Below are 143057 nucleotides of genomic sequence, written 5' to 3' on the forward strand. Positions count from 1 at the left end.
GATGATATCATCGCTCAAGCCAGCCTCTCATCTGGTCCAGTGTTCAAAAGACACCCCTTGGTCTCTTGTAAAGAGAAGAGGGAGCAAACATTTGTTAAGCACCTACTATGTATCCATCACTGTGCTGAGCTCTTTATAGATGTTTCATTCTCTGTAAAGAGAGGTGATTCCCATTAGGTCTGAATCAGATGCGCTGAGAAGATCTAATCATGATGCCCAGGAATGTGCCTTTGGGGGTTCACACACTCAAGACACTGAAAAAGTCCATGAAGCATTTAGAACACTGGAAGATGAGATCTTTGAGCAGAAAAATAGCCTCCAAATCTCAGAACTGCAGAATCTCATAACTGGGAGGGATGTCGGAGGTATCTGGTCTAATGAGACCTGAACTAAAAACCCCCTCCTATTGGCAGGTGGTAATCCAGCCTCTTCTTAAGGGCATCTGGGGCAGGAGACTCACTACCTTCCACAAGGGACCAGTCCACACTGGAACAATTTTCCTTATAGCAAGCCTAAGCCTGTGTCTCTGTTACTTTGTTCTGTTGCTTCTGGTTGTGCCCTTGGTTTGAGCAGACCAAGTCTGAGCATTCTGCTGGGCAGCCCCACATCAAAATTACTCCTCTCCTTTTACAATCCCAGTGACTAGGACCACGTAACACAAAACCCAGCTCCTTAGCAATAGACTCCTTAGTCTATTGCGTGGACCCCCACGGGGGGAAGGTGAATCTACAGAAAAGCAGAAACCCCCAGACTCTGAAAGGTTTGCCAAGCAGCCCTTTTAGGCCCCCTAAGAGTGTGGCATGAACTATCAGTTAAATATTGGTGAACTAGGATGCTTTCATCAAAAAATTGGGGTAGGTCTCTTTGACAAGGAAAATGTCCATGTTGTCTTCTGGTTCTGCTTTTTTTTTCACTCATTTACTCTAAGGGATCTCTCCAAGGTTCCTCTCCAAGCTAATTCATTGTCTTTTCCCAATTCCCTAGGCGCCATATTGCTAGAATGTATGCTGTTCAGAGCTTGAAATATTTGGGGATTGATTCTGTGAGTAGGGCAGGGATCTCCTGAGTAATTCATTCTCTCTTCCTGATTAGGAAATCCTTTGTGAAGCATTTGATGTCGATTCTTCTGATGGCTTTCATTTCTCTTTTTAAATCATGACCCTCCAGGTGTTATATGCCTATAGTTCTTCCCTGGGCAGTTCCAGACTTTCAGCTAATCCCTCCACAGAAGTGCTTCCAGGACAGCTGTCCTGCAGGCTCCTCCTCCATCCCCAGCTCCTTGCTGCCCCTGCCCCATTCTTATGGATAAGCTGGAGCCTGAAGCACAGAGCATCTTACTGAAGCCCTGGGTATGCCAGCATTAGGGCCTGATGAAATAGACATGAATGTGGGGCCTTGGACAGCTGTCTCCTGATGTGGTTTAGGAATAATTCAGATCACTGATGGAAAGGTACTTGAGAAGCAGTCATAGGATATAAGCTAGAACTGTAAGGCAGGGTTCAGGCAGCAAGTCACTAGGTCAACCTGCCATGTGGCTGCAAGTGGGCCCATAGTTCTGGAGGGTCCTTTGAATCCTTCAGTGTGGATCAAACTGCCCTGCTCTCCTTTACTCTATGTATCCCCTGACAGCCAGTCTAGTGAGGCATCTCCCTAAACTTGGCCGTACTGGTTCTCAGAGACAGACAGGCAATCCATCACTTGGCCAATATATAATCAATCAGCAGCCATTTATTTTTTACAATAATTAGTTTATTTGCTTTCATTGTTCTATATTCACTCCCATATATCTTAGATTCCCACCCCCCCTCGCCCTCCTTCCCTTCTCTGTCCCTGAGATGGCTTGCAGTCTTACATAGGTTCTACATATACATTCCTATTAAATACAATTTCACCATAGTCATGTTGAATAGAAGAATTCAAATGAATGGGAGAAAGTATAAAACAAAACAAAACAAAACATAGCACAAAAGAAAACAGTCTGCTTCATTCTGCGATCCAATTCCATAGTTCTTTCTCTGAATGTGGAAGGAGTTTTGCCTCAGAAGTCCACTGGGAATTTTTTAGGTGCTTACATTGCTATGAAGGACTAAGTCTACCAGAAAAATTCCTTGCACACTGTGGTTGTTGCTGTGTACAAAGTTCTCCTGGTTCTTCTCCTTTCACTCCACATCAGTTCATATAAGTCTTTTCTCTCTGAAGTCTTCCTGTTCATCATTTCTTATAACACAACAGTATTCCATTACATTCATATACCACAACTTGTTCAGCCATTCCCCATTTGATGGACATCCCCTTGATTTCCAGTTTTTGGCCACCACAAAGAGAGTTGCTATAAATATTTTTGTACATTTTTATGATCTCTTTGGGATACAGTCCTAGAAGTGCTATTGCTGTGTCAAAGAATATGCATATTTTTGTAGTCCTTTGGGCATAGTTCCAAATTGCTCTCCAGAATGGCTGGATCAGCTCACAGACCCACCAATAATGAATTAGTGTTCCAACTCTCCCACATCTTCTCCAACATTTATCATCTTCCTGTTTTGTCATGTTAGTCATTCTGATAGGTGTGATGTGGTACCTCAGAGTTGTTTTGATTTGCATCTCTCTAATCCATAGTGATTTAGAGCATTATTTCATATGACTATAGATATCTTTAATTTCTTCCTCTGAAAACTGCCTGTTCATATCCTTTGATCATTTATCAGTTGGGGAATGACTTATATTCTTGTACATTTGACTCAGTTCTCTATATATTTTAGAAATGAGGCCTTTATCACAGACACTAGTTGTAAAGATTCTTTCTCTGTTTTCTGCTTCCCTCCTAATCTTGGTTTCATTGGCTTTGTTTGTGCAAAAACTTTTCCATTTAATGTAATCAAAGTTATCCATGTTGCACTTCATAATGTTTTCTATCTCTTGTTTAGTCAGAAATTTCTTCATTCTCCATAAATCTGACAAAAATACTATTCCTTGCTCCACTAATTTGTTTATAGTATCAATCTTTATACCTAGATCACGTACCCATTTTGGACTTTATTCTTGTATACAGTGTCAGGCATTGGTCTATACCCAGGTTCCGCCACATTGTTATCTAGTTTTCGCAGCAATTTTTTTGTCAAACAATGAGTTGTTATCCCAGAAGCTGGGGTTCTTGGGTTTGTCGAACAGTAGGCTGCTATATTCATTGTGTCTTGAGTACCTAACCTATTCCACTGGTCTACCCCTCTGTTTCTTAGCCAGTACAAAGTGGTTTTGATAATGGCTACAGCAGCCATTTATTAAGCACCTACTCTGTGTTAGGAATTGTGCTAAACTCTGGGGGTACAAAGAAAGAAAAAGAAAAAGAATCCCTGTCCTCAGGGAACTTGCATTCTAAAGGCAGAGAGATGTACATAAATCTGTAAATAGAAGATGTATAAAGTTGATACAAAGTAACCTCAGATGTGAGGTTGCTAGCAGCTAGAGACACCACCTTATAGAAGATAGCGCTTAAGCTGAGTTCTAAAGAAAATCAAGGATTCTAGAAGAGGGAGGTGAGAAAAGAAGGCATTCCAGGTGTGGGGGAACAGCCAGGACAAAGGCTCAGAGATGGGAGATGGCAATAGTGGGTGTGAGAAATGGCAAATCTGGCTAGAATGCTGCATGTGTGGAAGGGAGTTCTGCTTTCAAGGTGTCCAGTAAAGGAACATGATGAAAGTCAAGAGAGACACAGCATCTGGGGCAGTTAGGTGGTGCAGTGGATAGAGCACCAGCCCTGGAGTCAGGAGGACCTGAGTTCAAATGTGACTTAGACACTTGACACTTATTAGATGTGTGACCCTGGGCAAGTCACTTAACCGCAATTTCCTTGCTGAGAGAGAGGAAGGGGGGGAAGAGAGAGACAGAAACAGAGAGAGAGAGAGAGAGAGACAGAGAGAGAGACAGAAAGGGACAGAGACAGAGAGAGAGATAGAAAGAGAGAGAGACAGAGAGAGACAGAGACAGAGTCAGAGACACACACACACACAGAGAGAGAGAGAGAGAGAGAGAGAGAGAGAGAGAGAGAGAGAGAGAGTGTTTCATAGCAACTGCACAGGAGAGCTACCAAGAAATGTACTTGGTGACAACTCAAGGGCAAGATTGTTATTGATTCCCTGCTCTCCCTCTCACAAAGAAGGCAGCATTCAAAGTGGGGTTGAAAGAAGAAATTCAACGGGTGGTGCTAGAGAGGGAGGTCTTTTAAAGAGCAAAGGCATAGAGGTGGGACAGTACAGAGCATGTTCAGAGGCAGAGTACAGTTGGATAGGAGCATAGAGCCCATGTACATGTAATGAGAGGAAAGGCTCAAAAGAGAAGATGGTGCCCTGCTTTCATAGCTTTTGAATGCCAGGCAGAAGAGTTTGAAGATCACTCATGGGACAATAGTGAGCCACTGAACATCTTGAGGAAAGGAATGACATTAGCTGAGAAATAACAAAATGAGCATTTGGAGTCTCTGAAGTGCTTGCTCTATATGGAACCATTCTTCTGTTGAAGGCAACCTCCTGAGGTAGATTCTCCAGATAGCTTCATTCCCATTGTACAAGGAGACAATTGGCTCAGAGCTGGTCTTTCTCTTGGACAGTCAGAACCCAGACTCCTCCCAGCTCTAAACCCAGTGCCCAGGCAGCGACAGGCAGGATGGGAGTCAGTCAGTCCCCACGCATTTGTCAGTGGTTGTCAGTCATCCTTCCCTGTGGCCTTCTCACCCTGGAGGCCAACAGCCTTCTGTGATTGGTGTGTTCTTGGGGCTCTTGGCTCTGCTTCTAGCTCTCTGGGTTTCCACATCGCCATCTCCCTGAGCCTGAGTTTCAGCTTGCCTTTATTAGAACTAAAGCTCCTCCAGGCAGAACGTGCTTTCCTTTTGCTTGTCTTCATGCCTCTGGTGCATAGCAGGACATCTGGCATACAGTAAGCATTTAATAAATGGGCATCACCTTTGTATTGTCCACTATGTACTAGGCTCTCTGGTGCTGGACATGCTCTCTGCCAGCTCATGGTCTAGAGAAGACAACACATGGTTTCACTTGGGAGGTGGGGGAAGAAGCTACATCACCGAAAAGCAGTGTAGACATGGGGCCATTGGGCATGGGGAACCTCTTCAAGAAGCAGCAACAGGAGAAGACACTGAGGGACAATGGCATAGAATTAAAGGGCAAAGAAAGGCAGAGATGTCATGGGAGGGGAGGGAGTACTGAACCTGCTCTACCCCAAACCTTTGGGAGCCAGCACTCTTGGGAGGCTAGAGGGACTTGAAGCACCTGGAAACAGGACTTTACAAAATTAGGAAGTGTGTGTGGCAGGGGGCGTGGTGTGGGGTGAGAGACAGAGACAGAGAGAATTAAAAACAGAGAGACAGAAACAGACATGGAAACAGAGGAGAGAGAGGGGAAAATAGAGAGATGGGGAGAGAAAATGGAGGAAGAAACACAGAGACAGAGACAAAGAAGTGGAGGAAGAGAAAGACAGTCACATATACAAAGAGGCAAAAGGCAGAGACAGGAGGCGGGGAAGAGAGAGAGAGGGAGAGAGAGAGACAGAGAGAGTCAGAGGGGGGGAGAGAGAGAGAGAAATGGGGAGAGAGAGGATGGAGGAGGGACAGGAGGAGAAGAGAGATTTAATGGAAACCATGAGGCAAATGGACTATAGGGAAATTCCCAGCTCAATGACAACCTCATAAATTTAGTGTAAGTTGAGAGTTATTGAGCCCATGGATTACCAAGGGAAATTTTCAGTTCAATACAAACATGCAAATCTATCAGAATGATTCCTCCATAATGAAAATAGAATTCTTAAAAATAATCTTCCCATGTAAGGCACACAATTACTCCTGAAAGGCAGAAAGCCACCGTCTGCTTCTTTTGGTCTCAGATGGGTTTTCCTGGACATGAGGCAAGCAGATTTCCCAGCTCCTGACAGAAAAGAAAGGTTAGAAAATGACTCCCAGCTGCCCCTTCCACCGGCTGACCCTGGACAGTGCTGCCCTCCCCTGCCAGCTCCTTCTCTATGCAGCTGCTGGACTCCCTATGGCTCCATTCTCCAGAAGAGTCAGGCTGAACAATGCCCAAGGCTTCTGCTCCCCTGCTTAGCCTGAGGAAGAAGGCCATGGTCTACAGAATGAGCCCTGCATGCTGCATCCGGGTTGCTGCCCACCACCACCAGCCCTGCCAGGTCACTGGCTCCTCATCTCACTTAGAGCCTCTTTCTCCCATTACAGATTAAGGTCCTGGAGGGCAGAGATAGTTGTGTTTTTATCTTTGTCTCCCCAGTACCCAGCACAGTGCCTGGCATAAAGCAGGTGCCTAATAAAGGCTCACTGCTGGACTGATGGGTTGATGGGATCCAAGCCTCCTCCTCCTCCTCCAAGGTCAAGCAGTATCTTACAGGATATTGAGAGGGCCATATAGTGAGGGCTAGGATAGGCAGTCCAGCCCAATTGCCTTCTCTTATAGGTGAGGATCCCAAGATCCACGGAGGTGACCACTTGGCCCAGGTCACCCAGTTAGTCTAGCTCCAGAGCTGGACCTGGAGAGCGGTTGTCCTGGTTCCATCTCAGCTCACCCTCTCATGTCATGCTGCCTTATTTTGAATATTCTAAGCCTGGCCTTTTCATGGCTCAGTGAGAGCGTTCAGCTCAAGGCGGTCCTGCCCCAGGAGGAACAGAAAACCACTTCCTCAGTCCAATCTGCTGGACTCATTGGGGATCATGATTTCAAATCAAAGGGGTCCAATGCCATCATGGTAGAAGCCCCTGAAATCCTGGAGCCATTGGGAATCATTCCACTGTCCTCTTTCTAGGGACTCACTGTCCTGCTAAAATGAGGCAAGGCTCAGGAGGCTATTTTTCATCTCTCTCCCACTTCAGACAAGTGAAAGGCATCAGCAGCTAATATCCAAAGTACCAAGGAGGCAGGCTCCTAATAGTTGTGAATGTGTTTGTAGGCAGATTAGATGGGCCCAGGGAAGTGTAATCTTGTAGGAAGTGAACTCCCATGGGAGTCAGGGAGCAGAGAGAGGGATTACCATTAATGAGGACCAGAGACTCATCTTCTGTGACTGGAACAGAGGAGATACTGGGTAATGATGCTGAGGAATGAGAACCAGAGGAGAGCAGCTGAGGGAACTCATGTCAGAATATCTCCAGCTTCTTAATGATGAGAGTTTCCTAGAAAGTACAAGGAAAGTAGTGATATGTTATAGACATATATATATGTATGTATGTATTAATAGGTATATGTGTGTAAACATACAGTATATATAATGAAACGCATAACCTGGCAGTCAGGAGACATGGGTCAACATTCCAGCTTTACCATTACCTTACTGTGAGATCTTGCACAAATTATTTTGCATCTCTGGGCCTCAGTTTCCTCATCTGTAAAACCAGTGGGTTGGACTAGATGGTATCTCCCATCCCTTCCAGACAAGCTTGTGATTCTATGACTCAAGTAAGGGTAATCATTTCAGTTAGCTGGTCAGCCCTCAAGCGTTTACTTCCCTGGCTCCCTTGAAGACTCAGTTCACATCCCACCTTTGGCAGGAGACCTCTCCTGCTCCCTCCAGCTGCTCATGCCTCCCCTTGGAATGACCTTCCTTCTACTCATGCCTAGGTTGTAGGCACCAAGGTATTCCCAGGTCGTCCCATTACACTGGGAGTTCCTTGAAGGCAGAACTGTCTTTTGCCTTTCTCTATTATCCCCAGTGCCTAGCACAGTGCCTAGCAAAAAGCAAGCACTTTATGCATTCTTGTTGATTGAATGTCTGGATTAGGCTCCTACTGTATGTTGGGCACTCTCTGCTCCAGGGTATGAATCTTTCAGGTTCAGCAAATTACAAGCAGGATCTTTTGTGGCACAGAGAGGTCACAATCCTCTTTGGTCAAGGGAGTACTCCACAATGATATCAAAGATCCTTGAAATATTGACTTCAGAGAACTCACCCATTTTCTTTGACCTCTAAAGACTGCACATTCCATCCCTTCACACACCTTCGATCTGGGTGTGCTGGTGTCTTCTTGTTTCTCATACATCCTATTCTGTCTCCCACTGCCATACCTTTGCATAAGCTGTTCACCCTGCCTGAGATGTACTCCCTCAGCCTCACTTCATTGCATATCGTTTCCTTCCAAGTTCAGCTCATGCTATTGAAGTTGCTAGCTCCAACCCTGCCCCCAATTCCTTTGTTTTCTTTTTTTTTTTAATGGGATGCTTCATTCTTGTTTTTGTATTCCTATGGCTTCTCATAATATGGGGTACATAGCAGATATTTAACAAATGCTTTTAAATTGATTAATTTGACAGAGGCCTAGAAAATAAAACACTGACAAAAAAAATCCTTGATTTTGGTGTTGAGGAAATGAATCCACCACCATCAAAAACCAGATGCTAGCTACACTTGGTAACAAGTAACATAAGGACTAAAAATGAGGAAAAGAAACATTCTGCAAACCCAAGAATACTTCCGAGTAATTTCTATGAAAAATCTGAGAACCATAGGAAAGCTGATAATTCTGCCTTAAGAGTTCAGAGGGACTGTCCTTGGAACCGGGAAGAGCTGAGCTCAAACCCTGCTTCAGCTCTTTGCTAGGTCACTATGGCCAAATCATTTCCCCTTTCTGGGTCTCAGTTTCCTCCTCTGTAAAATAGAGACAATAGCGCTAACCTTGCAGGGTTATTGTGAAGATGCTTTTATAAAGTTGCAAAGTGCTTTATAAGTCTGGGATAACAATCGATGATGGTGGTGGTGGAATGGTGGTGAGAATGATGTTTAAATTCCCATTTTACAGATGGGAAAACCAAGGCCCAGGGAAAGGGAAGGGAAGAGACTTGACCAAGGGTACACAGGTAGTAAGAGTAAAGGAGCCTAGAAAAACAGGTCCCCTGCCTCCAAGTACTTGGCTCTTTCCATTAGACTGAGCTCCCTCCACCTTGGTTTAGTGAACATGTGTGTGTAAAGCACTGGTCCACAATTGAGGAAAACCTCGGTCCTAGGTGCGCAGGGTAACAGAGTGAGGAGGACCTTTACATCCCAAACCATCAAGCAGCATTTATTCCACACCTCGTATGTGCCAGGCATTGTGTGAAGCCCTGGGGCTCTGGTGGGCTGATTGAATAATCTCCAAAAGAACTCCCGACACTTTGTATCTGATTTTACTTTCCCAGCCTCAGGTCAGCGCTCTGAAAAACTGCCTGCTCCTCCATTCTGAAGGAAGTCTGAAAACATTAGATGGAGTTGTGAAATCCCCCTGGCTCATTTCCTCTTTTTAAAAGGATTTTCAGTGTTGTCCCCCCAGGGAGGGATTCCAGGCATCGCCTTTGATCAGTGAAAGCAGCACCAGACCCTATGGGTGACAGATAATTAGTGAGAGCTTGAGTGGTTTAAATTCTGGAGTTTCTACATTTCTGCTGAACAAGCCCCAGAAAGATTGATTTATTTACTTCAGGGACATTACTTGGGGTTGGGAAATCATTTTGGAAACATTTACAGATCAGAATGTGAATGCATTTCTTGACAAAATTTATAGAGGTTAAGATAGAGGAAATGGTTTGTTTGTTTGTCTCCTGCTGTATATAACTCCAGGTTCTGTCCCCAGCCCACGTGGTCGATAATGAGAGTTTCCAAGAATGAAGATGAACTTCATCCCCTGATAGACTAGTCAAAAGTTCCCTGCTCACAGGATTGGCTTCATTCCATATTTGGAGTATCCTCACTACCCATACCCATGTCTAGTACATGGCAAGCCCTCAACAAATGTTTGTTGAATGAATCAATGGTTACACATCACTAGGACATGTGACCAGTGATAGAAACTCCCTCTATGTTCTGCTTCCCTCCCCAAAAGGCAGGCAAGCTGCCCACTGGCATGGTGGTGCTCCAGTTTCTGGGTCTCTAGTTTGCATCTCAGAGCCCCTTTTCTTTCCCCCCAGCAGTACTGAGGGTCTGCTCATCAGTGGCACTGTGGAGACCTGACCCTTGTACTTGACGCCAAAAATCAAGAGGCCATTTAGGCATCTGGTCCATGGGCAGTGGAGAACCAGGGGTGTTGAATGGAAAGGCAGAGAGAGATGAGCAGCGCCATGCCTGGCCCAATTGCCCAGGATCAGAGGCCACCTTTATCACATCTCTCCACCCCATCCTCCAGCCCAGTTCTCATCAAAATCAATCTCTTGGCTCTACACCAAGTTCTGACCTCTCTCTGTCACTGCCCTTTGTTCCTTGGAAGCCTCATTAATCAGCTCTTTGTCTTCCAGTCTCTCTGACTTGCATATATCTATATGTGTTACTATTTGTCTCTCCTATTCTAACGTAAGCTCCAGAAGGGCAGGGCCAGCTTTAATTTTGCCTTTGTACTCCCAGCACCTAACTCAAGGCATGGCATACAGTAGGCGCTAAATAAATGTTCACTGATTGATTGAGCTGTTCACCACCCTTCTTCCTATCTTCTTGTGTTCATGGAAATAAGACTTTCTCTGGGAATCACTTCATCTCTGGTCAAAGCCCTCTTGGGTGCACTGCGTGATTGCTCGTCATCATCCCACAATTTAGGCTGGGCCACAAGGAGGCGTTAACTCTGTCCTCGCTCCTCATGGTCTATTCTGGGCTCTCCCTTTGGTTCCGTCACTTCTCAGCCTCTTCTTTAAGGTTCCCTCCATGTATCTATTATCACCTCATCAAGAAGTTTGGTGAGGCCATCTGCCATCCTCTGAATTATGCTCCCTTTTAATTTTTTTTTTATTTAACTTTTAACATTTATTTTCACAAAATTTTGGGTTACAAATTTTCTCCCCTTTTATCCCCTCCCCCCCCAAACCCAAGCATTCTAATTGCCCCTGTGACCAATCTGCTCTCTCTTCTATCCTCCCTCTCTGCCCTTGTCTCTGTCTTCTCTTTTGTCCTGTAGGGCCAGATAGCTTTCTTCACCCCTTAACCTGTATTTCTTATTTCCTAGTGGTAAGAACATTACAGTTGATCCTAACACTTTGAGTTCCAACTTCTTTACCTCCCTCCCTCTCCACCCCTTCCCTTGGGAAGACAAGCAATTCAATATAGCCCAAATCTGTGTAGTTTTGCAAATGATTTCCATACTAGTTGTGTTGTATAGCACTAACTATATTTCCCTCCATCCTATCCTGTCCCCCATTACTTCTATTCTCTTATGATCCTTTCCCTCCCCATGAGTGTCGACCTCGGATTGCATTCTCCTCCCCATGCCCTCCCCTCTATCCTCCCCCCCACCCTGCTTGTGCCCTTGTCCCCCACTCTCCTGTATTGTGAGATAGGTTTTCCTACCAAAATGAGTGTGCGTTTTATTCTTTCCTGTAGTGGAATGTAATGAGAGTAGACCTCATGTTTTTCTCTCACCTCCCCTCTTTATCCCTCCACTAATAAGTCTTTTGCTTGCCTCTTTTATGAGAGATAATTTGCCCCATTCAATTTCTCCCTTTCTCCTCCCAATATTTCTCTCTCACTGCTTGATTTCATTTTTTTTAAGATATGATCCCATCCTCTTCAATTCACTCTGTGCACTCTGTCTCTATGTATGTGTGCGTGTGTGCATGTGTGTGTGTGTACTCCCACCCAGTACCCAGATACTGAAATGTTTCAAGAGTTACGAATATTGTCTTTCCATGTAGGAATGTAAACAGTTCAACTTTAGTAAGTCCCTTATGACTTCTCTTTGCTGTTCACCTTTTCATGCTTCTCTTCATTCTTGTGTTTGAAAGTCAAATTTTCTTTTCAGCTCTGGTCTTTTCGTCAAGAATGCTTGAAAATCCTCTATTTCATTGAAAGACCATTTTTTCTCCTGAAGTATTATACTCAGTTTTGCTGGGTAGGTGATTCTTGGTTTTAGTCCTAGTTCCTTTGACTTCTGGAATATCCTATTCCATTCCCTTCAATCCCTTAATGTAGAGGGTGCTAGATCTTGTGTTATCCTGATTGTATTTCCACAATACTTGAATTGTTTCTTTCTAGCTGCTTGCAATATTTTCTCTTTCACCTGGGAATTCTGGAATTTGGCCATGATGTTCCTAGGAGTTTCTCTTTTTGGATCTCTTTCATGCGGTGTTCTGTGGATTCCTTGAATATTTATTTTGCCCTCTGGTTCTAGAATCTCAGGGCAGTTTTCCTTGATAATTTCATGGAAGATGATGTCTAGGCTCTTCTTTTGATCATGGTTTTCAGGTAGTCCCAGAATTTTTACATTGTCTCTCCTGAATCTATTTTCCAGGTCAGTTGTTTTTCCAATAAGATATTTCACATTATCTTCCATTTTTCCAATCTTCTCGCTATGTTCTGTGATATCTGTCTTTCTCACAAAGTCCTTAGCGTCCATCTGTGCCATTCTAGTTTGGAAAGAACTATTTTCTTCAGTGAGCTTTTGAATCTCCTTTTCCATTTGGCTAATTCTGCTTTTGAAAGCATTCTTCTCCTCATTGGCTTTTTGAATCTCTTTTGCCAGTTGAGTTAGGATAGTTTTCAAGTGTTAATTTCTTCAACATTTTTTTGGGTCTCCTTTAGCAGGGAGCTGATCTGCTGTTCATGCTTCTCTTTCATCCCTCTCATTTCTCTTCCCAGTTTTTCCTCCACCTCTCTAACTTGATTTTCAAAATTCTTTTTGAGCTCTTCCATGCCCTGAGCCCATTGGGTGGGCTGGGACACAGAAGCCTTGATTTCTGTGTCTTTGCCTGATGGTAAGCATTGTTCTTCCTCATCAGAAAGGAAGGGAGGAAATGCCTGTTCACCAAGAAAGTAACCTTCTATAGTCTTATTTCTTTTCCCTTTTCTGGGCATTCTCCCCAGCCAGTGACTTGACCTCTGAATATTCTCCTCACACCCACCTCACCTCCTGATCCTCCCAGCCAGCGTTTGGGGTCTGAGATTCAAATGCTGCTTCCCGCCTTAGGGCTTTTGGTGGAGGCAGGGCTGTTATTCAGTGTGAGAATTAAGTTCAGGTGGTCAGGTCGGGGCAGGGCCGCCTCTCAGGCTCAGTTCCCTCGGGGGGTTTATGTACAGACCTTCCACAATGGATCCAGGCTCCCGCCCGCTTGGGGAGCCCCTGTCTGCAGCCGCCTCTCAGCTTCTATCTCCTGGGGGGGCCGAGCCATGGGAGCACCCCACTCCCCTCTCGACCCGCCAAAGAGACTCTCTCATGGACCCCCGTCACCTGTGGGTGGAGGGACTTGTGCAGCTGCTGGAGATCCCGTCCCTGAAGCCTGCTCAGATCTGTACCTCTCGGAGCTGCGGCCACTGCAGGTCTGGGCTGGGCTCCACGTCTGCAGCGCGACGGACCTTTTGAGAGCGGTTTGCAGGTCCCCTATGCTCCCTTTTTATTAAAAAAAAAAAATTTAATTGACACCTTTTGTTTTTATATCAATTTCCTTCCTATATTTCCCTCCTTCTTCTCCTACCTGGCAAGTCATCCACTCCAACAAAAAAAATTTTTTTTAAAAGAGAGGAAAGAAAGAGAAGTAGTTCAGGAACATGAGTCAACCCATCAGCCAAGCCTAACAATGGATTCTGTATCCATAGAGAAGTCTTCCAAAAGAGCTCATCAAGTGCCTTTTCTCCACTCCAGACATTCTCTCATGAGGACCTCACCAACCATCTCAGTATTCTTTTCAATCCAAAGCCAAACCACTTCTTCATAGATGGGGCCTTCCATAAATGTGCTCCATAGATTTCCCCTCCAACAACCAAGTGCTCCAGTTCATCAACTGCCTCAGTTCCCACAGCCTACGTCTCTGCTCCATGTCAGCCTCTCACAGGTGTGTCCATCTCTTAGGCCTTACCATCTTATGAAACTTAAAGATCATGAATTCTTTGAGCATAATCTCCAATCTTTTCATCTCTGCTTCTCCCTCTCACTTCCTAAGCCCCTTCTTTGCCCTCATTGACATTTCCAGCCCCCACCTCTGTTCTGGCCTCACTTTCACTCATGCCTTGAGTCCATGGCTTACCAGGTCATCTTACTCATGAATCCCTGTCCTCAAATTTTCTTCAAATTCTTGTCTTTTTAATCCTCAACCTTGGGTAGACAATAAGCTCGTGGGCATTAAGCCTCCAAGCAACACTTTGCCTCATTTTGCTGTGCTGCTCTCTTCGTTCTTTTGTAACCTTCTGTTAATAATGGACAAAGAAGGGAGAGAGACTGATAGGGATATGAAGGAGGAAGAAAAATCAAATCAGTAGAAATTGCCTTTCAAAGGTACTGGTATATTTCCAGTGGGCTTGCTGCTGTTTTGCTTTAACTCCTGTGGTCCTGGACAGGTGGTCTCCACAGGAGACCTTGTGACCCCATCCTTGGCTTGCTTATGCCAAGCTTGGCTCAGCTAAAAGCCTCCCACTACTTTTCAGAACAATTAATGCTTAACTCTTAGTAGATCATTAGATATCAGCTCCCAAAACCATAGCCCTGGTGATGTGGGGGAGGGTGGTTAAAAGAGGGTCCTCCTCTTAAGGTGCTAGGACCTAGCTCAGCCAGAATCCCAGTGCTGCTGGGGACTCAGAACCCAGTCTTAACCATCTTGTCCCAGTGATGTCCTGATCCAGAAGGACCCAGATCCTTGGTTAACCCCCTCCCTGGGTGCCCACATGTCCTCAGGGATGTAAGGCCCTCTGTGCTTGCTAACCTGATTGCAAGGGGAAAGGTACGAGCCCTCAGTGCTGGTGGCACCAGTGTGAGCTGATGCCTCTGCCCACTCCTGGCTTACTCAGGGGTCCTGGGAGTTTTCCCAGTGGTGATGCTGGTCTGGGGGATCCTGTAAGAAGAACAACAACCATGGCATACCCAGAATGGGGCTGTCTGCCAGAGCAGGTTAGTAGAACTCTCCTATGTAGCTTTGTGTGGGCATTCACACGTGGGTGGCCGTGGGAGAGTATAGTACATTTGTACAGCTCTTTGACACTCTAAGTGGTCTGTTAAAAAAAAGACTCCATTCCAGCCGTAGACCCATAAATGGAGTCCTTCTAGAGTGGACCCACCTGTGTAGAACATGCATGGAGTGTGTGCCTGTGTTTGTTACAGGGTTAACCCCTCAGATGCAAGGGAGCCCCATCTTCTTATTCTTATTCTTATTCATGTTCAAGAGGCAGGAAGTCCCATTCTGCTGCAGACTTTCCTCTAGGTCTTTAAGCATCTCATGCCCATCAGGACAGCTCTCAGACTATTCACCTTTCTCCAGTCTCATTGAGTAAGTGGTCACCTCTTTGTCCAGTCATACATCTCCTGGTTACCTTTACATGGCTTTTTGCAGCAAGTCATCTGCAGGAACATGAGCAGCATATTTAGATCCATCTTTAATTCAACTCCTTGTGGTTTTGCTCTGACCATGTTGCTTCCCTGAACCTGCTCTCTGTAAGGTTACCAAGAATTTCTTCAAAATTCAATGTTGGGGCCTTTTCTCAGTCCTTGTCCTCCTAGACCTTCCTGCAGTTTTCAGTGCTACTGATTGCTCCTCTTTCCCTCTGGATGCTCTCCTTCTTTGGCTTCCATGATACTATTTTCTCTCAGTTCTTCTACTACCTGACTGCTGTTTCTCCATATCCTTTGTTGGATCACCATTCTTCTTATTCCTCTTTCGTGGGTCTCTTCCCTCTTTACATCTATCTCTGTCCCACCATCATTTCTATCTGCATGATTCTCAAATCCATGTGTCCAGCCCTAGATTCTCTTCTGAGCTCCAGCTGCCTTCTATACATCTCTTGAATGTCCCATAGATATCTCAAACTCAGTATCTCCAAATCAGAAATCATTGCTTTTCCTTGAAATCTGACCCTCCTCCAAACCTATTTCTGTTGAAGGCCCCATCATAAAACCCGCCTTCGTGCATCTGCAGTGAATTCAGCCCCAGTGCCATGGTTTCCTGCAGACCCCATGAATAGGCTGTGCAAGAGATGGGGAGAGGGGTGAGCTCTTAAAATCCTCTTTTCATAGAATCCTTTGTCTGCCAAATGAACTCTCTAAGAGGTGCCCAAATCAAGTGCTTGCTCCCATTTGTTAGTATTGTCCAATCCTGCTCTAGTCCTTATCCCATTATGGAGGATTTCTACCATCTTTCTTTAAGACCTCTAAGAAGCAAACACAAATGGATTAGGGAGTTATCTGCATAAGGTGCCAAGTGACTGTGATCTCTTCAGAAATTCAATTGTTGGTTAAAGAAAGGTTCCCTTTCTTGGAAGTTTCCTAACTTTATGACTTTGGGCAAATACCTTCACCTTCCTAACCCTCAGTTTCCCTATATCAAAATTGGAAGAGATTGGTACTTAACCTCCTCAGCCAGGGGCAGTCACAGAGAACATGCTCTGTAAACTCAAAGGTGCCATCAATGAGTCATTGTCATGACTGTTCATAGCACTCAGTCGCGCCCATGTGATGCTTTAAGCTTTCCCTTCACAGCAGCCCTGTGAGGTAGGGACAAGAAGTATTATTTATACCCATTTTGAAGATGAGAAAACTGAGGGATCATGTAGAGTCACCCAGATAAATCAATGGCAAGGGTGAGATTTGAACCCGAGACTCTTTGGTCTAAGTCTTGTGCTCTATCCTCTATGCCATGCCGCAGCTTTTCCACCTAGACTATTCTGGAACAGTGTTAACATTTGTACAATGAATGCTGGTCCCTGGAAGAAATGTGGAGAGTTAAATGGAAGTGGCCAGGAAGTCTGAGGAATTAGACCTTGTTCCTTTCTGTGCCAAAGCAGAGTCATTCATCTGAGGAAGGGGCCATCTAGCCAGAAGAGAGTTTAAGGACAAAGTACAGCCCTTAGCCAAGTTCTTATCTGGCCATGGACTCTAGCAGTTACAATATAAATGAATCCTTTTTAAATTCCCTGTGTGAGTTAATAGACAATGACAAAGGGCAACCAGGTTCTCTTTCTTGACCCAAGCATGGTGGTGAAAAACTGAACACTCTCTCCTGCTGTACCTACCCCTCACCAGGACCTCTTTAGCCTCAGTTTTCCTTGTTCAGAAATTGGGAGTGATAATATCTGTAGTACTTACCTCATACGGGAGATTGGGGGAGGAGGTGAAAATAGCTGACATTTATATCCATTCTCAAGGAACTTACCTTCTTCTAGGGGGTAGGGAGCAGCTTGCTGTAGGGGAAGTCCTCTGGCTTTGAAGTGAGAGGACCTAAGTCTAAATTCTAGCCCTTTCACTTGCCACTTGTACGACTTAGACTTCTCTAGTTCTCAGTTTCTTCATCTGTATAATGAGGGGATTGGACTCAATGACTTCTAAGGTCCCTTCTAGTTCTAAATCTGTGAAAATATACATATAAATAAATAGAAATATACAAAATATACAGAAGAAAAAGTATCTATGTGAGAATTGTTAGAGGGACAGAAGTGATGAGACTTCACACTTGATTATCCAGAGTTGGAAGGGACTTAAGGTCATTGATGCCACAGTCCCCTCATTTCATAGATGGGAAAACTGAAACCAAGGGAAGGTGAGTGACTTGCTCAAGGTCACATAGGTAATAATTACCAGAAGTGGGATTTGAAACTGGATACTAATGGAAGATGAAAAATGGAGGATTAGTCAAGATGGCAGAGAAAAACCAAGAAGTGACCTGAGCTGTCCCCCGTCTCTCTCAGAAACAACATTAAATCAAGCCTCTAAATGAACTTTAGGGTGACAGAACCTACAAAAAGAGGGAATGAAACCATTTTTCAGCTTCAGATAACTTAGAATAAGTTCAGGAAAGGTCTGTCTCACTTGGATAAAAGGGGAGCATAGCCCAGGGCAGGTGGTGTCTGGGCAGCCACAGCACAGAACAGCAGCTGACACCCCTCAGTCCTGGCTCAGCAGGCTAGTGATACAGGAGGCCAGCTGGGAGGAATCCAACTCCATTGCAGAAGGCAAACTGCCAGCCCCAGCACAACAGGCACAACTAGACCAGGCTACTCCCATATGCAATTGCAATGGGCAAGCCTTCAGCACCTGGGGTCTTGGCCCCCAGCACAAGAAGCTTGGGACAGGGACATCTGTTCCCCAGGAGTAGAGCTGAACTTTAAAAGTCACAAAATAGACTTAAAATGAGCAAAAAAAAAATAGATAAAAGGAAAGAGCCATAGAAAGTTACTATGGAGACAGGGAAGATCAAAACACAAACTCAGAGAACAACAATGTCAAAACGCCTTTTGTGAAATAATAATTTCACAATAAAAGGGAATAAGAATTGGTCTCAAATTGGTCTCAAACCCAAAAAGTCTTCTGGAAGGACCTCAGAAAGAATTTTTAAAATCAGACAGGTAGATGAAAAATTGAGAAAGGAAATGGGGGTTATGCAAGAGAGAGTCAATAGCCTGGAAAGGGAAGGACAAAACTTTACTGAAGAAAACAATTCCTTAAAAAATACAATTAATCAAATTTTTTTAGGGGGAGAATAACTTTCTGAAGAAAATAACTCTTTATAAGCAGAATTGGCCAAATGGAAAGGGTGTACAAAAGTTAATTAAAGAAAATAACTACTTAAAATTAGAATTAGGCAAGTGGAAGCTAATTACTCTATGATAACATCAAGAATCAGTCAAACAAAATGAAAAATGAAAAAAATAGAAAAAACGTAAAATACCTTATTGGAAAAATAACTAATCTGAAAAAATAGGTCTAGGAGAGATAATTTAAGAATTTTGGACTACCAAAAGTCATGATCAAAAAAGAACCTGGACAGCATCTTTCAAGAAATTATCAAGGAAATCTGTCCTGATATCCTAGAACTAGATGGTAAAATAGTAAAACTGTATTGATCATCTCATGAAAGATCCCAAAATGAAAACTGCAGAGAATATTATAGCCAAACTCCAGAATTATCAGGTCAAGGAGAAAATACTACAAACAGCCAGAAAGAAACAACTCGAATATCAAGGAGCCACAATGAAGATTACACAGGACTTGGCAGTTTCCACATTAAAGAATCAGAGGGTTTGGAATATGATATTCTGTAAGGCAGAGAAGCTTAGATTACAATCAAGAATCAACTGCCCAGCAAAATTGTGCATAATCTTTCAGGGGAAAAGATGGACTTTCAGTGAAAGAGGGGACTTTCAAACTTTCCTGATGAAAACACCAGAGCTGAACAGAAATTTTGATTTTCAAATACCAGGCTCAAAAGAAGTATTTTTTTTATAATTAAATTTATTTATTTAACTTTTAACATTCATTTTCACAAAATTTGGGGTTACAAATTTTTCTCCCCTTTTATCCCCTCCCCCCCCCAAACACCAAGCATTCTAATTGCCCCTATGACCAATCTGCTCTCTCTTCTATCATCCCTCTCTGCCCTTGTCTCTGTCTTCTCTTTTGTCCTGTAGGGCCAGATAGCTTTCTATACCCCTTTATCTGTATTTCTTATTTCCTAGTAGCAAGAACATTACAGTTGATCCTAACACTTTGAATTCCAACTTCTTTACCTCCCTCCCTCTCCACCCCTTCCCTTTGGAAGGCAAGCAATTCAATATAGGCCAAATCTGTGTAGTTTTGCAAATGACTTCCATAATAGTTGTGTTGTATAGCACTAACTATATTTCCCTCCATCCTATCCTGTCCCCCATTACTTCTATTCTCTTATGATCCTTTCCCTCCCCATGAGTGTCGACCTCGGATTGCATTCTCCTCCCCATGCCCTCCCCTCTATCCTCCCCCCCACCCTGCTTGTGCCCTTGTCCCCCACTCTCCTGTATTGTGAGATAGGTTTTCCTACCAAAATGAGTGTGCGTTTTATTCTTTCCTGTAGTGGAATGTGATGAGAGTAGACCTCATGTTTTTCTCTCACCTCCCCTCTTTATCCCTCCACTAATGAGTCTTTTGTTTGCCTCTTTTATGAGAGATAATTTGCCCCATTCAATTTCTCCCTTTCTCCTCCCAATATATTTCTCTCTCACTGCTTGATTTCATTTTTTTTAAGATATGATCCCATCCTCTTCAATTCACTCTGTGCACTCTGTCTCTATGTATGTGTGCGTGTGTGCATGTGTGTGTGTGTACTCCCACCCAGTACCCAGATACTGAAATGTTTCAAGAGTTACGAATATTGTCTTTCCATGTAGGAATGTAAACAGTTCAACTTTAGTAAGTCCCTTATGACTTCTCTTTGCTGTTCACCTTTTCATGCTTCTCTTCATTCTTGTGTTTGAAAGCCAAATTTTCTTTTCAGCTCTGGTCTTTTCATCAAGAATGCTTGAAAATCCTCTATTTCAGTGAAAGACCAATTCTTCCCCTGAAGTATTATACTCAGTTTTGCTGGGTAGGTGATTCTTGGTTTTAGTCCTAATTCCTTTGACTTCTGGAATATCCTATTCCATGCCCTTCAATCCCTTAATGTAGAGGGTGCTAGATCTTGTGTTATCCTGATTGTATCTCCACAGTACTTGAATTGTTTCTTTCTAGCTGCTTGCAATATTTTCTCCTTGACCTAGGTGCTCTGGAATTTGGCCACAATGTTCCTAGGAGTTTCTCTTTTTGGATCTCTTTCAGGCGGTGTTCTGTGGATTCCTTGAATATTTATTTTGCCCTCTGGTTCTAGAATCTCAGGGCAGTTTTCCTTGATAATTTCATGAAAGATGATGTCTAGGCTCTTCTTTTGATCATGGCTTTCAGGTAGTCCCAAAATTTTTAAATTGTCTCTCCTGGATCTATTTTCCAGGTCAGTTGTTTTTCCCATGAGATATTTCACATTATCTTCCATTTTTCCATTCTTTTGGTTTTGTATTGTGATATCTGTCTTTCTCACACAGTCTTTAGCGTCCATCTGTGCCATTCTAGTTTTGAAAGAACTGTTTTCTTCAGTGAGCTTTTGAATCTCCTTTTCCATTTGGCTAATTCTGCTTTTGAAAGCATTCTTCTCCTCATTGGCTTTTTGAACCTCTTTTGCCAATTGAGTTAGGCTAGTTTTCAAGGTGTTATTTTCTTCAACATTTTTTTGGGTCTCCTTTAGCAGGGAGCTGATCTGCTGTTCATGCTTTGACTTCATGTCTCTCATTTCTCTTCCCAGCTTTTCCTCTACCTCTCTAACTTGATTTTCAAAATTCTTTTTGAGCTCTTCCATGCCCTGAGCCCATTGGGTGGGCTGGGACACAGAAGCCTTGATTTCTGTGTCTTTGCCTGATGGTAAGCATTGTTCTTCCTCATCAGAAAGGAAGGGAGGAAATGCCTGTTCACCAAGAAAGTAACCTTCTATAGTCTTATTTCTTTTCCCTTTTCTGGGCATTTTCCCAGCCAGCGACTTGACTCTGAATATTCTCCTCACACCCACCTTGCCTCCTGATCCTCCAAGCCAGCGTTTGGGGTCTGAGATTCAAATGCTGCTTCCCGCCTTAGGGCTTTTGGTGGAGGCAGGGCTGTTATTTAGTGTGAGAATTAAGTTCAGGCGGTCAGGTTGGGGCAGGGCCGCCTCTCAGGCTCAGTTCCCTCAGGGGGTTTATGCACAGACCTTCCACAATGGATTCAGGCTCCCGCCCGCTTGGGGAGCCCCTGTCTGCAGCCGCCTCTCAGCTTCTACCTCCCGGGGGGGCCTGAGTTATGGGGGCACCCCACTTCCCTCTCGACCCGCCAAAGAGACTCTCTCATGGACCCCCGTCACCTGTGGGTGGAGGGACTTGTGCGGCCGCTGGAGATCCCGTCCCTGAAGCCTGCTCGGATCTGTTTCTCTCAGTGCCGCGGCCGCAGCAGGTCTGGGCTGGGCTGGGCTCCGCGTCTGCAGTGCGACGGACCTTTTGCGAGAGGTTTGCAGGTCCCTCTGTGGGTGGAGGGACCCACGTGGCTGCTGGAGATCCCATCCCTGAAGCCTGCTCGGATCTTTTCCTCTTGGTGCCATGGCCGTGGCAGGGCTGCACTCAGCTCCCAGTCCCGGCGCCCAGTCCGCAGCGTGAAGGACCTTTTGCAAGAGGTTTGCAGGTCTGTCTCCGCAACAGAAATCTCCCTCGCTCCAATGTCCCATGGCCTCTGGGTGCAGAATTCGCTGTGAGTTACTTCCCTGTAGCCGTTCTATGGGTTGTGGGTTCGGAGCTATGTATATGTGCGTCTTTCTATTCCGCCATCTTGGCTCCACCCCAAAATGAAGTATTTTTTAACTAGGTAAAAAAGATCATCCTCTGCCTCGTTTTTTACCTAGCTGTAATCACTGAATGGGTGTTACTTCAGTCAGACTGAGACCTGTTAAAGACCTTAGATTGAAAAGGTCAAGATCTCCCCCTGAATCCAGGGCCATCTCCAATTGTTCTGATCTGTAGCTTGCCACTGGACCCAGATGGCTCCAGAGGAGAAAATGAGACTGGTGACTTTGCACAGCCCTCCTTCACTTAAATCCAATTTACTTACATGTCATGGTCCTCTTCAAGAACAAAGGATAAAACAATAACAACTTTTGTGCAAAATCCTGAATGAGTCCTGAGTTCAAATCACCCCCAGGATAAAATACAAAATCCTGTTTACATTCAGAGCCCTTCTTACCATGCCCCCTCCTACCTTTCCAGGCTTCGTACACTCCCCAGTACTCTGGTATCCAGTGCCCCTGGCTCCTGGCTGGGCGCTGCCCAAGACCCTCCCCCTCCCAATTTCAGGCATCTTCATTTTCTGGATGGCACTGCCTTCTATCTGTTCCTTGTGAATAGGAACTGGGTTTTGTTTGTTTTGTCTTTCATTGTATTCCCCAGTGATTAACACTATGCCTGGCACATAGTAGGGATGTAATCAATGGTTACTGACTTGACCTGTGCAGAACACAGCCCTCCTTCCCAGGATGGTATCAGAGCATTGCCTGAGGCTCCAGGATCACATAGCTACTCTCAGAGGCAACATTTGAATTCAGTGCTTACTACTTCCCAGTGAAATAATCTGTTGCTGCCTCTGTCCAGTGCTGGAGCTACAGAGACAAACATGAAGATGGGCCCTGTCCCCAAAGAGCCCACATTCAATACGGGGATGCACACAGATGAGTGTGCAAAAGGGTTTCAGGGAGATCTGTGCTCAGGTACAGCTTCTGGGAGAAGATGAGACCTGAGCTCTGAAAAAATACACATACATGTATCAGTGCATGCACATATGCAGATGTAATGTATAGATGTGTGCATAAAGTATAATATGTATCATGTATAATATGCATTGTATAATACAATTGTATATACAATGTTTAATATGTACTTTTACAATTTGTGCTTTTACAAAGCTTTCTTGCTGACTTCTGATTTTACTATCACAGTCACTTCTGTGAAGACCTCCCACCTCTCTCCCATCCTATTTGAATCCTGCCTGGAAAGTGAGAAAGCAGAGCAGTGACCCCTCCCCCAAGAGTGCATGCCACATTCCACCCTTGTAACACCCCACCACCTCTCTGTGGAAGGGAGGGAGGCTCCAGAACCATTGATGTTTGGGGATGGTTTGTTTTAATTCTCAGGGCTGACTTTCTTTTACCCTGATCTTCTCTGTTCTGCCATTTTTAGAAAATCAGATGAAAGGGAATTGTGGGTTAGTCCAATTTTAGCTTGATGTCAGTTAGGTGCAGCCCAATGTGCTTTCCATTGTCTACTTCTCTTGTGAAGTGGCTTCAGTGGGTCCTGGACACCTCCCTCTAGAACCATGAGACAGCCCAGCCCTCAATACCTAGGAGGTGAGCTGACTGCCTTGAAGGCCCCATCACAGGGCTGGAGTCCAATCTCTGTGTCCCTTCCCATTTTACCTTCTAGGCCATGTCACAGCCCCACCTGCTGAAGCCTTCAGCTTTAACTCAAGGCTCTCCAAGCTCCCCTGGGCATCTGCCCCTTCTCCCCTCCCCGGACCCAGGAATGGCCAAGGGGAAGACTCAGAAGGTGAAGGGAGACTGAGGTGGGGCTGGTTTATGTAAGGAGAGAGGGACATCCCAGAGGCCTGGCCTCTCACAATTGCATTCAACCTGCATTTAGTAAGCTGATCATTGTACCCTATCGTATGCTGGATGTTGAGGATTCCTAAATGGAATTGCTGAGGTCCTGGGCCTCCCAGGGCTTACAGTGTAGCTGAAGGAGGACACATGTGCACAGATAAGTATACAAGATTATATTGTGGTGACCATTGTGAGGAATGGAGTCTTGGGGAGAGTTTGAGACAACCCTGCCTGCTGAAATCAGAAACCAGGTATGGTTTCCCTTCCCTCCATCTAGGCCCTGGAATGGGAAGGATATCTCCAGCTCTGTGAAGAGACCCCTCACTAGCTACTGGGCCTCAGTCATCATTCTCCTCACCTGTTCGTCCTCAGGATATCAAATTCCCTCCCCTCCAGCTGCTGCCACAGCTGCCTTCTGAGGGGGGGGGGGGGAGGAGAGAGAGAACTGCTCAACTGGGCTTCCCTCCAAGCACAATCTCATTGCCTCAATTCACCCCAAACATCTAAGAAAGACTGAAGAAACTGAAAGTGAGCAGCTTGGTGGAAACCAAAGCATTTTATGAATAAGAATAAAGCTCCAACGTACATGTGCATGTGCATGTATACAGATGTCTATGTCTATACATAAGCACTTGTGACATCAGCAGGAATTGAGGAAAATCCCTCTTTCCTTTGCAATTTCTGGTCATGAAGATTCACTTAGAGTGACAGGCCTAGAGTTGTACAGGCAGTCGAAGGAAGGTCTTCTTGTTCCAAGGCCAGTTTCCTTATCTACCACACTTCCTCTGAGCATGTGTGTGTGTGCGTGTGTGTGTGTGTTTGTGTATGCATGGGGTGGAGGAGAGGGAGAAAGGGGTGCAGCATAATGATTTGGAGGGACACTTTGTCTCTGTGCAAATGTACACACATATACACATACTCGTGTGTATAATAATTATAGAAGCTGACATTTCCATAATACTTTAAGGTTTTCAAAATGTTTTACACATGTTAATAATGTAGCCAGACCGGTGCTACTCATGTACCATTTTATAAATGAAGAAACTGAGACCAAGGAAATTTAAGTGACTAGCCCAGGGTCAGATAGTTACTTAGTGTCTGAAGTTGGATTCAAACTCAGGCTTTCCTAACTTCAAGTTCAGTTCTCTAAACACTGGACCAATCAACCTCTGAAGATTTCCCTGGGGTAGAGAACTCTTGGTATAAAGATTTCCTCCACTGCTGCATATGCACGCACACACACACACACACACACAGGCACACAACATGTACACACACATCCTTTTATATGTGTATATATGTAGATAGAACAGAACATATACATTACAGATAATTTAGATAGATATTAAGGCTTAGTAGATTCAAGGTGCTAACCTCTACAGATGCTGAACAAAGCAATTAGGATCTTTCGTTGGTCCCCAAATGGAGTTTTAGATAGGGCAGTGCAGCTAGGACTTGGCGTTGCCTTAGAGTACTAATTTTCCTGGGCACTCAATTTAGAGGAGTCCAACAACACTCTTAGCACTTCAGCAGCTGCACAGAAATGACGGGACTTCTTACATACTTAGCAACCACCAACAATCAAACAATGAATACAGTCAAGCTACGAAGCTGCCAGCTGCTTGTGAGAAGTGAGCTCCTGCCCTCCCACTGCCCCACTTAGCAGCAGCCTTCCTGGTACTGCCTTGGGTGGTGTCCTGTGGTCTCACAGTGCTCAGCACCCCTCCCAGGGGACAGCACTGTAGCAAACAGCCTTGGGAGTGGTTCCTCCAGGTCACAGCTCGGGGAGGGGCTGTCAGGACTTGTTCCAGGGCTTGCAGTTCTTCTAACACACAGGCATTGATATAAGATTCCCCAACCCTAGAATAGTGGCCCCAAAGAGAAATTCCATTGTATGGTCTCTGGTAAATCAGCATTCCCAGCGTGCCTGCTTCAGCTGGAACAAACTCATTAAAGGCAGTCAGCGCTGATCTCACCATTCTCCCCATTTCCCTTCTTCCTACAGATTTTTAAAACTATCGCCAACGATGAGGCTGCTCAGGGCCAAGGAAGCCGGAGGCTGATCAGCTTCTCTCTCTCAGGTATGGTGCTGCTGATGTGCGGGCCAGGGTAAGAAAATTCAGCAGCAGCCAAGAGTCCTGTACTTCAGTCCCAGCTGTGGCCTGACTAGCTGTGGGCCTTCAGACAAGTCACTGTCCCATTCTAGGTATCTGATGGATTCTCCTTGGGGAGCAGGGAGTGCCCTCATTCCTCTGACCATCAGAGGGGATAATCTCTGAGAAGGCAGTTTATTTCTAGCAGGAAAGACAGACAACCCTTTACCAGATAGAGATGGAAGGATGGAAATGAGGGCACTTAGTAACATGTGAGATGAGTGAGTGCTCAAGGTTCTAGCTCATTCATCATCAGAAGGGGCAGCACTGGGGACCCCTGCCTCTCTTGGGTGCTTAATAGCACTCGGGGCAAAGATCTGAAGGAGAAGACTGAATACCTTGGGGGTGTCTCAGGCTGCCTCCTCCCCCAGCAGCAAGAAGAATGAACCTTTTTCTTTTTTAAGCAAGAAGGCCCTCAGAAGGATATTTTAAGAACCTCTGTTGAGTCTGCCAGATATTGGCTCCCAACACAGAGTGACAGATAACTTATTGTTTTCATTCAAATTTGAAAGTGCATGGGATGGAGCAGCTCTCCTGGATGGAATGCATTCTTGACTTGGGGGGACATTTTCCCAAAATTACAATAACTGACATTTCAGTAACACAACCATAGTGTTTACAAAGCCTAACCCTATATCTCATTTGACCCAGACAATGATCAGTGGAATAGATAGTATTATCCCCATTTTACAAATGAGGAAACTGAGACTCGAAGAAATTACATGACTGCCTGGTCACATCACAGGGACATATAAGACGCAGACCTTGAACTTATCTTCCTGACTTAATGAGCTTTATATCCATGAAATAAGCCAGCCTTCAAAGTTTTGAAATCCCAGTTGTCATGTTAAATTTGGCATTAATGGTATATTTCTTATTGTGAGAAAGACCCTGGGGTTTCAGCACCTCCTTTATTCGTCAAAGATGAAGGTGGGGGGGACTGACCCCCCCCTTTTTCCCAGTCCCTTAACTTTTTACAGGCAAATGTTGATGACTCAGACCACGTAAACAAAATGAGGAGAAGAAGGAAAAAAGTAGAAAATGATTAAACCAGAGTAGGTCATTAGTTAACCTAAGATCATTGAGACTTGGCTGCAGTGACTTCAAGCATGACCAAGATGTCAGCAGGGACACTTGAAGTACCCTCATGTGTTCTGATGATTTCCTAAGCACCTCCTAAGTATTCTTTGCAGCAGGAGAGGAGAGAAAGAAGGGAGGGGAGGGGAGGGAGAAGAGTGGAGAGGAAAGTATTCATTTATTGCCTGCCTCAGTTCCCTACTGACTGTGGACTCTGGTCCCTTCCTCCTTCTGGAATAGTCTTCTCCTCATTCCCTACCAACCAATCAGCCAGCAGGCTCAGGAAGCCCCTGCTCTGAGCCAGGCCCTGTGCATACAGGTGCTGAGGATCCAAAGACAAAACTGAAGCTGTCTCCTCCCCCACCCTCAGATAATGCTGGATTTGGGTTCGAAATCTGCCTGAGGCATTTGCTAGTGCGACCCTTTCTCTCTCTGGGTCTTGGTTTCCTCATTTATCAAATCAAGGTGTTGACTCCATTGCCTCTAAGGTCCCTTCCATCTCTAAATCTGGAATTTCACTACTTTTCATGGACCAGCTCAGATCCTGCCTCCTCCCAGAAGCCTCATCTGCTTCCATGTGACCTCTCCTTGTTCCGAGTGACTCTTTCCTGGATATTCATGGCCACTAATCCTCACTTGGGGCTCTTCTACGTTGTCATGTTCCCTAGTTGTCTCCATACTTGCATGGTACATTTGAAGGGGAGGGCAGTGTCTTCTAATCACAATGATAATCATAGTATTGCCACAGTTTCCCAGGTCTTTTTATGGATACGAACTCATTTGGGTGTCGCTACCTCATGCGTTAGGTATGGCACATGTTATTATGTTATCCCCATTTTACAGAAGAGGAAATTGAGGCTCAAGTTAAGTGCTTTTTCCCAAAATAATGGGGAAAATCTAGGACCAGCACTCATCTCTAATTCTCATGGCCAGCCCTTTCTGTAGCACCTTGGCTGCATCTGACCTTCTCTCTTCCATGTCAGTGTTGGACCCACAAGGGATGCTTGGGAAGTCTTTGTTGATTTACATAGAGCATGTTGGGAGACAGACTCACTTCTGAGGCCTCAGTCCATTCTCATGCCAGCAAAGTCTGCCCTCCGTGCCCAGGGGCCCACCATAATGAGGATGGAGTGTCCAGACCTCCTTGTCTCTCTTAACTTCTTGGTGCCCTGAGATTGTTCCAGCTACCCAGTCATTGAGGACCCAGGAAAGACCATTTTGGAAACACCATCCCTTGTGGGTCACTTAAAAGTCAACTCTGGAGCAAAGGGATAAACTGGCCATGCATAAAATAGGGACAAGCACATTTCCTCTCCAACATTAATGGTCAGAGGCAAGCCTGACTGCAGATCTGGCTGCTTTTTGTTGTTCGCCCCCTTTGTTCAATGGGATAAGACCTTCTAAAGAAGCCCTGTCTAATTCGAGAAGCAAACAGGCACCAGTCAGATTGACTCCCTGGGAAGCTAAGCCCCCCTCCCCTTTCCTATAGCCAAGGCAACACAAAGCCCCATTTTGTGACTGTCTAATTAACCAGAATGAAATATTATACACAAAACTGGCTCAAGGGATCTTGCTCCAGGGGCAATACAAGCTCTACCAACCTTAGGACTGCCATGGGCACCTTCTGAGCTGGGGGCTTATCTTACGCTGCTGCAATGATTCTGCTTCCCTGCCTCAAAGACTCTGTTTCTGCTCATGACTATATAAGTATGAGGTGTCAGGAACAGGACCTTTCCCTTCCACCCTAGTGCCTCCCAATAGCTGGAAAGTAAGAGGTCTCCTTCAAGTTAGGAAGGGCTCCAGCTCAACTCTCCCTACCTAGCACTTCATCCATCCTAGATGGCTAGCTCATTCCTCTCTTTCTCTCTGTTTTCGGTTATCTCTTTGTCACTGGTTTTGATAAGAGACCTTTGGAGCATTCCTGAGACTGGCATCCCCTTGTCAGTCAAGGATTATGGGATGCTAGTTTGAGAAGGATGGGCCAAGTGGCAGGAGGGGGTGTTACAGGTTGGTTCCAAGGAAGAACTTTAGGAGAAATTCTTAGGTTGTTAAATATTGACAGTGAAGATGAAGGAAGGTCAAGAGGTCCCCTTCCCTGGGGAGTTTTGAGAACTGCAGAACTGGACAAGATTGTTTCACATGGCTCCATCTGAAATGGGGAGGGGCAGATCAGCCCCAAGTACTCACTGGTGCCTTCCAGAGCTCAGAGATTCTGTCTGAAAGGAGAGAAGACAGTCAAGGAAGTCAGTGTTGCTCAGAATATGGACAGTTGGATAGACACTCTGGAACCACAGTAACAATTGTGTCCTCTTCTGGAGAGAGTGGGGTATGACTGGCTCCAGCAGGTGCCATTTCAAGAAGATGTAGTCTAAAGGGCTGAAATGTAAAGGTTTATATTTGGGCTTTAAAAAATTATTTGTCCTTATGAACTAATACAAAATGGTGTAAACAGAGGCAGGGAAACAACCTACTCTGTGACTCTAACAAGAACAGTAACCACAGGAATAATTCTAAACAAGTGCTACGAGGTGATGATGAGGTGACTCCAAAGATGAAGGAAAGCACCTCCCAGCTGGGTCTTTATAGAAGTGGGGGGCCAAGGGCATGGAGCACAGCAGACAACATTAACCTGTTTTGTTCATTCAATATGTGTGTGATTTTTTTTAGTTTATCTGAACTTTGTTTTCCTCCCTTTTTATCCTTGTTATGAGGGATGGTTCTTTGAGCTGAAAAGGGCCTTGGAGGTCATCTGATCCAATCCCTTATTTGACAGATAAGAAAAATGAACTTCTGAGAGGCTGGCTGACTGACTCCATTAATTAAATAGATAATTAATCTCCAGATTGGGATGGGAAAATTGCTGGATGTATTTAGGAAAATCCATATTTGAATCATGATGGAGACCTCCTGGCCTCATGCATATCACATGACATCTCGGGGTCCCAGTTTCCTCATCTCTAAAATTAAGGCCATTGGACAAGATGGCTATGAGGGGGTCTTCCAACTCTCAGTCCTATTATTCCTTTCCTAAAACCCACATCACCTGGAGGACAAACCAGAATGGGGAAAACCACCTATGGGAGAGACAAGAGGTGTGTGTGCCAGGAAATCCTGCATTCTCATTCTGGGTTAGGGCTGCTGACTCATTGCCCACTACTGATAGACTGAGAGGAAACAGAGCTGTGAACTCTAGCCAAAGCATCTGCAGCTGCCTGAACTTGTATAGTTGCCCTGGCCTATAAAGGAGCTGTCCAGATATTCTCTTGGCTCTGGTCATTGACATTAAGAAGTGTGGCTAAGAAACCATCTACCAGATTTGTGGCAACTGTATCAAGATTGATCAGGAGTGGAAAGATCAGTGATTTGTCTATGAGTGGGAAAAAGAAATAGCATCAAAGTCATGAGAGAGGGTGCTCAGACAAGGTGTGATTAGTGAGTGATGTGACTGTGTGGAAACTGAAAAAACATGAATCAGTGTAAGTGGTCGGTGGCATTGTTCAGAGGAAATATTTTTCATGGGTGAGTCTTGGGTCCAATCTCTACAAGGCTGAGTTTGCCCCTTGGGGGAGCATCAGGACTGTGAAGCTCTGTGTCATTCACTGGATGGCACCCTCCAGCTGCAGCATCTAGCCAGTAAGTCTACATGTGAGGAGCATACGAGTGACAGCCTGCAACTTGATTCTAGTATTGTAGGGGCAGTGGTGAAAGAGCCCTGGCAGAAATGGTACATCTTGATGGCATACAGTAGAGTTTCCACGTGGGGGAAGAAGGAATGCTGGACAAAGAAGAGTGAGAAAAGAAAGGAGGGAGAATAACCCAAGCAGACCCAGAGACAGAGCCAAATCAGGAAGTGAGTGGGTCTGTAATGACCATCCTATGAAAATGTTGGGAATGTTTTTTTTTCCTCTAACACTTTGTCTCACACTTCCCCACAGTGAAATTCATCGTCCCACTCAAACAGCCTTGAAAATGTATTCAGACAGCCTTCGCATCACATTACCCAGAAAATGCATATTATCTGAAAACGCTAAGATTTCACCATGGACTTCTTCCTTCAAATAATTTATTAAAGTGCTAAGTAAAACCAGTCCCAGCACCATTTCCTTACTCTTTGAATTGTGTACATGGAAACTTTTCCATTTCCTCCTAACCGTAGTTTGCAGTTTCTAAGGTGATCACTATCTATATCGCTCTGAATACATGGTTATCCAATTTTCAAAATAGTCTTTCCTCGGCAATCATTTTCAGAATCTTCTAAAAGCCTAGAGTACTTCCATACATAAATTCTTTTTTACTGCCATCATATCTATTTCAAAGTCACCAAGCCAGTGGGAAAACCCTTGGGCTTTTGGACAAGTAGCCTGGGTGGTGAACAGGGCATCAGAAACGGTGGGTAGGAGGCTCCCTTCTGATGCTCACTAGTGTGAGGTCAATTACTAATTTCTCCAAGCCTCCGTAAGAACTCTGATCATTTAGTTGTACCCATTATGGAAACCATATTCTTTCCCTTGATAAATTGTGTTTGCTTAAGTGTTTAGAAATGCTTCCCTTTATTCGAGATTGCCTCTATTTTTTCAGTGAGATTGACCAGTTCAGAGGCATGGACAGTCTGTTGAAGGCACTGACTGGTCCAAGGAACTCGTGGTGACAGGTGACACAGAATCTTCTCACAGGACCTGCACCTTTTGCTGACAACATGACCGGTCACAGACTCTTCCGTCTCTAAGATAAAGGGAAAGGGAAGGATAAGGGCAATTATACACTTCATGCTGCCCTAAGTACTGCAAAATGCTTTGTGTAAATTACCTTATTTATCCCCAAGAGCCTGGCTAGATATCTTGTAAAATTCACTTCCATTTTACCCAGTAAGGAATCAGTTGGCCAATTTATTGGTTGCTTATCCCATACCTGCTATATACAAGGAGATGTAATAGAGGATTGTTGTTAAGGTAAGAGTAGAAATAGGTTACGACTGGGATAGAGAAGAGTGACTTAGTCTCAGCTCCAGCTTCACCAGATAAGTGAGGAAGGAGGTCAGAGGCTATGACTGCAAAGGCTAAAATTTGAATTCTAGCTCATCCTATGGGTAGGGATTACCGTCCAGTTCCTGCCATTTCTAGTTAATTCCCCTAGTGTCAACAGTCCCTGTATTTCCTTGTGTTTCTACTTTCTACAGGAAAAACATTCTCAGCTTATCCATCATGCTCTCTTGACTGGCTCTCCTCTCTTTGGCCTCACTGTGTCCCCCCACAATCATTGCCATCTCTACACTTGTTAGTGAAGATGGAGGATATAACCCTCCTTTCACCCCACTGATGACTACAATATCTACCAATGGTTTATCTAAAATCTGTACCTTTCCACAAAGATTTCATAAGATCTCTGATCTACTCAATGTGGACATTCCCTCCAGTGATGCCAATTGCAATCCATTCATGTCTGCCCTTCCTATGTGACTCTTGTTCTTACTCTCCCATAAATTATCACAGAATGTCCACCCAATGTGCAATCAGCCTTCCTTCCTCATTGTCCTTTGACATGAAGAGGATACCCTAGACCTCTGGATATCTATTAGTCATTTTTCACTCTTGCCAGAGGCTGAGACCATCTTTTTTCTCATGCATATGTTTCTTTAATGATCTCCCTTCCTCTGCTGCTTCTGCCATGTTTCCTCCTCCTCTCAGCCATTACCATGGGCCTATCCATTGCCCTTGGGCAGTCTTCACTTTCACTTAAAGTCTTACAACAAGACTCTTGTACAAGAACTCAAACAACATTATCAGTTCTAAAAGCTTTCTTAAACTATGATCTGACAATTTTCCTCAAGGTTGCTAGGAGGTATGTGGTGAAATTAATTATCACAAGGATTTCTGACTGGTGGACAATAATGTGCCAGAACCCTCTGTCATCTCCCTAGCCCCAAAAAAGTAATTTGATTGAATCCAAAGAACTTTTATTAAACCCATACTGCAGGCACTATGCCAGATGCTAGGGCTACTGAAACATAAAAATAAGAATGAAGGGCAGAGATGCTGGCTCACAGAAGGAAATCCAAAGCAGATTGAAGAGAGGGCTAACTAGGGAGATCAAGTTGGACTTCTTGTAGGAGGTGAAGGAGTTTTCAAAGGAAGCCAGAATCCTCAGAGTAGAGATGAGGAAGGAGAATATTTCCAGTGTGGAAAAGCTATGAAAGAGCTGATGGAAGAAGGTGGGCATGGGAGTAGACAGTTGGCAGACTAAAATATTTCCCAGATTTCATCCTTATTTTTCCTCTTGGACAAGGACCAATCTGAGCATGGATTCTCCAAAAATCAATTTCACCCTTTGAATTCCCTTCCTTTAATAGATTTCCAGGCCATGGGACTGAAGAAAGGGATGTTCTTTAACCCGGATCCTTATCTGAAGATTTCCATCCAACCTGGGAAGCACAGCATCTTTCCAGCTCTTCCTCACCATGGCCAGGAGAAGAGGTCCAAGATCATATGTAACACTGTGAACCCCATATGGCAAGCTGAGGTATTCACAGGGAGGAGGGAGGGCAGAGGATGGGAGAAGGGGAGGACAGATTCTAGGACAGCATTAGACAAGTTAAAGGCAGCACATGCTGATGGCCGCTACCTGCCTGGTCAGCTCTTGTCTTCCATTCAGTTCAGATGAAAAATGAATGCCATAGGGCATAGCCTGATTATTTCATATGACCTGCTAAGCAAATATGCATATTCAGAGATTATGTCTTGCTCCAAAGCTCCCTGGGGAGTCCAAGAATGAAATGCATGCTCTTCATTTGCATCTGACTTCTCTCCATGGTTTTATATTATTATTGAGCTAGCTACAAATGGGCCCAGAAAACCAGACTGGAAATAGGCATCCTCAATTCTTGCCTAATTGATGGGGAGTCGAGCATAGGGTGCCAGGGAAAATCCGACCTGATGCTTATATGGTGCTTTAAGGTTTGGAAAGCGATGTATAGACATAGCATTTGAGATTCACAACAGCCTTGGGAGACAGGCACTATAGGTGTGAATATTTCCTTCACACATACAAGAAAAACAAGGCTCATAAAGGTGAAGTATTCTGCCCATGACCTTATAGCTGATAAATGCAGAGATAAGATGGGATGTGAGGATGGCAACCTACTTATAACTTAGCAGAAAAGAACTAGACTAGAGAATTGTCTAAGGCTCAGGACCACACCGCCAGGAAGTGTTTGGGATTTCTTGATGCCAAAGCCAGCATACTCTCTACTACAGTTATGTTAACCTTTGCTTCCTCACTCATACTCTACTAGAAGTATCTCCTGGGCCCCAGATGTGGAGAAGAGTTTAGAATTCTTCTGATTTCTGAGAGCAAATTGTGGGCATTTTTGGTGCTGGTTGGGGCATCTCAGCCAGTTGTCTCTCCCATTCCTGAATTAAAGAACAAAAGCCCTTCACTACAGCAGCATTCTTTCTCACTCTTGTTCTCTATCCGGCCTCCTTTTCCCAGACAATCTCATAGATGAAGTTCTCTCAGGTCATTGCCTCTATTTCTCACCTCTCTCTCATCTCTCAGCTCCCTGCCAGCTGGCTTCTGACTTCATCAGTCAAATGAAAGTTGACTCACCAAGGTTCTAATGATTCCTGATGACAATATCTGGTGATTTTTTTCTAAATCTTCATCCTATTTGAGCTTTCTGAAGCACTTGGCACTGTTGACCACCTTGTCTTCCTGCAGCTCTCTCTCTCTCTGTTTCTCTGTCCCCCTGGTTCCCTTCTCCCTCCCTTCCCATTCCCCTTGGTGGCCTCATCAACTCTCATCATTCAAGTGTTGACTCTATGCAGATGATTCCCACATCTAGATATCCGGACCTGGTCTCTCTCCTAAAATCCAGTTCCCCATCAACAACCACCAATTAGACATTTCAAACTGGATCTTCCAGAGACATCTCAAATACAACATGTCCAAAACAGAACTCATCCCCTTTGCCCCAAACCTGCCCCTCTCTAGAACTCCTCTCTCTCTATCCTGTTGAAGGAGCTACCATACTTCCAGTCACGTACATCTGCCGGCCCAGAGCTGGCAGCTCTATTCCCCACTCTCCTTCACCCCCAATCCTAACAACCGCCCAATATTGTCATTTGCACCTCCGCATTATCTCCCCCCATTTTACTCTTTCCACTCTCACAGATCACACTTTAGTTAGGGACTTCATTGCCTCTCTCTGGACTGTGGCATCAGCCCCCCACCTTGTTGACCTCTGTCTCAGAGGTACTCCCAGTCTGCCATCCATCCTCCCCACAGCTGCCTAAGCACAAAAGTCTGACCACGTCAGTCCCTCCCTCAGTAAACTTCAATGCCCTCTTAGTACCTCTAGGAGCAAAATGCCTCTGTGATTAGAAGTCCTTCACATCTTGTCCCCAACCTGACTGGAGATCCTTATGACACATGACTCCCTTCCGTGTACTCTAGGGCCTTCCTACTGTTCCCCATCCACAGCATGCTGAGCATTTGCCCTGACCACCCCCAAAGCCCGAATGCACTCTTCCTAACCTCTGCCTCCGTGTAGTTCCCTTCAAGTACCACCTTCTACAAGAAATCCTTCCTGATTATCCCCACTCCAGATGAGAGCACCCTCCAGCCACCACCACCCCCTCATCATCCAGGTCTATTTGGGAGCTTCCCGTTTCTGTACCCTGTCTGTCCTGATAGCACATGAATTCCTTGAAGACATTAGACAATAGACACTCATGAAACCCCTCGTATGTGCCAGATACTGTACGAAACAAAGGAAAAAAGTCAGGAAGTTCCCAATTGATGGGGCAGGATTTGAATCTTTGTCTTGGTGTCCCCAGGATCTGGCAAATATCAGGTGTTTCTTGTCTATTGATAGCTTCATTGATCACGTAGGCTACCTCCCAAATAGCGACAATTGCAGGCTCCAACCTGAAAGAATTAGCTTTAGACTTTGTTTTGTAAACATGTAAGTCACTGAAGGACCTGGAAATGTTTAACCTGGGGAGGTGAGAAAGTGTGTTCCAGTGGTGAAAGGGCCAACCAATGGAAGAAAGGAAAGGAGGAGGAGAGGAGGGGTGGGGTAGGGTGGGGCTCCATGTCAGGAAAACTTCTCAACTATGAGAGCCAAATGGGACCACAGTGGGCTTCCCTAAGAGGAGATGGCCACATGGGGGTGACCAGCCTGGCTGCCATTTTGGAGATTTCTGTAGACTCTTTCTGAGGTCTCTCCCAGCTCTCCAGTTCTGTGATTCTGGTCATCCAAACAAAACACCTCTTCCTGCTGGCTTCCTTCAAATCTCATTTAAAATCTCACCTTCAGAAAGCCTTCCCCAATGGGCCTGCCCTAACTCTAAGGCTTTCCTTTGTCGGTTTTGTTTATGTTGCTGTTCAATCATTTCAATCCTGTTGACTCTCCATGACTCCATTTGGAGTTTTCTCGGTGAAGACACTGGAGGGTTTGCCATTTCCTTCTGCAGCTCATTTTACAGATGAGGAAACTGAGGCAAATAGGGTGAAGTGACTTGCCCAGGGGCACACAGTTAACAAGTGTCTGAGGCCAGATGTGAACTGAGAGAGATGAATCTTCCAGATTCCAAGCCCCTCGCTCTGTGCACTATGGCCAGCTAGCCCATAATCCTTTCTGCCCAAGAGGGGCATGGGAAGTGGGGAGAGAGGTCCTGGCTTCCCCAGGCTTGGCCAGTCTGTCGGGGGGGGGGGGGGTAGGTATGAGCTTTTCTTTTGCTCACCCCCCCCCCCCCAGAAAAGAATGGAGACTGCTGGAAAGACACAAGGATAAGATACTGGAAGTTGGAGTGGGGTAGGTTGGGGGTATGTCCCCAAGAGAAAGGATTTCAGGAAAGTTCAGGTGACAGAAGTCAGAGCAGGGGAGGTGGAAAGGAGAGTGCCCAGCAAGCCAGAGAATCTCAGTGGGAAGATGACTGTCCAGCATCCCCCAGCCCAGCCAGCAATCCTCCTGCCTTGGCTGGAGGTTTTCCAATAAGTGGGAAGCTCCCAGTTTCCCTCCCTCCTCCTTTTCTCTTTCCCTCTTTCTTCCTTCACCTTCCCTCCCTTCCTCCCCTTCTGTCTTCCTCTCCCTCCTTCCCTTGCTCATCCTCTTTCTCTCCCTCTTTCTCCACTTCCTCTTCTCTCTCCTTCCCTCCCTCCTTTGTTCCCTTCATCCTTTCCTTCCTCCCTCTTTCTCTCCCTCTCTCTTCAGGTAGCCTACACCACTTTTCTAAAGCTTTAATTTTTCAGGATAGGGACCATACCTATATTTTCAGTGCTCTAGAGAACTCCCAATGAGGAAACTCCCCTCCCCCAATGCAGGTCAGCACCTTCTGGCCAAATTAAAATCCTAGAGAGCTTCCTGAAGGGAGGAAAGTCCCCTTATCTTGTCAAAGCAAGTGACATTCTTAGGGAGTAACTTGCATGTATGAGTCAAGACTTGAACCCACATCTTGCCAGGTCCCAGCCCAGCTCTCCCCTGCTGCTTCTCTAATCATTGAGAAAATTGGTCTTGACATCAATCCTTCATCTTGTCACTTCCTCCCACTATGGCACTCAGCCTTGTCCTGCCTCCTCTGGCCAAGCAGAGACAGGCTGAGCCCTCTTTTACACACATGTGAGGATGTCTCCTTTGTCCTCTTCTCCAAGCTGTGTCTTCGATTCCTTTATCCACTCCTTCTGTAGTGGGACCTGGCTGGCCTTAGCCAGGCGGGCCTGAGGCCCAGCCCCAGAAGGATCTTGCTACTCTGGGGACCAAGAGGACTGAGAGAAACAGCTCTGACTGAGGCCAGGAATGCAAAGGAGGGAACTAAGAGGAAGGACTGGGACCCCAAGGCTCTGATGACCTGGAGGAGCTTGAAGCTAAGGCCACAGTCTGAGGAATGAGGGCCCTTGGTCTTCCCAGGATACATTCTGTAAGGAGTGAAAGGGGAAACTGGGTCACTGGTGAAGGACCAAGGCAAGGCCAACAGGGACCTGCTCAGCTTGACCAGAGACAGGAGACAGCCTGTCCTTACACCACTCCTGCTCTGGCTGAGCTCCTGGTCTGCCCACCAGGTGTGCTGGCCAGGGGTGTGGATGCCAGCAGAGAAGCCTGAGCAGGACCCAGATGCTGGACAGCTCTCAGGGAGGTGGCCAATGGCTAGCTGCATGGTCCACACCTGTAACAGGCAGCCTAGGAGGACTTTTCCTTGGGTTGGCTCTCAGGCTCATAGACTGAGAAATGGAAAGGACCTTAGAGGTCATGAAATTCAACCCTGACACTTTACAAATGAAGAAACTGCAGCCCAGGGAAGGCGAGGAATGGACCCCAGTTCAAACTGCAGGGACTTGATTTGAACTTGGCTGTCATGTCTGCACATACAATACTCATTTGACTAAAACCCACTGTGGTCACTCCTGGCCTTTCCTCCTTCTCCACGACTTTTGCCCCAGGAAGGGCTGGCCATCAGGGACCCCACGGAGGTCAGAGGGGAGCTCTGGCCAGCAGCTCTGCCCCTCAGTTCACTCATGTGGCCTCTTCTCTTTCAGCATTTCAGCTTCGTTTCCCTTCCCACGGATGTGCTAGAGATTGAGGTAAAGGACAAGTTTGCCAAGAGTCGCCCCATTATCAAACGCTTCCTGGGGAAGCTGTCTATGCCGGTGCAAAGGCTCCTGGAGAGACACGCCATCGGGTAAATATGCTTCGTCTCCTTTAATTGTGCTGAGCCAAGCTGAGGAGACCCTGCTCTGAGAATGAGCCAGGGGCTGAACCTTCCCCTCCCTCTTCCTCTCCCCCTCCCCTATTAATTCTTTGACTGGAGCTTCAGAGCAAACCATTCTCACTCTTCCTATTTTGAATAATCTGCTGCATTTTGTGAGAGTCAGTAGCCCCAAGTCACAGGGAAAGGCCCCAGCTCCAGGGGCTGTTTGTGTATGAATTCAGAAAATTCTCTTTCAAGCCTCTTCCATGCATGTGGGAAGCTGTCCTAAGGAAATTTCTTGGAACACCAGGATCTTAGCAAAAGCTGTGGATGATGATATTTCCCACCACCAAACCAGTGCCCAGTTGGGGGTGGGAGGCGCCAGGTGCTCAGTTCATTCTGCTCTACCTTAGACCACAGAACTAATGTCTGTCTGTGTGTACACATGTGCCTTGTGTACTTAAGTCTTGGTATTTCCTCTGGTCACTGGGTTTTCCTATCTTGGAAGAGCTCTGGGATCCACTTCCTTCTCTCCAGCCCACCTTTTTTCCCCAAATGGGTTCTAAGGGACTTCAGGGAAGGAACCATTTCTTAGGCTGCTTTGTATCTCTCAAGGGGGTCCTAGCACATGCAGGGCAATGCAGAGAGAGGCAGACCCTGGAATCAGAAAAGAACTGGGTTCTAATCCCACCTAGGATGCTTAAGAGTTGTTCAGTTTAGAAACAATTCCACTTATAAAGCAAATAAAACAACAACAAAGTCAACATCGCAACAGCTTCTAGATATCTTCATGGACCGTAAAATTCCTTCTGATTTCTAAGAAAAAAATGCAAATGTTGTAGCCTTGTAGGGCATGTCCCCAATTCAACACTCACAGATTAGGGCAGCGGTAAGGGAAGCTGGGGTGAGAGTGGTTATTATCAGGTAGTCTGTGAGTCTGTGAGACCCCACCAGTGAGTTACATTTAACTGTCAGTCGTAAGACACAATTAGCTCAAAGCAAAGGCATTCACTGATGACATAGCTAAAAATGTCTACCAAACATTCCCATCACGAGCCAAGAGTACACTCTCCCACAGAAGCAATCCCCAAAGGAAGAATGGACAGAAACATAGAGATCATTGGTAGTAAGACACATTTGAGGAAGATATATGGCCAATGTGATCATGTAATTCATGCCTCAGACACTCCTGGCACCGAGGTCTCTCCCAAGGTCTTCTCTCATTTTTCTCCTTTGGGGATATGGTCTCCTCTTGGTGAGCCACTCAGATGGGTTCCATGGGTCTTCTCCCCTTTGCAGTTTGAATATCCGATTCTCATCTATGATAAACTACCTAGTTTAATTGTTTAATCCTTGGGGGTCTTGGCATCCTCATCTATAAAATAAGCAGGTTCAACTAGACATCCCCTGGGATCCCTCCCAGCTCCCAATTTATGAGCCTATAAGTTTTCCAAAGTCTTACAGCTGAAAGCTGAACTTAGATCCCCAGAGTCTCCAACAGTCTATTCAGCATTCCACATGGCCTCTCTACTTGAAATTCATTAAGGCTACGGACACATGGGGCTAGTTCTTGTGTTCCTGGATGATATAAATCATAACCTTAGGATCACAGGATTTTAGAAGTGCTCTTAGAAGTCACCTAGTCCAAACTCCTCTTATAGATGAGGAAACTGAGACACAGACAAAGGAAGGGAATTCCTCAAATCTCTACAGACAGTAAGTGGCAAAGTCAGGATTTTTACCCAGGCCCTCTAGATGTAAATCCTATATGCTTTCCACTGCACTGGCCTTGGATTAACAGGGCAAACTCTAAAGAAACTCCAGAAGGAAAATGGGGACCCAGAGGCTCAAGCAGGAATGGGTTGGAACTTGGGTCACAATGAGAGATGCTAACTCTCTGAGTGATTCAACCTGAGGTCCTTCTACTGCTCTGCCTCTCTGGTGGCCTTCTCAAAGCCATCCCAGTGATTCAGTGATAATCATCATGACCAATAGTTCTGCATCCTTTTAAGGTTTGTAGAGCACTTAAATATCTCATCTGATCCTCATAAAGTCTTGGGAGGCAGATGCTGTTATTACTCCCATTTTACAGATAAGGAAACAGAATCACACACTAGAAAGTGTCTAAGGTAGAATTCTAATGCATCTTCCTGAATCCATGACTAACATTCTGCCCACTTTGACATCCCTTAGCTGCCAGAAGTCTCTATTTGACCTGCATGTTTCTCTGCTTAATCTGCCTCTGAGGAATTTGAAGTCTGGAAATAAAAAATAATGTTCCTGCAATATTCTTGTGACAAACTGTGGGACAATGTTTCTCCTAATCATGGATGTTTCTAGAAAGTAGCATTTGTTATTTGACCAGCTACTCCCAGCAGGACCCCTTAAGCAGGGACTGTCTTAGATGCTGGCCTTTGAAACTGGGACACAGCTGGGATCCCTTGAATGATTCCAGGTCCCAGGGAATGTCCTTTCTTGTCGACCGGCAGATTCTCAGTCCCTTTGTCAGCGCTGGCAGAACCCAACCTTTCTTGATCCTGGGGAGCGTGATGCTGCTCACCTGGGATTTGGCATCACTTCTGCCATTTCTGAGTGATTGGAAGCATTGGCTCCTGGGAGCGCTTCCTCTGGAGACAGACTTGGTAACTAAAGCGCTGGAAGATTCTCCTGGAAAATCTTTTTCTTTAAAAAGTGATCTTAGCTCTTTTGTTGAAAACTAAGCATATAGTCAAGTTGAAATTTGGAGATTTTTGTAAGCAGGAGACAACACAGGCACCAAAGAAGAGGCTGAGTGGGGAAAGCAGGCCTTCCCAGCCCACCTGGGCTTTCTTTGTTTCCTTCCTGCTGCCACTATCATTACCGTCTGAACTGATGAATCAGACCACTAGTCTGAGTATGCTGCCTCAAGCCCTCTTCCGCCTTCTGGGGAGCTCCTGGCAAAGATCTCAGGTTCCCCTCAGACCCAGGAGGTGAAGATGCTTGTCAGTCAATCAGTCAATAGGCATTGACTGACGGCTGAATATGGGACCACTGGGTCAAGGCAGTCCCTGCCCTCGGGGCACTTACGAGTACATTGGAGGGATGGCATGAAATTAACATGGCCTATACTTGTGTTTCCCCCCCAGGGACAGGGTGGTCAGTTACACCCTGGGCCGCAGGCTCCCGACCGATCATGTCAGTGGACAGCTGCAGTTCCGATTTGAGATCACCTCCTCTATGCACCCAGGTATTTCCAGCATCAGCATCTCCCATTGAACAAATGGCATCCATTGTCACTTCCTTCCCAGGTCTGCCTGGAGCTGGCTGAAGTGGCAGGGGAGTCAACTTTCTTTTGCCGAACTCCTGAAGCACATAATGCCACTGACAGCCCATCCGAAGGACCTTGTGTCCCTGCGTGTTGCTAAGTCTTGTCTCCATTCCCAAACCCCACCTAAGGTGAAGAGCAAAGGCATTGGGCCCAGAGGGTCATAGCTCTTGAGCTAACAGGGAATGTAGAGGCCAGCAAGTCCAACCCTTCATGTTACAGGTGTGGAAACTGAGGCCTAGAGATGTTCAGTATGCAAAGCTACCTTTTGAGTCAAGATTTAATTCCAAGTCTCCCCAACCCATTAGGGAGAGTTTCTCTCTGGAGAGTGAATTGTGCTAGTAAATCATGAAGACAGTCAGGGTTCAGGGAGAACTAACACCTTGGGGAGAGCCACACTGGCACCTTGCACAGAGAAAAATGGAAGAAGCTATGGGACTTGGGCTTCTCACCAGGAGCCAGGCAACACTTGGGCTTCTGGCAGCTTGCAGAGAACCTGGCAAGACCAGAAAAGCAATATGGCATATGGATGAGTATTGAACTGAAAGTCAGGAATTAGGAGAGGACAGGAGAGGACCTAGGATTTCATCAATATAGGGAACTTCCAGGTGAAGAAAATCTCTAAACCAGCCAAGGTCAACATCTTCTCTGCAACCTACATTCTCAGGAAGTTGTCTAGAGATGAAATGTCACATTTCCCAAAGTCATACAACCACTACAGATCCAGGGCAGAACCTGAACCCAGGTTTTCCTGGCTTCAAGGCCAGCTCTTTGTCTACTGTGCCATCCTGGGAATACATGGCTTAAATCCCACCTCAGATCTAATTATCTGTGCAGCTGACCTCTCTGAGGGAGTCAGTCAATAAGCATGTATTAAGTACCTACTATGTGCCAGGCACTGGCACATAGAAAGACACCATTCCCCACTCTGACTCTCAAGGGACTCCCATTCCAAGGAGACACAGTTTCCACATCTGCAGGTGAAGGGGTTGGACCAGATGCCCTGCAAGGTCTCCTCCAGCTTGGGACCCTCTGGCCACTCACATCCTGCAGAGATTCAGAGACCTCATTCAGGGTCTACGGTCTGCAGACTGGCCCTTGGCAAGGACTAGATTGCAGGGATGGCTTTGTTTTCTCATTTCCACAGGCTTGGAAGTCAGGCAGCTCTTCAGGGTTCTCTCTGCCCACACCCCACCTGCTCTTTACTTTCCTTTTCAGGTACAGGTAGGACGATTTACACTGAGAGTAAAGGGATGAGGGTGGGGCTGGCAGGTAGCCCTCGGGCCTTGCTGGGGACTTCAGTTATTCCCAGAGCCTCTCCCATCTGAGGCAGATGGTCTTGGCTATGCAAAAGCTTCGAGAATCAAATATGCAAGTCATTTCTTAGCTTCAGGACCCTGAGTATGCCTCTATTTCTGAGCTTTCTCTCCACTGTGATTAACGGGACCTGGGGTTCCCCACAGAACCTGAGGCAGTGGTAAATTCGTCAGTACAATCCATTAAATACTCCAAAGGGGAAAGCCCCTGGTTCTGGCCTGGGGGGCTCAAGCAAACCTCCTTCCTCACCCCTGGCATCCTCAGTCCCCACCGTCCTAGGCACAGTGTTCCTTGGAAAGGTTTGGAGTATGAAATAGCTCCAGTTTGTGTGTGTGCGGGCACGCGCACTCATGCCCTCACACAGACACACACACACATACAGACACACACACACAGACACACACAGACACACACACACAGACACCTCTGACTCTCCACCAACAACAACCCTTAGCTAATCCTTTAACACAAAGACCTATGAACAAGTGAAAACACTGTTTCTTTTCTTTTAGCAGATGAGGAGGAGATCTCCATGAACACTGACCCTGAGCCAGCTGAACTTCAGGAGAATACCCTGAACAATCTGATGGAGGTCAGCCTCCTGGAGGAGGCCACATGTATGCAGCTGGAGGGGGAAGAGAGCAGGGACCTGGATCAGCCAGACGGGGGTGGAGAGGTGAATGGTTTTGGGGGCGATAGCCTGGAAGCCCCCAGGCCACCCGCGGAGTCCAGCAAAGAGGCGGGAGAGGATGGTGAGGCTCGTGGTGAGGTGGTTGAGTTTTCTGAGCCTGTACCAGCTGAAGAGCTGCTCTCATTCGGTGCCGAGGACCTCGATGCGTGCCCGGACACGCCTCCTCCTCCTCCTCCTCCCTCTCCTCCCCCACCCCTAGAAACCAGCGATGGCCTCTCAGCCCCACAAGACGATGGGGAAGCTCCCACCAGAGCAGATGACCCGGGGGCTGAGGAGGCCGGGCCAGAGCCCGGGACTGATGAGGGCCAGGAGAAGGAGGAGGAGCAGGGGGAGCCCGGAGAGGAGGGAGAGGAGGCCGAGGGAGAGGAAGGCCTGCCTGACTTGCAGCCGGAAAAGGACGGCCTGCGCTTGCGGCCCTCGATGAAAAGGAAAAGCAGGCCATGCTCTCTGCCGGTGTCCGAGCTGGAGACGGTCATTGCGTCGGCCTGTGGCGAGCCCGAGACCCCGCGCACGCACTACATTCGCATCCATAACCTGCTGCACAGTATGCCCTCTGCTCAGGGGGGCCGCGGGGCAGAGCAGGAGGAAGAGGTCGCAGAGGAGGAGTCCACGGTGAAGGACGTTTCGGAGAAGGACGTGGTCAGTGAGGCCGAGACGGTGGCCCTCGACCCGCTGCACCTTGAAGACGGGCCGGAGGCAGGGGATGGCAGTGCCAGCCTGGTGCCCCACAGTCCTTCCGTCCAGCGTCTCTTGGATCTGAACAGCGACTCCTTCACAGACAGCGAGCCCCGTCCCAGCACCGGCAGCGAGAGTGACTCCAGTCCCCGGCAGGGCCGCGACAATGACTTTGAGGGCTGTGACACGTCCTGCTACAGCACCTCCTGCTACAGCACGTCCTGCTACAGCACGTCCTGCTACAGCACGTCCTGCTACAGCCCCTCCTGCTACGAAGGCAACAATCGCTTCTCCAGTCACACTCGCTTCTCCTCAGTGGACAGCGCCAAGATCTCCGAGAGCACCGTCTTCTCCTCGCAAGACGACGACGAGGAGGAGAACAGTGCGTTTGAGTCGGTCCCAGGCTCGGTGCCCAGCCCAGAGCTGGACCGGGAGGCCGGCGATGGCACCGCTGCCTGGCCAGACGAGTTGCCTGCTTCCCACGGGAATGCCACAAGAACAACAGATGGGCTGGAGTCCCCAAGCGCGGGACCAAGCAGCCGGAGAGAAGGTTAGACCTCAAGCTTTCTCAGGCATCAGAATAGAATGAGCAGCTGGGGAAAGAATCCGAGGGCTTTCCAAAGTAGCAAATGATCAATTCTAGTGGCCAGTCCTCAATCAGAGTGCTCTCTTTGTATCGTTCCTACCCAGCTCTGAGCCCACCGTTCTCCGAGGGGAATTAACACTTGCAAGTAGTTGGATGTGGTCAGGTACCTGTGAATGATAGAGCTGAGAGATGCTACGTCGGGTAGCTAATCTTGACGTTGGCCAAAATGTGACCAAATTGTTTTAAACAAAATGGTCCTGGAGGAGAAAAAGATGTCTCCAGTATTATTTGGGCCATGTTGACATTACATGGAAAGCAGGGTACTCCTTCACAAAGCACATGTCCTGTATTATTAGCCAATGAGTGTTAATCCTACTGTGATATAGACTTTAGGCATACCTATCTATACACCTATTACCTGGTATTGGATTATAACTCTTCCATGACTCCTACTTAGGTTTCTGTAAGGAACTTTCACATAAGCAGCTCACAATTTTCTGAGCTAATGGAGCAAGCAGTGATGTGGATTGTATAAACCCTCATAATGAGAGAAACCACATCCTTTGGTTATCTTGTATTTTTTTTATAAATTTCCTTAAACAGAACATTAATCTTTCAAAATATGTTGCACAGAAAGTTATTTTAAAGTTAATTTGCATTCCCTAACCAGAGATTTAAAAAAAACAAAAACAAAAACCTTTGTGCTAATAAAGGTCAGTAGCCCACAGAGGGGAAAAAAATTGACCTGGGAACCATGTAATTAAGAACAATAATTAAATTGCTTCAGTGACTCAATTTAGTGCAAATTTAAAAAGAAAAGCCAAAAAACCTATTCATAGGCCAAGGAAGTGAAGAGGATGAATCTGAAAACTATGCAATAAATACATCAAGTTGTTTTGCATCTAAAATTTTCCATCATGGCCAATTAAAGGAGAGAGGCAAAAGAAGCATGGAGAGAGATGATGGACAGTGATAGAAATGATAAAATGAAGACAGAAAAGGAGGGAGCAGGAAATAGCATACCTACAGAAAAAAAGGAAGGGAAATTCCCCCCCCCCCCCAGACACACACACACACACACACACACACACACACACACACACACACACACTCTTCAGCAATGTCTCCATTACCGAACCCTTTTAAAGTAATGTCATACAAGAGCATTAAGCTGCATTGTGTTTTCTTAAAGTGGGCATAAATTGGGACTTTCCATTTCTGGATTTTGTAGGTGGGTTGAATGAGATCAAATCAAGAATTGGGTCTGGCCTGTGAGTGGAAGGTTTCTCATCTCTAGTCTGGACAATGTTTAGCAACTAACTGTTTATTTTACATTTTTCTCGGTCTTGGTAAAAAATAATGAACATAATCTGTGCTGGGCTGTTGATACTCACACCCCTTCCCCTGCCCTCCCCTCAGGTAGAAATCTACAGTGAAATTAAAACAAGAGCTGGATTCATTCCTGCTCTAAGACACCACCAAATGACAGGTGGGGGAAGCTAAAATCTTGCCTCGGTTCACCCACCCAACCACAAATATGGAATTGAGCTCTTGGTCTACATGTGTAGATGGGTGTTTTTGATAAAGAGATTCGCTGTTGATTTGTCTCTGCTGTATTTCTATGCATACATGCCTTGTCTGTCCTGGTTTCTTTTCTTCACGTTCAACCTAGAGGTAAGGAAGGGGAAGTAAGTCCTTGAAAACCCCCGTCAATGGAGACAAAGCAAGTCCAAAGGACAGTGGCTAAAACCCTTGGATACCAAAGTCCCTGACCACTCACCAAAGAGAGTCCGCAGTCAGACATTCCAATGGCCAGTCATATCAGGGGACTTCCTCTGGTTCTCTGACTTATAAAATTGGGATGGAAGCATATGGAGAGGGAGGGAGCTATCACAAGACTTCTTAAGACACTGAGGATTTGGAGGAAGTTTTCCAGTGTCCTGGAAAGATTTCTCAGCAACTCTGAGAAAGTCAGGTCAGTCCATAAGCACTTATTAAGTGCCTATTATATACCAAACATTGTGCCTAGAGCTGAGATTACAGCCCCGGCTCTTCATGACCTCTGCAAACAAAGCTATACAGACAACGTGCACAGAGTAGATGGGAGGCCATCTTCTCCAGAGGCTGACATGGTTCACTTTCAGCAGAGGACACCACTCTTCTGAGTTGTAAAATGCCCCTTCCCAGAACCCCTAGCCCAGTCCCCTGGCATGATCTAACTGTGCAGAACTGTGGCTTCCCCCAAGAGCTTCCCTTTCCTCAGCCCTGGGTCTCTGTGATTGTTTTACTTTTCTTAGTTTACAAAAGGACAAGGGATGGAACCTCATAGTTATGCAATCTGACCCCCCTGGTTCCCAAATATGCTTCCATCTGAGTGAGGTAGACTTCCCCAGAAGGACCCGATAGGACAGTTTTGTGTCTGAGGACAGGGGAATCCATGGGTTTCCCTTTCTGTGTGCCAGGGCCCCATCTTTTCCATCCTCCATCCTGCTCCCATTCTATTGGCTGAGATGTCTGTCATATCATTCCATTGGCTAGAATCCCCAAAGCAATTAAAATCCATTCCATTCCTCACCACCCCCAGGCAACCAATACCATTGTTTCAACTGGTTAGTTATCTGTCTTTGGCTTTCTTGTAGAAGAAATTAGGAGGGAAGATTTAAAATAAACCATAACAAAACAAAGCACAACCCACCTAAACCTGCTGCTGGACGCAGGAGAGTTGTCCCTGTGCTTTTGTGATATTCTACAATGAAAACATTAACAGACACCAAGAAGCTTTACTCCAGAGGTAGAGGTCAGCCCATACAGGGGGCTCAGCCCAGAGCCTTGGTAAAGCTTTTAGGCCCTGGTAAGAACAGACACCCAAAGTAGGGAAGAGAGGCACGTGAGAAACTTCCCAAGGACACAACGTTATTCCATTAACACCTAGTAGGTCACCCCTGTTCCTAACAAGAGATGTACATCAGTCTACCTTGTACTGTTGGCATGTGAATCAGTAGAGTGAAACAGGCATCACTTTACCTGTTGTCCTGCTCTCTCCATTTTGTACCTGACCAATGGAGCAGAGAGAGTGGTTAGGACACACAAATAATCAGCTCTTCCTAGGGACAGCCTGGGAACTCACACAGATCTCCAACTCCTTTTTTCACAAAACTCAGCTGCTCTCATTTTGAAGAGAGGAGATAATAGAATTCACTCTCCCCCCTCCCCACTTCTTCCTCCACCCTTATTTACAAAGCCAGGCCCCTTAAGGGGGAGGGGAAGAAGAAACCCACCCACCTGGTTCTGTATTGCTTTACTTAACAGAGGACAATCTGTAGCAAGACAGGGCAGTGAGTGGACTGCACAGACCTCAGTCAGGAAGGACCAAGTTGGGTTAGATCAATACAGTAACAGTCTAAGATGTCAACTCCCAGTGTGTGCCACAGCCCGTGTGCCTGGCTGATCCCTTCTAGAAATTCCTCAGCCAGCATTATGAAGTGTGATGATGTCTCCCCCAGAGTTTGTTCAGGCTTTTCTGAGGTGGAGCCTGACAGAGCAATGGGCCCAAACTCTTCCCTTGGGGAATGCATTGGACAACCCCTCTAAAGGTGCTTAAGCTCTCCCTGGGGTCTCTGTCTTTTTTACTCCTCATTCAACACCTTCTGTGGTTTCCAGTCCCTTCCTGTTGTGTCTTTCTAACTTGTCTCTCTTTGTCTCTTGCCCTCCTCACCCTCCCTGTGCCAAAGCAGCTTTGTTTGCCTGTTTCCATCCTAAGAACAGTCCAGACTCCTGTTCCTGTCTCATACAGTGCCCTGGGCTTCTGTCTCTAGTCTTTGGCCCTTGAACCTCAGGTTCTTGGTATACCAGCCCACTGGCTCCATCTCGGATTGATTTCCTCTGAGAATTTCATAATGAAAAACCAAATCCCATGTAACAGCCACAGGGCATCTCTCTCATTTTGTGCCCACACAAAACTGGAGTTGTGGCTGTGTAGAGACCAAACAGGGTCTCAAAACTTACCTTGCTTGACCCCAGTAGGACAGTTGGGTCATCAGCAGGTTCTTCTAAGATTCTCTTACCTCCTTTTCCTGTATCTTTTTCCTATTAAGAGAAATCACCCCATTAAAAGCCCCAAAGGGTGCCAGTTGGATCCTTTGTTTTGATCTGAATGGTTGGTTACAGGCTTTTGGGTTCATTCTTTTCCTTGTTCTCTGCCACATGAACGTGGGTTATTGTAGCAAAGCACCACGGGCATAGGACCCCCAGCCTCATCACAGTGGTTTGCCTGACAGAGGTGCTTTTGAATGACTTTGCCACAGCAATGCATGAATCTGAATATCTTGACTGTCTCATCCATAGGTGATTGCCCTTTACTCCAAAACTCTCAGCCAGTTGGCCTGCTTCCCTCCCTGAGGCCTGACCACCATCACTATCCTACTATCGATGAACCTCTTCCACCAAGTAAGCCTTAGTTTTTAACTTTGATTTCTGAACCCTTCCTGTCGAGTCAAAACAGGTTAGTGTGTCATTTCTGAACCAACCCTGCTTTAGTCCCAACTTTCAAAGAATAAGGTTTTCATTATGTGATCATAGAAGATTAACTGGTAACTTCTGGTCCTTGCTACCCCTGAAGATTGGGATACAGCATTGCCAGGAATCTCAGAGGCCTGGTAAAACTGTAGGAAGTCCTCTGGAAATCCTTCTGGGGTTCCTCAAACCTAAGGCACCACTACTTTGGAGGGAAAAGTGGAGATTGCCTTTTGCCATCCAGTGGAGAGATGGTGTCCTTGGCACCCTTGTATTAGGATACCTTCTGCTACTATTCTCCTGCAGGCATTGGCACTGGCTATACCAAGCATGGGTGTAGATATTCCTAGATGAGATTAATTAGCCAGCCAGGAGAGCAATTTGTCCTGAGCTACGTAGACCATGGAGCAGATGACAACCACACCTTTGCTGGCAAATCTCCAGGGGCCAATTCTGGGTCCAGGTTCCTTTTCCAGTCACTACCCACTTCCATATTTAGTATCTGATTTTTTAAAAACAAGTACTCTAAGATGCAAAGAATGGACTTATCCATTTCTCAATGTAGTGGAGCCCAACACAGCAAACCTTGCTCAAATGGCCCACAATGGTGGGCCTTCTCAGGATATGGTTTATCAGTTTAAAAAAAAAACAAAAACCTGTGTATCTTATAGAGCTGGCTAGCCTTAAACAAACTCAGTGTATTTTCTTTTTAGCCAAGAATCATGACCTTCAACCAATGGTGCCTGATTCAGCATTTGTCACTTTATCATTGGTTTGGCAATATGCCCCAAGTAGAAATAACACAAGTGAATTATAATCCCCTAAGAGAATCAAAAGAAATTCTCTGCATTTCTCACTATCTGTAAGAAGGAAATATTCCTTTAAACTCTACTCCCTCCTGTTTCCTTCCTGCCCTCCTCTCCTCTTCTTTCCCCTTCCCTTCTATTCCTGCCTCTCCCCTCTCCTATTCCTTCTCCCCTCCCCTTCTCTTCCTGCTTCTCTCCTCTCCTTTCCCTCCTCCTCTCCTTTTCTTTCCCCTCTCCTTCTGTGCCTTCCTCTCCTTTTCTTCCTATTCTCCTAGTCTTTCCCATTCCTTTCTCTTCTCTCCACAACCCTCCCATTTCCCTTCTTCCCTCTTCTTCCCTTGAGTCACACACTGACAACAGTACTCACACATCCAAATATCAGTCACACATAGTGGAATATCATTTTCTATAAACATTTGAGGAACGGGCATTTTTTAAATTGTTTCCTCAAAGCCTTTCTCATTGTTGAAAATGATCATTCCCAAATACATATTTAGTGTTTCCATTTTCTGCCTGAGAGACACTAAAGAACAGGAATTGAAGTTATAATGGACTACCCTCCCAAGATCTCTTAGAAATCTCAAATAATAAAATGGCCACTTCATCCTTGCCATTGTATTTACTTAAACTGAAGAGTCTTCAGCATCCTTCCTGTCCCAACTCAGATGCTATACCTCATATAGGTATATATGAGACAACACAGGGATGTGGCTCTAGAGATGGAGGGTCTTTCAGTTACTGCTGAGCTGCAGTGCACTGAATCCAGAGACTCCATGCAAACACATAGTGACCAGCCCCTCATACCCAAAGCCAGGGGACTCACCACCCTGCAGACAAAACAGATACTTCTAGTTCTGTTTCTTAGCTCCGTTTTAGCCCCCACAGTCTTACACTTGCTTCACTTCATCATGACACAGGAAGATGGTATTGGCCTGACATAGTCTTAGACCATTTTATTAAGTATCCAACCATATCTGATTTCCTATGGGCACATTAAAAGAAGTGATTGCCAAGTGATCTCCCACATCTCTCTAAAAATTTATCATTAATAAAAGGTATTACATAGGAAAAAATGATGTGGAGTTAATGGTGATGATATTAAACCTGGGTCCTTTGGCTTGAAAGTACAATTCACTTTCTACCAAACCACACTGTCCCTTCTCTGAGACCTCAAAATTCAGTATTAGTATAACATGATCAACACACTTGCAAATGTAATTATATCTGTTATGGTTAATGTTCAATAATGAGCTATTGTAGACATTAACCAAGTGATGTTTGACATTATCCAGATGGACTATCCAATGTTCCATTTAAACTAAAATACCAAAAAAATTAAATAAAAAAACAACCCTCTTATTTTGAACCCATCTTGACTGAATTTCTCTTGTTGAATGTTTAAATTTGATGTGTTATTTGTTGGTATTTAAGTTTCCATGGAATGTGAAGGACTTCATCAGTATTGGGTCAACCCATTACTGGACCACATCCCCACAGATGTATCCCTTCTGACACCAGGCCATGAACTTGTGTCAAGTCTGAAGTTAAATTTTATATGCAAGTAATAGTGCCATTCTGCTGGCCCTCTGGAATGTCCCCACACAATGCCCTGTGCCTGCCCTCCCTCCCAGCACCATCGCTCTTTGCTTCTCTGCTCTCTTCGTCACCTTTTGCTTCATCCATCCTTGAACCCAATACATTTCTAACAGAAATGTTCTTCCAGTTCCCTTGACTTCCACCATATTTATAGCCCTGGCATCTGGCTGTGTAGGCATTGGGAATACTTAGCTCCTTAAGAGACTCTTAGCAACATGAATCTCTGGGGTCAGAAAGTCTCCACATCATGTTACTATGACCTGCAGTCAACTTGTGAAACAACGTTTCCACCTATTTTAATTTGGGGTTAAAGACCTGATCTTTTGACCTGGCTTCTCTCTAATGGCTGGGATGGGCACTTCATCCCCTGAGTGGTGTCAACAACAAACCAATGGATATGTGTATGTCTATACTTGCCAGGCGAGTGGGTGGGTTTTTTTCCACAACGTCCATCAGGAGCTGCCTTCCCAGTCTTTTTATACTGGGGATACAGAGCTCCTAGCAGGAAGTAGTTGGAAACCCATTCATCCTTCCCTCCACTCAGAGATGGGGTCTGACTAACATTGTTAGATGGTCTTTTGGTCTCTCAATATCAGAGATTTTTCAATCAAAACATCCTGATTGATTGTCATCATGAGAACATCAAGCTTTCACTCCTCTAGACAGCCAAAGACCATCTAGCTGATTTACCAAAGAAGGTCCCTTCCAGCCTTCCTGGTCCCAGCTCTACCACAAAAGGTTTAGGCAGTCCTTTGTTAGAAAATGAATGACAACCCAATCCTTTCCAATCAAGACTTACATTTGTAACCCAAGTATTCAGCACATTGAGTTTTACCAAAAGAGTCAAGTAATTGTTGAAGTTGGATCAAATCTGGAGGCCAGAAACCATCCTCCATATAACCCACTCCTCACTAGGTAATTAGTATTTCATATCCTATGCATAATTGTCCCCTTTCCCCTTATTCTCACCAGTTCGTCACCTTTTTTATTCATGGACCCCTTGGAAAGTTAGTTTGGTGACTGTGGACCCCTCCCTTCTCAAATTCATGTTGTTAAAATGCACAAAATAAAATATTTAGAATTGCAAAGGAAATTTTAAGGACGTAGTCATTATTTTTTTAAATAAAACAAATTCCCAGACCCTAGATTCAGAAGCTCTGTCCTGGAAACTCATCTGAATTTAGACTAGGAGACCCAGACTGGTAGCAAGGTTGGCTAGGTCATTGCTGTGTGACTGTACTGTTTAAACAAACTCTACAAGTCTGACCTCCCTTTTAAAACCAGGCACATCAGTCTAAATTATTGATGCCTTGGACGCTGAATTGAGCCCGAAGTCCCTAGAAGCCATCTCTGAGGGCTTGGGGCAAAGGCTGAAGGCACTCAAACCTCACATACTATGTCCATATCCATTCCAGATATCTAGCTGGTCAGGCAGCCAGGGTGACTGCTAGCTCTGTGTTATGACAGTGCAAACATGTGAACAGGCATATTTAGATAGTTCAGCACAAAACCCATAGGTTGGTGAGAAGTCCCTGGGAATCCTTATTTATTTCCTTTATTTTTGTTTTCCTTAAACACTAGACTGGGAAGCTCGTATTGACAGCCATGGAAGGGTATTTTATGTGGATCACGTCAACCGAACAACCACGTGGCAACGTCCAACAACAGCAGCCACTCCTGATGGGATACGGCGTTCAGGGTCTATTCAGCAGATGGAGCAGCTCAACAGAAGGTCAGTGCCAGAAGAATCTGGAGGCCAGATTCTTCAAATCAAATCTGGAGGCCAGAAACCATCCTCCATATAACCCACTCCTCACTAGGTAATTAGCGTTTCATATCCTATGCATAATTGTCCCCTTTCCCCTTATTCTCATCTCTCCCCCTTCAAATTTCAGCTCCTAGGACAAGAGTTCATCACCTTTTTAATTTGTCCCCCACCCCTCTCTTTGCTGTCTTCTTTAGAGTTCTCACAAAATACTGAGAGCAGCATGGCCAACCTTTCATTGATGTTCCCACCCAGGAGGTGATAGCTTTGAAAGTGTAGGAGGGAGGATGCAAAATTAAGATTTTGACTTTTCTTCAAGAAATCTGTTCCCAACTCCTCCTGGAATCACTTGCCCAAGTCTAGGCTGTGTACATGACTTTCTAAATATTTTCTAAGAGTTATTCTGGCCCCCCAAATCATCCCTCTGCTGGTCACCTGGTAAGGAGCCTCTCCAGACTTGCCTTGACTGACCCTGGACAGCAGTCCTGTGGTCCCTCCTCAGAACTCTTTGTGAAGTGTCTCTAAGTGACTAGGATCTGCCAGTACTAATGCTCAGAGGCTAGCCCAGCTTTGGAGAGCCTGGTCACCTCCAAGCTCCAATGAGGCATTAGATGAAATGCCTTTCCAATGTCCTCTTTATTCCCATGGCCTAGAAGATAATGTTATCCCTCATTTCCTCTGTCCTAGGCTAATGCCAAAGCTTCCTAACATAACTTATCACCTCCACTCAATCACATCCCTCCTCTGCTCAAAGATCTACCCTAGCTCCCTAGCATATACCAAGGAAAGCTTAACCTCTTTGCTAACATTCCAGACCTTCCATAACCTAGCACCTCTTCCAGCCTTATCTTAGACTCTGTGTTACAGTTCAACTGGATTATTCTCTGTGTCTCTCCCTAATTTGCAATGAACATTCTCACCTCCATTCCTTTGCTCATGCCATTGCCTATGCCTAGTGGGCCCTTTCTCATTCCCTCACCTTGCTTCTTGAATTGTTACCAATCCTTTAAAGCCAACTCAAAGATGTCTTCCTCCAGGATGCTTCCCTGACCACCACCACCCACCACCCAAGTCATTGGTTAGGTTTTCCCATTTAGACCTTACAAAGCAGCGTGGCAGTTCAGCAGGGTAGAGGGCATGGTAGAACTGAGACATGAGCATTAGTGAGTGACATTCTCTAGTTCTGGACCCTTGGAAGCCCCATGTGCTTAGAGCAGCTCAAAGAGGAAAGGGAAACAAACCTCCCTTGGGGGGGAAGATGAATAAGAACTTCCCATTGTGCAGACTGACTTCCTAGGACAGTGCCTCCTCCATCCCTCCCTTATCTCCCCAGCACCCACAGGCATGACACTCTGTCTCTGGACTGGATAGGCATGACTTGGAGCCCACAGCTGATCTAGAATCAGATTGTTTCCAAAGGTTGAATAGATTTGTAGTTAGATTGGGCTTATGACAGGGAGAGTCACCAGAGGGTGATTGGAATACTGCAGGAGAAACTGTGGAAGTGGAGAGAGGGAAATATCAATCGACCAGCCATCAAAGATTTATTACAATCTTACCATGTGCCAGGCACAGTTGTAGGCATTGGGGCAGAAATACAAAACATGCAACAGAGAGGCATGCGATTGAGAGGCCTGTACAAGTGATGTGATAGGGGTACCTGCTGTAGTGTGGGAGTGGGAGAGAAGGAGAAGGAAGACTGAGTTTGGAAGCTGGCCAGTCTCACTCTATCTTATAATCAGTCAAAAGGATCAGCCAACCTTCCGATAAATCCCAAGGCTTTCCTGACCTTATCTCCAGCTCAGCTGAAAGCCCTGAGAGGTGTTTAGTGTTCAGGGGTGATGATCACAGCAGCCCCTGAACCTCCTCAAGGGAGCTTTCCAACTCAAGGGGACTTTCACACTGTGATACGCAGGACACTGGTTGAAAGCCTCCTAGTATGCAGAATTAGCTCCATCCCCCTAAGAACTAAGGAGTGTCCTGAGTCCTGCCAGCCCAGAATAACTGCTTTTGTTCCATGCACACACTGGTGTTTGGGCTCATGAACAAGTTAAACCAAGGTGGATAGCTCCAGGTCGAAAAGGGCCAGCTACTTTGGTCACCAGCTGAAAGATATTGATCAAGGAGTCTAAACATCTGGCTTCCAGTCCCAGCGCTGTCTCTGCTTAGCTAGGTGATGTTAGGCAATGGATCGATCAGCTGATCAATCAGCAAGTTTTATCGAGTCCAACTTCTTACCAAGTGTCAGGTTCTATGCCAAGTGCTGGGGCCCGAGACAGAAGGGAGGCTGCCTCCATCTGCTCAGACTCACTTGGCATCAAGCGCTATGGGAGGCTTGCCGGGTCCTCCCCCTCGGGGGTTTGGCTATTTTTCATTCAGCTATGTAATAATAACTAACAGTAACAACACCGTTGCACTTTGACGTTTCATGAAGCACTTTCCAGGGGCTTTACATTGAAGGCTCATTAGGACCCTATAAGGAAGAGTACTTTCTCATTTGTTTTACAGATAAAGCAGCTGAGGCACAGAACCATGGAGTGGTCTGCCCCTGGTGGCACAAGTACCCAGAGTGGGATGGATTGGGGGGGACCCCAGATCCAGGTGTTCATTCACACCACAGCTTTCTATGGGGTGCTGAGGGAGGCGTCCCTGACAGGTCTGCCAGGCTGAGCTGACGAAGGCCTAGAACAGGGTTCTGAGCAGCCAAAAGCTGATTGGCTCTCAGTTCACTTCTCTTTTTGTAGCAAGAGGATGTTGTCGCAGGGGAGCCCTGGACCTGTACAGATTAACATCTGAGCTCAGAAATACATGAAATACCTCATCAGGACCCCAAGGGGAGAACCCTCCAGGGGGTAGGAATTCTGGGGGATGGGAAAGGGGCAACTTCACTATCAATTATGTTTTCTTTTCAAAGTTGCTGAGAAAACATTACTCACACACACACCTACTCCATACACACACATTTACACAGACACATACATACCCTGTATGTATGTATATATACACACACACATACATATCCCACATGCATATATGTATATATCCCACGGTGACACACACATAACTCACAATGCATACATCCTCACACATACATACTGCACACACATACACACTGCACACACATACACACACACATACACACACACACACACACACATATCCTTAGGACTAGCTACAATGCTGCCTTCACCATAAGTCTCCTAACATGGCAGAGAGTTTATTTAGATTTCTTCTTTTTGGTCACATTAGAGAGAACATAAAGCTCTGAGTTCATCCCTCAGAAGAATCCACTGAGTTGTGGATTCTGAGTTAGGAGAAAGGAAGGCTGAGGTGGCCACCCCCAAACCCCAAGGATGGGAAGGATGAGCCTTGGCCTGCTTGGCTCCAGAGGGTAGAGGCTCCAGGGCCTGGAGGGTGAAGTGGGGAGTTAGAGAAAGGCCTCTTTCAGCTTTGATGTCAGGGAACACTTCTGAATGATAGAATTGGAGCCTGCCCTGTCTACTCTAGGCAGGATGTGAGAGGAAGCAAGGCCCTAAAATGAGGTAAGGTCCCTCTTGGCAGAGGCTGCACAGTGACTTGTGGGTGCTTTACACAGGGGATTCTTGTTTGGGAAAAGCTGGTGCCCCTCTGAGAGCACCCCTCACTCTGAAATTTGGGGTTTCTGTGACTCCACCCACCTCATCCCCCAGCTGACACCATACTATTGCTCCCCTTTGCCCCCTACAGGCTGTGCCCAGCATGTGTGCCTAAGATCTGGGTCCCTCCAGAGTAGGACATCAGCTACAAAGGGTGGACTCTGGGCTGTGTTCTCTTGAGGATCCTTTTGGTATCCCAGAGCACCCAGTAGGAGCTTAATAAACGCTCATTGCGGTGTTGAATTTAATCTCTCATTGTGTTAACAAGAATGACTCCTGGAATCACTGGGAAATTCTTTCTTGTTCACAGACAGAGTCAAATAGTCCCCAAATTCTTGTTTTGCTGCTTGCCTTAGAAATTTCTTTTTTTTTTCTTATTTTTTTTATTTTAGTGGTATTTTATTTTCCCCCAATTCCATATGAAGAAATACTTTTAGCATTTATTTATTTTTTTATTAACATTCATTTTCACAAAATTTTGGGTTACAAATTTTCTCTCCTTTTATCCCCTCTCCCCCCAAACACCAAGCATTCTAATTGCCCCTATGACCAATCTGCTCTCTCTTCTATCATCCCTCTCTGCCCTTGTCTCCATCTTCTCTTTTGTCCTGTAGGGCCAGATAGCTTTCTATACCCCTTTACCTGTATTTCTTGTTTCCTAGTGGCAAGAACATTACTCGACAGTTGATCCTAACACTTTGAGTTCCAACTTCTTTACCTCCCTCCCTCTCCACCCCTTCCCTTTGGAAGGCAAGCAATTCAATATAGGCCAAATCTGTGTAGTTTTGCAAATGACTTCCATAATAGTTGTATTGTATAGGACTAACTATATTTCCCTCCATCCTATCCTGTTCCCCATTACTTCTATTCTCTTTTGATCCTATCCCTCCCCATGAGTGTCAACCTCGAATTGCACTCTCCTCCCCTTGCCCTGCCTTCTATCATCCCCCCCCCACCCTGCTTATCCCCTTATCCCCCATTTTCCTGTATTGTAAAACAGGTTTTCCTACCAAAATGAGTGTGCATTTTATTCTTTCCTTTAGTGGAATGTGATGAGAGTAGACTTCCTGGTTTTCTCTCACCTCCCCTCTTTATCCCTCCACTAATGAGTCTTTTGCTTGCCTCTTTTATGAGAGATAATTCGCCCCATTCAATTTCTCCCTTTCTCCTCCCAATATATTTCTCTCTCACTGCTTGATTTCATTTTTTTTAAGATATGATCCCATCCTCTTCAATTCACTCTGTGCACTCTGTCTCTATGTGTGTGTGCGTGTGCATGTGTGTGTGTGTACTCCCACCCAGTACCCAGATACTGAAAAGTTTCAAGAGTTACAAATATTTTCTTTCCATGTAGGAATGTAAACAGTTCAACTTTAGTAAGTCCCTTATGACTTCTCTTTGCTGTTCACCTTTTCATGCTTCTCTTCATTCTTGTGTTTGAAAGTCAAATTTTCTTTTCAGCTCTGGTCTTTTCATCAAGAATGCTTGAAAACCCTCTATTTCATTGAAAGACCATTTTTTCCCCTGAAGTATTATACTCAGTTTTGCTGGGTAGGTGATTCTTGGTTTTAGTCCTAGTTCCTTTGACTTCTGGAATATCCTATTCCATTCCCTTCGATCCCTTAATGTAAAGAGTGCTAGATCTTGTGTTATCCTGATTGTATCTCCACAATACTTGAATTGTTTCTTTCTAGCTGCTTGCAATATTTTCTCCTTGACCTAGGTGCTCTGGAATTTGGCCACAATGTTCCTAGGAGTTTCTCTTTTTGGATCTCTTTCAGGCGGTGTTCTGTGGATTCCTTGAATATTTATTTTGCCCTCTGGTTCTAGAATCTCAGGGCAGTTTTCCTTGATAATTTCATGAAAGATGATGTCTAGGCTCTTCTTTTGATCATGGCTTTCAGGTAGTCCCCAAATTTTTAAATTGTCTCTCCTGGATCTATTTTCCAGGTCAGTTGTTTTTCCAATGAGATATTTCACATTATCTTCCATTTTTCCATTCTTTTGGTTTTGTATTGTGATATCTTGCTTTCTCATAAAGTCCTTAGCCTCCATCTGTACCATTTTAATTTTGAAAGAACTATTTTCTTCAGTGAGCTTTTCAATCTCCTTTTCCATTTGGCTAATTCTGCTTTTGAAAGCATTCTTCTCCTCATTGGCTTTTTGAACCTCTTTTGCCAATTGAGTTAGGCTAGTTTTCAAGGTGTTATTTTCTTCAACATTTTTTTGGGTCTCCTTTAGCAGGGAGCTGACCTGCTGTTCATTCTTTGACTTCATGTCTCTCATTTCTCTTCCCAGCTTTTCCTCCACCTCTCTAACTTGATTTTCAAAATTCTTTTTGAGCTCTTCCATGGCCTGAGCCCATTGGGTGGGCTGGGACACAGAAGCCTTGATTTCTGTGTCTTTGCCTGATGGTAAGCATTGTTCTTCCTCATCAGAAAGGCAGGGAGGAGATGCCTGTTCACCTAGAAAGTAACCTTCTATAGTCTTATTTCTTTTCCCTTTTCTGGGCATTTTCCCAGCCAGTGACTTGACCTCTGAATATTCTCCTCACACCCACCTTGCCTCCTGATCCTCCCAGCCAGCGTTTGGGGACTGAGATTCAAATGCTGCTTCCAGCCTCAGGGCTTTTGGCGGGGGCAGGGCTGCTATTCAGTGTGAGATTAAGTTCAGGTGCTGAGGTGGGGGCAGGGCCACCTCTCAGGCTCAGTTCCCTGAGGGGGTTTATGCACAGACCTTCAACAATGGATCCAGGCTCCTTTCCGCCTGGGGAGCCCTGGTCTGCAGCCGCCCCTCAGCTTCTGCCTCCCGAGGGGGCCCGAGCCATGGGGGCACCCCACTCCCCTCTCAACCCGCCAAAGAGACTCTCTCACTGACGCCTGTCACCTGTGGGTGGAGGGACTTGTGCGTCCGCTGGAGATCCCGTTCCTGAAGTCTGCTCGGGTCTGTTCCTCTTGGTGCCGTGGCCGCAGCAGGTCTGGGCTGGGGTGGGCTCCGCGTCTGCAGCACGACGGACCTTTTGCGAGAGGTTTGCAGGTCCCTCTGGAACAGAAATCTCCTTCGCTCCACTGTTCTGTGGCCTCACTGCTGCAGAATTCGCCGTGAGTTACTTTATACCAATGTTGTATGGGTTGTGGGTTCGGAGCTATGTGTATTTGCGTCTTTCTACTCCGCCATCTTGGCTCCACCCCCGCCTTAGAAATTTCTAAGATTCCTGTTAGGTCATCAACAAGCCCTGATGAAGCAGCTACTATGTGCCAGGCACTGGGGACACCAAAGCAGAAGAAAAGTGCTCTCTGTCCTGAGGAGCTCGGGTGCTAACATTGGGGCTCAACCTGACTTCATTTAGGTGTATACAGAACAGATACAAGAGAAGAGTGTCTCTGCCCACTCTACTTCAGGACAAACAAGCGATGCCTCCACATCTGACCTAGCCTTTCCTTTTCTTACCACAAAGGTACCAGAACATCCAGCGCACCATGGCCACAGAACGCTCCGAAGAGGACTCTGGCAGCCTAGCAGGCCCTGAGCAGGTTCTCGCTGGAGGAGGCGATGGAGGTGGTGGCAGTGGAGGTGGAGGTGGCAGTGACTCTGAGGCAGATTCTTCTCAGCCGAACTTAGGTGACCAAAGACCCTGAAGTGATCTCTGTGGCTGCGGGCTGAGGGCCATGGGATGGTAGCTCTCAGATGGGAGGCCCTGGCAGCAACTCTGTTTGGGGGGAGAGGCAGGGCTGGCAGGAGGAGGATGGAGTAGCCTCGGGCTGTCTTTGCCCAGTGGCTATGCCCAGGGTAAGCACCTCCCAGTATGTGGCAGGTCCTCCGAGGCCCTGGAGAAGCTGCTGCTTGCTCCTGTCCTGATGGTAGGGACCCCAGGACTCAGTTGTGTTTATGGGAACGTTGGCCTTGTCCACATCCAGCTGCCGATGCCTTGAGCATCCTTTGTTAATTGTACTGGGGACATCTGTCAGTTCGTCCAAATAATAAATTCATGGTGAAAACATCTTAGGTCTTGAAATGGGAAGTGTCTGGTTCAGTCCTCCCATTTCACAAATGAGGCACAGGAAGGATAAGTTTCTCTGCCAATGATACCTAAAAAGTAGGAAATGGCGGGACTGGGATTTGAACCCAGGATCTTCAACTGCTAAGTGAGTGCTCTTTAGACTTTATCCCACTGCCTCTCTTAGGAAGAGGTAGACAATCATCGTGGGTGGCCTCAGAGTTAGGAAGACTCAATCTCAAGTGTCTTTCTGCGTGACACTGAGCAAGGCAAATAGGCAGTAGTCTAATGGAGGGGAGAGGGAAAGGTGGAGAGAGAGGGAAGGAAGAAGGGAAAGAGAGAAGAGAAAGGAGAATGGAGAAAAGAAAGAAGATAAGAAGGAGTGAAAGAAAGGAAAAGGAGGAAGGAAGAGAGGAAGGAAGGAAGGATATATTTTGACCCTCACTTTTGGATGCCTGCCCCAAGCAGGCATCTCTCAGACCTCACCGCAAGCCCCAAGTGTCCCTTGCCTCTGCCACCTCCTGGATAAAAGTCAGGCAGCTCTGAGTCAGAGAAAAGCAAGGATCCTATAAACCACTGTGATGAAAGCAGGAGGAAGCCAGGTTCGTGGAAGGATGTGGGGAAGCAGGGACCCTCAGACATCCAGATGCCCCTTAGCTGGGAGCCACGAGGTCACAGAGCTAGGAAATACAGACTTAGCTAAAAGGGCAAAGTTGGAGACCTGCTCCATCCAGAGTACATACATTAATTGACATGGCTGAATAGACTCTGCTTGTGTAGCTTGTTCTGTACTCACTGGGGAGGCAGAGTGTGGTGGGACAAGTCTGCTTTTCAAACGGCTTCACTTTCTTTTTTCTCCTTTTTCCAGAACTGGGGAGAGAAGGGTCACTTTCCCCTGGGAACTCGCAGAAAATCACGTTGTTGCTTCAGTCTCCAGCTGTCAAATTCCTCACCAACCCTGAGTTCTTCACTGTACTGCATGCCAACTATGTGAGTCCACTGAGTGCCCATGGGGGTAAGCCTGGCAGGAGGCACAGGCCTGGGAGGGGTGAGGAGCCCTCACTTGCTCATAGATGGTTCCTCTTCATCTTGGGCAAGTGGAAAGGACTGCCCATTGCCTCCACCTTTCTCTCTGTCTACTTCCTGGGATGGAGAGAGGGTGGGACAGTCTTTGTAATAATTCATAAACTTCTATACAAAACCATGGAGATCACTTGGAAAGAATGCCAAATCCTCATACAGACACCTCATGTCAAAATTTGCTCCTAGCTACAAATATGACTGTTTGGACATGTTAAAGGCACAATTGAGAGGTTACCCATCTAATTAAGCAAACAAGCGGCCTCTAACGGCTGGGATTCCCCCTCCCTCAGGCAAAGGAGGAGGAGCACATGGTGACCATAGTGGGGAGCAGAAGCCTGCTCAGGAAAAGGCCCCACTATCTGGCCCCTGAGGGCCCTGTGTGTTCCTCAGGAGACACAGACACATAGGGAGGTATTGATAACCATGGCCATTAACAAACGTGAGTTATCTCTCATTTTCAAAGATGCTGAAACCCTTGGCAGTGATGGTGGCTTTTATTATCCTATCTCCAGAATGTAGTACAGGGCTTTCCATACAGTAGGTGTTAAATGGTTGTTTAATGACCTAAAACACCTTGGCTAGCTACTAGTCACCCAAAGGAGCACAGAACTGCAGAGTTTACTGATTAATGGTGGCATGACCAGGGAGATCCCCCAGGTTCGCTCTCCTGCACACAGTAGGCACTCAGTAATGTTTATCCAATTAAGTTGGATCGCATAATCCTGTGTGGGAACACATTCTCCAAACTCTAAAGCACCAGGAATATCCATGAAGAAATTCCTGCTGTGACCCACCAGGATATTGTCTTCCCTGGATTTGACCGAATGGGTCCTGAATTACCAGGCAGGACCCTGAATGTCACTGAGCCAGTACTCAGACCCACTCCAGTCCAGAAGGAGCAGCCATGGTCTGGGTTATTCTGGTCAAGCCTTGGAGAGTGGAGAGGCTCCAGGCTTTAGGAGGCCCCTGAGGAAGGCAGAATTCCCTTTCCTCTAGAGTTGCTGCTCCAATAATATCTAAGGATAACTTATGTTCATTCAAATAACCAAAGGCTATGCTCAGGATGTCAGGAGAATCAGAGGGGGGCCACCAGTATGTTGGGTAGACTCCCTGGGAGGAGCTCTTGGAAGGACATGGACCAGCCTCCCCAGGATGGTCAGGCAAAGATGGGCTGCAATAGGTGTCTTTGGAGGGGCTACTTCCCATGAGGAACCCACAGACCCAGTGGAGTATTGGAGTGCACTAGGATTATTTGTGTATTGATTTCCTGAATTTTCTTTGGAGAAATCTAAAGTGCTTTAGGAATAAATCTTCCCTTTTGTATAAACCTGGCCCCTAGGCTCTGTCTCCTTGCTTCATGATCTCCTCTTACAGAGAAAGCAAGGTCCTAATCCAGATGTGGTCAGACATGTCATTGTGCCTCTGCCCCATATCCCCTTACTGACGTTATACAAGGGCCTCAGTTTCCTCCTCCATAAAATGGGGAGAAGGAGTGTTCTCCCTGACCTCACAGCTTCCTTCCAGCTCCAAATCTAGGTCCTCACTTCCAGGACTAGCTCTCTATCCCTACCCATCAGCCCCATGTTCAGGGATGTGCGTCAGGGTGCTGAGAGGGCCTCTCCTTTTTTGACACCCCCAGAGTGCCTACCGAGCCTTCACCAACAGCACCTGCTTGAAGCACATGATCTTGAAGGTCCGTCGGGATGCTCGGAACTTTGAGCGATACCAGCATAACCGAGACCTGGTGAACTTCATCAACATGTTTGCAGACACCCGCCTGGAGTTACCCCGTGGCTGGGAAATCAAAACCGACCAGCAGGGCAAGGTGAGTGGGAGAGTGCCCGGGGCATGGTGGCAGTACAGGCTGTCAGCATGTGATGGTAGGAGGAAAAGGTGGTGAAAAGACCAGACTGGGAGTCTTCAAAAAATGCACCCTTGGAAGGGTGCAGGGCCGAAGGACTCAGGGTCTGCTGCCCTTCCCTCTGTTCTTGAGGGCCCAGCCAGGGTCAATGCAGCAGATTTCCCAGTGAATGCCCAAGGGGCCTTCTGGCCATGGGGAGCCACATCACAGACAGTCTCTATTCCTTTAATTATCTGAGCAGGGATTCGGTTCTCCTCATAGATGTCCTCAGGAGACAGTGTCTATAGCCCCAGGGTAAAAATGAAGTCAGTGAAGTAAGAGTGGGCATCCAAAGTACCTCCTTTCTCTAAAGTTCTGTGTCCCAGCTGCTGTGGAGACTCAGCTGATTTTCTCAGAGGACACTCAGACTCTGGGGACCAGGGGCCTGAGAGATGCCAGGCGTCTGGGAGGAAAGTAGCCTGGCATCATTACTCTGTCAGGCATGATCCCCTCCAAGGGGCTGCTCTAAAGAGAAGGGCTCGGGATGCCTATTGTAAACTTCTTTTAGCCCCTGTAACAAGTCATTCCCAGTTGAAATACTTTTCCTCTGAAGGAGGTACCCAATAAAATGAAAGGGTTTCTTCCCTGCTCCCAACTGGGGCAGATTCATGAAAGTTAGAGACTAGGATGGGAAGAGACCTGGGTTCCCTACCTGGCACATCCCTCTCTGCTCTTGTGGCTACCCTCCTACCAAATATAGGTTGTCTTTGTTCTTTCCTCTGGCAGTCTTTTTTTGTGGACCACAACAGCCGAGCAACTACTTTTATTGACCCCCGCATCCCTCTTCAGAATGGACGCCTACCCAACCACCTGACCCACAGACAGCACCTCCAACGGCTGCGCAGCTACAGTGCTGGGGAGGTAAGTCCACTCATCCCTAGGAAATGCAATCTCGGGGCTCCCTAGGTAGACACCAGGGCTGGGCTGGGTGGTGATGTGGCTGTCCTCTGTCTACACAAGTCACCAGCCTGGGAGCCTGGCAGATGTCAGCCTGACCATTTACCACTTATCAATATCTAATCCAATTAGACTTACTCCGTGCCAGGCACTGACCTGGGCACAAAGACACATGAAGCAATCTCTGCCTTTGAGGAGTTTACATCTAATGCAGGAGGCAAAATGCAGATAGAGTAGTGAACAGAAAATGGATAAAAAGTGACCAGGCCAGAGCAGGCCCTAGGGGACCAGGAGTGGTCCCGTAGATCAGAGAGCTTCCACTGAGGCTCATAAGAATTGGAGATGAGAGAGGTGCGCATCCCTGGAGGGGGCTGGCCAATGAAAGGTGTGTTCCCCTTATTCCCCCCCATTTCTTTCTAGTACTCCTCAAAGGACTAGCTTCCTCCTGGGCCCACACTTTCTTCTGGCACAAAGAAGGGGCCTCATGGCATTCCTAGATTCCCCTGAGAGCTACGGAGCAAAGAAAGATAAGGGAAGAGAACATCTTGAAACAAGAGGTACACAAACTTGCCAAAAGAAAAAACAACTCCCTCACCATTATAACTGGCCAAATAGAAGTTAATAACTCCATAGAACATCAAGAAATAAAGTCAAATAAAACAAGACAAGAAAGTCAAAGGTCTGAAAAAAATTTAAGGATCTCCTACCAAAAAATAACTGACCTGGAAAAGCAATCAAGGAGAGAAAATTTAAGAATTATTGGACTACCTGAAAGCCATGGCCAAAAAAAAAGAGCCTAATTATCATATTTCAAGAAATCTTTTTTTAATTGCCCTGATATCATAGAACCAGAGGGCAAAGGAGAAATCAAAAGAACGGACTACTTCCCTCCCCTCCCCTAGAAGAAATCCCCGGTGAAAACTCTCAGGAACATTATAGCCAAAACTCGAAGTACCCAGATCAAAGAAAAATGCCAGAAAGAAAGAACTCAAGTAGCAAGGAACACAGTCAGAATCAAGATCTGATAAGGGGAGGGCTACCTGGAGCCCCTCAGAGCTCTATCCCCAGGGGTCACAGAGGGACTTTAATTAGACCAAGAACCTGGGAGGGCTGCTTGTGGTGGTGGTGGCTGATCCGTTGTACTCAGAGAGTGCCAATGCCATCATGATATAGGGTCAACGTCCAGTGTGTTTGACTGTGCATGGTCAGAACAATATGACCTCTGACGGTTCTACCACAGGTTGGGTGTAATGGGTCCATTTGAATATTTGGGAGGGAGATGTCTGGATTTTCACATTTCCTTTGTGATTCGATCCTGCTTTGCTCATAGAGAACATGTGGGTGGTCCTGCGACAGCATCTCCCATGTCTCACAGTCAATACTAAGGCTCTTCAGGGAGACCTTAAGAGTGTCTTTGCACCATTTCTTCTGACTTTGTCTAGCATTTGCCTCATATTAATTCTCTTTAAAATAGTATGTTAGGCAAATGTACATTTGGAGTTCAATCAATAGGACCAGCCGCACTCTGCAGTGGAGTCTGAATGCCTGGCAGTTCAGCACCTTTTCCTGCCAATGATCTGTAGAATCTTCCTAAAGCAATGCAGATGGAAGCCATTTAGTTTGCTGTCCTGGCACTGGGAGACCAGGCATTTAGCAGCGAGGTCAGCACAACGGCTCTGTAGATCTTCAGTTTGGTAGCATCCCAGTTCCCTCCTCTGCTCTTTTTCTCTATTGATGAGAATATTTAGAGACAGACATTTTCCCCTAAGTGCTGCTTTGGCTGCACCCCCAAAATGTAGGCATGGTATCTCATCCCTACTGGTCCAGTCATTCTGAAGAGCCATTCGGAACTGTATACAAGAAGTTCATCATTGTACATGCACTGACTCAGTGATACCACTACTAGGTCCATATGATAAAGATCTCAGAGAAAGAGGGAAGGGACCTATATATCCAAAATGTTTTAGCATCTCCTTTCACGGTGGCAAACACCCATCAATTGAGGAACAGCTCAAGAAATTATGGTATACAATGGAATACTATTGTGTTATATGAAATGATGCAGGGAAAGCCTCAAAGAAATCTGGCAAGCTGTATGAACAGTTGCAAGTGAAGTTCATACCATACCAACAATATATTAATAACAAATAATTTTGAAAGACTTAGGAAGTCTGATCAACACAGTGATCAACCAGAATTCCAAAGGACTCCTGATGGAACATGCTGTCTGCATCTAGGTAGAGCGCCTGATGTACATAGAATGCAAATCCAAGAACTAAATTTTGTGGATAATTTTGTTCCTGCTTTCTCAATGCATGGGGAGGAGGGAGGGAGAGAGAGAGAGAGAGAGAGAGAGAGAGAGAGAGAGAGAGAGAGAGAGAGAGAGAGAGAGAGAGAGAGAACTCAGAATTGAAAGCTAAAATTGCATTTATTTTCAACGAAGAAAGACTGGGAAAAGAAGTGGTCCTGTTCCTTCTATGGTACAAATATGGCCTTGATATTTAAACCAGGAAGAGTCAAAACAAACAGAGAAAGAAAACCACAGACCAAAATCCCTAGTGAACACTGACACAAAGATTAAATCAAAATTAGCCGGGAGGCTACAGCAAAGTTCCACAAAGATTGTATACCAGGACTGCACTGTATTTCTACCAGGAATATAGGTCTACTTCAATATTAGGAAAATGATGACCATAATCGACCATGTTAATAACAAAAATTGTGATTATAAGAATGCTTCCATATTTTCAGCATTCAATTTGTCTGTTAATTAAGAACTTGTTGAAAAGTTAACCAATACATCTGACTTTCCTCATACGACTCCTTTTTCCAAAATTATCTGAGTTTTCCACAGTTTTTTTTTTTAGCACTAATGTGAAGAGATCAGAAAGGCATACTAGACGGAGACCTGACCTTGGAGGCAGGAAGACCTGAATTCAAGTCCTGTCTGTGATCTAAATTTTACTGGGTTATCCTGGGCAAGTTAACATCTCAGAGCCCTGAGCTGTTCTCTAAGCCTACATGTGGTAGGTCTAGTGCCCACCTGCAAAAGTGAAAGGGGACAGGGCCCATGGCTTTCTGAGGGTCTCTGTTGGAAAGCCAGGTCCTGACTCCTTTTATTGAATCTGAGTGACTTCAGCCAGTTTTTTTTTTTCATCTTGAAGGAGACGATCAAAGAGTCTTCTAGTTGGGAGTCCCAACAGTGATAGTGGTCAGTGTCATGCTCTCTTTTTCATTTTTTTTTTTTTAACTAGGCATCGGAAGTCTCTCGGAATCGAGGCGCTTCCCTCCTGGCCAGGCCTGGGCACAGCCTTGTAGCCGCCATCCGGAGCCAACATCAACATGAGTCATTACCTCTAGGTAAGCCACGCTCCCCTTTGTTGTTCTGGGCCCTCTGAGCACTGCCCTGCCCCCCTCTCTGGGGAGGGGGGTGACTCTACTACATCATAGGACTCTATCCCTGTGTGGGCAGGCCTGCCCTACAAGCTGCATGTCAGAGGGGGAGTCTGCGGTCCAGGGGCAGGTGACCCAGAAAAGCAGCTAGGGGCTCTCTGTAGGGCCATCCCTTCAGGTGCACACTAAAGGTCCGATGTTCCTGCCCTGCTTTCCTGCAATTTCAAAAGCAAACAATTGTCTCTGTAATCTTTAAAGATTGGAGAATCATACATCTAGACCTGAAGGAAACTTAGAGGTCCTCCTGTGCAACCTCTCCTTTTAAATGAGGAAACTGACTCTCAAATTGGTTCAGAATCTTAGCCACCACCATTCAGGTGAAAAGAGACAGAGCAGAATTTGAACCCAGAAGCCCAAACTAGCTCACCACCATGCCTCCCACCCAATTAGGGCCATGGGAAGCCAAAGACCTAGCATGTAAACATAAGAGGACATGGATCCCCCCTCTCCACTAAACAGTCTGCTCTCGCTCCTGGCCCTGGAGTAGTTTAGGTTTAGGCCCCAGGTTTAGGGCCCCAGAATCCATGCTAATTTAATTCAAGGTCAGATGGAGCAACGTTTCCCAGTTAACAATAGGATTCTGGCCAGAGCAGATGAAGAGCCCGACATGGTGCACTCAAGGCAGTTTGCCCTCAAAGCTCCTCCATAAATCCCAGTCTCATGTCAAGTAGCAATTTTCCCACCCTCTGAAAATCTATCTCTGGGCGACAGAGTGAAGTGAGTGAGCCTTCTGTGCTGTCTCTTGCAGCGTATAATGACAAGATTGTCGCGTTCCTCCGCCAGCCAAACATTTTTGAAATGCTGCAGGAGCGTCAGCCCAGCCTGGCCAGGAACCACACACTCAGGTACAGACCTGTTTGTTTATCACTGTAGCTCACGGTTTGTCCAGCTATTAACCCTCGGGGCCAATTCCAGTGTCGGGAGAACAGCACTGGCTGGGCCCAGTTACTGAGGCTGAGGTCGGCAGGATTCTCAATTAGTCCCTGAATACAAGTACAATGACCCCATAGACTGAGCGCTGCTGGAATCCGAGTGGGAAGGGATCTTAGAGAGCAATTAGTCCAACCCCTCATTGCACACAGACTAGACCCAGAGAGAAGTGACTTGTGTAAGGTCATATGTAAGATCATGTAGGTAATAGAAATTCAAATCTTCTGACCCCGAAATCACTGCTGTGTGTGAGTGTGAGTGTGTGTGTGTGAGAGAGAGAGAGTGTGGATGTGTGAGTGTGTGTATGGGGGGTGAGTGAGTGTATGATCAAGACCATTAGAAGCAGAGGAAACTTTGGAGAAGTACTATCCATCCTCTCTGCCCCCCTTACCAGGCCTGTCCATACCCCAAACCCACCGGGGACCAGGACTGTCTTCATATTGAAACCTGAATCTCATTTTTAAAGAAAAAAGCTATGAATTGGACTTGGGAATATTTAATGGAGTCTGTGGATTGTAAGGCTGTGGTAAGGATTGTTAACTGTTGGCTAAATTGTGACCCCAGGAACTCAGTATTAGTGGAGATTTGTTAAACACATAGAGTATTAGAGTAAATTCCTAATTTAGAACAAACTTATATGTCTCTTTAAAATGTGATTTTCCTGAAGTGAAGATCTGACTTTGTGACCCCCCCCAGTCCATTCAATAAACTCCCATGGCTCCCTGTGACTTCCAGGGTCAAATGCAAAATGCCCAGCCCCCTCCTCCGTTTCTGGAATGTACTCTTTGTTCCAGTGACCCCAGACTCCTGGCTGTTCCACAAGCAAGACCCTCCATCACTGGGCTCTGGGCGTGTTCTCCAACTGTCTTCCAGGCCTGGAACAACACTCTGCCTCCTCTGCTCTGACCTCTGATCTCCCTGGCATCTTTAAGCCTTCCCCAGCCCTGGGAATTTCAGGGTCTTCCCTCTGTTCATTATTTCCAATTTATCTTGTAAATTGTTTGTTTGTGCACATTTGTCTGCACATTGTCTATCCAATTAGATGGTAAAGCTTCTTGGGCCCAGAGGCTTTTTTTTGTATCCCTGGCACTTATAGCCGGACCTGGCCTATGGTAAATGCTTAGTAAATGTTCATTGATTGAGGGACGAAAAACGGCTTTTATAGATCATGTAGAAATAGAATCTCCCCAATAACCATTCCTGGACAAAGGATGGCAAGGGAATGTCAGTTGCTCCCTATCACAATTCCAGGAAGGCCAGCCTAGGTCACCTGGTCACCTAATGGTCACATGGACTTTCCAACTCCCAGCAGAAGGAGATGAAAAGAGAGAAAAAGAAACAAGCATGGCACATGCCCAAGCATCCCCTTCACCAGGCACCCAACGGTGGTCATGCAACCTTGGCATGAAATCACCCAGTGAGTCAGAGCTCACAAACACTCAAAACAACCTATTCATCTTAGGGGCAGCAGTGAATATCGAGAAGGGTTGTTTTCTTCTTAAATGGAATCCTTGTGGGAAGATCATGGCAAATTGGGTGCCCGGAGAAGTTCATCAGGATTGGACACCAGTCTCACAGGGGCACACTTTCCCTGGGCTCTGGGTCATGCAAGATGCTCCCACCTTTTCCCAGTCACCGATGGAGTGAAGCAAGGCTGTGTGCTCACTCCCAGGCTTTTTAACAGAACATTTTCTGTCATGCTGTCAGATGCCTTCAGCAAGGACTAGAAGGGTAGGAAGGTCAGCTACTGAACTGACCACAAATTATGTTACTTAAAAAGGCTACAAGGCAAGACTAAAGTGGAGGGAGAGTTGGTGCCTCTGGGGCCAAGATGCAGCAGAGTATTGATCCATTATCTGCAGCTTGTGCTAATTTTGGCCTGACAATTAACCACAAGAAAACAGGTTCTACGTCAGCCAGCAGCGCACCATTCATACACAGAACTGTCCGTTAAAGCCAATGGAAGCATTTTGAATGTTCTGGAGAAGTTCAGCTACCTTGATGGTATGATTTCCAAGAATAGACACATAGATAATCAGGCTGTCGAACGCATCACCAGAGCTAGCTCAGTGTTTGGAAGGCTCCAGAGGAAAGTGTCAGAGAAAAGAGGTGCTGACTTCCAAACTGAAGATCTACAGAGTTGTGGTGCTGACACACAACCTGGACAGTCTACCAGTGCCATGCCAAGAAACAGAAACACTTCCATTTTAATTGTCTTAGGAAGATGGCATGATAGTGTACTGGAAACTGAAGTCCTTTCTGGAACTAAACTGCCAAACATTCAAACTACCACAGAGAGCACAGCTCTAGTGGGCTGGCCATATTATTCACATGTCAGTTGTACGTTGGGCCTGAAAGACTATTATATGGAGAACTCACCTAAGACAAGCACACATACGGAGGCCAAAAAAAGTGATAGAAGGACGTTCTGAACATCTGTCTGAAGAACTTTGGGGCTGATTGTGAGACATGGTAGACACTGGCACAGGACCAACCAGCACAGCGTGCTCTCATCAGAGAAGGTGTGGTGCTCTAGGAGTGAAGCAGATTTGCAGTTGTTCAAAAGAAACATGAGATGCACCAATTTAGAGACATCTCCTCCCCAAAGGTTCATATGAACTATTTGTGCCTGACCCGTGGTAGAGCCTTCTAAGCTTGCATTGGTCTGATCGGCCACAGTCGGACACAGTCGGACACAGTCGGACACAGTCGGACACATCGTACCTTGACTGTGATTTAGGGATGTCAATTTTGGTCCTCTTTGAGCAACAATCAGCCCTGGAACCTTTGTCTGACTGCCAGACCCTCTGGTGTTATCTTCCATAGAGTCTCTGCCTCACATCACGGTGCTTCTAGATACAAGGAACCACTTCCTATCAAGGAGATCTGCCCCAAAGTGGGATGGGCAGCCTCTGGCAGCAGTTGGTTTCCCCATCCCTGAGGGTCTTCAAGAGGATGCTGAGGGACAAAAAGAGATCACTAATCTGTGTTCTTTAAGAAGGATGGACACCCACTTGTCAGGGATTTCATAGAGGGGAGTTTTGTCCCAGTATGGACCACACTGTATGCCTCTGAGGTACCTCATAGCTCAAAGATTCTGGAACCCTCTATGGCCCTCAGTTTTATCCTCTAAATAAGAGGGCTGGAGCAGCAGAGCACCCAGCTCTATGATTTTATGATGTTCTTTCATAGATTGAAGCCTGATGACGTTAAACATGGGCCTGATCAAGGAGGAACCTCATCAAATCTGATTATGCACCATGCCCCTAGGACAAGCGCAGGGAGTGGCTGGGGAGGGCAGATATCTTAGAATCATCCTCAGAGAAAGAATGAAACATCAATGAAATGTTACTCATGCTTCGAACCAGAAGGAATCAGGGGTAGGGAAAACTTCCTCTGTCCCAGAGGCAGCACAAAAGGCACCTATGCCTTGGCTCAGAGGCCTAGTGTGCCACGAGAGAAGTTTCATGGAAAGGCTCAGCCAACACCATTGAAAAGGGTGTGGAGCTCTCTAGTGCCCTCCCCCTGTCCCCTGCACCAGAGGCATGTGCACTCTCTGCTTCTTCCAACACTTTCTCTGGTTATGGCTCCAGCAAGGGCTTGTCACTTCGTTTCAAGGCTACCTTCCTTCCCCAGTCCCTCTGGCCACTGGTCTGTGTAGCACTGCCCAGCTCATGACAGTGGCTCCAGAGTAGATATTCGTTCTCCCTGCTCCTTATCATGGTTAACACCCCCACTTTTCTCTTCTTCCCTCCCCATTTCCCATAGGGCTCAGTAGCTACCACACTTGTTCTCTGTCTGGGGTCTTGCACAGTCTGTCTTCCCACCTGTAGTACTTGGAAACTGCCAGCAGGTGGGAGCAGTTCTCCTTCCCAGGACATCAGTTCACTCCTGGCTCCAAGATTAGGGGGTCCAGCATCCCTCTCTTGGCCAAATGTGTTGACTGCTCAGACTATACCTTCAGACCTTCCAGGAGCTCTCCAGAATAAAGCAAAAAAAAAAACCTTAGAGTTGGAAGGAACCTTAGAGAGAACAGTGAAAGAAAAGTGAAAATTTTAATGATAAACTTGGGGTTATCAGATCTGAAATAAACCCTGACTCTTCCATGTGCTACCCATGTGACCTGGAGTAAATCACTATCCCCCTTTGGACCCCGGGCTCTTTATCTGTAGAGTGAAGGTCTCGGAAGTCCCTCCAGCTCTCAGGTCAAGATTCTATGATCCCAAATCTCATCTCACATGTCTGCCTTTCAGAGGAAAAAGAAAGTGCTTTGAGAGGCTTCAGGGAAAAGTGCTATGCAGTATTCTAGTTAGAAGACACCTCAGAGGCAAACAATGGATGGCTTCTTACTCAAAAATCAATGTTTTCTGCACCTCCTTCCCCCATTTGCAAGTGAAGGGGGTGTCCTATGACCTTGGAACCCCAAATATGATTTCAGACTCTTTGGTTCACTTACTTTTTCTGAACTATATTTTCTGCTCTTTTTGTTATCATGTATTTTGTTATCATGTAACAAGTATTTCTTTTGTATTTGCATATATAAGTAGGTGTTATTTCTCCTAATAGTTTGCCAGTCAATGAGCATTTTTAATAACTTTTCATATACCAGACATTGCCTTGAAGGAGCTTACGTTCTAATGGAATTATTTATAAGGGAGACAGACAGACAGATAGATACACGGATAGATGGATGGGTGGATGGGTGGATGGGTGGATGGATGGATAGATGTAGATACACACATGCACACATATTTATATAAAAATGTAGATGGTATAAAAATAGGACATCAATGAAAATACATTTTTAAAATAAACATATCTTATGATGGGGAGACTAGAAGGCCCCTAAGCCCTGGTAGGTTGTTTGACCCAGAATTGTTTTCACTAACTAGAAAACAAATTGGATGTGAGACTGTGAGTTGTTCAGCTGCACTGAGAAGAAGGAGCAGTTGGAGGGTCACCAAAGTGGGGATTCCATTACTTGGGTTCTGAAATAGAACAGTTTCTTCCCATATCTGATGCTGCAGGGAGAAGATCCATTATATCCGCACAGAGGGCACCCATGGGCTTGAAAAGCTGTCCTGTGATGCGGATTTAGTCATCCTGCTAAGGTAAGGGTCTGTGGATCACAGACCAGAGCTGACGGATCCTCCAGACAGTCCCCCATCCATCAAGCCAGATGCCTGGGAGGGGACTGGATATTGAAGTCCAGCCCAAGCCCTTCCCTTTTCCTCTTCTGAGCTTTCTCCAAAACCTAAGTTTAGAAATGACTAAACAACTACATCTGGTGGGAATTTTGTGGGAGTTTTAATTAGAGCATAGTGTTCCTCAGGCTCTGAGATCCCGGCAGGGAAGATTTGGAAATACCTGTGTGTATTATACCCTGCCTGGATCAGATGGTGCTGATTAGGGTTCTTGCCTCATCATCCCCGTCAGTGCCGAGTGGCCCAGGACAGAGAGAGTTCTGACTTCTCCTTGCTTTGCAGCCTCTTTGAAGAGGAGATCATGTCCTACGTCCCCCTGCAGGCTGCCTTCCACCCCGGCTACAGCTTTTCCCCCCGGTGTTCCCCCTGCTCATCACCCCAGAACTCTCCAGGTGAGCTTGGGAGCATCACCCCACCTGGGACACTCTGTGCCCGTCCAGAAGTTTGACAAAGTTGGGAAATGCACTAATGAATATCAGGAAATGGGTTTGTTGGTCGTTCTCTCTTGGTCCAAAGGCATGTCCTAGAGTGATCCATGCCTGGAGGAGTGATATCCTTCAAAGAAGAATTCCAAGCATTGTAACTGACAAAGATTTTGTTAATCACCCAAAAAGTTCCATGAGTAGAGTCCAAAGTGAGCAGGATGACAGTTCCCTGTCCTCTGCCCTGGTCAGACCCTGTCTGGAGTTCAGCTCTGGACTCCCCTTTGCGGGGAGAACATTGTGAAGTAGACCCTAAAGGAAGGCAACCAGGTATGGTGAGGGGCCCCCTAACCCTGCCCCCAATACAAAGATTCAGTGAGGAAAGATTAGCAAATGATGGGTGTCCCCAAGCGTTTAATGAGCTGTCATAAAGAAAAGGGATCAGGTACATCTGACTTGGCCCCAGAGAGCTGAACAAGGAGCACAGGAGCAGGGTTCAATGATAGACATCCCTCTGGATGATGCTTCTGGACATCATTGGTTTCCCATCACTTTAGTTCAACCAATTAATAAAACAACCCACAAGTAAATATTCATTAAGCAGGCACTAGGAGTCACAAGATCATATAGGAAGCCTCTGTTCATAAGGAGTCTACATTCTAATGGGGACATATGTAAGTACGTACAGAATAAACACAATGTGTTTTAGAGGGGGTTCATGAGCAGTTGAGGGGATCAGGAAAGGCCTCAGGCAGAACATGATGAGATCTCATGGGACCTTCACAACCTATAAGACAGGGCTACAGGCATTTTTCCCATTTACACATGAAGATGTTGAGGCACAGAGAATGTGAGTGTTTTGTCTCTGGTGTCACAGTTGGTGCCAGGGGCAGAATTGATTCTCTGGGCAGGGACCCTATATACTGACTTAGAATGCAGCTTTCAATGAGGGTGTTTGCTGAGGGGAGAGTGGCTGGGAAAGTGGGTGCCTTCAGTGGGTCTGCTGAGTCAATTTGCTAATGCCATGGAATGTATTTATAAACCAGTCATTCCTTTGGGTTCCGATTCTGTAGTACAAGGGTGCTGTCCAATGCTCAGCTCCATTCACACACAAAGTTTGGAATCTGTTCTCTGAGGCCAATTTTTGACATGTCAAATCCAAAATGATGCTGGGACATTTGGTTTGAAATGTCCAATAGGCAATTAGTGATGGGGGACTGAAGCTCGGGAAATGTAGGTATATGTGGATATGTGGATCTTGTAGATCTTGAAGTCATCTATGTAGAGATGGTAATTATGCCCATCAGAGATGATCAGGTTGCCATAATAGTGTGTGGAGAGAGGATTAGGGGCCAAGGACAGAGTCTTGGGTAACACCTGTAATTAAGAGATGTTATATAGATGATAAATCAGCAAAGGAGACTGAGAAGGAGCAGTCAGATATAGGAGGCAAACTAGGAGAAAGGTGTGTTACGAAAACTCCAAAAGGAGAGGTGGCCAGAGGCATCCGGTGCAGCAGGGAAGGATGCTTCTTAACTTGTTTTCTTTGTGGAACTTGCTAGAACTGGCACTATTTATACTGCAACCATTTTCCTTTTTCCATGGAATTTCTAAAGAAAAGGTGTGTTTGTATCACTTGTTTTTCACATCACTTTCTTTTTTTTAAACATTTTTTAAAGATTTAGTATCAGTTATTTTTAAAGCTTTGAGTTCCCAATTCTATCTCTTCCTCCAGCTCCTGCTGCACCCATTGAAAAAGCAAGCAATGTGTTATCAATTATGCATGGGAAAATATGCAAAATGTTTCCTTGTTAGCTATGTTGCAAAAAAAAAAAAGCAAGGAAAATTTTAAAAACAATTAATGTGCTTCAAGTTGCACTCAGAGTTCATCAGTTCCTTCTCTGAAAGTGGATAGCATTTTCATAATGAGTCCTTCAGAATTGTCTTGGATTGTTGTATTAATCAGAGTAGCAAAGTCATTCACAATGGATTGTCGTTACAATGTTGCTGTATCCAGGTTCTGCTCCCTTTACTTTGTATCAGTTCATACAAGTCTTCCTAGGTCTTTCTGAGAGCATCCTGCTCGTCATTTCTTAATTACCTTCACTTCTAAAATACTCCTTCCCCTCTCCCCCTGCCCAGGTATGCAGTGTTCCACCCCCATCATCCACCACCTCCGCAGAGAAGGGAGAGTGATGCATTTTCATACCTTTTCCTTAGGGCCAAGCTCAGTCACTCTAATTGCATGCCATTCAGCTTCAGGGTTTTGTTATTGTGGTTAGAATACTGGAATCACTGTATACATTGTTTTCCTAGTTCTGTGTATTTTACTCCATAACCATTCATAGAAGTCTTCTCAGCTGGTGGCAGTGTACAGAGAGGCAGGGTCAGGAAACTTTGGGTGCAAACACTTACCAGCTATATGATCCTGGCTTCTTATGAAAATAAAATGAGATAATATTTGTAAAAAAGATACAAAAGTGGAGGTGCCGTATAATTACTTATTAGTAGCATTATTCTCACACATCTCTGAATCTTTGTATTTGTCATTTCCTACTTTCCCTTGATTTTGGAGGCGGACATTGTAATTATAAAGGATTCTAATGACTTTAGAAGACATTTTCCTGGATGTTTTTTCCCCTATAATAATTCATTTGTCCATTTTAGTAAAGTGACCTGACTGTTCTTCTAGGAGTCAGTGGGTGGTTCATGTTGGTCTATCAGCCTGCACTTAATATGTATAATGAAGACAGGCACAAAGTCACAGAATTACAGCGATGGAAGGAATCATGAGGCCTCTAGTCCAATGCACACTTCAAAGAAAGCCCCGCTCCCACATATCCAATCCATGGTCATCCAGCCTCTATACAAAGACTTCCCAGCAGGGGAAACCTATTACCTCCCAAGGCAGCCTGCTCTAATACTGGATAATTCTAATGGTTGGGGAGTTTTCTCACTATCAAGTCTAAATGTGCTTTTTTGTGACATGTTTCTTCTGAATCTGGACCCTCTGGGGTCCAACAAGACAAATGTCTCTACGATAAGGCAAGCCTTCAAATATTTTAAAACAACTTTCATGTTCCAACTGGAATACATACTTCTTTCCAGTCCCCCTCTGCCTATGACAGAACTTCCCTCCTCTCTGCAGGGAGGTGGGGAGACTGAGTGTGGAATGGTGTCCACACTGGCAAATGGAGTCCCTGTTTTATTTGGTTTGGGCTTAACTGGTTTTCTTTGTTAGACAGAAGGGTTCTGCAGGCAATGACTAGGGTCCAAAAAATGCTGAAATAAAATTTTGAACACTTTTTCCCTCAAAAATATATTCTAAAGGCCCTCTGTTTTTCTCCCTTAGGCTTGCAGAGAGCCAGCGCGAGAGCTCCCTCACCATATAGGAGAGACTTTGAAGCCAAGCTCAGAAACTTCTACAGAAAACTTGAAGCCAAAGGATTTGGGCAGGGTCCAGGGAAAATAAAGTGAGTGTCCAAGTGCCTGCCATCTTCATCCAATGGCAGACACTGCAGACCTCCCAAAGAATTTCATACTGTGTGCCAAACACTGTCTTAAGTGCTCAGGATAAAAGTAAGAAAAAGACAGTCTCTGTTCTCAAGGAGCTCACAAGATACTGGGGGGAGACAACACACAAGAAAGAGACTGGAATGGGAGAGAGGGTACATAGTAGGTATTTAATCAATGCTTACTGACTTGCTTTAAGGGTAAGGGAGGGAACATAGTGAACATGTGAGCCTGGATGTTCTCTGAGTGATATCCCATCCTCCAGAGGCTCCTCTACCATCTGTTTCTGTCTTTCCCAGACTCATTATACGACGGGACCACTTGCTGGAAGGAACCTTCAACCAAGTGATGGCCTACTCCCGTAAAGAACTCCAGCGGAACAAGCTCTACATCACATTTGTAGGAGAGGAGGGGTATGGTACCAGTCACTTTGTCTTGAAACCCAGCAGGGGGCATGGAATAGGGCCTGGGGACTCAGAGGAAAACAGGCCGTTGACGTGGGACCTGGGCTCTGAGGCTCTGCCCCAGGGCAGGGCAGAGGATTCTGAGGGTTTGTCTAGTTATTCTACCTGTATTTGGGGTTCTTAGGGCTGAAACTAAGCTTGGGCACTCAAGCTACCAAACCTGAAAGGCGTCTTGTGTCTATTGGTCAAGGATCAGCCATGCTCAGTTCAGAAGGCTCACCACAAAGAGGTTGGCCATTGGGTGCTAAGATGACACTGCCATCTCCATCAGGGGAGTGAGTGCCCACTTTGAGGAAACCATGGAGGTTTTGGAGGATGTGGTCTTTCAAATACCCAGGTTCCCCTTTGACAGGTTCAGGCTCAGAAGAGTGAATGTCAAGGTTGAGGAGCCCCCTTTTCCTCTCCCCACTCAATGTAGGTGAATCTCCCCACTGTTGGAGCCCTCCATGGGATGCTGAGAGTAAATCACCCCCCCTCCAGACTCAGAGGCCAATGCTACGGTCACCATGTTTTCTGCCCTCAGAAATCAGGAAAAGCAAAAGTGATAGGGCAGACTAGATTTTAGGAAGCATGGCTTCCAGGGTGAACCATGGGAATGAGCCTCCCTCTGCTTCTGTTCCAGCCTGGATTACAGTGGACCCTCGAGAGAATTCTTCTTCCTTCTGTCCCAGGAGCTTTTCAACCCATATTATGGCCTCTTCGAGTATTCCGCCAATGACACATACACAGTCCAGATCAGCCCCATGTCTGCCTTTGTGGAAAATCATCTTGAATGGTACAGTCTCCCTCTGGCTGCCCCTTTTGTGTTTCCATGTCCTTTGGGTGGGGACAGGGGGAGGAAGACCCCTGTGGGATAGTTGGGAGGGGACTGTTGGGAGGGTGGGGCTCTCTGCCAATATCATGGAGGGTGCAGGAGCCAGCTGCCAACGTCTATGACATGAGCAGGTTTCCTGGAGGCTCGTAAGAAGAGCCAAGTCAGCAGGGCAGGTGAGCTGTGTCTGGGCATGGGAATGGCTGCTGTGTGAAGGGAGATCCCACCTGCTTGGCTCGGCCCCAAGACAGAGCGAGAAGGGGGAGATGGGGCCTTCTGGGTCTGGATGTCATGAAGTCATGAGTTGTGTCTCTCTCATGTCTGCTCTATAGCTGTCTCAGGGTAGCGTTGGCTGCCTCTGAAGGGTCACCTGAATGTACACAGACCGTGGTGAACCTTTCAGAGCTTCAGTTTCCCCATTTGTAAAATGGGAAGAACGCTCATAATTCTCCTAGAAGCTCACTTCTATGTAGTGCATTAGGTTAGGGGAAGCCTATATATACATGTATACATACTCACATGTGTGTATGCTGATATGGTGCAGCTTTCTCATTTGTGCCTCACCACAACATGAGAGAGCTGTTGTTATCATCCCCATTTTATAGGTGAGGAAACTAAGACGCAGAATTAAGTGACATTCCCTGGGGTCATATGGCTAGTGAACGTCTAAGGATAGACTGAATCCAGACCCTACCTGGGATCTGGGCTGGGTCAGGGATTCCCCTCATGGTGGCCATAGCCCATGGTTGCTGGGAGAGAGGTCTTGTGCTATAGGAGGGGCAAGAATTCAGGACTTGGAGTCTGTGGCCCTGGATTTGCAGGCTTGCTCAGCCCCTAACTCCCTGTTGAGGGTCCTCTGTTTCCTCATGAGTTTGGGGATTGGCCGAGATCATGGCTGAGGTCTGGTCCAGCCTTGTGCCAAGAGGGTTACAGAAATGAAGGTGAATGCATGAACCCTCCCTCTTGTGAAGTAGGTGACGGACACCTGCAGTGTTCCACTGAGGAGGGGGAGAAGCAGCCACAAGGACAGGGAACAGGTGATAACGGAAGGGAGTTATCCTGCTGGGGAGGGACAAGCCCAGACAACTCCAGGAGGCTTATCCCATGGGGTGCCCTGGGAGAGGGGAGGGAGGGGTGAGACCTAGGAGGGGCCCTGGCTGCTATTAGAAGGAGACACACCTAACCACCTTGGTCACTTTTCCTAGACAGTGGCTGGGGTGGAGGTGAGCAAGGTCCTTCAGGCAGTGGGTGGGGAGGCCCCAGAGAATTTCGTCTGAGGGAAAATACCAAGAATGTAGTAAGTCAAGCACGGCTGGAATGTAAGCTTGTCCAAGCATCCTCAGAGAGAGCCTGTTTGCTGAAGGGTGGCACTGGGGGTGGCAAAACACAGGTGGGGGGAGAGTTATCTTGTGGTCCATTGGAGGAAACTCCATCACTGAACAGCAGGAGGTGTAAGAGTGTCTAGGACCACAGACGGGGAGCTGGACGGGACCTGAAAAGCCTTAGAGTTCTGTTTCCTCATTTTACAAATAATGGAGGCTCAGAGAATTTCTGCCAGACAGTTAGCTAGCAAGTGTCTGAGGTGGGATTGGAACTCATCTCATCCTGACTCCAAGCCCTGTGTTCTGTTCTCCATGGGCTACATTTGAGCCACGGTAATCCGAGGGTGGCATAGCCAGATTACAATGTAACTGGGAAATATTTAACAAAAGTAAGCACAACTACAATAAAACGCAGCATGACCCTTTCGTACTAAGTCAGTAGGCACCCTGAGGGGCCCTTCTGCACCGATCAGGGGCCCTTGAGCTCGACACTTTTGAACTCCACCAGGTTAACTCCCACAGTTATCCAAGGCTCATGATTCATCCCTAAATTGGGAGCTTATCCATTACTAAAACACTGTCATCATTAACCCATGAGACTCTGAGACTTTTAAACTTCAATCTAATGGGAGATCATCCAGAGCTGGAGACCCTAGGGATAGGGCTTGGTCTGAGGAAAAAGACTTTCCCAAGACCTGGTGGTGGCCTTGGGGTATTTGAAGAGTGACCACATGAAAGAGGAATGAGCATGTTCTGCTTGCCTCAGGAGGGTAGAATCAGGAGTGATTAGTGGAACTTTCAAAGAAGGAGATTTGGGGATTGGATATTAGGAAAAGCTTCCTAATCTAATCGTTAGAGCTGCCCCGGAGCTGGTGGGCTCCTCCTCTTCCTGAAGGCTGGCTTAGTCTGGGATGAGGCCGAGAGGAACCTGCTTGGGATTTGGGTTGGAACTGAGGGCCAATGGGATTCCCTCCCATTCTGAGATTCTGTGGCTCAGTGACTACAGTAGGAGACTATTGAAACCTCAGTTTCCTCATCTGATAGACTGAGACAGCACCACCTGCTGCTTTCCTCTTTAAAGACGGGTGAGAAAGGGGGATTAATTCATGACATCAACAGCAGTGAAGATGTTCTCATGACTTGCCAAGGGGGCCATGACGTTCCACTAGGAATGGACCATTGGGTTCTATGGACAGGACATTTCATTGTTTGACTGTAGGTCTTCCTAAAATGAAAATGGTCTTTTCCCAGTGGAACATCATGGCCCCCTCAGCCAGAGGGATTTCTCCTAGAATATCATAATACCCACAAAAAGACCTGAGCCAATGGCTCCCAGTCCCCATAGCCTATGTTAGCCTGTTCTACTGGTGATGGCACCAAACCTTGGAAAGACTCGTCAGGAATCAGACATTCCCATTTCCTCTTCAAGCCCTGGCCTTCCCCCACTTCCTTGAGAATTGCTGCTTCAAGGCTCTTTGTACAGAGGGCTTTCCCCATCCTGCTGAACATACCAAAGCAATTAGCAGCCACACAGACCAAGGGAGACAGAATGATTGCAAAATGCTTGACATTAGGAGGTTCCTTAGAATCTCCCAGTGGGCGCCATGTTTGATTTTTACTTACTAGCGTCTGGGTGCATGTGTGTGTGTGTATAAGTGTGTGTATATGAGTGTGCGTGTGTGTGCATAAACGAGTGTGTGCTTCAACCTCAGTGGGTCCATGATCTCATCAATACGAACAGTTCCCCCACTGGCCCCAATTGTAGGATCATAGAGTAGAGGTGGATGGGAACTATGAGGTCATTGAGTGAAACTCCTTACTTTTACAGATGGGAAAACCAAGACCCAGAGAGGTGAGCATCTTGCCCACGGTCACACAGCTAGCAAGTGCCTAGAATAGGATGTGAACCCAGGTCTTTCTGATTCTATGTCCAGTGTTCTATTGTCTAATCCTCACTGGCTGCAAGCCTCTTGTCCCTGTATTTCCTCAGATCCCTCCCGGAGGAGCCATTTGATATCAGACTCCCTTGCATTCTTGTAAGTCTTTGAGGCACCTGTAGGGCAATTTGGCTGCCCTTCTGTCCCAGCTTCCTCTGTACCACCATCTTACCCTCTTTTCTGGTCACACTTCTCTGGTTTTCTTCTTTCTAACATGCCTTGAATCCAGATCATAATTAGGAAAAGGCTGTGCTGTGTTTGGACCTGCCACGATGTCCCCTTAGCCTTCTGAGGTACTCACCCTTGGAGTCCAGGAAGCCCAAGGGGTTCCAAGACCCACACTCCCCAGTGATATCAGCAGAACAAATGTTATGGCTTGTAGTCTTGGTTGCAGGCCTGGTTGTAATGTCCACATTTTCTCCGTGTATAGAGGCTTGGAACACTCTAGATGTCCCATGTGGTTCTGGGGTCAGCTGAATCGGCTCAATTGACTTTCTTTGTCATGGGGAGGGTGAAGGAGCATGGAAGCAATGCGGTGCAATGAGCAGATCACCAACAGAGTGGGATGAAGAGCTGGCTTCCCCTGACCCAAGAAGGAGACTTTACTCATGGAAAGCCTCACCTTGGGAGAATGAAAGAGAGTGCCATGGCCGGGAGGGCAGGAGGCCTCCAGCAGCCTCAGTCATGCCAGCCATGGCTGCTGTTTTTAAACCCTGGACTCCCTTCATTTCCAGGTCACAAAACGACAGGATTTTTCTTCAGATGTAGAACCTCAGACTAGGTTGTGGTTGTCATGAAACTTGTGGTATAAAAAGATAAATTTGGAAGCAGGAAGGCCCAGGTTCAAATCTTGCCTCAGCTACTTAGTAACTGTGGGAGTTTAAGGCAAGTCTCTAATCACTCTGGGCCTCTATTTCCTCATCTGTAAAATGAGGAGGTCAGCCCTGGGGGGCCCCTTTGGGCTCTAAGTCTATGGTTCTCTAGTGATGCTCGCTAAAGATATTTTTATATTGTGTTAATCCAAGTACAACACAAGGACCATCCATCAGTCCACTCACAACTCCATGACTGACCCATCTTTAGGTGGGGAGTGGGAACCTCAGGGAATAGTCCATTCACTACAGTAGATAGCAACTGGTCCCCTGCCCTGGCCTAGTGTCTGCTTTGCGAGAATAGCCTGGGGGCTGGGTGAAGGAGATGCTGCTTCTGTTTCCTGCCAGCAGGATGCTCATACAGTCAGGTGAGAGGGTCTCTAGGTGGTGAGCATGCAGCCACTGGTCTTCAGTAATTTCAGAAGGACCAGATCCCTCCTTGTCCTCCCTTTGCCTTCTCTCCAACCCTTCGTATGAAGGGGCACACAAGGGCTCCCCAGCCCTGGCAGACAAGGGCACCCCAGCCCAAGTAGTCACTCAATTCCCTGTCCCTCAGAAAACTAGATCTGAGGAAGGTCCAGCTGGCTACTACCAGGACAAAGGAAGTGGGGGGGGGGGGGGCTGAATGGCTCCCACCAGGAACAGGGACATGTTTGTTTCAGATCCTCTTAACAGACTTTTCCCTGCTTGGGAATACAAAAAAGACCCAAGGAGAAGCCAAAAGCATAGCCAGGAACAATGCGGGTATGTGACAAGGAGGCAGACTTGGGTCTGAGGTCAGGACAGGGTTCCCCATCCCAGCAGGTCTTCAGGCAGCGAAGCTGGGGGTCCCAGTGTGGGGCTCCCTTTCTACTCAGAGATTCAGCAGCAGCAGCAGCAGCAGCAGCGATCTGCATTCCAAACTGCTCTAGTATCTCTGCCAAGAAAACTCCAAATGGGGTCAGGAAGAATCCATAGTTGGACCTGCCCCCTTTAGGGAAAACACTGGTGGCTGAATGAAGGATGGGTTGAATTTCGGAGAGACTTAAGGCAAGTAGACCTACCAGCAAGTCCTTAGTCTCCCAAGTCTCCCACTAGAGTTGACTGAGTAGGGAGTAACATGTTCGGACTTGAACCTTCTAGCCTAGTGTGCGGTGTCTTTTCAAGATAAGCCAGTCTGCAGATAGGCTGGGTTGAGTAGGTCACCCAGTGGCTCTTCTGGCTCAACACCATGATCTACTGCCCAGATCAGGCAGGCACCTTGACCACTGGACTTTGCAGGATGGCATCCCTGCTGGATGGGTCTGGACTCACTCTTCAATGGGCAGCTACCTCCAGCCTCAGGCTAGGTCAGGGTCTCCTGGGTTCTTTCCAGAGAGGTCAGCAGGCCCTTCGGCTTTTTGGCAAGCTCCCTAACACTCAGTGGTCCTTGGCTGCTGGTTCGGTTCAGTCCTCTTCACCACCCATGAACAAGTGTGAGTGAAGTCTGTCTCCTGGATACTTAGTCACTGCCTTGTTGGACTCTTCACTGCAACTGAAGTTTTCCAGCTGCCTCCCCTTTCTCCATCTCCCCCTTTCACCATCTCATCTTATGGCCTCTCCAAGAACTTCAGCTTTTGCTGAAATCTCATTAGGGTTCCCCTCTCAGATTCAGCAATGGGGAGACCCAGCACCCTTGGAACCAGTAGGGAAGGAACTAGTTGATAGGGAGAGGTTATAGATTTGAAAATGAGGAGAGGAGGAGGGCAGTAGAGTAGGGAATGGGATAAAGGGCTCATAGAGGCACTGACTTTGACAAGAAGAAGGACCTTCTTTGGCAGAGGCTGGAGGAAAGGGAGAGAGTGACTGATGATGTCAAGAGGTGGATGAGGAAGAAGTTGCCTTTTTTTTCTAGTAAAGTAAAAGGCAAGATGGAGGATGCATTTCAGGAAGGAAGAGAATGTTTGGAATAGCTTTTGTGAGGAGTGAGATGGAGAATCAGTGAGGGGAGATGAAAAGGACTGCCATGCCCAGTGGGGGCCATTTCTACTTGGGTACCATGGATTTGTAACATACCCAGTCAACATGAACTCCTCCAGCCTCATCCAGCAGCTCACGAGTAGGAGTGGAGGAGGGGAATGGATAGAGTAACCCAGGGCAGAGATTTTATCTACAGAAGATCAGAGACAGGACCATTATAGAGTTCAAATGGCTAACTAGTGGGTTAAGGCTGGAGGCAAGGAGCGGGAAGTCAGGGCAGAGGTAATGGCCTAAAAGGGCATTGATAGGCAACAGACATGCAAGCATTAATGAGGGTAAAGAACAGGTGAAGGAGTGGGGAGAAATGGAGAAGGGGGAGAGGCATGGCCAGAGAGGAATAAGAAGGGTTATGGTCAGAGAAGGGGATATCCTAGTGTCTGATGGGGAAGTGGAACTCTTGTGGGTGATAGCAAGATTGGCCTTCGACCAGCCCTGTGGATGGCTCAGGTGGAATGAAGTCCAGCCAACAGGTGGACTCTGGACTCTACAGTCAACATAGCAGATGAACCCATGGGTCAGAAAGAGGTGCTTCAGATGCTTACCATCTGTGTGATAGGGAGCATAAGATTTAACCTCTTTTGTGCTAGTTTCCTAATCTGTGAAATGAGAAGGCAGATCACAATTGGCTCTGAGTCCCGCCTGCTCCAGGTTTTAGATGCTGTGAGGGTGTGGTCCGTAAGGCACTTCTCCAGGCAACAGGGCTACAAAGACATCAAAAGAGACTGTGCTCTGGATGAGGTTATGGTCACATGGCAGAGATGTGAAGAAGTTAAGGATGACATGGGCGCTATAATAAAGCCTGCCGCACATAATAGGTGTTTATCGGTGGTAGTGAGAAGCTGGCTGAGCTTCTGCCCAAACCAACAAACCCAGAACATGGCAGCTGAGAGAGAAGGAAAGGGGAATCACAGGGTAGATAGAGCCGCCATCCACAGCAACCATCCGTGGCTGCTCACATTCTATGTGTTCTGTGCTCCCAGGTTTCGCTTCAGTGGCCGCATCCTGGGCCTCGCCCTCATCCATCAGTACCTTCTTGACGCCTTCTTCACAAGGCCCTTCTACAAGGCTCTGCTCCGACTGTGAGTGTGAGACCCTGTGCTCTTCCCCTTGCACGGGCACTTTTAAGTTTGCTCATCTGCCCCTCCCATCCCCTGAAGGAGACAGACAGTTGGGCCCTTGCTTTCAGAAGTCTGGGTGGGTCTGGGACCCTCCCACCCACCCCCCTTTTGCCACCCTGGTCCATAGGCCAGTTACTGTAATCAGTGTTTGGGGGCTCTCAGCCAGAAAGGATGAGATGCCACCAACAGAGACTTGAGGGCTGAGTGTCAGTGGCTGGGCATGGTGTGCTTCCCCTCCACTGGCGGGTGGCAATGTGCTTCTCTCCTCCATTCACCACGTTCATGTTTTCTGAGCTAAACTTCTCCTGTTGGTTATTATAGTTGTTTAGCACAGACCAGAGAATTTGGAGTCAGAGTGGAGCCAAGTCAAGCCAACAAGCAATTATGAGTGCCTACTATGTGCCAGGCACCGTGCCAAACACCAGGGATACAAAGAAAGGCAAAAATGACCCCTGCTCTTGAGGGCATCCAGGCTAATCCCAGAGCTGCCTCTCACTCCCTGAATCACATTGGGCAGGTCACTTAAACATTCTGGGCCTCAGTTCTTTCATCTCAAAAGTGATGATAAATATTATTCTATTACAAAGGGCCTCTATATACGTTGCAGAGAAGGTGCCAACCTGTATGGATAGAGGGACTTTCCTCCCTTGGGAGTTCCCTGCACCACAGAAATGTTAGGGCCAGTCCCTGTCCATGTCCTATGCCCCAAGAATCTAGGGTACTGGAGGTTTAGAGGGAACCAAAAGCAGGTAGTGCCAGCCAAGGATTTGAGGATAGGCCCCGGCACCATAGCCCTGCCTGTGGCTGCAGCTGGTGCTCCCAGTCTCTCTCCTTCTGGCCCCTCCCTGCAGGCCCTGTGACCTGAGTGACCTAGAGTACCTGGATGAGGAGTTCCACCAAAGTTTGCAGTGGATGAAGGAGAACAATATCACGGACATCTTGGACCTCACCTTCACAGTGAACGAAGAGGTGTTTGGGCAGGTGAGCGTCTCGGCCAGAGAGCCAGGGGCAGGGTGGGCAGTGCCCATGGACTGTCCTGCTGTTCCAGCAGAGGTGAGCAAAGGCCACTCTTCCTGAGCGAGGCTCTGCCCTTGGATGCTAGTGCAACGGCCATTACAATGATGTTCATCATCTTTCCTAGGCTCTTCTCGTATAGGATGGACCCGCTCCTCTTCCCTGGCCTCTGTAGCTCATGCAGCCTAGACTACTGGGCAGCAGCCCACACTAAGCCCCCTCCAGGAGGCTTTCTCTCCATCCTCTGAGAAGCTAGAGCTGCCCACTGCTCTCCTGACCGGAGTCACCTCCAGTTCTGTTCCATCCCATGAACTGAGGTTTGGTCCAACAAGGCTTGCCTTCCACTCCAGCATCTCCATGTGCTTCACCTTTGCCTTTCCTGGTTAACAAGTAGCACGCTTTCTTAAAAAATGAGAGCACAAACTGACAACTCTCCTGAGCTGGCAGGCCACACGCCCAATGAAAAGGCAGAAATGATTCCACTGGCATTGTTGCTACCAACCCTGCCCATCTATAGAGTGGGCGCTTTTAAGTTTGCTCACCTGCCTCTCCCTAGCGTACAGAGGCCATGTTAACCCTGCTGCATGGCTTCAGGTTAGCTCCTGTTTGTGGCTGGTTGTTAACCATAATTAGAAGTATGCATTTCACAACCATCCAGCTAGAAGTTTGGAGTGACCATCCAGCAGCTGAGGGGGAGGGGAGGTAGGAGACAGGTCACTAGCCACAGAAAATATTTAAAATCAGGAGCCCCTGAAACTGAACCCAGCACTCAAATGGCAGTAGGAAAAGGTCCTGGTTTCCACAGCAGCTTGGAAAGGTTCTGACCTGAACATGCTCACTTTCCTCCCCATGGCCTCACTAACAGCTCCCTTCACCCTTATCGACCCTGGGGTGCATCCCCATGGAACACTCAAGGGCTTTGTAGTCGGAGGCCTTAGGTGTTCAAAGCCCACCTTGGACACTTTTTTCTTACCTGAGTGACCTCAGACAATAAACTCTGTGCATCACTTTCCTCATCTGTTAAATGCAGAGGTCAGAGTTAGTGGCTCCTAAGGTCCTAATTTTTTAGCTCCAGATCTATGATCTCAGGATTTTATATTGCTTTCCAGTGACCAGGTGCTCCCTCCCTTCAGGAGGGAAAAGGAAGATGCTCGAAACAGTCCTGCGGCAGAACCTAAGGCCATTTTGCTCTCTTTACCTTTTTCTGTTTCTTTTCTGGGGGAAAAAAGCAAACTTTTCAAACCCATGTGCATCTGGTCAATGAGCAGGAAGAAGAACCTTAACCTTCTTCTATTTTTCCCTGGAAGGTGACTGAAAGAGAGTTGAAATCTGGGGGTGCAAATACCCAGGTGACGGAAAAGAACAAGAAGGAATACATCGAGAGGATGGTGAAGTGGCGGGTGGAGCGAGGTGTCGTCCAACAGACAGAGGCCCTCGTCCGTGGCTTCTATGAAGTAAGTGCTTGATTTCTCCTTTTACTCCTCCTCTCCTCCTTCTCCTTCTCCTCTTCATCCTCCTCCTCCTTTCTCCTCTTTCTCTTCCTCTTCCTCCTTCGGTCTGAAGGAGCAGCCATGGGAACCTTACTCCTCAGCCTGGCCATGTCCTTCTCTGAGGTCCTTGGTTGGGGGGAGGGCCCTGTGGAGTCATGAAGGATGAGAATTCAGCTCCCAGGGATGAAGCAGAGAAAAACAAAGCAGACAGCAGCACATGCTGAAAGAATTGGGAATGCTTGCTGCCTTTCTGCTGACAAGAAGACAGAATGTCTGGCTTGGAGGGCCAGATGCTTTATGACCACCAATCATCATCCCCTGCTCCTCAAGGCCAGTGAAGGAGAGGCCTGTTCCTCAATAAGGGAATCTTCTTATGCAAGTGACATTGGCAAAGGCATCTGTCTACTTGGAAAGACCTGTCCAGGTGGAATTCCTCTGAATTCAGACCGTGGAAATGAATGATGTATAAGGTGGAGAAAGCTCTCACAGGCCAGTTTGGTTTCTTTGTAGATTTGCTCTGTGGCAGGCAGAGGTGTAGAATTGGCTCATACTGGATCTTGGTTGCCCTCCCCTTGTAGAATCTGACTCTTTATAAAAAAAATAATGAATGTTGTTTATACAGGTCAGGCTGCCTGGAAATCCTCTTCTGAATATTTGGGTTTTGCCTTTTGGGATTTCATCCTGAGTGGGGACTGAAAGCCAGTATTGCACAGAGGCCTGGGTACCGTTGGCATCTGCCTTCTGGTGGGACAGTGGTGATCCTGAGTCCCAGAGGGCTAATACCCAAAACTGATCCCTGAAGGATGATCTTGGGGCTGGATGGAACCTGATGGAAGATTCCAATGAATAGGGACAAGTAACAAAAAACCAAGTTTTTGGTGAGAGACAACACACCCCAAGTGAGAAGGTGACTCTTCATGTTTTGATAAAAAACGCCAGTGGATTCCCACAATGGGGTTTGAAGACCTTTGACCATCTGAACCTTCATCCAGGTGGTTTTACTTGGACTTTTTCAAAACCAAAATTTGGCTTGGGCCCAGCACTACTCAGAGACTGGGTCAGTGTGTGTATTCATCCTTCATTGCTAAAGAAGGCCATGCCATTAGAGAAATAATGACATGACTTGCACTTGACTTTGAGGGAGGGAGGGCTGTGCAGGTCACTAGCCTCACTTCTCCTCCAGAGCCATCTGAATTCCTGTGACCAGATATTTATCAGGATGACTGGAGACGACCCAGGATGAGGCAATTGGGGTTAAGTGACTTGCCCAAGGTCACACAGCTAGTAAGTGTCAAGTGTCTGAGGTGAAATTTGAATTCAGGTCCTCCTGACGCCTGCACTGGTGCTCTATCCACTGCACCACCTAGCTGCCCTACTCAGAGATTAAGCATGAGGTGGGAGAAGCAGGAAACGGAATGTTGCCTTCAGCGTTACAGAGAGATGGGTAGCCCCAAAACTAGCATAAAAGTACCTTCAAATCAACGTGATTCCTGATGAGAAAATAATATTGGAGATAACTTTCAAATTTCACTTGACCAGAGGGATTAGCCAGTGTGGTTGCTCTCCCTCTAAGCCCCCATCCCCCTTCCCTAGGTGCAGCTCTGCATGCAGCCCCCGGCCCAGGAATGGCTCCTTCCTGAGCTTTGTTTGTAACACACAGATGTTTGGAGTCCTGAGACCATTTTCTCAGAGAAGCTTTGGAGGTTCCCAAGCCAGGCTCCCGTGGTTTGGTCCACTCATGCTGTAGCTGGTGGGAACTGCTCCTGGAGCTGCATAAGCTAACAAACCTCTAAGGTATAACCTCGTTTCAAACTGTCCACCTGGGTCTCCGAGAGCACATCTGCCTGGCACGGGGCCTGAAGATCCATGAAACAACTCGAGGTTACCTCGTAGGGGGAAGGCTACAGCTCTGGCAGCTCCCACCCACACAACCCCAGCCCTTCGAACCCTCGGGGCCGGGATGCCTGACGCCTTCAGAAGGTGGAGCATAGCTCTGAGGCATGGCCTGAGCGTCGGGCAGCCTCCACTGGCCAGGCGGGCAAGGCGCTGTCGCAGCAGGGTGGGTCAGCGTGAAAGGTCTGTTCCAGGCCAGTCTGCGGTTTGCTCAAGATTGAGTCTCCCGGGCCATCAAGGCTAAATTTGATTGTATGGTTCATAAGCCGCTCGCTCCAAAGCCGAATAGACACAGTATACCCACAGTGACGAAAAGGCAAAGGGCACCGCGCTTGGCCCCCTGCTTCTAGGAGGCTTGCTCGAGGGCAGAGCTCACTTTCTGAGCTTAAGAACGGCGGCTTTCAGCCAGGGACTGGAGACTAAGTTTGCCCAAGGCACGTGCTCCAGGGCCTGGGCTCCTTTTTCAAAAGGCTGCTGCCCCCAGGAAGGCAGGCAGTCAGCCAGTGTTTATTAAATGTGTGCCAGATGCTTAAGCTAAGCACAGGGGATACCAGGGAGAGCAGAAACAGGGCCCTGCCTTCAAGGGGTTTCCATTCTCCCACAGGCAAACAGCCAGGTAATACGCGTGTACAATGGAAGGCACGGATCGGGGCAGCGGCAGAAGGCAGGATTCCCGCAGGCTCGCAGCTTTGGACAACGTGGACTCTTTGTGTTTCAGGTTGTGGACTCGAGGCTTGTCTCCGTCTTTGATGCCAGGGAGCTGGAGCTGGTCATCGCTGGCACTGCGGAGATCGACCTGAATGACTGGCGCAACAACACAGAGTACCGAGGGGGTAGGTGGCCGGGCTGCAGGGGGTCGGGCAGCCGGGTGACCGTGCGGGCAGCCGGGGCTGGAGCCAATCGTTAATGTGGCACCGGTAGGCATCACCGGGACGTGATTTATCGTTTTGTTGATTGTCCAGACTCAAGAAAAGTGATGGAGGGAACGTTAATAAAGGGGAGTGATCTGAAGGGCACATCGTGAATGGTTTTTTTTCTTTTTTGTTAAACATCCACCAGCACATCCCTGACTGGTCCCCACGGTGAACTCTACATTTAGCACTTTGGAGTCCTAGCTCTCCAGGGGAAGGAGTTAAGTAATTATGACGTAAGGAGGCTGCACGGGGTCATAGAATTTGGTAGTCAGGGACCTGTGTTCCAATCCTGAGTCTGCTAGTTACTGCTTTGTGTGATCTTGGACAAGTCCTTAACTTTCCGGGTCTGGACTGGTTTCCTCATCTGTAAAAGGAGTTTGGAGTGAATAGTTAGCTAGGCGGACATTAGAGTCAGGAAGTCCTGAGTTCAAATCCAGCTTCAAAAAGTTACTTGCTATGTGACCCTGTACAAGTCACTTACACTCTGTCTTCCTCAGTTTCCTCAGTTGTAAAATGGGAATAATAATACTAGTACCCACTTCCCAGGATGATTATGAGGATCGAATGAGATGATACCTGTAAAGCCCTCGGAAAGCCTTACAGCCCCGTGTAAATGCCAGTGATGCTCATGTTGATGATAACTTTGTACACTCTTCCCAGCTCTACAGAGGTGATCCTAATTACATGGGATTCCATGTTTGAACTTTCCCTCCTGGTTTTCTAGCTAGAATGTGCCACTGAGAGGTTGCCCCTTCCCAAAGGGATCCACCCATACATACACACGCATTCTTGCATTGGGGAAGGAAAGTGTCCTTTATTTTTTTCTGTTGAAAACTTTTATAGCTTCTCTGAAACCTCTATTGAGGCCACCAGTGTTCACTGTGTACACTGGATAACTGGACAAAACCCACGGGCAGTGGACCTTAAACTAGACAGATAGAGGTGTTCATGGTCCTTGAAGTGTGGCTAACTCAGTACAACCTACCTGTCTGTGTTCCAGTGACGAGCCTCAGGGATTTTTGTTTTTGGAGGAAAAAAAATAAAAGGACAGTGCTATGAGACTTTATTTGTCTGTACTCTGTGTCAAACACAGAAATTCTCATTCTCTTTCTTCTCTCTGTCTTTCTTCCTCTCTCTCCCTCTATGTTGCTTTTCACCTCTCTGTCTCTCTCACTCTCTGTCTGTCTTCACCTCCCCTCCCAACTTTAGGTTACCATGATGGGCATATTGTAATCCGGTGGTTCTGGGCAGCAGTGGAGAGGTTCAACAATGAACAAAGACTAAGATTACTTCAGTTTGTTACTGGAACCTCAAGTGTGCCCTACGAGGGCTTTGCCGCTCTCCGTGGGAGCAACGGGCTCCGCCGCTTCTGTATAGAGAAATGGGGGAAAATAACCTCCCTCCCTAGGTAAGAAGGCACTCTGAAAGTGGTGAGCAAGCCAATAGTGGAAGGAAGGAAGGAGGGAGGAAGGGAGGGTGAGATGGAAGGAGGAAGGGAGGGAGGAAAGAAGGGAGGGTGGAAGAAAGGAAGGAAGGAAAGTACAAAGGGAGGGAGGAAGGAAGGAGGGAAGGAAAGAAGAGAGGGAGGAGGGCTACTGAATACTAGAATCCAAGGTTATTTATTATTTCCTTGAAGACCTATTGACACTTGTGTGTCAATGAATTTGGTCTCTCTGGTCTGGTTTGGAGGGTGGGGCCGCTGGGACAGGGCAGATGCCTCCCCTCCTCTACAAAGGCTGAGGGAAGAATATGGAGTCTCCAAGCCCCCAACAATGTCCACTAAGGACTGCCTAAGCTGAGGAAGCTTAGGCACTGAGAAGTAATTGGACCTTGTAGCTAAGGGCCTTTCTCTGGATTGAGATGTTTTAGCATAATGGGAAGCTGTGCAGACCAAAGGGAATTTATTTAAAGACATAAGAATGTCAGGTTGGTGAGGATAAAGTCATTCACTGCCTTCCACAGTCAAATGGAAATTGTTTATAGGATAGACTCTTGGGAACTCCCCACATTCCTAGGGCTACTTTAGTGCAGATAACCAAGGGCTGACAATTCTGGCTTAATTTGGTCTAGACCTGGAGCTTCTGTTGTTGAGAACCTATGTGGAGAAAGTTCCTTCCACTTAGGCCGACTAGAAAGTATTCTGAAATCCATTGTCTTAAAGAGTTGTCTGGATCCAGAGGTCCTGGACTTGTCCAGGGTCACACAGCCATTTCTAATTGGAATAACTATTAACAAAATCCATAGGGAATTAAAAATCAAAGAAACAGTTTTTCAGTCATTTTTCAGTCATATCCAACTCTTCGAGACCCCTTTTGGGGTGTTCTTGGCAAAGATACTGGAGTGATTTGCCATTTTTTTCTCTAGCTCATTTACAGGTGAGGAAAGTGAGGCAAACAGGGTTAAATGACTTGCCCACGGTCACATAGACAGTGTCTGAGATCAGATTTGAACTCAGGTCTTCCTGACTCCATATCCAGCATTCTATCTACTATACCAGGTCTTCCTGACTCCATATCCAGCATTCTATCTACTATACCAGGTCTTCCTGACTCCATATCTAGCATTCTATCTACTACACCACCTTGATGCCTGAAAGAATCAGCAGATATTGTAAAATTTTTAAAAGCTTAATTTTAAAAAATTTAAAAAGCAACTGTGGCCGGAGCCATCAGGACAGTGCTGAGCTTGTCAAGAAGCCTGGGAGAGTCTTCCCTGAAAATGCCAGGTCTGCCTCAGCCGAGGTTTTTCTTCACTTGTCTATATCTGTGATTGCCTATGGGGTGCACCCCAGGTAGGGAAGGCGAACAGAAGCTATTTAAAATCCACAGAGTAAGGGCACTGTGCAACTTAATTCCAGGCTTAAAGTTTCTCTGCTTAAACATTCATAATCCTTTGATGCTTCCTCTGATGGAATGGCTTGGATCCTCTGTGTCATGTGGCTGCAGGGGCTTATATCTGTTTTTTTTTTTTAATTTAACATTTTATTTACCCCCATTTACATGTGAAAATAATTTTAACATGCTTTTTTTTTTCAAATTTTGAGCTCCAAATTCTCTCATTCCCTCCCTTCTCTCCCCCTGCAGCAGGAAGGCAAGCAATTTAACATAGGTTATATGTGTGCAGTCATGCAAAACATAATTCCCTATAAATGAGGTTGTGAAAGAAAACACAGACCAAAAAACCAAAAAAAACAAAGAAAGTAGAGAAAAAGTCTGCTTCCATCTGCATTCAGACTCCATCAGTTCTTTCTCTGGAGATGGATAACATTTTTCATCATAAGTCCTTCAGAAATGTCTTGGGTCATTTTATTGCTGAGAAGAACTGTTATTCACAGTTGATCATAATACAATGTTGCTGTTACTGTGTACAATGTTTTGCTGGTTCTACTCACTTCACTTTGCATCAGTTCATATAAGTCTTTCCAGGTTTTTTCTGAAGTCATCTTGCTTATCATTTCTTATAGCACAATAGTATTCCATTACATTCATACACCACAACTTGTTCAGTCATTCCCCAATAGATGGGCAACCCCTCACTTTCCAATTTTTTGCCACCATAAAAAGAGCTGCTAGAAATATTCTTGTACACATAGGTCCTTTTTTTAAAAAAAAAAAAAAAAAGAATCTCTTTGGGATAAAGACCCAGTGGTGGTATTGCTTAGTCAAAGGGTATGCATGGTTTTATGTCCAGGAGCTTATACCTAAGGAGGTATTTGGGAAGATGGAAGCAGAGGATTGTAGAGTGTAAGGTTCAACCTGATGTCACTAGGGACAGCTCAGGAGTGTACAGAGTGTACAGAGGGCTCAGCCTGGAGCCAGGAAGACCCAAGTTCAAATCCAACTCCAGACAATTACTGACTGTGTGACCTTGAAAAAGTCCCTTACTTCTGTCTGCCTCCATTTCCTCAGTTGTAAAATGGGGATAATAAGATTGCAGACCTCCAGGGTTGTTGTGAGGATCAAATGAGATGATATTTGTCAAAGTGCTTATCATGCTACCTGACACATAGTAGGCACTTAATGAACATATGTTCCCTCCCCTTTATCTTCTTTCCTGAATTCCTTATTATGGGGAAACTCCTTCAAGAGTTCACAGTGGCGATGACGCTCCCATCCTACTCCCCAGGGGCCCCCAAAGCCAAAGCTGTTGGTGAAGGGTTAGATCACCAACCCTGTAGGAGACTTCTGATCACTTCACATCACTGCGGGCCTCCCCTGCCCCCCCACACACACACACACTGGGCATTTCTGCAGCTTAGTGAAGCTCTAGGCTCATGCCTGCCTTGGTCCTTGCACTGATAACCTCCAGACTCAGCCACTGCCCCCAACATGCAATCTGTGGCCCATCACTCCAGCTCCCAACTTAGACAAACTGGGTCAGGTCTCAAAGACCTCAGTGATAGCCCCTTTGGCTCTCACCCATTTGGTTGTTTTACCAGTTTGGTTCCTGTATAAAAAGTCCCTTGGATCTCCTGCAAGCACTGGAGTTAACAAAATACAGATAAAACAGGCTTTATTCGAGGATATTCAATGCAAAACATCCATCCCTGAGTCTATGATCATTTAAAGTAATTCTTTCTCCTCCTATGTGGTTCCACCCACTTCTTCCCCCACCACACACGCGCACACACACACACACACACACACACACACACACACCATGACTCAGTGCCAGTGAAGGGGCTGGACCATGTTTTTCTTGCACATTATGACTCCTTACTAGACAAATCTTTTTTTCCCCTTTTGTATCTCTTTCTCTGCACAGTCAAGGGGATGTACTGCCCTCTTTCTAGTGTGTTTTTATCCAGCTCCCCTTTGGAATGTCTTCACCTGCTGCTAGCTCCTTCCTCCAGACACATAATTCCCTGAAGGACTGCATGGTGAAGAGGTCCCTCTCCTGGGAATTAAGTCTGGCCCCTCTGTCTGACCTCACTTTTAAAGGTCAAGGGCAGAGTACAGGTTTGTGAGACTCTAAACCAAGACCTAGTCAGTGGGACAAAGCCAACCAAAGGCAAAGAGAATTTATCCTTTTTCTGGAGAACTCCACCTTACCAAGGACAATGGGGCATGCCTGAGCACACTCATTACAAAGTGGTTTTATGTTCCCTGGTAATCTCTGTAATCATGGCAAGATCTCCACCTCCTTCAAAGAGGAGCATGAAGTCTGCAAGTAAACAGGAGCAATGAACAGACCCCCCCCTAAGATCCCGGTCTCTATTATATTCAGAGCAAGTAAACAGAATGCTAGACTGGGTCAAGTCAGGCTTAATGGGATGAGCAAATGTAAGGCTTTAGCAGAGGGAGTAAGGACATTATGGAATGGTGGTGAGGATTCCAAGGCAAGGAAACACCCTGGCCAGTCCCTCTGCGAATAGCCCTGAACGCATGGGGTTTTCGTGTATCCTTGTTCCCATAGACAGCGTTGTTTGGGGTGGAGTGGGGTGGTGATCTCCTCTATGAGCCTGTGAAATCCTGGAGGGGAGAGAGATAGAGTCAGAGACAGACAGAGACAGAGAAGAAGGGATCTCTATATTTTTTGCTTTGTGTCCCTAGCACTTAGCACAGAGCAGGGTACACAGAAGATGTTTAATACATGCTTGCTGATTGACAGTACTCCAGAATGGGTGGTTTGGGGTCAGAGAAGAGGGAATGATGTGCTGTGACACATTCCGAAGGTCTTTGAGGGTTGGGTTTTTTAAATTTCTTTTGAGGATTCCACGTAGCTTTGCTTCTTCTTGTATTTCTGTTGTTTCTTTGGGAATTCCAGAGGCACCCATCCTTATATCCCAGGAGTCCCACATCAAAAAAGATAGTTTTGGAAGGCACTAACGTGGAAGCTGGAACTGAGTAGGTGCTTAATGAATGCTGGTTCCCTCCCTCTGCCATGTCATGTTACAGATGCCCATGGAGGCTGTGTTCTACTAAGACTCCCAGACTCCTTTCATATAAATTGTGTCTAGTGAGAGAGATTCTGTTCCATAGCTGTGCACAGTTGATTTTTAAAACCTTAATTGTAGGAGATGCTTCTGGGAAGATGGCAAAGTAGGTCAAAAAATTCCAAGTTCTCAAGATTTTCCTCCACAAAAGAGATAAAATAGCACCTCAGAGTGAACACAGAGTGGTGAAAATCAGTAAGAGAAGGGGCAGAACAAGGGTCCTCCTGGGACAATTGGAAAAGATCTGAAGAAAAATCCCAGGGCAAGATTTCCTTCCTGTAAAGAGTAAACAAGTCCAGGCTAGGGACCACTTACACAACAAGCGGCAAGCCCTGGGGTTACCTGAGTTTGGAGCTTGCCGCTTTCCCAGTCATAGGAATTTTTATCTCTGGGATAGTGAGAGGAAATGGGCATCTGAGCTGGGAAAGATCTAGGGAACCTCTGCTGACAAGGAATGCCAGACACAGCTGTGCTGCTGAGAGTGATGGAGGCGAGAAGGAGCCAGTACACACCAAGTGAGTGCAGAAGCAGTGGGGTGAGACTCTGCCATTGGCCGTGGACATTTACAGGAGGCTGGAGATATTGGTTTGAGTTCAAGGTCAGAGGGGAGAACTGAAGAGGATCTGAGGCCAGAAGCACCATCATCCATAACCCAAGACTAGAGGTGATTATAAAAACTAAACTTTTAGGGAAAAAAATACACAGGCAAAGGAGAAAGAATCCAACCATAGACAGCTATTATTGGAAGAGAGAAGACCAGGATTCATCTTCAGAGGGGGATAATGAACCAAAGAAACCCTTTTTATCCCAAAGAGTAATGTCAAAATGGTCACCTTCTCAAAAAGAATTCATTGAAGAATTTAAAAAAGATTTGAAAATCAAGTAAAAGAGATTGAGGAAAAGCTAAAAAGAAAAATAAGAATAATCCAAGAAAAACAAGAAGATTGTGAAAAGCAGTCAACTAATTAGAAAAGGAGATCCAGAATCTTAAGGAAGAAAATGACTCCTTGAAAATCAGAATTTGGCAAGGGAAAGCCAGCAAAGTTATTAGAGATCAAGAAATATATATGATGAAAAAATAGAAGAGAATGTAAAACATCTCATAAGAAAAGAACTGATCTGGAGAACAGATCAAGAAGAGAAAACATAAGAATAATCAGACTACCCGAAAGCTATGATCAAAAAAAAGAATCTTGATACAATAACCTAATACAAGAAATAATTAAGGAAAATTGTCCTGAAGCATTAGAACAAGAGGGGAAAATAGAAATAGAAAAAATCCACCAATCACCATCTGAAAGAGATCCTACAAGGAAAACTCACAAGAATATTATAGTCAAATTCCAAAATGCCCAGCTCAAGGACAAAATATTGAGCAATAGGGGGAAAATAACAATATATGTATGGTGGTACCACAATTAGAATCACAATTAGAATCAGTGGTGACACTAAAAGATCACATTTCTTATATCGAAGAACAAAAGAACTGGGTTTCCAGTTGAAAATATCATACCCATCAAAGCATAATTCTAAATGAAAAAAATGGACATTTAATGAATTGTCAGACTTTCAGGACTTTGTTTTTAAAAAAACTGAACTTAATAGAAGAGTTGACATACAAGAGCCAAGAGAAATATAAAGTACATGCCAGTAAAGAAGTATAAGGGATTGTTTACCTTTTGTGTATGAAAAATGTAAAACCTATATGTAAGATTGCTATTAGTAATTAAGTGGCTTATAAGAAAGATTGGGGTGGACTTGAGTATGATGTGACTTCAAAAAGTAAAACTGTTCAAGAATAGCTAAAAAAATAATTGTCTTATACAAATGAGGTATGAAAGGAAGAACCAATACAGACAAATTAGATGGGGGAAGGGAGCTTTCATTTTGGAAATCTACTCTCATCGGGATTGGGTTCAAAGGGGAAAATACATAAACAATTAGAACAATATAAAAGTCTTCTAAATTTAGAAAGAAATAAAATTCTAATCGAATAGGGAGGGGGAGAGGATAAAGGAGGGATCTTTAGAGGGGAGGGTGAGGGAATAGGTTAAAAGGATATAGAAGGATGTTTAGCTCAGTGCGAATGGGAAGATAAGGGAAGGGCTCTTGAGGACAAGGGAGGGATCTTTAGGGGGAGGGAGAGAGAACAGGTCAAAAGAGTGTTTAATTTATGCAAAGGGAAGGATAAGGGAGGGACTGTTGTCCCTGGCAGGGTAAGTTAAATAATAAGAGGGCAAGATAGCAGGTTCGGGTAGAGGAGTTAGGAGAGAAAAAAAAACCTTAAAGGTAGCACTTTCCATTTATCACCACTACAGGGAGAGTAGGTACATCCATGAGGCTGCCAGTGGCTAGATGTGGAATTTAAAACCACAAGACCTGAGTTTGAATCCTGCCTCCAACATTTACAAGCTGTAGGACATTGGGAGAGGCAGAGGTTCCTCTTTATGACTCAGTTTTCTCATATAAAAAAATAGGGGAAGGTGGTAAGATTTAGTGGTCTCTAAGGTCATCTAGCTCTAACTCTGTGATCCTATAACCCACTGAGATCCTTGAGGATTCCATTTCTGGCCCTTGTTTTTGTTTCTTTGTTTTCTTTTGTGGGTTTTTTTTTTGTTAGTTTTTGGTTTTTTAGGAACAATAGTATAATTCTAGTGTGAATCCCTCTGCTTTCCTTCTTAAGACTTCTTCTCTGGGCTTCAAGTCCTCACCCAATAAAAGCATAAGAAGTTTTTGTATTTGCAGAATATTTCAGGGATCTGGGATAGAGGATTAAAATCTGTGAGTCCTTTTCTTGTTCTGGATTTCTGTCAGAATAAATCATGTAAAGGAATAGATCATCTATTTCCTGTTCACTCTGCTTACTTCTGCATTCTTCTGTGGAGAAGACTGGGTGGCTGGGTCTGCAAGAGCCTGGCCCTAAGGGACTTGTCTTTTCAGTCTTAATTTTAGTGATCCCCAAACTGGTTTGTCTCTGAAAACAAATCTCTCATTGATTCTTTTTTCCTTGCTTTCCTCCATTCAGGGCACACACATGTTTCAACCGCTTGGATCTTCCACCATACCCCTCCTACTCCATGTTGTACGAGAAACTGCTGACCGCTGTTGAAGAGACTAGCACTTTTGGTCTGGAGTGAGGAGAGGGGAATGCACCTGGGGCTGCCCTGCTGTGCCCTCTCAAATTACCCTCTCTAACCCCTTCCCATCATTTGGGCATCTCATGATTACGTTTTCAAACCAAATCAGGATTGACAAAAGCTGTGCATGAAGAACTAACTGCCTTCTTCTCCAATGTCACCTCCAGGCTTCCATTCTCTCCAGGTTCTCAATGGACTGCTAGCTAGTATGCAATACTTACAAACAACCCTATCAAGGTCTGTGTGTATCTCTCTGCATACTTCCATTACTTATGATGAAATGTGAATGCAAGTTATGCTACACTCGACCAAATGTTAATCAATGTTTACTTTCCTCCAGACTGATTAGAGACAAAATGCACCTCGAGCATTCCAAGCTTTCCTGTGCCCATCCCTTCTGACAGAGCCACCATTCATCTGTCCTTCTCCGTCCTATCCAGCTCTGCATACGGGAGCTGGCCAGCAGGTTCTTTTTCCCATTCTTACTTCCCTTGTGCATACCCCATCCATCCAAGAGACAACTCTTGGCAAAACTGACATTTTTATACATTGAACTCATGACCCACATGTGTGGCATTCATCCCCTTCACTGGAACTGACCCAAACACATGGTGCAAATAAGACATTTTCAAACCAACAACAAATGTTGTGTGATGCAATGCAAAGCATCCCCGTGGTGGTGATGCCGGTGGTTTGCTGGTGACCAACAGAACTTGTGCTTCCCAGCAGGTTATCGGGAAGGGATCTGGAGAAGGAGTGCTGCTGGGATGCTGACAACATGAAAAGCACAAGTGTGCGTGTGCCCAAGAGGGAGATTCTCCTAGGCAGTGTAAAGGATCAGGCTCTGCCCCCATCCCAAAGTTGGAGAGAATGCGATGGGGGGAATGGGAACATGAACATTCCACTCTTCTTTTTATGCCTTCGGGTCTGTCCACTGGTTTCTTGGTTATCCAGGTAGTGCTTCCTCCAAACTGAAGTGTCTCGACAATCCCATCGTTTTCCCAACACCATGGATTACTTCTCTAACAGGGCTAACTTTTCTATGTTGTTTTGTTTGTTTGTTTGTTTGGGGAGGAGGTGTCTTTTCTTGTCAAGTGCAAATCTCTAGCCCCTCAGAGTTGGATCTCCTGAGAAGCAGAACCCAGGGAGGCTAATCTATGGAGAATGGTGCTGCCACCTAGGGACTGAAGGTAGCATGGCCTCTCTTCTGAGTCAATCGTTATGTTGTGATGCCCCTGGAGTGAAATTCAACCCTCTTGGTGGCATCTAAGTTCTCCCAAAACGAAGAGCCAGTTCCTTTCAACATTTCATCAACAGAGGTCAGGAAAGTCCATGTCCAGAAAATCATTGGTAAGGTCCAAAGTGAGATGAGTTTCTCAGTGACAGGGTCTTCTGTGTAGTGGTTGGTTCGGAAACTTTTCGAACAAATCCAACTAGAGTGGTTGTTTACGAATCTTCTTGTCCCCTTTACTCCACAGCTCCTGAAATGTGTCATAAATGAAAGTGTTTCCCTTCACTGGAAAGAGGTGCAAATGGCCACCCCACCAGCCTGTTGAAACGCCAAGTTGTTGTTTTCCCACCTTAACTCTAACTCCCCCCATTTTCTCAGTCTAACTCTAACCCAACGAAACAAATAGGAGACTAAATCACTTGTGTTCCAGCAAGGGCTTATATCAAAAAAATGAACCTGGCCGTCACTAAATGCATCCATCCTGTGTCTAAGTACCAAGTCCTTTGGGGCTTCTTCCCAAGCTCTAGAGGAGCTTTGAGCATGACCGTTTTATGGGGTTACTCAACAATTTCCAGCACACTTTATTGCCCTATCGACAATTTTCAATCAGAATGTACACATAGAAAATTTTTCTTTATTTGTCTAAATTCAGTGTATTTAAAGAAGAAAAAAGGTTAAACTGTGAGGGCAGAGAGAATATTTCAGGTAGTCTGAAACTTCAGATACCATGTATTTCAGCATCTGAACAGAAACAAACAAGCCCTGAAGGGTTTCTGAACGCATAGTTTCGCTTTGATTAAATCAGAACGGAGGTCACCAAGCCATTGTATGAGTGTTCTGGAGTTCAAGCTGTCTCAGTGTAGGAGGCCACTTAGGCCTGGGGAAATACCACAGTGGATATCTATGAACCTTGGCAAGAATCAGAACTTATTCATCCACAAATCCATTCATTAATCATGTAATTTGTGCTAGGCACTGAGAGGGGTATACATTTGTACAAGACTCTCTATACCCTCCAGAGCTGTACACTGTAGTTGGCAAGACAAGGTATCAAAATGGATTCATCATGAATCTTGACCTTCTTATGGAGAGAAGGAGTGAGGTGTGTGCTGAGGAGACCTGGAGCATCCATATGCTCCCACCCTTAGATCTTTCCTTTTATCTGGATGTGAACCGTTGTGTGGCATCCCAAATCCACCCAGACCACATGATAGCGAAAGCAAGCATGGCTTTCACTAATTATTCTGACTGGCAGCTTCTCCAAGGAAAGACTTTCCTTCCATCTAGGATCATAGATTCACAGGAAGGGACCTTAAGGGACACTTAGTGCTATGTTTGCATTTTACAGGTAACAAAACTGAAGCCCAGAGAGTTTGTGACTTGGGATGTGGCAGGCATGGGATTTGAACCCAAGGCCTGCTCCCATCTAAGTGACTCAGGGAATGCCCCTCTCATCCTCCCCTCTGATGTAAAAAGGATGCTCTCAAGAAAGTACTTTGGAGAGAGGAAGAGGACATTTGTCTAGCCCACAACACAATCATGTAGCCAGAAGGAGGGACAGCCAAGGCCAGAGAGAGGATACCCCCTGACCTGAATTGTCCGCCATTCTTCATTTTGTTCATTCAGTCATCCATAAGATTAGGTGTCTTCTAATCAAAATGAAGAGACCAATGGCCAGTACGTTGGCCTTAATTTGGCCAAAGACTCTAAGCTCCTAGGTTTAAAGCTAGGAAGGACCTTAGAGATCATCTTGTCCAGTCCCCTCACTTTACAGATGAGGAAACCAAGGTCCAGAGCAGGAGCAAGCCTTGCCCAGGCCACCCAGGGAGAGCCAGGACTAAGGACCAAGGTCCGGGGCCCCTCCCTCCAAAGCCAACATCCTCTCCACTAGCAGACTACCTCCCCCATCAGCAAAAGATTTCTCCTTAGTAAAGAGAAGTGGGAAAGAATGTGAAGAAAAGACAAAACCAAACACTCTCCCATCTTGAGGATCCTGGGGATTTATTTAAATTTATATTTTATCATTTATTTAAAATAACTATATGTAACTGAAGGAAACCTGGGTTTTTGTGTTGTTTCACTTCTCCTTCTAGCTGGGGTTGCTGGACTGGCCAAACACCATCTGAATCCCAAATGGAAGCAAAGGGACCTAGGAATTCTGGGTGTCCCACAAGGCCACCTTTCCTCTTTTCTCAGTCTCAGGGATGACATGCAAACCCAGCCAGCTACTGAAGGCCCCTCCTGGCCCTGGGCAGCCTCAGCTAAGGCACCCTGCCCAAAACGTTCCCTCCTTCATCTGAGTTATCAAGCCCAAATCCACTGTGTCCATTTCTTTCTCTGCACTCTGGCTGTCCTGAAGTAAACTGTCCTAGAACCGAAACCAGACCAAGGAAAAAGAGTCTTTTCTTTTCCTGATTTTCTTTCTTCAGTGTTTATTTAACCATCTTCTCTTGTCTAAAACCAAGCCCTAAATTAAATTCTTTTGCAGTATTAATATGTAGGATTCAATGTCACACTCAGGAAGTCTCTATTCAAAGAATCCTCCTCCCCCCCTTCCCAGTGCTTGTTTTAGAAGTCACTTTTCCCTGAAATATGAGGAGCTCTCACCTGGCCTGGCCACATGTGTCCTATGAAACAGGCTTTGAGTTCCTGGTCTTTCTAACTCCAAGGTCAGTCCTCTCCCTACTAACACCACATCGGTACTAATATGGTCAAATGGACATCATGGAAAGGTGGTTTTGGCATACAGAAGAGTTGCTCATACCAAACTGGAGAATGATTTCTGAAAGACCAAGAAAAATCAATCTGAACTCATACAGTGTATCTTTAGCAAAAAACAGTGTGGGACGGTGGCAAGGATATGACTCTGGAGTCTAAAGACCTGAGTTCAAATCCCAGCCTTGTTATTTAAGATTTCTTTAACCTTGGGCGAGTCAATCACTCTCTCTAGGCCTCAGTTTCCTCATCTCTAAAACTCTTAAGACACTGAACAAAATCATTTCACAGATCCTTTCCATCCTAAATCAATGAGTTTGAAAAGTCATCCTTCATCCTGAGTTCATGGGGGATAGAGTGGAGATTGATGGAGATGCAGAACTGAATTATATTTTTGCAGATTCAAAATCGCTAAAATAAAGAAGTCTTGGTCATTTTTTCCAGTGTGAACCTTCACTCTCTCCCTACAACACATTAATGACCAGTCCCCATTTTCAGGCAAGATAAACCACTTTCAGAGGAAAACAAATAGATCTTTCTATAACAAGTATGCTCCTTGATTTAGATAATTTCTGACCTTGGAGCTTTTGAGATTAATTGCAATACTGTATCAGAAAAAACTGAGACCGATTTTCCTGGCGTTGTAAGGTCCTAAAGAGAAACTGTTATTTTCTTGTTAGTGAGTTCCGTAGTCCCTTTGTTTCCATAGAAAAATAGGCGCGTGTAGATAGTGTATAGGTAGACTAGCTAGTGTGCTGTTAGCCTAATTCCCTGCCGCTTCCAATTTACCTAAAAGAAATGTCGATTCTGGTTTTATTTTAAAAAAAAGAAAGAAAAGAAAAGAAAAAAAAGACTTCCTACTAGTCATGGCAGGAAAGGTCCTCGTTCTGGGGCTGACTTTGCTGGTACTCAGGCTTTGCCTTCTATTCACTCATATCACCGTAAAGGAATGTCAATAAAACCTCTTTGTTATGGCACCTGGTGTAGAGTCCTGATTGTGAACAGAAAGGTCTCCAACATGGCGGCCTTTGGGTAACTTGGATGAATGCACAGAGGGGCTGGTGGGTTGATAGAGACTGTTTTGAGGTCGTTAACCATTCCCAGAACTGGTCCATGGGTCCGCTGCTTCAGCTACTCACCCCTCTTACCACTCAGAAAGAGATGTAACCAACCCACCTGCAGATAGGGTTCTTTCCTCACTTGTCCTTTCATAGCTAAATTAGGGCAAGAACCCACCTTGCCTCCCCACTCACCCACCCACCGTGGTGTTCATGCCCATCTGTGCTGACTGAATTACCCTCCTACCCTTCAGATCAGTAGCTGGCAAGAAATCGGTGCTAGAGCTCACATGTGTGAGCCCACACACATCCCACTACCTTGAGCCACGAGCAGAAATCAATCAAACAAGCAATTAGTTAAATGCATGTTACGCTTGTTCTAGGTGAGAGGATATAAAGTCAAAATGAAATAAGGAGCTTACCTTGAGGCAATGAACTTTCCACCTCCCCTTTTATCCCCAGAATTGAACCAGTGCCTGGGCACATAGGAAGTGCTTGTTGACTGACTAACAGACTTCTACTAGCATATTTATAAAAGCACACAAGCATACACAATAAATACAGGCTCATTTTGAGCAGAAAAGGTATGATACATAAGCTGCCTTGGCAAAAAAACAAGAGAGTCTAAAACACACTGAGGTGGGGGTGGAAGGGCATTCCAGACATGAGGGGCAGCCAGTACAAAAGACCGGAGAAAGGAGATTGAATCCTGAGCCAGAGGTCCAGCTGAACCACAGAATTCAGGAAGAGGACTTGGGTGTCTGTCATGGGGCCAGACAAGTGGAAGGGCATTCCAGACATGAGGGGCAGCCAGTACAAAAGACCGGAGAAAGGAGATTGAATCCTGAGCCAGAGGTCCAGCTGAACCACAGAATTCAGGAAGAGGACTTGGGTGTCTGTCATGGGGCCAGACAAGTGGACAGTGTGGATTTCTTTAATGGTAAATGGAGAACAAAAGGATCTTTACCCTAACACCATGTTTACAAGGCTGCCAATGACTAACTACCCATTCTCCAGATGATCTGGGGTTCTTTGTCAAGTGGGCAATGAAACATCCAGGAAAAGCTCCCACTGTGAACATGTGAAGATGTGCCCTTCTGTGTAATGCTTTAAAAAACAGATCTATAGGTTGCAGAGAAGCTGAGAAAGGCCTGAGACCTTTAGCAACCAAGTGTAGGAGGAGTAACAGGGAAGGCCAGAGGCCAGACAAGGCTTAGAAACTGAGGGCCAGCCTCTAGAATGATGGCTGTCATGGAATTTGGGAAGATTTAGTCCCACTTCTTACACAAATACATGAGTGACCTCTCCCTGGCTCTGAGCATCCGTGCCCTCACGTGTAAAATAAGGATTTGGAGTCAATTATGTGTAAGGACCTTCCAGAGTTGCCCTTCCTTCCCACCGTGAGGCCTGCCCTGTGGATGGGAGCTCTCCTCTGAAGAGTCCCACTCTCTTTCACTGAGTGGGGCCTTGGTCAGAGCTAGGGCTGCATTTTTGATTTCTTCTTTGCCAGGTCAATGTAGACCTACGCTGACTTAAGGAATCTAGTCTATGACTGTCCCTTCTTATCCCAAAGGCACGGGGACTGATGATGACATTACAGGTCCATGGATGGAGGACCAGCTAAAGGAAAACTGGAAGTTGATTTGGGGCTTAGGATATTTCCCACCCCCTACCTCCCCAAAATAAAGAAGTAGTGGAAAGTGTGTTTGCAGCTAGATGGCATAAAGAGGGAAGTGCTAACCATGGAGAATTACAGAACTTCAAGAAAGGAGGGGAATGAGGCAGCATGCTAGTTCGAATGAAGGTGCCATCAGCAGCTGTGCACCCTCTGCTTAGAGATCTCCAGGGCAACAGAATCCATCCACTCCTTCAGAGACAACACATCCCACTTTGGTGCAGCCCCAATCCTAAGAAGCTTGTCCTGACCTAAAGCTTGAATTTGCCTCTTCCCAACATTCACCTATTTGTCCCAGGTCTCTTCTCCAGAGCAGAGAAGAACAAATCTAATAATCCCTGTTTTGTGGCAGCCCTTCAAAGACTTGGACCCTTCTCTTATGTCTAATCCCTCCACCCCACAAGCAGGCCCTCTTCTCTTCAGCAGGTCAATCACCCAAAGCTCCTTCACCTGTTGCTCACAGAGCCTACAATCGAGGACTTTCTGAAAGACCATTGAACTACAGAGGCTTTGCAGTGTGTTTGAGCTTGTTCCTATAAAGCAGGGATCTTCAACCTGAAATCCACAAATGTGTTTGTTTCAAACATTTTGATAACCATATTTTAACGTAATTGATTTCTTTTGGAATTCTCTGTATTTCATTTTATATATTGAAAAACCTGATTCTGAGAAGGGGTCCACAGATGTCACTAAATGGTCAAAGTGGTCCAAGAAAATAAAAAGATGAGGAATCCTCAGCTAGACTCTACAGAGAAAAAGCAGATTGCTACACTCCATGAAAGGATGCTGAAAATCCAAAGGTACCATCAAAAAATACATCACTAAAGATTGGTCAGAAGAAGAGAAAACCAGTTATATTGGTGGCAGCCATTTGGCAGGGGATACCAGAAACAGAGGGCCCTTCCCCCTACCCCATATGATAATCAGTTTGGTGAACTGAGAAGGCTAGCTTCCAACCTCGTAGAATTAAAAGCTACTGGACCCAGAAAAGCTGATGGTGTGGGGTATCACACCTGGGAGAAGAAGAAGCTTCCAACTGGTGGTCAGTCTTGGATATAGTCTACCCAGCCACAAGATGTGATCTCAACAAAGGATGGAGAAGAATGGTTTTTCTTGACCCCTGGCATAATGGTGGTAAGGACTACCACTTGCTATGTAGAGAAGGGACTCAGCTTGTACAAGGGCCCCTGGCTGCTTTGTACTTTAGCATAATACTTTATGCATGTGAAAGACATAAAGGAATTGCCATGTTGATATCTCCCACCAGCAAGATAACCATCATGGAGTCCTCCAGAGTGGGAGAGGCTGATGTCAGGGAAGACTATGGAGGCCTCATTCTGTTCAAACACTCCCAGGACAGAGACAACTGGAAAGATGATCCAGTCTGGCTGCCTGTACGATAAGCCAGTGTTGACTGAGGAGGTGAAATGTGGAATGGCTAGCCCAGTAGCAGTATTATGAAACTGTGCTAAGCCTTAATGAGGCCTATCTCATATCCTTCCAGTAACAGTGGCTAGAAGTCAGCTACTAAATTCTATCTGAGTCATTCTGTAATGCATTCTATGATCCTCTTATGCATACCATTCCCTTTTTTGTGGGGGGATTAAGCTCATTCCATTCATGATACAAGTTCATATTTGGGGTACTTTTCATTTACCCACTTTCTAAGAAACCTATTGGACTTCCAACACCTCGAGTATGTCTATAATTAGCAACTTTCCCCAGGATACAGAGCCATTTGAAAATTGTGTGCTTACTCTCCCTATTATAAAAATCAGATTTTTCTAGAGCAATGAACCATGTCAGCTGGGTAAGGGCCAAGGACTATTGCAAGTCCCTAACCCTAGGGCCTTAGAAGTTGTTTCTAACCAACCTCTAAGACACTGCTCCCTTCCCAGGTATGTGCTCAGGACAAACTCCTGAGAATTGTCAAATCTGAAGATTTGGGATCATTTTGGTGATTCCTCCAGAGACAAGTGATGCAGCAACCAAAAGGAATCTAGAAACCATTTCTAAGAATACGAAGTCCTGAGCCAGGAACTAAAGAGCCTGGAGGCATCGACATCTAAGATTAGGGATGCCAGCCATGGAAAGTAGTCGTTTAAGAAGAGAAACTTGAATATAGGAAGTTGCGAAATGGGGAAAGAATGGTGTTTGTTCTGCCGGACACATGACATGCTTTTTCTTTTCTTATTTTGTATGTAAGTTTTAATATTTAAGTTTATAATATTTCTCTTTCTTTTCTTATTGTATATTTAAGTTTCAGTAATTAAAAAAACAAAAAAAAAAAGCTTAGTCCTTGGAGAGCATCTAGGGAAGGTTAGGAAAATCATATTGAAGACTTGTGGATCTTAGGCAGCTTTAAATTAAAAATGAACAGGGGGAGAGAAAACCATTCACATACACCCATCAAGCCAGAGAGAGAAGGCTGGGTATGATTCAGGAAGCATATCGGTGAGAAGCCTATTAATTTACTGGAGATAATGTTTAAGGCAGGAGACAGTAATAATGCTTACAGCCTCAGATGTCTTTGTGCCATGAATGCCTAAAGCATGAATGAAATATCTGAAGGAACTAGTGATGCCAGTAGAAGAAAATAAATGCAACTTGAAAGATATTGTGGAAATTTGGTGGAATATGACTCATGGCTGGGATATGACAATGGAAGGAAACACTTGATTCAAAAGAAATAATTAGAGATCAAAAGGCACATCGAGAAAATACGTTCCCATGAGGAACTCCAGAAACCAGAGTAGGGGTGGCAGAGAAAGTGGGGACTAAGGAAGGAAGAAGACACTGCATTGTGTGGTAAGTGCTTACAACCTACTGCTCCAGAGATGAAAGAAATTATGCTGAAAGTAGCTGACATACGACCTTAAAGTTTGCAAAGCACTCATGTATGCTAGCTCATTGGAGCCCCAAGCCCCTGTGAGGCAGGTACCCAGGTGTTCCCCAGGTCCTCTTGACTCAAGGTCAGTGAAGGGCTGGAGCAGAGCTGAGAGGGCTCAGATTTCACTTCTGACACTCTCCAAACCTCAACTTCTTCATCCATGAAATGGGAAGAATCAGAGCCTCTGTCTCACTGGGGTTTTTGCAAGGATCAGAGCATTCTGCAACTACCATTATTACTGGTGTCCGTTATCACTCTCACTGTCCCCTCCATCAGGCTCTCTGCCCCAGACCTCTCCTTTGAACACTAGAGAAAAGGGAGCTTTTGTCATTACTTTGCCCTTCTGCTCTGGTGCCACTGAGAGGAAGGTCAATACAACTTGTGCGTTAAGATCCACTGGACCAGTCTTTCTAACTCCTGAGGTCTGCTGGGAAGGGCAGCTGTGGATGTAGGGACGCCTTCTTCATTCTGTGGCCTGTATCCGTGAGTGAATGAGTGAGTGGCATCCATTAAGTGCCTACTATGTGCCAAGAACTGGAGATACAAAGAGAGGAGCAAGTCAGTCCCTGTCCTCACACCGCTCAAATTCTAATGGAGGAGACAATGCATATGGGAGAGCATAGCTACAAGTCAGATGGAAAAGTCCCATGGTTGCCATGGGGCAACAGAAAAGTTTGCATCTTTCCAGGTCTCTCAAGCTCCTGGGTTCATTAGTAGCAGGTGGGGCCAGTTTGACAGTGTTGGTGCCAGAGATGATGGGCCTCTCCACCAGGACGGTATTGTACAGCCTTGCAACGGCTTGAAACACCACACTTCTACTATGTGTTATCACAGGGCCACCAAATCAATATTCCCATAGCACCGCTGACTATGTCAGTGCCTTGTTCAAGAAGTCAGAACTGTCTCCACTGACATTCAGGATGTGACACAAATATCTCTACAGTTAGCCTGGAGTTTTTAGGTTAAAGTAGGAAGTGGGGTTCACTGCCAGAAAAGAGGAGAGGAAGGTGACAGAGATACCTCAGGAGAGATGCATCCTAAAGCCTCCATCAAAGAAGAACAGGAAGATTATGGAGCAGCAGGGAGTGTCCAGCTGAGCCTGGATAGTATCAGTGTGTGGCAGACTCAATCTGCATGGTTGGAGGCCTTTGTCCAGCGGCCTTCAGCATCTTGTTTAGCAAGGCATGAGCAGTTATGTGGGTTGGGCATCTGAGCTAGAAGACAGTGTGTGAGGTCAAGGCAAGCAGTGGAGGAAGGCAAGGCCAGAGCAGGGGAGATGTGCTGGCAAAGTGGGCAAGTGCCACATGTATGGCTTCAGAGGCAAAGCAGAGGGAGAGATGGACAGACAGGTGAGGGTGGGGGTGACCTGAGAGGGTTGTCAGAGTCCTGAACACGGAAGTCAAACAGGACTATTGCAGGAGAGCCATGGGGTGATTATTCCTGTGGGTGTGGTCAATGTGGAGTCAGAGGGACTGTTTCACTGTATACACTGTCTTTGTGTCCTCAGTGTCTAGAACACTTCCTGGCACATAGTAGGGCTTAATGGATGGATTGGAGGCCAAGGTATCTAACAGGAAATCCTGTACAGGTGAAGATTGAAATCCTCAATGATAAGGGCAGGAGTTGGGATGAAGAGGAAGACCATGGGATCAAGAGCTGAATTACTTATAAAAGGAAGGATGATGTTCTGGGGCCAGCACATGACACTGACATCAAGGCGGGTCAGTGTAAATGGATACAATGAGCCTCCAAAGAGGAGGAGGGGCTTCCAGGTGAGGCTGGGATAGGGTGGGCTCAAGGTGGCTGCAGGCGCTTCTCACATTGACTCTGCAGCCTAACCAGTTAGTTCAGTGATTTATTGAACAACCTTAAGCAATGACTCAGATTCTCAGAGCAGAAGAATAACTCCTAGACCCACCATTTCTCTGACCTGAAAATCTCAGCTCCTTGAAGCTGAACCAAGCTTCGCAAGCCAAACCTTAGGAAAATTCAGTGTTCACTTTCTTTTTGAGGGGTGAGTGGGTTGGTGGGTGCTACGTCTTTTCACAATGGTTGACTCCTAAAATCCAACTTCTTGGAGTGGAGAAGCATGCGTGTGTGTGTGTGTGTGTGTGTGTGTGTGTGTGTGTGTGTGTGAGAAAGCCTAGTTGAGACATGTTCAGCCTTGGTTCCCCAATTTGGGCTCCCAACGTGGCATCCTCAGAGCTCCGCAGGGGAACAGAAAGCTCTTGCCAGAGGTTGATTGGTTAATTATCCTCTAGCCATCTAAATGGTAAATGGGGGAGTCAGACATTATGAAGTAATGACATGTCTAGTTCTGGCACTACACAGATAAAAACTAGGCTGTCTTTCTAAATTGTTGGCGAGCTACAAAGTGGAAGTGAAGATGAAAGCATCAGTTGCCCTGAGAAATGGCAGCTTTGCCTCCCGCCTGCCAGGGGTAGACAGTGGGGGAGAGGACCACACCCCAGTCAGCTGAGATAGGCTGGAATAGCTCTATCCAGCTGTCCCACGGCTGCTCCATCAGTGACCTGAATGTTTCTAAACTACCTTTGGTCCTTCTCAGTCCCAGCAGAGGTCTATGATGGGATAATGGATGGAGAGCTGGAAGGAGCTAGAGTTTTGTCAGATGAAGAGGGTTCAGTGACTCGCCCAAGGTCACACAGGAGGGGGACTGCCAGAGCTAGGGCTCGACTTTTACTTGGACATTATATGACTGTTGCAAGTTTGCTCCTCGGCTCTCTCCCTATATTCTTGCTCCAGGGCAAGAGACATACTCTCTGGACCTCTGTCTCCTCATCTGTAAAAGGAGGGGATGGAATTAGTGGACCTCTGTGATTCCTTCCAGCCTAGATTTAGGATTCCAGAATCCTTTGGGGCAGGAATTGCAAGTGTGTAGAATCTTGTTTGAGACTAATAAAGCAGCACTCAGCAAACTTCACAAAATGATCATACCTTTTGACCCTACCTTCTTCTATTTGAAATATACATATACAGGGTATATACATACACTCTGAAAGTACTACCAGAAATTTTAAAAAAAATTTAAAAAGCAGACTAAACCTAATGGAGTCGACACCCACTATGGTAAAAGATAATGAAAACAAATGAGGCTCTGGTTTCCTGAGGAGGCTTGGAGCAATTGAGGAGCTGCTTGTCACGAAGCTGAATGTGCTGGAATTCAGGGAATCCATGCATTTACTAAACAAGGGGAGCAGTTTGTATCCAGTGTCAAGGTGAAGATTTGTTTAACTCCCCACTGACCAGGGAGGATCGGGAAGCTCAGGATAGAAAGTCAGAATTGCCATGGATGGGCAGAGCCAATCATTCTCAGGAGAAGAGCCTCCACAGAAAAAGAGACAGAATCCATCCTTGTGGCCCCAGACCTTGGAGAGTGCCCAGAAGTGGGTTCACAAACAGAGAGAGCTCCAGGCTGCACACAAAAGCGAGATTATGACTTCACAGACAATCCTAAAACAGGAGGGGTTGTGACTCATGCTTGGCATGGGGAAATGGCAAGGCAGACTGCCCTGTGCCAAAGGGGAAAAGACAAGGGAAAAGAGTCAGAATTTGGGCAGCTTTGGGGAAAAGCATGCGATTCCTCTTCTATGCCCCTCTCCACTTTGTCCAGGCACTCAGAGGGGTCTACCCCACAACCGCACCATGTTCTCTGTCACAGGCCCAGTGCCCAGATCTCCCTATTACCGCCAAGTCAACAGGTACTTATTAAGGACCTGGGAACTGGGCTAAGTCAAACACACTCAGTTGCTGTCATCAAAGGAGCGCGTGGACACTCAGGATGGCTGCCCCCAAAGGCAGCTGCCTGCCCCCACCACTCTCCACCACGGTCCACCTGGAGTCTCCCAGGACCCTCCATTTTGCTCCCTTTCTTCCTGGGGGTGAGGGGTGATGGCAACAAGGGCGACCCCACCACAGGGCACTCAGAGAGGGAGCTGGCCAGGCAGGACTTGTTTGGGGCAATTTTCATTCCATTCAAACAAACATCCTAATAGAATATTCTGACATATTCTGGCTTATAGTTTCCACTCCAGAACGCTTTCCTTCCCAGAAGCCTTATTTCTCGCCTCCTCCTGGGTTGGCCTCTGCTACTTTCATCTCCTTGGCCGTTTCCCTCATGAGAATGGCTCCCCTTTCCATCTCTTCCCCGACCCCATCTGCACTCACTGTGATATTTCTCCCCACAGCCCCTTGGGGGCTTCTTCTGTAAGGGGGTGGGAACTGTTGGCTGGTGAGCACAGCTAGACTTTCTTGAAGAATCTCTGCCAGGCTGAGTCTCCGCCGGCTTGTCTCCTGCTCCAGACCCAGTCTCCTGGATCCCCCAGCCTCATTTGGGGCATTGATAGTCTCTCCTCTGAACCAGGGCTTTTAGGGCACAGGGAGGGAAGCATCTCGCCAAGCCTCCTGACTCTTGTCTAGAGGAGAAGCGTTACCCAGATCATCCTTGGACACAGGGAGACGAGTTACATAAGTGCTGAGGACCCACCTTCCTCTCTCCATCATGGCAGGGGTCTGACTGTTTGGCTGCAGCCTGGGCAGAGGAATCCTCATCAGCCTGAGCCCTTCACCACCCACAGACTAGCCCCCACAGCCCTATTGTCCATTCCCTCCAGCACCTGACTGGCCAAGCACCGGAAGGCCTGTCCTTCCCAAGGGCTGGTGCCCTGTCCTGGGACGTCCAGTTGGCTCACCCTGTCCTGTGATGTCAGAGTCCATCGTGCAGCTGGGTAAGAATACCCATCACACCTGTCCTATTGCCAGGGGCAGGGCTCCTGTTTCAGTCAGAACTTCCTCCTTCCTTCTCAGTTAGCCTTGCCCAGCATGAGGCAGCGGAGGGGTTTCCTGAGTTCTCCTTGACCCTACTGCCCTGCACCCATTCTCCCCAATGACCCGGCCAGACTGGTTGGCATGCCATCTGCAAACCCATGCCTTTGCAGGGAAGTCACGGGGCCTTGCTGCAGGCCCGCGCATTGTGCCCGCGAGGACCTGGAGTCACTGGTGTGGGCAGATGCGGGTCGCGTGTGGGCCAGGTGTGTGCTCTGAGGGGAGGCCCTTCCCAGGTGCGGGCCAGGTGCGTGCTCTGTTGGGGGGGGGGGGGGGGGGCGCGGCCCTTCCCAGGTGAGCGGCCAGGTGCGGACCAGGTGCGTGGCCAGGCGCACAGGCAGGTGCGGGTCAGGTGCGTGCTCTGTTGGGGGGGGGCGGCCCTTCCCTGGTACATGGCTAGGTGCGTGGCCAGGTGCGGGCCAGGTGCGCCCTCCGTCCTCGTGCTGACCAGCCCCCCCATCCCCACCCTGCGCTCGGGCTCCAACCCTCGGGGCAGCCAAGAGGCGGATGCCCCCTCGATGTCCGAGCCTCAGTTTCCCCGTCCGTCAAACACGCGGGGGAGCGGAGGGCGGGGGTCTTTGGCCACGAGCGGTCGAAGGCCCCAGGCCCGCACCTGCAGTCCTCCCGGCCCGCTCAGGTTCCGGCTTCGCGCGGCCCTGGATAAGCTCGGGGCGCCCAGCTCAGTCCCCTGCGGCTCCGCCCGTCACCAGAAGGTGGCGCCGCCGCTCGCCCCCGGCAGGCCTTAACCCTCGGAGGCGCGCGCCCCTCTCCTCCTCCCCTCCCCTCCCCTCTCTTCCTCGGGAGGGGCGGGCCCAGGGGGCGGGCCCAGAAGGACGGGGGCGGGGCCTGCGGGTGCGCAGGCGCAGAGGCCCTCGGCCGGAGGCAGAGGCGGCGCGCGGACCGCCTGGGCTCAGTGCGGTCTCGGAGCGGCGGTTGACGGGAGTGCCCGAGAGCCGGAGCCGGAGCGGGGGGCGTGCGGGGCGGCGGCGGGAGCCGGGCCGGGCGGGGCCATGATCCCCCCGGAGGAGGCGGCGGCCGGAGCGGCTGGGACCCCCCCGGAGCGGGCGCGGGGCCGGACGCGGGGCCTGCTGCGGGACATCCGCACCCCGGTGCGCCGGGAGCCCTTCCAGGAGCGCTACGGCCTGAGCCCGGGCCGCGAGCTGGGCCGGTGAGCGGGGAAACTGAGGCACGGGGGGCGGGGAGAGGCCCCGGACCCGGCAGGGCGGACGGACCACCGAGAGCCCCTCCCCCCGGGCCGGACACGGGAGGCGCGGGGCACGGGAGGAGCCGGGCATGGACGAGCCGGGCATGGGAGGAGCCGGGCACGGGAGGCGCCGGGCACAGGGGGCACGGGAGGAGCCGCGCCGGTACCAGGCACGGGAGGGGCCGGGCACGGGACGGGACGGGCCGGGCGCGGGGCACGGGAGGAGCCGGGCACGGGAGGAGCCGGGCACAGGAGGCATCGGGCACAGGAGGTATGGGGCACAGGAGGCATCGGGCACAGGAACCGGGCACGGGAGGCGCCGGGCACGGGAGGCATCGGGCACGGGAGGTATGGGGCACGGGAGGTATGGGGCACGGGAGGCGCCGGGCATGGACGAGCCGGGCACGGGAGGAGCCGGGCACGGGCCGGGCCGGGCACGGGAGGCACTGGGCACGGGAGGCGCCGGGCACAGGAGGCATCGGGCACGGGAGGCGCCGGGCACAGGGGGCACGGGAGGAGCCGGGCATGGACGAGCCGGGCACGGGAAGAGCCGGGCACGGGAGGCACAGGGCACGGGAGGTATGGGGCACAGGAGGCATCGGGCACAGGAACCGGGCACGGGAGGCGCCGGGCACAGGGGGCACGGGAGGAGCCGGGCATGGACGAGCCGGGCACGGGAAGAGCCGGGCACGGGAGGCACAGGGCACGGGAGGCGCCGGGCACGGACGGGCCCCGCTGCCGCCCCTCGTGTGGCCGAGACCCGCGTGACCCCTCACTGCTGGCCCAGCCGGTCTGAGAGCACGGCGCCTTGTCCGCAGCGCTGTGTCCGGCGGCTGGCCGGGCTCCAGCCCAGACCTCCCCGGACGAGCTTCCGTCTGTGATTCCAGGGGCAAGTTCGCCGTGGTGAGGAAGTGCGTGAGGAAGGACTCGGGGAAGGAGTTCGCGGCCAAGTTCGTGCGGAAGCGGAGGAAGGGGCAGGAGTGCCGGCCCGAGATCGTGCACGAGATCGCCGTCCTGGAGCTGGCCCGGGACAGCCAGAGGGTCATCGACCTGCACGAGGTCTACGAGACGGCGTCCGAGATGATCCTGGTGCTGGAGTAGTAAGTGCCGCCCGTGCGTGCGGGGAGCGAGCGCGGTGCGCAGCCGTGCGGGGCACGGGATGGCCGGGAGGTGCCCTGGCGCGGCCGGCCCTGCCCTGGCGTGGCCGGCCCTGCCCTGGTCAGCCTTCCCGTGGCCGGCCCTGGCCTGGCCAGCCATCCCCTGCGCAGCCCCAGCCTGCCCCGTCCTCTGCACGTCCCGCTTCATGGGGCATGTCTGGCTCTTTCCCTTAAGTAGTGTCAGACATTCTTCACAAGCTGAGCGGTGGGCAGCCCACGTGAGAAACATAATCCTGTAGTCCGGTGCCTTTTGTCCAGCATCTCCTTTCAGGAAAAATAGCATGTCCGAGCCTTTTTCCATTCTGGAGAACAAGGATGAGCAGGACTGCCATGGGGTGGCCCCTTCCTCCCGAAAGTTCTGTGCTGACTGTGGGCAGTCTTCCTCTGGTCCCATCACTGAAGGAGATGGTGTGAGAGAGGACAGTCTGGTAGCAGCCCAGACAAGGAGAGGCCTGCTAGGCCAGCCGGTCCACCCCAGCCTTATCTGCAGACTCCAGGAAGGGGCAGTCACCTCCTCTAGAGGACAGGCTCTTACTGTTAGAAAGTTTTACCTCAAGTCCGACTCTCCCTCTGCTGCTTTGGCTCTTTAGTCCTTCTGTCCTGAGGCCCAGCAGAACTAGCCTGTACCTCCCTTGTGTATCTGAAAAGGGGCCATCTTGGTCCCACGGAGCCTTCTTTAACTTCCTTCCCTGGTCCTCATTTGACATGGAATCCAGGCCCTTTTCAGTGGAGGTGCCCAGAGCTGACCACTGGGCTCAGCTGAAGGCAGCTGGGAGCTGTATGGTGGCCATGGCCCTCCCATGCATGGCCCTCCCATGCAGCCCCAGAGGGCATTAGATCCAACTGCAGAGAGCTTGCAGGCCAGTCCAAGCCTCTTCTTTGAGCTTTTGCAGGTTTTTGTACCCAAATGTAAGACGTTACATTTATCCCTATTGAAGTTCTCGTTAGCTCTAAAAGCCTGACAGGATCCTTTTGGATCCTGCCTCTGTGCCCACAATATGGTCCTAATGTCAGCTGGGCATTGGGTGAGCAAACCACCTCTGGCTCGATGCCAGTCACAAACAAAAATGTTCAACAGCTGGGGCCGGGGCAGACCAGACAAGTCCTGGGACTGAGTGAATGTGCCCAGAGTTCAGACAATTGCAGGGAGTCCCTGTTCAACCAGAGGAGACTTGATTGGGGATTTATGGAAGCCTGTTTTCCTGCTGGTTGGATGGCTTTTCAGAATAAGAATGTTGAGTGATAAATGCCTCCGTATGGAAAGTGTGTTCCAGAGATAACCCAGATAACCCAGGACTACGGGAGTGGTCAGTCTGGAACCCAGGGATTTTCTGAAATGAGTCCTTAACAGGGATGAGCTCCCAACAAGAACTCTAGTGCCAAGTAACATTGCAATCAATTGTAATGAAAAAATAGAAATTGTCCTAAGGTTTTCTACCCAGTCATCTTCCTCCTTCCTTTGATGCTGTCCCCAAGGTCTATTAAAATCAAGCATTTTCATTTTAAGGCAGGAATTTATAGAATTTCTGAACTTTGAGTCTTCAGATGCTTAAGGAGGCCATGGATAGATTAAGGAGTCCTACATCCATAAACTTGTATTGAGAGGAAAATTACATCTTGTTCTTAAGCTCCTGACTGAAATTTCTTCAAAGATCATTTAAATTCCATTAACCTCTAACTGCAATTGATTTCTATTTTTGAGTTATTCAGTTTTACCAGAGTGCCCAAGAGGTCCATCTTACACATGCATGCACATACATAAAAATGGTGGGAACCTGTGTTGTAGTTGTTGAACACTGGGAGGAAGAAGATATTCGTGCAGAGGCTACTAACCTAAGGGCTTTGCTTAGATGAGATAGCAGCACTGCTTTCCCCTGTATTTTAAAATCAGGCTTGGATTTCTGTGTTTGTGGCATTAGCTTAGTTTAGCTTCAGTGATCTCCTAGTGACCCAGGCCCAGCTTTGGCCGCAGACTCAGCACCGCTCCCTCCCTTTGCTTTTGTCCTCCTGACCTCTTTCTCTGGGAAGGTTAAACTCCCACTTTTTACCTCTCTCTGATTCCATGGATTTATTTTAACAGAACTTCCAGTAAATGAGATCAGCTGTCAGAACCCAGCCCCTTCCTCTGAGACCTCATGCCCTCTGCACACTCCACAGTCTGGTTTTTTCTCTCACCCCACTCTCCATCTCCTGATGACCGCCGAATCTTCTGGGACTGTTCCCCATGCCCAGAATGATCTGTCCCCTCTCCTCAGCCCCAGCTGACATCCTGCCTTCTGCCAGAATCCTCTTCTAGGCCAGCACCCCAACCCCCCAATCCTCCCTGTAGCTTGTGTGCTTGCCCTCCCCAACCCCATTAGAATTGGAGCTCCTTGAAGACAGGACTGGTTTTCTGCCATTCTTTGTGTCCCCAGCACTTGGCTGGGTGCCTGGCACATAGTAGACTTCTTGACATGGTTTGCTAAGCTTTGAACATAAATTTGGAGTAGCACTACAAGGTATAAAAGCTACTAGTGCCCAGGAACCATATTACTCTAGAAGAAAATTGGATCCCAAAGGCAGGATTTTTCAAGGTCTTTGACAAAGCAGCATTTTCAAATGTCTTTTCTAAATGATTCCTTCATACTCCCATTATTACTCCTTCAAGGGATATCTCTTTTCCCTTGTGTGCTGCTCTACTTACCTCAAATTTTTCAAGAAGCAGCAGATCTTCCTTTCTGGTGCTGGCTTGTTAGCTGACCTGAGGAAGGCAGTAGGAGTTGGAGGCAGCAGTGGTGCCATGTGAGGGGTCGCTCAGGCAGCTGAAGAGAGTTGTGGGGAATTCTCCACTTAGTATCACCACTTAGTCAAAAGGCGAGCCTTCACAAAAGTGAAGATTCCAGCCATTGTATTTTAGGAAATTGTTCAATAAAATTTCTCAGAAAAAGGGACAGAGGAGATGAGTGGCTAAGCTTCAGGATGGAGGTTGGAGTCAGCAGAGATGGTTCATCCGCCTGCTTGCTGGACCTTGACCCTGTCATCTCCCCTCTTTGAGAAGGTCTTTGACATTTATCTGTAAAATGGGATGATCTTTGAGGTCCTTCGCTTATAGCTTCCTGAGACTGTGTAAGAGAACACCACCTTAAGCATAGGAAAAACCTTTGTTTATGAATTTCTATCATTTCTGGATTTCCTTTAACTTGCTATGGTGCCTTAAATTTTTATATAAAACCTTTTTTGTAGAAAAATATCCAATTTCTTCCAAAGAGTTATCTTAGTAGTTTGTACAGTTGCTTTTCAGTGCATGACATTTGTGTATAACTTATTTTTATTCCAAATAAATCTGAATTTAAGAGGACAACCTCTTTCTAGACCAATATGGTAATGTTGCTGCCCTTTTCCACTTACTCGGCGCTTGATGGTTACCAGGTCCTTCGGAAGCCTGGCCGCCCATTCAAGCTTCCCAGATGGGGCTCTGACAACAGCACCAGCACTTTTATTTGATCATGAAAAAGAACGTGATTCTGGTTGTGCTTGAAATTATCTTGGCCTCTCCTATGTGAGTTGCCTTCAGATGTAAAGTGTGACCACCCGGATGAGGGTTTGGATGAAACATGTTATTTTTGCTTGAGGGTGTAGCTTGCTAGTGACTGTCATTTTGAATTGGACTGACCACCAGATACTCAGAATATCAAGTGTTTCTTTATTAAAATTACCTTTTTTAATCGCACAGAAATCTAAACAAATAAATCATACTTTGCACTTTAAAATCTCTTCAGAATGCTAATCTGCTATGTCAGAATATTTGTGTCACACTCTCTGACTGCTGCTTTTCCCTAGCGCTGCTGGAGGTGAGATCTTTGACCAGTGTGTGGCTGAGAGGGAAGAAGCCTTTAAAGAGGAAGATGTTCAGAGACTCATGAGGCAGATTTTAGAAGGCGTCTCCTTGTTACACGCCCGCAACGTCGTTCATCTTGATCTGAAGGTGAGACTTCATTTTCTTATGAACTTCGTTGTGGGAAGTGCCTGTGCCCTTGTGGGATGCCCTGGGCAAGGCCCAGGGGGCCGGTGGGGTCTGAGCCTCCTTAGGGACCAGGTTCTAAGGAGGGACACTTACAGATCCCAGCTCAACAAACCCCTGCTCTTCACTTGGGGCCCCACCTTCTCTCAACCCTTCTGTCTGGCTCTGACCTCTCATTCCTCCAACACTGCTCTCCCAAAGTTACTAATGATCCAGCCACCAGATCCCATGACCTCTTCTCAGTCCTTCAAGGCCTCTCTGCAGCCTTGACCACTGCTGGTCACTCTTCTCCAGACTAGGTTTTTAGTTCAGCCCTGCCCCCTCTCCTTTCCTGGATCCTCCTCCAGATCATGCCCTTTCACCTTGGGTTCCCTTCTCCTTCTTCCTGCTTCACTGGGTGATCTTATCAGCTCTTTGATTTTAATGACCATGCTTATCCTAGGGATTCTCAGATCTCCCTTTCCTGCCCCAGTTTCTCTGCTGACCTCCAGTCTCATATCTCCAACTGCCTTTTAGGCATTTTGAACCAGATGTCCAGGAATTCACACAGGGCAGGGTTGGGGTCAGATCTGTATTGGAGGGAGAGGCTAAAGAGGAAACTCTGGGAGTGACAGGGGCAGGAGGTGAGGAGGGTGTGGACCAGGGCAGGGGGCAGAGGGAAAGCCTTGGGTGGGAGGAGAGGAAGGAAACTCTTGGACAGGGACCACCCAGGAGGGGCGGGGGAAGGAGGATGAAGGAGCCAGCCTTGGATGGAATGGAAATGCCTGGGAGTGGGAGAAGGGCCGTGAGGCCTTCCTCTGTCCTGTTAGCCTGTGGTTTGGTTGATGAGAAAGGAGCTGACTTGTGGTTTACCAAGAGTCTTTACCTGCTCAGAGCCTTGACGTCATCAGACCAAGGTCCCTGGGCCTCCCCAACCGCAGGCCCTGCTGTCCAGAGCAGCCAAGTCATTTCTGCAGAAGCGTCAGCAGACTCAGGCTGGGAGAATAAAGGGGGTTTCCTGAGCCCGCGTGTTGGGCCTTGGCATTGTAACGGGCTAGCTTGAGGACTCATCCAGTCAGTTAGTCAGTAAGCATTTAGTAAGCACCTACTGGGTGCCAGGCCCTGGGCTAAGGTCTGAGCATGTAAAGCACAGTCAAACATTCCCTGCCCTCAGCAGGTGACACAGGGATGGCAGTGACCCCAGAGGGCCCATCCAGCCTTGGACATTTCCCAGCCGTGTGACCCTGAGCAAGTCACTTTACCTCTGTGCTTCAGGTTCCCCAGCTGTGCACTAGGGATCCTCATAGCACCCTCCTCCCAGGTTAGTTGTGAGGATCCAGGGAGATAATAGTAAAGGGCCTGGCCCAGCGTCAGGTGCAGAGGGGGAGCCATCGAAATGCCATCTGTTACTACATTCGTTTTCCTGCAGAAAGGACAACATTTTCACTTAACAGCCTTGCAAAGGCCAGAGCCCAGAGGGCTCCTGGCAGTGCTTGTGTGAGCAGTGTTAGAAGTGAGGGACTGAAGCTTTTGGGGTAAAGAGGTTCCCCTTTTCTAGAGGGTTTTAAAAACATTTAATCACAAGTCCTATGAAGGAGGACCCAGAGTCAAAAAGAAAGGACTTGCCCAAGGTCACTGAGCTGGTCAGGGTCCGAGTCAGGACTTGATCCCAAGGCTGCATCTTCCTCAGTGGCCTCCTCCTTGGCTCAGGCCAGCCAGCGTAGACCCTCTAACAGCAGGGCTGAATGCACCAAGATCCAGGCAAGGAAGGGAGTGAAAGGGAAATGCTGAAAGCTCTATGTGTTTACCCTCCCCTGGCCTTCGGTTCTGAGGTGGGGGACCATGGGTATGGAGCAGGGCATGTCACAGAAGATTTGCAATATGTTGAGCTCTCTGAACTGTTTGTCCTCTTTCCTTTTTTGTTGTAAGAGTGCTAGTCCAAGTAGGGGGAGCCTTTAAGTGGGTTAAATGATTCATTAATCTTGTCATCTCTTTACCATTGCCAAAAAAAATCCAGGGCAAATGCCATTTAATTTATTCCTTTTCTTTTAAGAGACTGATTGCCCACCCTTTTGGGCAGTGATTTTATGAGGAGCTGGTGGAGGCCATGGCCAGGAAGAGAGGCCCCTTGCCCCAGTCACTGTTCAGCCTCCAATACCTTCCTTCAAGCTCTGCTCCTTCCCCATCTCCTTGGAAGAGGCGACTTTTCCTGTCCTGCACTTTGCCCCCTCGTCATGCCCACCTTCTCACTAATCTTGGCTCTCTCCCAGAATTCTGGCTGCTTCTCTGCTGCTTATAAACACACCTCATCCTTTCCCAACCAGCAGCCCTCTCCCTTGGCCATCCCTGAAGTTAGGCCCTGTCTCCAGCCCCATTGGGGCTAAAGTCCTTCTTCTGATGGCCTCCTTAGGGTCTTCTGCCTAGCCCCAGACTCTTTCTCACTGCATGGAATCCATCCCTGAAAGATATTTCAGCTGCCTGATGAAAAGGCCTTTTCTTGGTCCTCTGACTGGAACCACAGCCCCTGAAGGCAGCCCTGATCAGCAGAGTTCCAGTCCCTCTTCCATGGCTCCACATCAGGCCCTGTTGTGACTCTCTCAGTGGGGAATGACCCACTGCTCTGCTGCTGCCCCTCAGGACCCTGGGACCTGCCCTGTTAGATGGGGAGCCCCTCAAGAGCTGGGCCTGGCTCACTAATATGTATGCTCCTCGTACATGGTCAGTGCTTCATTCATTTATGTATCAGGCACACTTAGTGCTAAGTGCTGGGTTCCCTCTTCTTGCTGATGGGACACCATAATGCACAGCCCATATTGACATTCTCAAAGGGAGGATGGTGGAGTGGCTAGTGCTGGCCTTGGGCTTTGGATGTGGGCATGTGGATACTGCTGTGCCTGCAGACTCCTCCCGGAGCCTCAATTTCTTTGTCTGTAAAGTGGAGCCAATAGCAGCAGCTCCTTCTGAGCGTTGCCTCACTGTGTCTCATAAATTATAAGTCGTGAAAAAAATCACTTCCCAGCAAGCCTAGCAAGCTGGTTGTTGCTTTTCAGATTGGCTTGTAATTTTTATGATGTATTTGGGAATGTTTTTTGTTCGTTTTAGCCCCAGAATATCCTCTTGACAAGTGAATGTCCACTGGGTGATATCAAGATCGTTGATTTTGGCCTCTCAAGAATGGTGGAGAGCAATGAGGAGCTCAGAGAAATTATGGGAACACCAGAATATGTGGGTGAGTATCAGTGGGGAGGAGTGTTCTGAGGAAGCCTCCACTTCGAAGGTAGAAAACTGAGGCCTAGGGAGGTAATGACCTGCCCCAGTCAGCAATCATTTAAGTGCCTTCAATGTGCTGGGGATACTCAGAAAGGCAGGAGACAGTCCCTGCTCTTGACATGCTTCCAGTCTGATGGGGTCACAGCAAGTGTGGGCAGACAAGCCTCAGACAGAATAAAGGGTCAATATGGAGCAGAGAGAAGGCCCTGGAATTCAGAGGGAGGCGGGTACCAGAGAGGATGCCCAGGGCCGAGACATGGAGGGTCTTGTTCTCAGAACAGCCAGCCAGACCCCAGGGTCACTGAGTAGAGGACACGTCCAGGAGAGTCAGAGTGGTGGGTGGAGTGAGGCCAGAAACACTTCCTTTGTTCTTGGATGGGATTCCTGAATGGGGGGGAGGGGGTGTGTGGCAGTTTTTGGGGTCACACAGCTCATATGGCCAGATTTGAACTTGGGGTCCTCCTGACTCCAGGGCCAGGGATTTCCCTATCCACTGTGCCATCCAGCAGCCCTGATTCTTGAAATCTTACTTATTTTTACCTGAAAGAGGAGTGTGGGGGTTAGGGTCCTAGCATTGGAAGAATGTGAAGTGATGGTGATGATTGTCTGTGTTCTGTATGTGCCTAGGCCAGGAGCAGTGGAGGAGGGCCTTTGGGTGGGGTATCTCCTGAACAAATGAGGACCATCTCAACTTGCATCATAGTTCATGAAATCATTCTAAGCATTCTTTTGGAATGATGCTGTACCCCCTGAGACCCAGATTCAGTGCTGTGCACTGTTAATGGTCCCATTGCCTTCCTTCTGCTAAAGAAAAGGAAGCTCTTCCACAATGTCCACTGAATTCCACAGATATCGGGCTTCTCCAGGCTCCCTGGGAGGCCTGGGTGAGGTGTGGACATCTCAGTCATTTAGCCAGAACATTCCCCCAGCCAGGCCCAGCTTTTCTGTTATCTTCGCTGCTGATTTTTATCCTGACTTGGGAGGGGGAGGGATTTCAAGGATGGAAAGAATTTCAGAAATATTTTCTGGGGATTCAAGTAGCTCCTTGAATCAGGTACTAACACAGCAGAGCCTTAACCCAGGCAGAGGGCTGGGGCATGAGCAGAATCTTCATTATCTCTCAGTGCCTCACCTGGGGACCATTTTTTTTTATTGAATTGTTTGTTTTCAGTGTTTGACAATCACTTCCATATATCTTAGATTTTTTTCCACTCCTCCTTCCCTCCCCCCTCCCTCCCTGAGATGGCATACAATCTTATATAGATTCTACACATATATTCCTATTAAATGCATGTTGCATAGAAGAATTAAAATGAATGGGAGAAACCATAAAACAAAACATAATACAGAAGAAAATGGTCTGTTTCTATCTGTGATCCAATTCTATAGTTCTTTCTCTGGATATGGAAGGCATTTTGCCTCAAGACTCCACTGGAAATTTTTAAGTCCATGCATTTCAATGAAGTACGAAATCTACCAGAAAAATTCCTCGCACGCTGTGGTTGTTGCTATGTATAAAGTTCTCCCAGTTCTGCTCCTTTCGCTCAGCATCAGATCATATAAGTCTTTCCAGGCTTCTCTGAAGTCTTCCTGTTCATCATTTCTCATAGTATTCCATTACATTCGTATACCACAACTTGTTCAGCCATTCCCCAATTGATGGGCATCCCCTTCATTTCCAGTTTTTGGACACCACAAAGAGAGCTGCTATAAATATTTTTGTACATGTGAAACCCTTTCCCATTTCTATGATCTCTTTGGGATAGAGTCCTGGGGACCATTTTTAAGGTCTTAGTGGAGCAGGGAGGTGTGGCCTTTAACCTGGAGCAAGCTCACAATGAAGTCTGCTTTTCCCCTGGGCAGTGTAGGGGTATGAACCTAGGGGTTTTGGTTCTGCCTATCAAACAGCACATGGTGAATCTTACTGGCATCTTAGTGGGGCCTCAGCCCCTGATGGAGCCCAGGAAACAGACTCAAATGCAGAGATCCCCTGAGATGAAAATAGAGAATGATGAACAGCTGTCCACTGAAAAACAGTAGGCACCTCTTTGTGGTCAGGGTGGCAGATGCCCTTGGATGGCTCCCAGACAAAGCTCATGGGGAAAAAGACACTTCTGACAGTATTTGTGGAGACGTCCCCCACCTGGGTTTGAGTTTGGGCTAATTGGAAGATAGGTGTTAGCAACAGCTTGTCAGGTCTTGGGGTGAGAGGCACAGAGAGAGAGAGAGAGAGTACCTCTTGGAATCATCTGTTTCCTGGAATTTTCAAGAAAACAGACAGTTTCTTGTGGCTGCTGAACCTTGACGGTGGGAGTGCTGGTTTTCTCATGACATCTTTTTCTGCTTTTTCCCCCAGCGCCAGAAATCCTGAGCTACGATCCTATCAGCACGGCGACGGACATGTGGTGAGCTTGCTGGGGGCCCGCTGAGTTGTTTTCCTTTCGTGCAGTCGCCACAGTTCTGACGGCGCCCTTCCTTTGTGTTTTATATCAGGAGCATCGGGGTCTTGGCGTATGTCATGCTTACGGGAATATCTCCCTTCCTAGGAGATGATAAACAAGAAACATTCTTGAATATCTCCCAGATGAATATCAGTTACTGCGAGGAGGAGTTTGATGCCGTGTCTGCTTCGGCCATTGACTTCATCAGAGCGCTTTTGGTTAAGAAACCCGAGTGAGTACATCTCGTTGGGGTGAAGGCCACTGGGCAGTGGGCCATTTTCCAGTAGCTCATGGCATGGGGCTCTCACCTTCATGAGAGCTGGGATTTCACTCTGAATAGTCCAGAAGGAGATTTTGAGCAGTATTCTAAGTGCTCCAAATTTGAAAGGTGGTCAGCCTGGTCAGTCCATACATGCCTGTCCTTCATAAGAACTTCTCTGAGATAACTGATCAGGAGTTTGCTGGTAGTTGGGAGGTGTCCAGTACACACACCCATGTCACTCCAGCCTCTTTGTGCAGAGGGAGGTTTCTCCTGGATATGAAAGGTCTTAGTGTATACAAACGTACAACGTCATTTTAATGATTCAAGTACAGGCATAGTCTTGTATATTTGAGGATTAGGGCACTTGGCTGCCCTAGGCCCTTCTGGATACCAGATAGAGTGTGTGATGCTTTCTCGTTGGTTTGATGCAGGGAGCGGGCCACAGCTGAGGAATGTCTGAGACATCCCTGGTTAGCCCAAGGCAGCAGCCCAGAGCCTCCTTTGTGGGTGAAGAATTTAATGGAAGAGCCCACTGACCCCCAGAAAGAGGAAACTTCTGTGCCTGAACCCCCTGAATCGCTGGCTGAGGCAGAGAAGCCAGAAACAGAGGAGCTGATTGTGGTGGCTTCCTATACGCTGGGGCCGTGCCGCCAGTCTGAGAAAGAGCAGAGGGAGCCCAAGGCCATCTCCAAGCGGTTCAAATTCGAGGAGCCAATGCTGCTTCAGGAAATGCCTGGAGAGTTCATCTTCTGAGCAGGGTCTGAGCCTTCGGGCTTGGCCTTGCTGAGGCTTCTTTCAAAAACACCTGTGTTACTTAGACCTGGGCCCAGGTGTCTGGTGTCCCGAGGAGGGGTCTCCTTGGCCCAGAGGGCAGTTGAGTGAAGACTGGGCTGGCGACTGGATCGAGCTTAGCAAGCAGAGGTCACTAACTAACCTTATACAGAGAGGGCTGGTGTCTGCACTTTTGTTTTAATACACTTGGTCCTGCTCTCTTTCTCACAAAGACTCTTTATATGAAACTGTTTTCTAGGGAAACGTCAAGTGCCAATTACCCCTCGAGAGACATGTGTGCACATGAGGCTTTGCCTTAGGCTTGAGGGAGTCCATTTCAGTTTAGACTTTTTTAGGATCTTAATTTAAAGGCATAAGGTCTTACATTGAAGAGTTAGGGAGGCAGCTAGTCTGGTCCAACAGCTTGGGGTTTTTCTTGGGGGGTTGGGGTTTCTCCTCGTTTGTTTTCTTCCAGTCAAACTCTTTCCTGGGATCGTTCTCATTATGGATCATCAATAAGAAACCTGCTTAGGTCTTTTCCCCTCGACGCCCGCGGGGTTGAGTGCTGGTTCCACTTTGTGGGTTTAGAGACAGGACTGATGCTGTCATCCCATGAGGCGAATCTGATTCTGCCAGCCTGGTGCATCATGTTGCTCTCCTTGCTTCCCCTTACCCTGGACAAACCAAACCAAATCCTTTTCCCAAAGCTGTCAGTAGTGGTTTAGGAGATGTCCCTTGGCACAGGGCTCAGTGTGATCTGATCAGTATGGGGTGGTGGTCAGTGAGAAGACCCTTCTGTTTTCTGAGAAAGGGCAAAAAGGGAAGCTGTGGCTGCCCCTGGCAGCTCAGACCCTGCCATTTCTGGCCAGAAGCTAAGAACATCCCAGTGATTCTGGAGCCTGATTTGCTTTGCCTCTAAAGCCTTTCCCACTGCGTGTGGTGGTGTTGGGAGGTGGCTTGCTCTGTAAGGACTTTGTGTTTTTCAGATGTTCCCAATTATTTTAATTGATTACAGTTGAATGTATATTTGTTAAGATCTGACTGTCAGTTCCCAGCGTGCATTAGAAATGCTGAAGAAAAGAAGGCCCTTCTGGCAGAATCTCCTGCTTTCCTGTTCTTGGAGCCTCCAGAGACTCTGGGACCTTGAAAGTTAGGACCATTCTCACTGTGTGCAACCTCAGTATTATGGAGTCTTCCCAGTGTTTTCTTTCCTGTTTAATTTATTTTTTAAATCTGTTCATTTGTCAGTGAGGCTTCTTAGAATTTGTTTCCGGTGTAATTTGACTGAATTGACCAGTGTCAATGGCTGGTTTGACTGGTTCTCTCACCGTTGACCGAGTTGGTTGTCTTGGGTTCCACTGACATGCAACCTCCTTGATTGGAGCCTGTGACCCAGTAAATCCCCTAGAAGGAGAAAAGTGGGAGCTGGGGACGCCGCAAGTAGGAAAGGCCCCCGGTGAGAGAGCCAGATGTTTGTTAGCAACAAGCTTCTCACCAGCAGAGGTACCAGTTGAGTCCAGGTCTTTAAAATGTCTCCATTACAAACTCTTTAATAACGTTTCTATGCAAATCATGAATTTCTCAGATGTTTGAGGTGACTGTACCTCAGTAATATCGGATACACAGCAGGCCATCAGATCTCCCATGTGTGTTTCTGTTGTTAAATACACATTGAATTGCATTTAGTGAATTTACTACAAGACCAACTTCCTTTTAAATTGGCTACGAAATGACTGCTTGACAATTTGAAATGTTTTCTATCTTGTTACTATTTTGTGCCTTAAAGTTTGGGTTTTTATGAGTATTTCTGAGTCATTCATAATTTGTATAAAGTTATTAAAGTTTATTGGTTTGTAAGTTATAAACAGCAGGAAAAGTCTTTGTATCACAGACCAATTAAAGTAAGTATTCCTGTCACTGCTTTATGGGAATGTCACTAAGCAGTTTGCTAACATGCGCATCTCAAGTCACTTGTCATGGTTAACTGGAACCCTGCCATCTTGCGTTACTCAGGGCTTGGTCCAGAACTGAAGTTCCTTTTCTCACTCAAACCTCAGTCATCATGCAAGGTTGGTCTCATTTTACAGGTGTAAGGGCTGAGACCCAGAGGGAGTGTGACAGCTCTTGTGGTTGGTCTCTGACATTTCCCTGCAGCATTTGAATTGTAACTGTACATCCTTATTAAAAACAGGATCAATCCTGCCCGCAGGGAGCTGCCCTCCTCCTGGACATTGCTGCAGCTGGTTTCGGGGCCACTGGCCCCTTTCATACCCTCTGCGGGATTGCTTCTTCTAGGGCCCTCTTTTTCTCAGAGGACTCTCCGTGCAGGTAACTCTCGGACCTGTGACTCCTGCCCTGAGCTCCAGGCCCTTTAAACTCACCCATGGCTCCCCATCCCACCTCTCCTGAGGTCCCTGTGCCTGTCAGTGACTTCATGTGGGCCCTTCCCTCTCCCACACTGTCAGGCCCAGAGTGATCCCATCTCTGAGAAGGAAGTATTTCTTGAGCCAGCCCTTCCTGTGCTAAGGCTGCAGAGACTGCCCTGAGGCTGCTCCTCTTGCAGGATGGAAGTCGCAATGGCAAGACCCCAGACCAAGGGTGGGGACCTGCAGCCCCGAGACCCTTGTGGCCCTCTAGGACCTTGGGTGCAGCCTTTTGGCTGAGTCCAAGTTTTACAGAATGAATCCTATTAAGGTGATTTATTCGGTGAAGTTTGGATTCAGTTAAAGGGCCAGACTTGAGGACCCAGAAGGCCACATGGGGCCTCCAGGCAGCAGGTTCCCTACCTGTCACCCAGACTATTTTCAGAGTCCAGCTTGACTGGCTATCAAGGGGATAGTTATGGCATACCTGGAAATAGGCTTTGTTTTAACTTTGACTTGTCCTTTTCCAATCCCTTCTTGGTAACTCTTGATTGGGAAGGGCTGGGAACCTGCTCATTGCCTGGGGTGGAATAAGTGAGTATGAAATGGCAGAGAATTTGTTAGCCCACAAACTAAAGAAGATAACCCTTGGGAGTGAATGTCCATCCACGTAGGAATCAGAAGAGGGGGAACAGGTGCACTCACACACCTGAACTTGCATGTGGAGAGAAAGCTCCCAGAGCAAAGGTAGTTAGGAAGACACTTTCCAAATCATGATTGGCTGATGGCCAGAATTGGGAACTTCTAAGGACAACCTTAGCCAGACCAAAGCCAAAATTTTTTAGCTTTGCCCTAGCAGGTGCCAAGGATATCCCAAGATGATGCCCAAATGATGGTATTGCCCACAGCGGACCTCACTGACAAAGGATTCTTCAGAGTGGGCAATCAATACCATAGGGGAGTACTGGGGAGGGGGTGCATAACTCACTTGGAGCAGAGCTGGACTGGCTGGGTCTCAGGTTGCTGGAAGAGAGTAGCTGAATCAATGAATGACATTTATTAAGCACTTACTGTGTACAAAAGACCATGCTGGTGATACAAAGCAAGGCACTCTCTCTCCAGTTCATCTTCTGATAGGGAGACGACAACATTTGCGAAGGATTTCAGAGCTGAGTGACTCAAAGAATCAACGGTGATGGAACTTGAGGGAAGATTTGTTTAGCCAATGAGGAAATTTGTGAGGCCATGGGAAATCAGGGTTGATGGTGATCAAGAAGTGAGAGGGTCCTGATCCACAAATCTGGGAGTCACTTGTATAAGGGTAACAGTGGGTGCTGATGAGTTCGAGGAGAGGTCCAGGGCAGAGCCTCCGGGGACTCTTGACAATTGACGGGATGTCAATTGTCGGGCGGGATGTAGATGAAAATCCAGCAAGAGACAGGAGTGAGTGATGAGGCAGAAGAATCAAACCCAAAGAGAGGTCCAAGTCTTGGAAACCCCAAGAGGAGGAGTAAAGCTAGAGTGAGAACTGGGGGGATGGCAGTCTGCTGGAGAAGATGCAAGAGTGGGATTGAGGACTCCTAGATGAAAAGGGGGTGGCCTTAGCAAACAGAAGGGACACACCAGGGACAGCTGTGAAGGAGGAAATAGTACAGGCTGGAGGAAAAAAGGGGCTCTCAGCAAATGGGAGCCTCATGAAATAGGAGGCAAGACCCTCAGTAGAGGGGGTGGTGGAGGCAAGGAAAGAGCACTCTCAGAAGAGCAAGGGGTGCCATGTTGTATTTTTGGTGGACCCAGGCAGCATGAGTTTGATGTCTTCCCTTTCCAGCACCTAAGTAGGAACAGAGGAGGCAGAGAGCCAGAGCCATCCAGGGGTGTGTCTTGTTTGACAAGGTGTGATTGCCGTAGGACAAGGAAGCAAGAGATTCAAGTGTGGTATGGTCTCATAGTGTAGAGTTCAACAAGGGCTCCCAATTGATAATGGAGATCAAAGCCAGAGCAGGGTTAATGACCATGGTGAGGTTGGAGTTGATTTAGGAGTGGGCCCAAGGATGGCAAGATAAAAGATTAGGCTCCCAACATCCAGGTACTGGGACCCTTGTAGGTGGTGGCAAAATGAAGAGGGTGACCATGTCTGGTCTTCCTAAGGTAGAGTGGAGTGGGTCATGGGAATAGAAAAGATTAAAGACCTGACGGGGAGGTATCTGAGGGTACAGCAACATGAATGGTGGAAGCTGCCCTAAATGAGGGAAGGAGTTGGGCTGGAGAGGAAGACCATGGGCCAGGCGTTAAACTGGAACCCTGGGATCAGCAGAGAGCAAAGGACCGAAATCCAAATTAGCCAATAAATTTGGATGGAGTAAACATCTACCAGGGACACTGCGGAATGAGGATGGCAGAAGGGAGAGCCTGGGTGACCATGGCTGTGGCCACAAGGAACAATCTGGCACCACAAGAAATAGACCTTGAACTCCTTGAGAACAGGAACTTTGTTTTTTCTTTGGTGTTCCATACTGTGCCTAGCACATAGCAAGCACTAATAAAGCTCAACTTGAATACATCACCATGACCTGAATTGGGGATGAAACAGTGAAAGGGCAACCAGCTCTAACAGTGGCAAGGAGGAGCTTTGCCATCAGGAAGGAAGCAATGTCTGCCCTGCAGGTGCTTATAGTCTAGGGACAGCAGCTTTTTACCTAGAAGCTTACAATACAAAAACTGATGCAAGGAAATTCTGGAGGAAGACAGTAGCGACTGGGACATTGGGAAAGGGAGCAGTGCCTGAGCAGAGCTTTGGAGGCCAGCCAGAGGGGAGGGCATTCTAGGCCTGGAGAACAACCTTGTACTGGGTCTGCTGCCCCATAGCAGTTTTCTAATAAATGCTCCCACTGGAATTTCATCTTACAGCAGTTCCTAGATATCCTGTTAAGTTATTGAACGTTTGTTGCTACAGAAACACATGCTGAATAAATGTTTTCATTTAGAACAGTTGCAAACAAACAGGTCTTTTTACGGATGGAAAGCCCTGGGGCATTGGCTATTTAGACTAAGGAGATTCCCAGATAACCCTGAAATCCAGCTCGTTGGAGTCCTGACTTCTGCTTCAGCCCCCCCCCCCACCCCCCCCCCCCGTGTTTATCTTGATCCCTTTCCCTCAAATAGTTAAATATTAGAAACAGAGAGGATTTTGTCAGTGGAAATGACTAAAGAAGAAGCCTATCTTTTTAAAAATTTATTTATTTTAGTTTTCAACATTCACTTCCATAAGATTTTGAGTCTTAAATTTTCTCTCCTTTCCCCAAGATGGCATGCAATCTGATATAGGTTCTACTTATAATTCATATTAAACATATTTTCACATTAGTCATGTTGTAAAGAAAAATTAGGACCAATGGGAGAAACCATGAGAAAGAAGAAACAAAAGAAAACAATAAAAAAAAGAGCAAATGGTCTTCTTCCATCTTCACTCAGACTCCATAGCTCTTTCTCCAGATGTGGACAGCACTTTCCATCATGAGTCTTTTGAGACTGTCTTAGATCCTTACATTGGTGAGAAGAGACAAGTCTATGAAAGTGAATCATCACACAATGTGGCTGTTACTGTATACAGTAGGATCCTACTTCTGCTCACTTCACTCAGCATCAGGTCAGGATTTTCTGAAGTCTACCTGCTCATCATTTCTTACAGCGTGATACTGTTCCATTACATTCATATACCACAATGGATGGGCATCCCCTCAATTTCCAGTTCTTGGCCATCACAAAAAGAGCTGCTATAAATATTTCTGTATAGTTGTATGATCTCTTTAGGATACAGACCTAGAAATGGTATTACTGGGTCAAAGGGTGTAGACAGTTTTATAGCCCTTTGGGCATAGTTCCAAATTGCTTTCTAGAATGGTTGAATCAGTTCACAACTCCACCAACAAAGCATTAGTGTTCCAATTTTCCCACATCTTCTCCAATATTTATCATTTTCCTGTTTTGTCACATTAGCCACTCTGATAGGTGTAATGTGGTACTTCAAAGTTGTTTTGATTTGCATTTCTCTAATCAATAGTGATTTAAAGCATTTTTAATATGAGTGTAGATAGTTTTAATTTCTTCTTCTGAAAACTGCCTGTTCATATCCTTTGACCATTTCTCAATTGGGGAATGACTTGTATTCTTATACATTTGACTCAGTTCTCTATGAATCTTAGAAATGAGGTCTTTATCAGAGATACTGGCTGTAAAAATTGTTTCCCAACTTTTTGCTTCCCTTCTAATTTTGGTTGCATTGGCTTCATTTGTGCAAAAACTTTTCAATTTAATGTAACCAACATCATCCGTTTTGCATTTCATAATGTTCTATATCTCTTGTTTGGTCATTAATTCCTCTGTTCTCCATAAATAGGACAGGTAAACCATTCGTTGCTCTCCTAATTTGCTTATACTATCAGTCTTTATATCTAAATCATGTACCCATTTGGACTTCATTTTGGTATATGGTATATGATGCTGGTCTATGCCTACTTTCTGCAATACTATTTTCCAGTTTTCCCAGCAGTTTTTATTAAATAGTAAGTTCTTATCCCAGAAGCTGGAGTCTTTGGATTATCAAAAGGAGCAACTGATCCTTTTCCAATTATCTAGATCTGACTTTGTGTGAAAAGTGTTTTGTAATTGTGTCCTTATAGTTCCTGGCAGGTAGACTCCCAAATATTTTATAATGTCTGCAGTAACTTTAAATGGAATTTCTCTCTCTGTCTCTTGCTGTTGGACTTTGTTAGTTAGTATATAGAAATGCCAATGATTTATGTGGGTTAATTTTATGTCCTGCAACTATGCTAAGGTTGTTTCTTGTTTCACATAGTTTTTTACTTGATTCGCTAGGATTCTCTTAAGTATATCGTCATATCATCTGCAAAGAGTGACAGCTTTGTTTCTTCTTTGCCTCTTCTAATTCCTTCATTTTTTTTCCTTCTCTCATTGCTAAAGCTAACATTTCTAATACTATATTGAACAACAGTGATGATAATGGACATCTTTGTTTCATGAGTTCTGATCTTAGTAGAAATGCTTCTAGCTTACCCATGTTACATATAATACTTGCTGATGGTTTTAGGTAGATGCTACTTATCATTTTAAGGAAGACTCCATTTATTCCTATGCTCTCTAGTGTTTTTAATAGGAATGTGTGTTATATTTTGTCAAAAGCTTTTTCTGCATCTCTTAAGACAATCATATGGTTTCTGTTAGTTTTGTTATTGATATGATCAATTATGCTGATAGTTTTCCTAATACTGAACTAGCCCTGCATTCCTGGTATAAATCCTACCTGGTCATAGTGTATTATCCTTGGGATAAGTTACTGTTATCTCTTTGCTAATATTTTATTTAAATTTTTTCATATGTATTTATTAGGGAAATTGATCTATAATTTTCTTTTTCTGTTTTGGCTTTTCCCAGTTTAGGTCAGCACCATATTTGTATAATAAAAAGAATTTGGTAAGACTCTTTTCTCTCCTGTTTTCCCAAATATTTTGTATAGCATTGGAATTAATTTTTTCTTTAAATGTTTGATAGAATTCACTTGTAAATCCATCTGACCCTGGAGATTTTTTCTTAGGGAGTTCACTGATGGATTGTTCAATTTCTTTTTTTCTGAAATGGAGTTATTTAAGTATTTTATTTCTTCTTCTGTTAATATGGGCAATTTATATTTTTATAAATATTCATCCATTTCACTAAGATTGTCCAAATTTACTGGCATACAGTTGGGCAAAATAACTCCTAATTATTGTTTTAATTTTCTCTTCATTGGTGGTGAATTCACTCTTTTTTGTTTTTGATACTGGTAATTTGGTTTTCTTCTTTCCCTTTTTAAATCAAATTAACCAAAGTTTTATCTATTTTATTGTGTTTTTTCCCACAAAACCAGCTCTTAAATTTTATTTATTCAATAGTTTTCTTAATTTCAATTTTATTAATCTCTCCATTGATTTTCAGAATTTCTAATTTTGTATTTAATTAGGGACTTTTAGTTTGTTCTTTTTCTAGCTTTTTTAGTTGCATGCCTAATTCATTGATCTCCTCTTTCTCTATTTTATTCATGTAAGCATTTAAAAATATAAAACTTCCCCTAAGGACCACTTTCTATGCATCCAACGAGTTTTTCTATGTTGTCTCATTATTGTCATTCTCTGGGATGAAGTTGTTGATTGTTTCTATGATTTATTGTTTGACCTACTCATCCTTTAGGATTAGATTATTTAGTTTCCAATTAATTTTTAGCCTATTTTTCCATGGCCCTTCATTATATGTAATTTTTTTTGCATCATGATCTGACAAGGAGGCATTTAATATTTCTGCTTTTTGTATTAGATTGTGACATTTTATGACCTAATACATGGTTAATTTCTGTATAGGTGCCATGTACCACTGAGGAAAAGGTATGTCCCATTATATCCCCATTCAATTGTCTCCAGAGGTCAACCATATCTAACTTTTCTAAAATTCTATTCATCTCCTTTACTTCTTTCTTATTTATTTTGTGGTTAGATTTCTGTAGTTCTGAGAGGGGGAGGCGGAGGTCCCCCATTAGTATAGTTTTGTTGTCTATTTCTTCCTGTAATTCCCTTAACTTCTCCTCTAAGAATTTGGATGTCATACCACTTGGTGCATGCATGTTTAATAATGATATTACTTCATTGTCTATGGTATCTTTTAGCAAGATGTAGTTTCTTTCCCTATCTCATTTAATTAGATCTATTTTTGTTTTTGCTTTGTCCCCGCTTTTTTTTACTTCAGCTGAAGCATGATATATTCTGCTCCAACCTTTTACCTTCACTCTGTGTGTGTCTCTCTGCCTCAGATGTGTTTCTTGTAAACAACATATTGTAGGCTTATGGTTTTTGATCCACTCTACTGTCTGCTTCCATTTTATGTGAGTTCATCCCATTCACACTCACAGTTATGATTTCTAACTGTGCCTTTCTCTCCATCCTATCCCCTCCCATACATTTATACTTTTCTCTCTCCTTTCTCCCTTTCCCTCCTCACTAAGTTTTGCTTTTGACCTCTGCCTCCCAGTCTTGCCTCTTTTCTATCAGCCCTCTCCCTTTCCTTCTGCTTTTCCCTTGCTACTTCTCCCCTCCCTTTTCTTTCCCCTTTCCCCTCCTATTTCCTACAGGGTAAGTTATGATTTCTCTACCTAACTGTTTATGTATTCCTTCTTTGAGCCAAATCTGATGAGAGTACGGTTAAACAATGCTTATCTCCCTCCCTTATTCCCCTCTACTGTAACAGGTCTTTGTCCCTCTTCATGTGATGTAATTCACCCTTTTCTGCCTCCTCCTTCTTCTTCTCCCAGTACAATCCCTTTCCACCACTTAACTAGATTTTTTATCTAGTTTTTATCATCCCATCAAAGTCAACTTATACCCATGCCCTCTGTCTATGTATACTCTTTCTACATGTCATAATAAAGATATAGTTCTCAAGAGTTACAAGTATCATCTTCCCTTGTAGAGATGTAAACAGTTTGCCCTTATTAATAACATGGTTTGTTTTTTTTCCTTTCCTTTTTACCTTTTTATGCCTCTCTTGAGTCTTGTATTTGAAGATCAAATTTTCTGTAAGCTCTGGTCTTTTCAACAGGAAGTTTGGAAATGCCCTATTTCGTTGAATATCCATCTCCTTCCCTGAAAGATTATGCTCAGTTTCAATGGGTAGCTGATCCTTGGTTGTAATCCAAGCTCCTTTGCCGTATGGAATATCATATTCCAAGCCCTCCTAGAGGCCTGACCATCTTAAGCAAAGGGTGGGAAGGGAAGAAAACAGATTTCTGTTCATTAAAAAAAAAGTTAAAAAAGAAAGCAAAGCAATCCACACTAGGGAAGAAGCTATGTGCCAGTGGTAAGAGATGGACAGACTTGCTGGATTAGTTATAGGAGGGAGGCCATGGGCCTGTGAGGAGTGAGTGAATGGGACCCACAGTGGGAAAGGATTGTGGAGATTTTTGTTAAAGATGGGAATGAGGAAAGTGACCAGACATACATAAAAGACCCAATTCCCTCCTAAGGATCCAAAGCCCCTGGGACAATAATGTTCACTCATAGAACCCTGAAGTTGGATCTCCCTGTGAAAAGACAAGCGCATGTGCCATATCTGAGTGGGGTCTCCCAAGTTCCTTCATGGGCTGAAATCTAATTCTAATGAGGAGGGCCATTAAGTCAAGATGGGACTTTTAGAATCCTTTGGGACTGCAGAGAATTGGTCTGGTGGGATTTGTCATGAGGAAATGGGATTTTTAATACTAAATGTTCAACCAAGGTGAAGCTTTGAGCCCAAGAGAGGTGGACTCTGGAGGAAAGATATTCTTTATTGGATGTGTAGAATTTGAGATGCCCAGGATAGCCTGAGGCAGTTGGTACTGAAGGACCTAGCCCTCAGTCCTCAGTCCTGAAAGTCCCTGTTCCCAACATTCACCACCATCCAGCACAGGAAAGTCCAAGAACATCCTGGGGAAAATCTACCTATGTGTGCTACCTGCACCTGGCTCAGGTGGGCAACTATACCCTGTGGCAGCCTGACCTTGCCTGCTGGGGAGAGGGGGGAATCAGGGCTACTGCTTGTGCATGAACTCTTATCACATAGCAACCCAGATCTCTCTCAAACAGAACATTAGTCATATTGTAGAGGAAGAAGAAATTATGTGGTTAAGAACAGTGATGAAAGGGGGATTAGCTGAGAAGGCTGGGTTGTCCAAGTGTGGATTCCCTTCCTTAGTCATTTCCTCCTCTTTCCACTTATACTTGTACCACAGAATGGAGGTGGGATAAGAAGTCACGCTCATATCCAACCAAGTGCACACTTCAAAGATTCTCAGTTCCTCCCACTCACCTGAAGCCCCTCTGCCCACCCCATGAGGCTGTTGGGACTCCAGCTCATCTACCTCTCTGCTTCCCTGAAAGGGCTTCTTTATGTAAAACAAACAAATGTGAAATTCCATTGAGGACCCACAGGCAAAGATAACAGTGAAGACACGGAGAGATTTCCCCCTTCCAAGGGGGTCTGAATTTGGATGGGGAAAAATGACATCTTTGTTTCCACAAGCCTCTAACTGACATTGTTGAACAGCATGATTCAGAGAAGGGGTCTCCAGGCTCCCCCAGACTGCCAAAAGGGTCCATGACACCTACAGAAAGCTCAGATTGAGAATAATGACAATGATAAAAATGGTTCAGCCCTTACAAGCTTGTAGGTGTGTGTGTGTATGTGTACATAGGGCCTCATAAGTCTTTAAAACACTAGAAATTTCAGCTCTTCATAGTAAGGAGCCCTGATGACAACCCTGTGATGTATTAAAGCTTGGCTCAGAGAGGTCCCTTGATTTGCCCAAGGTCACCGGATGCCCATGTTGGATTGCTCTCTCACTCCAGATCCAGCCCTGATGTCACTACAGGAAGAGACAGAGAGATGGCAGATTGGTCATGGGATGTGCTCGAAGGACCCTCTTCCCCTCCTCTCTGGTTCTGCACCATTGCTCAAGAAAAGGCCTGGCCAGGCATCCCAGCTTGTTCACTAGACGGAAATCTCAGATTCTCCCAGAGGCAAGCCTAACAATCCAGTGAAGATCTTAGACCACAGGCTGGCTGGAAGGATCCCTGGAGGCCATTGAGACCAAGTCCTGAGGACTCAGGGAGGGAAAGAGATTTGTCCAAGCTCACAAGCAGAAGAGGTCAGAGGAGATTGGAACCTGGGTCCTCTGATTCCAGAGACTGGCCCTTCCCACTGGGTCACGCTGGCTATGCACTGTCCCCACCCCTCAATAATTTTACTTCTTATGCTAAAGATGGTTTCTTAGCACTATTTAGAGCAGGAGTAAAAGAACATCTCCAGGGACACAGAGGAGTGAAAACTGTGGGGTGGCCCCCGGCAGGGAGAGGAAGAGCAGGTGGGTAGCCCAAGGGTTCTGAACTCCAATAAGGGCCAGAAAGCCTGGACCTAACAGCTTCTTTGTTCTCTGAGTAAACTCAGAGGATACCTCTTCCTACATCAACAAGACCAGATGGGGCTGACTTAAGAGCACCTTCCTTGGTTTATGACCATTAAGGATGAGACCCTTAACCTGAGACACTATCTTGAATAATGGGACTTTTTCTTATCTTAATATTTTTTTATGGGCATGTACTATGTTATATCATGTTAATGGTAAAAAAAACCCAAAACAACACATATCTTGAGTCGTAATTGCAATTCACACTTTGTCAACTCTCTTATCTTATTGTATTTACCATGTATTCAGTTAAGAAAATTCCTTACTCATAATATGGTTAATCATATATGGAGATCATAAATCTGAGTGACATAGAGACCCTGAGCTGGGATTGTTCTAGACCATATTTAAGCTTGGTCCTTCTTTTATTAGACAGTCAGAACTTACATTTTGGCTCTGTACAGCACACATCTGCTAGCTTACAGGGAATACATAATATGAATTTATAATCCCCTAGCCTGTTTGCTTCTTCTAACCAAACTTTCGGGTCAGCAGTTGTCATAGATCTGAAAGCTAACTTCTTCCGTGCTCCTCTGATCTGCCTATGATGCCATGCTTTTATGTCTGTCATGTTTTCATTTGGAGTTCATGTATATATACGGTGTTAGCTTTTAGCCTATAACTAATCTTCACATTTTCCCACAATTTTTCTTAAATAGTGAGTCCTTACCCCAGGAACAGGAACCTTGTGGTTTCTCCAACATTCTGCTACCGTTTTTTATTACTTTGGTGAACTATATACCTACTCTGTTTAACTTCTTGATTTCGTAACCAGTACAAATTGTTCTGATGATTCCTGCTTTGTAGTATCTGATTTGAGATCAGGTACTGCTAGCTCCCCTTCCCTCCCACTTTAAAACTAAGAGTGGGGAAGAGGAGAAGGCTCTTTTCTAGGTTGGGGAATGCACTTGGGAGTGGAGATAAGAGGGGGGGATGCAAAACCTTATTTGGGATGTATCAACTCTAGTACCTGGTTGCATGGGGTAAGAGTGGGGCATGATTAGGAAGCCTGGGTGCTTGGGAGAACACTGGTGTCATCGATCACTCAATCAATCAGGAAGCATCTGAGTGTCCCCGTGTGCCAGGTACTGGGGCAGGTTCTGAGAATGCAGATACAGAATGGAGGCAGTCACTGCCCTCCCAGAATAGGGCTGTTGTGCCATCCACAACATA

General features: G+C 46.5%; 2 protein-coding genes across 4 annotated transcripts; both read left to right on the forward strand.

The window, feature by feature from the left end:
* The first annotated feature begins 14449 nt into the window (after window positions 1-14449).
* HECW1 (HECT, C2 and WW domain containing E3 ubiquitin protein ligase 1) lies at window positions 14450-106367 on the forward strand. 2 transcript variants are annotated; one of them, XM_072599120.1, is made up of 25 exons: window positions 14450-14833; window positions 25888-25963; window positions 33459-33628; window positions 38642-38784; window positions 41919-42019; window positions 43927-45330; window positions 49711-49812; window positions 53862-54012; window positions 61138-61301; window positions 62546-62667; window positions 64400-64585; window positions 65387-65521; window positions 68812-68917; window positions 69759-69855; window positions 74968-75051; window positions 75427-75536; window positions 78919-79039; window positions 79379-79492; window positions 80166-80318; window positions 87464-87562; window positions 88453-88582; window positions 89923-90069; window positions 92717-92831; window positions 94122-94320; window positions 101873-106367. In XM_072599120.1, the coding sequence occupies exons 1-25, from the start codon at window positions 14705-14707 to the stop codon at window positions 101982-101984; spliced, it is 4470 nt and encodes a 1489-aa protein (XP_072455221.1). In that variant the 5' UTR covers window positions 14450-14704; the 3' UTR covers window positions 101985-106367. The 2 variants fall into 2 exon arrangements, with proteins under 2 accessions (XP_072455221.1, XP_072455223.1); XM_072599122.1 differs by having other exon boundaries at window positions 43930-45330.
* Window positions 106368-116322: 9955 nt separating this feature from the next.
* STK17A (serine/threonine kinase 17a) lies at window positions 116323-131396 on the forward strand. 2 transcript variants are annotated; one of them, XM_072599123.1, is made up of 7 exons: window positions 116323-116601; window positions 118487-118699; window positions 122576-122720; window positions 125838-125964; window positions 128362-128410; window positions 128499-128678; window positions 129140-131396. In XM_072599123.1, exons 1-7 carry the CDS (start codon window positions 116480-116482, stop codon window positions 129459-129461), a joined length of 1158 nt encoding a protein of 385 aa, XP_072455224.1. In that variant the 5' UTR covers window positions 116323-116479; the 3' UTR covers window positions 129462-131396. The 2 variants fall into 2 exon arrangements, with proteins under 2 accessions (XP_072455224.1, XP_072455225.1); XM_072599124.1 differs by lacking the exon at window positions 116323-116601 and adding an exon at window positions 117353-117563.
* Window positions 131397-143057: the final 11661 nt, after the last annotated feature.

This window comes from Notamacropus eugenii, chromosome 3 (genome assembly GCF_028372415.1).
Source record: "Notamacropus eugenii isolate mMacEug1 chromosome 3, mMacEug1.pri_v2, whole genome shotgun sequence".
Taxonomy (NCBI): domain Eukaryota; kingdom Metazoa; phylum Chordata; class Mammalia; order Diprotodontia; family Macropodidae; genus Notamacropus; species Notamacropus eugenii.

Coding starts and splice junctions, on each gene's coding strand:
- HECW1 (XM_072599120.1), top strand. CDS start 14,705: ATGCCTCTGCCCACTCCTGGCTTACTCAGGGGTCCTGGGAGTTTTCCC. Junction 14,834..25,887: donor GGGGCTGTCTGCCAGAGCAG/GTTAGTAGAACT, acceptor TTCTTCCTACAG/ATTTTTAAAACTATCGCCAA. Junction 69,856..74,967: donor GCCAGGAACCACACACTCAG/GTACAGACCTGT, acceptor CTGATGCTGCAG/GGAGAAGATCCATTATATCC.
- STK17A (XM_072599124.1), top strand. CDS start 117,406: ATGATCCCCCCGGAGGAGGCGGCGGCCGGAGCGGCTGGGACCCCCCCG. Junction 117,564..118,486: donor CCGGGCCGCGAGCTGGGCCG/GTGAGCGGGGAA, acceptor CTGTGATTCCAG/GGGCAAGTTCGCCGTGGTGA. Junction 118,700..122,575: donor ATGATCCTGGTGCTGGAGTA/GTAAGTGCCGCC, acceptor GCTTTTCCCTAG/CGCTGCTGGAGGTGAGATCT.